Here is a 144179-nt window from a genome sequence, read left to right as displayed (position 1 = left end):
AAAGCAATTAAAGGAATAACACACCAACCCCTTCCATCCTTTTTGAAATATAATGGCATTCTACTATAGATATCTATAGATATAAGCAACGCATTCATAAAAAACAGTTGTGACTCAAATTTCAACCCAGTCTTTGCACATTATAAGCACAACATAGAAAACACAATAACCTATGAACTCAATAACAATTTCCACCATCAAGACAATCATTTAAATATCCAATTCAATTCAATGAACTCTTTAACACCATGTCAAACTATAAAAGTAAAAGTCCTGGGCCTGACAACATACCTTACTCATTTATCCAAAATCTTCCCTCAAATGGTGTATCACTACTTTTAAAAATATTCAATACAATCTTGAACAATGGAATTTTTCCGGATCAACGGAGAAATGCAATTTTTATACCTATTCCGAAACCAAACAAAAACAAATTTGATACAGCCAACTATGGACCAACTTCACTCATAAATACAATAGGAAAAATCATGGAAAAACTTATAAATAAACGTCTTATTTGGCACTTAGAGACATCTAATTTTTTCGTCAAAGAACAATGTGGCTTCCGCCGAAACCACTCTACAACTGACACTCTTTTAAAATTACATACCGACATAAGTAATGCTAAACACAACAAACAACATCTCTGCCTGATTGCCTTAGACATAAAAAAAGCCTACGACATGACATGACGCAACATAATCCTCAAAATAATCCAAAATGCAAACATAAATAGTAAAATTTTTCTCTTCTTAAAAAACTTTTTAAGCAATCGTACAATACAGGTCAGAGCACTTAATGAAGTATCTATTATTGTATATTATATACAACTGAAAACGGTATTCCGCAAGGATCACAAGCGTCACGATGTTCCTAATAGCAATAAATGATATTTTCACAAAATACCAAACCCTACTAAACACATTATTTTTTCCGATGACTGCTATATATATTGCAATGGTAATAATATAGAAACTATAATTAAGATCTCATCTTTAATTATAAACCAACACCTATACCATAACAATGTACCAATCACTAAATATAAAAACATAAAAATACTTGGAATAATTGTTCATGAATATCAAATGGACACCTCATTTAAAACAACTAAAAAGCTCCTGCAAAAATAAAATTAAGATAATCAAAATTCTGGCCCACCACACATGGGGAGCAAATCAAAGATCACTTATAAATATATACAAATCTTTAATCCTATCCAAAATCAAATATGGCTCACTAATATACAACACAGCTAAACCCAACCTCCTTTAGATACTGGATCCAATTCACAATGAAGAAATTTACTTGGCAATCGGAGACTTTAGGACAAGCCCAATCGATAGCATTCTAAATTACGCCAGAAAATTACCTCTTCAACACCAAAGAGACTAAGACACTCTACCTCACATCATCAAAAGGAAAAGCACAATCAACCATATAGGATACAAAACCTTCTTCAACAATCATATTTTACATACAGTAAATATGGAACACAAAAAATCTCCCTCGGTACAAGATTTATTCACCAACTTACAACAAAAAATGGACATCCACACCTCAGTTGTAATCAGAATTACGTTTCAAGATCTTCCCCTCTGGAAATGGGAACTAAAACTAAACACTGAACTTCTAAATTTCAATAATGAAACAAATCATGTCATAATATCCTCTCAGTTTCAAAATACAATTCATCACACGTTCCCTAATCATGCCAAAATATATACCGATGCATCTAAATCCGGACACGGGGTAGGCTTAGCAGTAGTAAATGAAGACACAATCATTCAACATAAACTCCCAGAAATAACCAGTATTTTATCTGCCGAAAACTACGCCATTTATAAACTGGCAAATACACTAGAACCAAACGATATATTAACAATTAGCGAATCTTTAAGTACCCTACTATCACTTAAAAAATTTTGCCCAAAAACAAAATATATTAAACATACAAGCATGTTTAATACAAATAAGTAAAAACATAGAATTTATGTGGGTTCCATCTCACATTGGTATTGGAGGAAATGAAGAAGTAGAAATATATTATACTGACCAGGCAACGAAATTTTTCCAAAACCCTACAATAAACAACGTACCCACCAACGACATACAAAATTCCATCGAACAAAAAATCCTCCTAGATTGACAAAATCACTAGAACTTAATACCTTCGACCAACAAACTAAAAAGTGTCAAAAAATGGAACACTCCTTCTAATTTTAATCGACGGCAAGACATTGCAATCACTCGCACCAGAATCGGACACTCTTTCTTCACTCACTCATATTTAATTAGCAAAGAACCCCAACCAATATGCGACACATGCCATATTGCACTAACCATCAAACACATAGTGGAGGAGTGCACACAATACTCTTCAATACCCACCGACCTTAACATTCCACCCGATATTGCAGAAGCGCTCTCCGAGAATTTAACTTCAAAAATCATACAATTTTTAAGCATTACAAGCTTTATAAGATAATTATAAAACACTTAACCTGTATAATGTACCTATGTATAATATATATATTGTAACACTTAATTTTAAAAAACAAATTGTCATGTAATTTTGTTGTCAGGCTCTGATATCTTTTGCTGTTGAAGCCTAAATCTTTTAAATAAATAAAAAAAAAAATCATATAATCCACTTGTCAAATTGAATGACAAAGCATTATTCCCGGGCTGGCATTACTTCTGCTGGTTAAATTAAGTAGTTACCTATATATGCATATAATATCAACGTGTAATGAGTATAATATGAAAATAGACACACAGTGAACATATAATACAATAACGGTTTAGATTATGTCACACATAACGAAATGAAAGAAACTTTGCAGTAGGACGTCGCACTTCGGTATAATACGCACACGTATGGCGCGCGACCTATTTGTATTATATGCATCATACGCGCCTTACACTGTAGTAGGTATTATAGTATGTGACAATAACGCGGGCGTATTTCATGTAATTTCCAACGCCAAAGAAAATATTTTCTTACTAAGAAATTCGCGCTCCTCCGGGGATATTATATTATCCACGTGTACGATAAATAACGATTCTAAAATAATTTTGAAAAATTGCGGTTCAGCGTTCAGCCGGAGGGTGTGTACGGGTTTTTAAATAACGATATTATACGCGTGTGCGTGCCGTATACAGAACTTAACCGCGGTTACCACGACATCTCGATACCCGGTAAACACCATAAGAGTTGCTTTGGTCGGGGCACCGGTGGAGGTAGGGTAGTTTATATAAAGTATTACTCCGCCATACAATGGAAAAATGATTGGGTTTTATCGTCGTCCATGGATCGTCTGCCGTGGCTATTATACCGTTCTGTCGGGTTGGTGCGGCGTAAATGCGTAATACTTTAGTACCTATCTAGTGATCACAGACAAACTCTGTCTATACGTTATTGTTATTAATTTATTATATTATACCTTCCGCAATAATGGGAGTACCTAGAGGGGTAATAACAAGCATCTTTGTTGTAAAATCTTTGTTTTTCTTTGAAAATCTAGCCAAGATGATAACAATTACGTATTTTTATAGTAGGTACAATATTATATATTTTTTATCTTATTGTAAGGTTTTTGTTATACATGTATATTATATTGTTTCTAAGTAAAAGCATATTCTGTTTATATTTATAGGAATATAACTAATGATTATAACATAGCCCATAGGTAATAATAATGGATGATTAAAATAACGTACCTAATATCATTGTAAACAGGTGGAAATATTGTTGTGTGTATAAAGTGAAGAGTATTGACGACTATATGTTGTAACAACACTAACTATAATACGCCATCACAGTGTTTAAATAATTTTAATCTTTCGACATCGCCAATTATCTACTTTCCCATAATAATATTATTACCGTATAAACTGTATAATATGTTTTGTTGTTACCGTCTGCTTGTTTTACTAAATTATAGGAATAATTATCAATAATTGATAATAACCACTTTGAATTCATAAACAATTTGAAATTTCGTTAATGTGATCTAATTCCCAATTTTATTCGACTCTGCAGGTGGATTAAATTTTCCATTTGAATTTATCATAATACACTATACTGCGTTTTTGTCAAACTTTATTTTTGAATAATATTCGCTTTTATCTTCTATAATAATATATCATAATTAGCTTTGGTTCAGTGATGTGTAAATAACGATTTCGACTAAGTACTATAGTTAATCATAATATAATGTGAGTTTATTATGACCTACACTAAAGTATACTAAATCGTTATAATGTTATGTTTAAAATGTTTACTATTGATTGTTATATTATTTTGTCGTTCTATATTATAATTGAAATATATCATGACGTATGAAATATATAGCAAATAACATAGTTTAAGTTAACATATTTTATGTACCTATGTAATTTAATTATAGGTAATAATATTAATTTAACAACGTTATGGGAGAAATCCAATTACATAGTATTTACGTACTATCCTTTAATATACTAAATGAGAATAATAACAATGTATTATTGTGAAATACCAAACGTTGTTGTTATTTATTAGTATAATATAATTATCAATATAATAATATAATATAATATATTTATCTATAAATAAAGTTTTGAAATTTTATCCAAGTTATTAAAACTGACCTTAAAATGGATTTAGGAAAATTAATTACTCTCTACGAAAAACGCCGAATACGGAAAATTGGCACTTGTCATAATTTTATACATGGAAAATTTTATTGAGCCCTGTCCAATTTCATTTTGTAACATATTTAACATTATTTTTACTTTTATAATAATTATGGTATCCCAATTTAGTTTTTTCTGTTGTATGTATTAAAACACTCCATTATTACCAATATGCATAAGATTAACATACAGTGAGAATTATACTCTAAGTTTGTATATAGTATAAAAATAATCGAACAGGTTATAATATAATCGATTATAAAATACATAATAATTATCAGGGGAATTATTAATTAAGACATAAAGATATAAATAGTAGTGAGTGTAGAATTTATCACTGTAAAATTTAAATCATGATAAGTGGCGGATTTACGGCCGTAGTCAACAGCCATTTTCCTCTAAAAACGAGATACCGTTTATCTCCACTGTCCATTTTCCTCCAATACATAAAATAACAAAATAGTGGGTATATAATATATATGTATATTGTATATTGTATATACGTAACTATATATTGAAAACGGTATCTCGGTTTTGGAGGAAAATGGAACCTTCGGGTTTACGGTGGAAGGAGGTAGGATAGGTTAGGGAGGGGAGTCAGGGAGTCTGGGCCCTCCAGAAGCTGATATTTATATATATATATTGTATTATATACTTGTTTTTATAAAAATAAAAAAATACATGTTATTTTTTAGGACCTCTCAGAAAAATTTTGAAAATCTGCCATTGATCATATCATAAATTTAAAAAAAAGTTAACATTATTAATTTAATTTATAACTTATGATCAGGGTTATAAATTTAATGTACTAAAAACAGGAAAAATATGCTTTAAAGTAGGTATGTACTGGAAAATAAAAAAAGTGCACTAAAAATATGAAAAATGCTGTATGTATAATGTCTTCATTAAATAATATTAGCCGGCCGGATATTGATTTCTTTTGTTTTAGAATATTAAAATTATTTTGGTTAACTAATAGAAAATTTAAATGGAAGATTTATTTTTTTAATATGTAAAAGATTACGGATGCCGGGACATAAATACGTATAACGGATTTGTAGACATCAGAACAATCATGATTTTACTATTGATTTGATGAGATACGGGTTTATTGGATAAATTATTTAGATCAGATAGACTGACAAAAAAAAAAAAAAAAATAAGGAATTAAGTATTAATTCGAAGAAATCACGAAAATATGCAATTATATGCCTTAACTCATAAAATATGCAAAAATGTGCAAAATAAGATTTCTAATTTGAATTATTAATAAATCAAAATAAATTTTAGACAAATCCATTTTTTTTTTATACGGTGTAACAAAAAAATAATCTGGAAAATGCATTAAATTCACAGCTCTACTTATAAATTATAACCGATAAAAATTCGTATCGTATCTTGTCTTATTCTATTTAATAATGTCACAACTGTTGTACAGTGTTCGTTAATGGTACTAAATGCTATATTAATTTGCTAATTGTATCTAATATATTGCAAACATTTTTTTTTTTGAAAAGATGGCTATTACATAGAAAAAAGATTGGGCGGTGACCAATAATTGTTCGTTTACATAATTATGGTGGTGGATAATGTTATTGTCCCCATATTTTGTTTTTTCACAAGGACCAATAATTCTGTTTACCACTTCAATTATAACTGGGCATCTAACTCAAATGCTGCTTTTGGTATTTTATTGACTGTGTTATGTCGTTATATATTTTGACCACCCAAAACCTCATAGGCAATAAACTATATTGTAATTTACATAGCAACAAATTATATTATATAATAAATACACAAAGTTCTAAATAAATCAGTTTTCGAATGATTGTAAATGTTATTTGTGTTATGTTTAATGTTTATGTTATATCATTATTAGTCAACGCACCTATCTATAGGAAACCTATTTAATCTGTTTTTGCATCATGCCAAATTATAACAATAATTAGTGACAATAATGCTTTTTGTTCTCTTGATGATCGGATTGCATGCATAATTAAATTTTTTATATTTATACTAGTAAATAAATTGTTATGAAAAAGATTTTTTTTGAATATAAATTTAATTTTGTTATTGGCTGAAAAAATTCTACGTCATAGGTAAAATTAACTTTTTTCATCTTTAAAACTTGGAAAAAGATAGGTACTTTACATTGAATTGTAAATATTATTATGATATTAAGTTTTGTGTTTTGATGTAACTAGATATTTTATGCTTACCATCAAAAATATTATGTTTTTATATGTTAATAACAGTGGTTAGATTTTATTCGTCAATAAAATTCATTCGTCTGATTTCAATAATTTCTGTAATGGATATTCACAAACCATGCATCAGACTTAGACTTACTGCAGTCTAGTATGGCGCTGACAAATGGTGTGTATCATCATTAGGTGTTCCAAAAATTAGAATGCTTTTCTATCCACATAAATGTACCAAGTGTCTGTAAATAACTGTAAAACAGTAAGCATGCAAACATTTTATAAACATTTTTTTTTTTTTGTAAAAATTATCAATTATTTATTATATAATTGTTGTTTAGGATATTTCATTTGAAGTTGAATAATTTACACAGTGTGACGCCACAATACAACATGTTTGTTTTACAGCGTAGTTACATTTATAGTGCCAATATTATATTAGTGTACACCAATTGAAAACCACTATAATAATTATATAGGTTTGACCATGGTGACATTTTCCCGGGTATGTTAAACGGGCTTTCCAGAAAATCTACTCTACGGTCCATGCTTACGAGTCCTTGAGTTATAATAATCTGCGAACGTGTTTGTGTATACTGATTATTGTTAAATTGTTTGCACTGTGTAATACTGGTCATATGCATAATACACATGTAACGGCGTGGCGCTTATGGACAACTACAACGATGTTCGTGCACACCATATATATATATTATTATGTTACAATTGTGTTGAATTTATGAAATAACTAAAAAGTGTTGGTAATGTGTTTAATTTATACTTTGACCAATTATTTTATTCATTATCTGGCATCACTTCGTTAATAACGTGTCAAATCGTACAAAATATGATAACAGTTTATCAATAACGCTTGGTCGCCCGAGCGATGTCTTATCTTTCGTCTCGGTTCAGCCTACTCGTATTAAATACATATTATCGCTCGGCTCCATCAGGAACTTTTCACGTACATTGCCATGCTATTATAAGATTATTGTTTAGTTATAGTTTTACAAACATACGTGTTCACAGTGTCTGTAGAAAAAAATAAGTATTGTGTAACTCTAGATACTACAATGGCCTCGCGTGTACAAATTAATATTTAATTCAATTTAAAACAAATAAAACATTACAATATATATTTTAAATTTAAATGTATAATTTTTATTTTTACACGCAACATTGATATTATAATATGTACTATTTATATATTTAATATTTGGTAACAGGCTTAAATTACGGACGTTTTTAGCTTACATTAGAATATTGTGATATTATGATATTAATATAAATTATATCTTGTTAAAAATATTGACATGTCTTGTGAAATTGCTAAGGTCTATATTGTAAAAAAATGTACTGATTGTGACGGTGCACTCTACGTTGAGGGTTTATTGAAGTGTAAGGGGGTTATTGAGGATATTGCAGATTTCGGTATATTTTTATTTGGGAAGTTGATGACTAAACATTCTATTGTTAAAGTTTAATTACTGCAAGTATCGCTTATTGGTGCTGATCCGTTTCTGACCAGGTTATGACGCGTGATAGACGCGAGTGATCTATTCTAGTACTCGAATGATGGTCTATTAGACATTATAACGTCGTAATTAGTTATTTACCTGTCACAGCGGGAAAGTGACCACGACCGATAGGTGGCTGTAGGACGCGGTTGTATTCTACCCGTTATCGCAATAACTTTAGAGCTATATACGCTTAAGTGCTTCATTAAAATATGCGAAATAATTCAACCCTCGCACAGCACAGTACATTAGACTAAAAATTATTTTTTGTTTTTTGCGATCCGAGAAAACCGACGACGTATAGTATAATATTAGTGTAATAGAAAGCGATGCGTGGAAGAAAGATAAACAAAGAGATAGATATATATATATATATATATATATAGAGAGAGAGAGAGAGAGGAAGAAGTGAGAGTGAAAGAGAGAAATAGATAACTGCGTATACTACTATTTTAGAGTGGTGCGATGACGATGGGAGCAAAATATTATGATCGATTGTGTGTATATGTATTATATAATATATAGCAATATGATATCGTTATAAAACGTACGAACGGCGTGTTAGCTATCGGAGTGTATGAAAACGACGTAATATCAAGAACAGGCTAGCGTGTATAGTCGGTTGAGGATGTAGGTGAGACATCGTACGTGATGCACATGTGTATCAATATACATATATACGTGTATACTGTATACAGTAAAGGCAAGCGCCCGCCTCGGTAATTCGGACCAATTAATTAATCCTTTCACGCGCTCGGTATAAACGACTATACGTGTACGTGTGTGTGCGTATTTTCGTCATCTGCATATAGCACATATACACACACACACACACACATATATATATATATATATCGTCAACGCCTGAGAAAAACGATAATAATTAATCACGAGTCTGCCGTGACGACGTCTGTGAACAATCAGCTCTTCCGACGGCACGATTGTTGGTGGCGCTGACGGAGACGGTATATCGTCGTGCGCGCTATTGAGGTGTTTGTGTGTGTGTGTGTGTGTGTGTGTGTAGGTAGGTATGAGAGAGTGTACGTCGGCCGCAGTGTATTAACGGTGTAGTTTACTACTCGGAAGTAACGGGTTAAAACGGTTGTAAAGTTTCCGAGACTAACATATATTATAACAACGCGGGACCACCGCCTCCGGTCACCATCATCACCACCTCCACCACTCCGTGCACTATAAGACCACATAAAATTGTGCATATCATGTTTACGTACCTATTCGTATATAGTCAATTCCACAATGAAAATACGGTTTATATGGGCTGAAAATAATTATTTCTTTACCCCTCCACACCCCGTGGAGTGAATAAAACATTTTTCTTTCTATTTTCCTTTTTTAAATGTCCCCGTGCACTTATTTACTGTTTAAATAATAGAACAAAGTTTGAAATAATTTCTAGAGCTCTTACGACGTCATTATCTAAAAAAAAAAAAAAAACAATTTTTGTATAGGGGCTGTGAAAACGCGGGTCAGTCAAAGGCTCTAGCCATTAGCGAGTTTAAAAGTTTAAAGTTAAGTAAGAAGGTATTTATTTTTCAAGACTTTTACAGTAGATAACTGGTTATTTTTAAAATGTACTAAACTAACGAGATATATTTTTTACTTTTAAGTTAAAATGTACGAGTCAAACGTTATGGATTGTTTTACGATCAGAAAAATGATTTCCGTTTAATCAACAAACATTTATCGTGTTAAAAATATGATTTGTATAACAATTTATTTAATTTTTTATAAAGAAATTTGAACATTTCCCACATTCAATAATATTTTTATACCAGAAGAAATTATTATAGACGTTTATTTATAACAAGTTCAATTGTATTTTATAAGGCAATATTCTGAACATTATTAAATGCAATATAGATAAGTACCGTCTTTACATAATTATTATTTGTACGACCATATAAGCGGTAGTATGTATATTATATAATCTTATACATTTCTACATTTTAATGTATATTGGACAGTTGTACGCCGTCACTTTCTTGTGTGTCTTGCGATTAACGACACATTTTATCCATGCCAGTATAATATTAATACTACTCAACCACGTTCAATGATGGCAGTTTGAACTTCTATTTGCGTAGTTACTTCTCACCAAGTGATGATGAAATTATTTTCAGCACTTAATCAATATAGGTACTTAATAAATTACCCATCGTTTCGAATTGCATTGCACAATAATAATTAAAATACGTATAATTATGGCTAGGAATCGCGAAATTAGGAATTTCTGTTATATTTTAAGTTAGGTATATCTATATTTTTGCACCCAATTATACTACCTATGTATTTATTCTCGAAAACGAAAAATATGATTTGCGTAGGGGGTAAAGTGTATTTATTTTTATTTTAAATGTCTGTTTTTAGATTCTATATGAGGTAAGTACGTCATAATATGTGTACGTATTATATAATATATATATCTAATATAGGTATAGGTGATAATATTGTTATATTTTATAATAGTTAATATTATATAGCTATTTATTATTATATTCTAATATGCTTTCAAGACAATATTCAAACGATTATAACGGCGTACGATAAGATAAATTATTATTTTTAAAACTAAAACTTTTTTTTAATTTAAAGTACGTTTTAGTTTGTATTAAACGATTATCATTAAGTTTAGTTCAATGTACTGCGACGTAGTTTTTTATATGCATTTAACACTGCATTTTACAGAGATATTTATAGTAAAAATGGTAATTTACACAAATTACTTTGCCCAAGTATAGATGCTGTTGTTATACAATAATGGCTAGTTGAGTTAATGATGTGGAAGATATTAGGACATGGTGAAAAAACTACCAAGATAGCACAGTATAATATGTTTATGATATGCGTACATAATTCGAGTTGATTGCGTGATTTTATGATGTATACATATATAAAGAGTGTTCCGGGAATGTTTACTTATTAAATGCTACAAGGAGATAATGGAATCTGAATTTTCGCACCATTTTAAAAATGTATAAACTCTCTTGGCATATCACATGTTTGTATAAGACAATATTATAATACCCAGTGGTATAAAAAGATAAATAAACAGTATTATAATATATTATTGCATGAATGTAAATAAAAAATACCATTTTGGAGGTAGTGGTGTATTAAAATCTAATAAATCTTAGATTTAAACAAGGTAATAAATCATAGTACTAAAATAACTAGTTATGAGCAAACCTTGGTCCAAATAAAAATTAATGAGATATTTTTAGAAACGTTTCTTCATTATATAAATTATTTATAAAAGCGAATATTACTATAATATTATTTGCTTATTAATTTTGCTCTCAATGCCTCAAATGAGTGTTCGTTAGATAAGGTTTGGATTCTAATGTGATCAATATCTATATGTTGATCATGTTTAGCGATTATTAAGCTAAAATTTGTCAAATAATTATTATGTCTTGAGAATTAATACTATAAAATATTAAAAAGTGTTACAAATTTGAATTAGTATTAGAGTTATTCATCAATGAAAATAATATTTTAGTCAAAAAAAAGTCCTTATTTCTATTATTTGCATTAACAATGAAAAATAAAATGTATCTGATAATGTAATATGTATTATATTTGTCTACCTACTTTAGTACTTTAGTAAGGTAATTAAATATAATAAATGTAAGTAATAATAGCCTAAAGATATAATTGATAAGTATAATATCTAAAATACAAGAAGTTTTGTAAAACTGATAGTCATTACTTATTACACTGGAAAATCAGTTATCTACCAAATAAGATATTTAAAGGTATTAGTTGGTACAATATATATTATAATACATCTATTTTCGTTATTTTGTTTGAAATACATTAATAATAATTTATTATCTATTATAATTACGAAACAACATAATATAATTTACACTATTACATTTAAAGAAAATTAAAAAAAAAAAAAAATGTTTCCTTGTCATAAGAGCATGATTTATTGTAAGTTTAATTTTGATAATTGAATACAAGTTTAAATAAAAGCTCATACAATGTCCATCATGACATAGATATTACAGAATGAAATCGACGTGTATTGAGTTAAAATGATTTATATGTATTATGTGTATGTATGGAAAGAAATTTTTAATGGACTGTCAGTTCCCAAATGGTTCTATTTACAAGTTACAAAGATACAGCTTTTAATGATACTGTACATTTATTCGCCATTATCTAAATGATTAATACTCGAACCTTAAGTATAGGGTTATTTGTACAGCTTGTAGCAGCCAATTGACAAAATAATTGCTTTTTTGGCATTTGCTGTTGAAAATAACCAATAGTGCGATCACTACGATCAATATTAGTCAGGATGGGTTTTTATGACAGTTCAATATGTTTCTTTTTTACTAATGTATGTACATAATATAATAGTATATCTTTGATTAGTAATAATAATATTATAATAAATAACTATAGGAAGTAGGAAGTAAATATTTTTAATAATATCTAACAATGCGGTAAATTAACGATGTTTTCGAATGTGAAATATTGTCTGCTAAAGTTATAATATATGTGTTTGGTGTAATATGATTAAGATATTGGCTATCGCTATAACCCATATAATAAAGTAATTCATAATGTATTGTTATTGTAAAGATACTTTTTCATAATTTAACGACTAAAAAGTTTTACTGTAAACACAAAATGTATATTATTTTTACTTATTTATATTAACTAAATATTGGTAATAATAAAAATAATAATTGTGTATATTTTTATTTAATTTATTTAATTTTATTTAATGCCTTAACTAAAAGTAGGTAAGTAAATAATTTAAGTTGTATTTTATTTAAACGGAAATCTCGACTATAACATTTCTTTGATTTTAGATTTCCTCATTGATTATTATTATGATTATTAATATATTATTTTATTTGTATAATATGTTATTTAAAACGTTTATAATTTTCTTTTTGTTTGATACAGTTTCAAATTGACTTATAATATAATATCAAGCATAGTGTTATTTGAGTTACATTCGAATCATTGCTTTTATTTGCATTATACACGATTGTCAATAGAATATCGAAATGAGGTGAATAATGTACATAACTATTATACAATTTATATAGCGTAGATCAAGTGTACCATTCATGAAGAACAGTCTCTGTTTCCAAGACGGCAAAATGTATAGGCAATTTTGATACACAGCTGTGTAGAACAACAATAATTTAAAAATAATGATACCTGTCCTGTCGACGCGTGATAACTAGGTATTTATGTAATCCGCCTATTTAAGAACTCTTTGTTACACATTTTTAATTCTAAACAATATAATTTATCATATTATGATATAATAAAAATGTATAATATTTTATATTATATATCGTAATATTTCGTATTATATTTTTTATTGTGTTCTTATAGAGCTTTGGTATTTCTAAATTATTTTATTATTAATATAGTGTATTAAAGTATCTAGAGGGAAGACGCAAGTCAAACAGTGACTTAACTATTATTGAACAAAAATAAATATATAGGTTTTTCACGGTGAATCTTATTTTCTCTGAAATATGTGATACATCTAACAGCAGTTTGGTATTCTGTAATTTATTGGATCGTTGATGCGTTGGCAAATAGTATTGATTTTTACAGTTTTGAAACAACGTAATTTCTATTTTTTGTTTTATAATTTTTTTTTTATACATTTTTAGTTTTATTTAATTAGATAATTGAATATACGCAATAGATATTGTTTATCTAAATACTACAAATTTATTATACAAATATGCTGTTTATTAATTTATTATACGCATAGTGTAATATAATTAATATTTCAATGATTCGTCATAAATGATATTTTTATGGAAATTTTGTCAAATATTGAATATTATACAATATAATATTGTTAAGATTACTCTAGGCGTAATAAAGTATAACAAATAAATTTAACTTTGAAAATAAATAGGTCTGCAGTGGAAGTTATATTTAGGTAAATAAATATACTGTTGAATTGTCAGTAATTACTCTGGGGTGTGGTTTATACAGCTGTAAATCGATTTTAAGAACAATTAAACGATCCAATAGAGTTGTTTACAATTCCATTTATCTCTTTAAATAGGCTGTCTCAATTCTCGAGCTATTTATTCGTTCGGAGCTCCCCAATTTGTAATGTTTTTCTTCCCCGTTTTCGATTAATTTGTTCTATATAATATATGTTACTAATAAATCAACAATTGTATTTGTATTTCGCATTCTTCTATACATTTTTGTTTTAATTTTCAATTAGACTTTACTACTTTCATAAGTATTAGCATTCATATTATTCTTGAAAGAATATTAAAGAATCATAAATTATCAAAATGATTATTCAGCTAACTATTATGAACATGAGTGCCACAGTGTTGCGATGTGGTTGTGGAATATCTGGTCACAGCCATCAGAGGAGTTGTTAAAATTACGACAAAAACGCGCATTGAATTTTTTGTAACAATATTTTCATATAAATTAAGACTTGTGAAACAAAGAAATAATTGTATTTCTGATAATGGTTGTAATGGTCGTGTATTGTTTCAAAAATAACAATAACCAAACAATCGTTGTGGTCGTTTTGGAGTAACAACGATGTGTCAAATTACGCGTTTTGTTCTATGGACGTAAAAAGTCGTGGTCGGTACGGCAGCCTGAATTAAAGAGAAGTTACCTTTGTCGCATATGACACAACGTCTTACTAACCTTTAAATTAAGGATTATTTAAACGAAATTTAAGACATTTTTCATTACAAATCGTTTTGTACATCTACAAGTGAAAAATTCAGTAAAACGGTGCACATTTATTTTTGGTTGGGGTGATCTGTAGAATGTAGTATAGGATACATAAAATCGATTACGTCTTATAAATTTCGACGAATTCTAATGTACCTATTCTCAAAATAAGCCCTATATACTTCTATAATACGTGAATAATATCGTTATAATGTTTACAGTAATTATTGCATTGCGTGTAAAATCAACCGGAATATCTCATCCGCAACCCGTTGTGCACCGATAACTGATTTCGTACATAATATTATTATCTAATATTTCGACCGGTCACAAGCCATTATACCGACTACAATACGAAACTAAAGGTAGGTACATAGATTATATAACATTGTAATAATAACTACTCGGTTCGTGTAATCTACCAACGGTACGACTTCGTGTTGTGAACGTGCTGACATAAATTCGATCAGAACCATTTACGATCCGATCAGTCACATTCCGTTCGGCTCATTGTTCACTATGGTCGTAACATCGTGTTATCCGATCAGTTTGAAAATCTCAAAAGTTATAGAGCATAAATTTATATCGTCTGCAGTATTCACGAAATCGTATCACTGTTATATTTTAATATTTAATATTATATATTTTAATTAAATAGTCACAGCATTTTATTTTTCGGATTAGTCTAGTCTGTAGTAGATCGTAGATACCATGAATACTCGAAAAATCCAGTATCAGTTACATACACTATGTAGGTACTAGGTACATACGTTTGCCATAATGCAATCATAATTTCAGTGTAATAAACACGGACATATTTATGGTGATATTGTGTGCCATATTACTTATGTTTATAATATTATAATTTTAAATATTTATAACATACTAAAATGTAATTAATAGTTATAATTTAAATTTACTATAACCTGAGCTCTTATTAAATTTATTTAGAAATTAATTTTTACTATAAGTAGGTACTTTATATATATCTATTGGAAATTAAATATATTTATACTTGATCATTTATGTATTTATTAAGTTATGACGTATTGATTTATATCACTGATTGAAATTTAATAGAAATCTTTTTATTTTCTATTTCATTTTATAGCATGTAATATTTTAAATACAATATTCGTTATCATAGCTCATACATTATATTATACTCGTAAAACTATTGAAACCGAATTCAAAGTATAATACTATTAGATAGAAAATACTAACCCATATTTAAACACATTGCAATATGCATATTGCATGTATTGAATATTAATACTACGTTAAGTAAACGAAATACCTATATGCCTACATAGAATTTTATATAATTATATATGTATTTCGATACCTATATATATATGATCTCTAATAATTATATGCAATTCTCACAAGTCACAGCCTTTTGGTGGTCAGAGTATACCTTGGAAATTGTTGCTGCAATAATCATTTATTGTAAATGTGTTTTCAGCTTACGCTGTAAATGGCTTAAGTAAACACAGTATGCAGATATTCTACGTGAATTAATGTACTTATAATGTCGAATTTATCATTTTATATTGTACACTATGTGTCAAAATAGTACAATGATTATTCAAGTCTCGCCTAACAACGCCGATCAGAATTTACCGAAGTATACTTAATCACTTAGATATATAGGTGGACCAAGAGTTACGATGTCCAATGCCCGATGATACCCATTGCTAATTAAAACGTATATATAATTATTATACTTAAACAATCTTAAACGGAACTAACTTTACATTTGTATAAGCTTGTACTAACATTTAATAGATGTACTGATCATTTATTAATAAATGTAACAGTTGCTTCTTTTTAAAGTATGTGTAATTTTACAGTACTAGCTTTTTTTATTTTTCAATTCATCGACCAAAATTTTTTTTTTTTGTTTTACCAAGAATGGATAATTTATTACGCTTCGGAATAAGTTTTAGAACTTCTTAGAAGTAAATAAACCTTAACTTATGTCCTCACAATATATTATTAATTATTGTTATATATAACATATTAACATTATAACAATATTAGATCATTAAAAATATATGATCAATATAGATATTATTAATATTATTTATATAGTTGATTTGATTTTTATTTCTGCTAATTTCAAAAAAAAAAAAAAGAAAAAAAAAAGAAACTTGATATGAATATAATATATTGTAGAACTAATCGTTTTCAATTATGTTCGATAAAGGAATGCACAAGTACTATGCATTATTCGGTTTTATATACTTGTCGGCAATACATAATTCAAGTGCTTAAGTAAATCCTTAAGATACCTGCGTTATATTCGAGCGGCATGGTCCATGTTGGCCGTCAAGTGAAGTTGAATGATTCATAGGTAGGTATACATAATACACTGCATGCATCCCTGCGTTAAGTATAACTTAAAACAAACGATTATTTATAAATATCTTAGCTACTATGTAATATTTAATTTCTTATTCTCTTTATATTTTTGTAATATTCTTGGCTAAATGTTAATTTATTTTTATTTTTTTATGATAGTTCCACAAAGTACTTAAACTTGATGTATTTTTGTAACGATTTAACTTAGATAGGTCGTAGGTAAGCACATATGTGTATTGTGTAGCCTTATGGCAGTTTATACAAACCATTAAATATTATATTTTTGTGATAAAAGTTTAAACTACGTATAATTGGTATACTTGTTCGTACAAAGTCCAAATTATAGTCTTGAAAATACGGGAATTCATATTTTTTCAATTTAAAATAGCACAAAAGTCATTTCTGTGATACAATTAGTAATAAATACGCTTTATTTCTATTTCAAGTTATTCGCGATCCTCTATGAACATCTACGACTATATTACCATTTATACTACTTTTATTTTGAACAACAATAAAAATTGTTTAATATTCTATACATCTAATATTTTAACGTTTATACATTTTATTATAGGTTTATAACTTGTGTAGAGTTATTACTCAACATTAATTTATATTTTTGTCCCGTCGTCTACATGAATAAATATCACTGAAACATCATGCCCATAACATAATTTAACATACGATATAAAATATTTCATATAATATTTTGTAATCGAGTACTTTCAAATAAATCATTTTAGATAAATTATTTGGACAGTTGAGTACTTGCAGTTATATAAAAATATATTTGCTTTTCTAGTGAAATCTGATAAAAACTTTCACCCCAAATTTTATTTTAAAATCAATTTTTTTTTATTCATCAGGTCATTTAAGTATAAGTGTATACGATCAATAACCATAATTGAAATCATAAACAATATATTAAAGGTTTAGCAATTATTTATTATTTAGAAAATTTCACTTTGTAGAATTTAAAAGTATTAAAATTGACAAATAACTTTTATGTTCACTCAATGCATAACAGTATAATTATTATTCGTGGAAGACAGAAGTTTGCACTTCTCCGATTAATACACAAACTTCAAAAGTAGTTCTTTCATAATAATAATTGTATGTTATCTCGAAAGATCAAGAGAAATTGCTATACATACGTTATACATACACACATATGTATAACCTATTTTGCTCTATAAAGTTCAAATCTAAGACCTCTATTTATGTTGTGAACAATTAGATATAATAATAAAACATTGTTTATAATCACTTGGAATAAATTACTGGATTGTTAATACAATTTGCACATAATTTAATATGGTAGGTTATTTATAATGTATATTATTTTGTACTGAACAAATCAAAATTATTATTTTATTTAATAATTGTTTAAATGAATTTAGTTGTTGGTTGAATTTTTTTTTTAATTTATTGACGAATGTGCTATTATATAATACGTCGAAAATTATTTTGATTTTTATTGCAATTGAAGGGTATATAATAATTTGTTCACGTACACATACGATTCCATAATATATAATAATATTGACCGTTTGCGATGAAAAGTTTAACAACACGTACAATACCCTGTCTAACGATCGTCTAAATAATAATAATAATAATAATATATAATTGAGATTTCTTTTTGTGTTTACCTACCTACTCGTTAATTCGGAATTTACCGAAATTAAGTTCTCTCTGAACAATATGTGTGTACGCGAGTAGAGCAGGGAAAAATTTTTCACTGTGACACTTCAATGAACTCTAAAAACCTACGAACGGATAAAAAAAAAATAATAATAAAAAGAACCGTAGTTTCCGACCGCTACCACTTCATTTCCGTCACTGACTACTGTCGCGCTCGTATTCGGCATACATATCTATATATCTGGTGAATTTGAAAAAACCTAAAGCCGACACGTGGGGACGCCTCTTAGTGGTGGGTTCAGCAGGGGCGGTGTGTGTCATTAATTTTGTAAGACCTTTTTTCGTTTTTTTTTTTTTATACTCACATACATATTATAAATTATATTACTACTTTTATTATATGCCGACGTTAAAGACAAAAACCACCGTTGAACACATACGTATACATACACACACAAATGTAATAATACGCATATACAGTCAACGTGGATGGTAGTGTTAGCCCATAAAATATATCTAAAAGCTCGTCCCGTGGTGAGTTTAGGTCGGTCGGCAGTGACAATATTGGGGCAAAAAGAGGAGGCAGAGGAAAAATATACCACCAGACAGATAAGAATTATTATCATCGCTTCTGTTGTTGGTATATTAGTGGTGGTGTAGCGGTCAGTGGTTGCGTGATGATAGTGGAGGGGACCGAGGATTTTGTACCATGAACGGCAGCATATAATAACAGGTGGTGACGGAGGAGGGGTGATAGAAGGTCGGCCACAGTGGCATCAGGGGATATACTGAGAATTCAAATCCGTTTTGGGCGGATCTTCCTTTATCGCAGTGGCATAGGATGGACGGGTAGTCGCTTCACTTTTCCTCGCACCGCGCTGTTCATCCAGTCAATTACACGGTCCACTTGGCCCCGACACCGGGCCATCGCTGGACTTCTCTTCTTTTTCGTCGTTTTTCAATTATCAGAGATTCAGGGCCCCCGGGACAAAATCGATATTAAAACGTTTTGTGTGCACCGCGTACCACGTACAGCGTAAAAAAAAAGGAAAAAGAAAAGAAAATTAGCCCAATTCAACCGAGACGTGTTTCTTGATGTGAAAATCGAAAGAGAAAACCTTTGAAAAATGTATAATAATACAGTTATTTTTTTAACCTCAGGAAGTTACTGGTCTTGGAAACCGAGTTAGGTACGTAAGAAAAAAACCAAAGCAATATTACCAACCAATCGGTCTGCTGTCGTAAAGTATAAATGCATATATAATGTTTGTGTAAATATATTTTTATTTTCGACAATGCTGAGACTTTATTCGCGATATAAAATATATTGTTTTGCTTGCATCTTTTTCTCCTTGGGTAATTTGCAAATGATTGTAATATAAATTCAAAATATTTTAATAACAATATTCTGAAAATCAATCAAATTCTATACCTTTTGTATTTATTTATATTCGTTATTGAGTATAATTGAAAATATATTAATATTAATTTTTCTCGGGTTTGACGAAGAGTGTTTTTTCTTTATTCCTACGGAACTCATCACTTCGTATTTTATAAAATTTCTTTCTGTCGATTTGCTGTTATTTATTTTATTTGCATAAAACATTTCTTAGAATTTTTAGAAATAAAAATAGAAATTATAAATTAATAAAATGTATCTATCGCTATTTTTATATACACTTTTTCTTATAATAAATTTATATATTATATAAAAGTTGTGATTTTTTTTTAGGTCATCATTTCTTATCAATTTTGACAAAAGATAAACATTTTTACATTGATTGATCTCTTATTTAAGTAGCGGTATAAAATACTATTTTGATGAATAGTGATTGTAGTTATGACGTTACACCCCACTGTATAGAGTTTGAGTTGAAACGTACCATTTTTATGAATTCATTTTGAATTTATAATGAATAGCTGACTTGGTATGATTTTATAGTTACAGGTTTTAGTGGTATTATAATATAGTAAATGTATCATTTAATATATTAGATTCATTTTTATATTACTATATAGATATTTTGATAGAAAAACTATCTTACTTCTAAAACTATGAAATATATATAAATATATATAAATAATGATAAAAAAAAAAAAAAATACTAGTTGACCTAAATTATTATTAGGTTAAATAAATTATGTTGTAATCTAAAACGGGGTTTATTAGCCACTAAAGCTAAAAAACAAGCATACATTTAAAGTTGATTTAGTTTTGAAGTTTTGTCTTACAAGATTTACAGGTATAACTTATATAAATATAATTCACTAGTTTTAAATGAGAACATATTTACATTATTATAGTGTGAGAGTTAAATCGAAAAAGTTTTACGTTAAAAAGTTTTTTGCTAAAGAATTGAAATATATGAAAAGTAAATAAGAAGTGTTTAATCCTTTTTGATTAGTTTTTATTTTAAAACCCTATTGATAGATTTCATTGTTGATCAGAATATCAAATAATAGCTTAGTATTCAACAACTAGATTTAAAATAATTGATTTACCAGAAAAACAAATATTAATATTGTAATTTACGTGAGACATAATATATATTGTAAAACAATTAACGAATAAATTAAATGAACCGTATTCGATTGTATTCCATAGTTTGTAGTTAATATAATACACTGATCTAAAATATAATTTGTTTACCTAACAATATATCTTATATGTAGTATTTATATAAATACAATTAATACATTATTTTGTTTTATATTTTATTTCTACTTCCAATTAAACTACAGCTCTATTATATAGGTAACTGCGAAATAAAAATAATTATAGTTTATGAAATAAAATTAATTAACAACTTAACTGTTATTACAAAGTTTAGTATAATTATTATATAATAAAATGCACATTAAGAACATTTAAATTTATGAAAAAAACTGTTCAAAGTTTGGGTATATTTAATTTAATTTTCGAGTTGTTTTTATTAAAGTTAAAAGAACATTTTATTATTTAAAAAAATTAATTTTGTACATATTTCAGTGCTTTATGAACAACTAATAAAACAATAATTTACGTGATCTACACAGATTAAGATTAGATTTTTTTTTATTTCAGGTCAAAAGTATAAGTTGACTTGCATTTGAATATTGATTGTTGGTATTAAAAACGTGAGTTACAAAACTCCTATTATTTTTTTTTATATATAAATATTTTTAATTCATAGATTTCGATGGTTGCCTAATATTATAGCTAATTAGGTGATATTTATTTACATAAAAAAAATAATTGTAACAACAAAACCAGTTTACACATATAAAGTATCTAAATTAAATATGAGTACCTAATAAATTAAATTATATTAAATTAATTCAACACATTTTTGTGTACATATTGTTTTCTGTCCTTTATAAAAAGTTTATTTTTTAAAATTATAACAATTTTTCAACTTTTATGAAGAGTTAATTTAAACTTATTTTCATTATAGCTTAAATAATGAAAAGTATAATATACAATTAAGTTTATCAAAAGAATTGTTGAAAAAACTCTGATTTTGAAAATAAGAAAATTAAAATTACACATATTATTGTGTAAGTACCTACTTACATAAAAATGTTGGATCTATAATATAGAGATAATATTATGATTTACCACAAAGAATTTAGTTATAAAAAAATCAGTATTATAAATTCAAAATCGATGTGTTATAATCATATAGGTAGATAGGAAAATAATATAATAAAATATATAATATAGTAGATTATGATGATATTCGATTTTATTATTATTTATATTAATATTATAATAATGGAATTCAATACCTATACTAACTACATCTAAATTATTTTATTAATCAGCTTAATTATTACTTAAAATTACATAAGCATAATTAGGTGAGGGATTGGGGGGTCGTAGCCACCCAAATATTTGGCTAGCCCACTCAAATATTATTATTATTATTTCAGATATTATCAATGTACTGCAATATATGAAAATTACATTGCACCATAATATATCTAAACTTATATAACTCAAGTAAAAGGGATTAACGTTTTATTTGAATCATTTTAATTTCTCTAAGTATTTATTTATAATTATATTCAATTGATCATATAAATATAATTTTAACGTATACCGAAAGTAAGTAAATAATAATTATGGATCAGTTAACGTTTAAAATTAATTTATAAGATCAATACTATTTATTTTTCAAAGAATTTGACTCGAAAAAATAGAATAATATTTATTTGTACAAAGTATAAGCTTGATATTAATGTTTATTTATTAAATTTGTGTATTTTAGATTTTTATTGCGACAAAGAACTATTGGTTTTATAATGATTTGTTTTTTTTTGTGTTTGGAAAGGCGAATTCATTGTACTTGAAAAAGTGCTCAAAAACTTTTCTAAAGCTTTTTTTATCGATTGCTAATTGGATACTGGTGGAACTAAATTTAGAGATATTGTTTCAGGAATTCCTCTGTAGTTTTTGATAAAATTATAAAAACTACTAACAAACTGCGAAAAAACTGCAATTTACGAATACCCACCGTAGTATAAATGAAATATTATAAAATATTGTTATGTGACATAGGTTGTTAATTTGTTATAATTTTTATTATTTATGTAAAATTAAGAATATACTTTCTTGAATATTTCCATACCAGATACCAGATACGCCAAAAGATTGATATGGTAAAAATACGATACATAGGTATACTACGGGAAAAGATATTCATGATTGAAAATGTTTTAATTAAATAATTACAATTCATGAGCGTGATATTATATTTTGTGATAAATACAAAATAATAATATGATGTGCATTGTAGATGATGCTTTCAAATAATTTAGATAAAAAAATTGTGTCGGGTTTTAATTTACATTATATCTTGTGTTGAGTTTAACAATAATATAGAATAATCGAAACTCTATGAGAAAATGAGAGATAAAAAAACGAACGGGTGCTATAATAAAGCGTATGGTTTTGAAAGCGTTGCATAGCGTGGTTCTTAAAAAAATTTTCTTTTTTTTTGTTTATAGATAAAACGTTTAGTTTTTTGTGTTTGTTCAACTATATATTGTGTTATACAGGCACTTCTAATTTACTTTTCTTTCGAAGTAGAATATACATAATATATTGAACTACTATATGGAGATAAGGAACTATGTATACTCTGTGTCTAAATTATATACTATACCTACCAGTTGTGGTATGTTAATTTTGACAGTATAAAAAAACAAGTATAACTTTACTATCAACACAACGTTCTTACTGGTGTGGTTTTTATATTTTTGAATTTTTGGGTTTATAAACCTCCGTTTTATTGCCAAACCACTAACCGTCTCTTTCAGAGCTACGTTGGATATGAATTTTATTTATTCTTTCGTATAAAATATATGACTGTCAGTACATATTGTGTGTATATATATATATATATTATAATATTTATGTAAGATGAAACGCGCAACGAGCCATTTGCACTGCTATAAGCAAATAAACTGAACGCTCGGGGTGAAAAATATAAAAGAACGATTGAGTAGAGATAACCAAAAATCAAAACATTTCTGATCATTTTTCAATTCATATTCTATTGAATTTTGATTTGTATCTGTGTGATTACTGTTATAAATATAATAATATTCAATATTTTTCTTCTTAAAAATGCCTTTACAAAAACACAAATCGGCCATTATCAGCTCGTTGCCTTATTGATCAAGTTCATAGAAATGCAATATGTATCTTAAAGTTAGTAGGTACTTACCGAATAGCCATTTATATAGCATGAAAATGTTGAACAAAACAAGTTTCAAAGAAAATACGCATGTTACCATTCCTATTCGTATAATACGGAGTATAACGTGATATCATACCTATACGTATGCAATTAAATAATGGAAAAAAATTCAGTGTGAAAAATTACTCGTGTTATCAAAATTATCTATGATCATCAACAACAGCGATATAAAGAACCGAGTGAATAAAAACAATTGCCTGTAACTACATCAAATTATTTCTATTCTAGTAAATTTATTTTTGATGAATGATTCAACGTTAAAATGTTTAACGTGTTATTACCGCTTTGTCTTAATATTATTTAAAACATATTTCAGGTCAACAATACAATTTTTTTTTGTTTACTTGTTTGTGAGACATATCGTGTCCCCGAACTCTAAACTTACTTGCCAACATTAATTCAAACTATTTACCGGATCGTCCTACTCGTTGTTTTGCTCCTTTTTTTCATCCTATACACTCAACTCCACCACCAACTGCGGACGTAAATCACCCTTTTGCATTGTACCATGCGTATCATGCGTTTAGCTAATGAGAACTCATATTTTTTTAATTTATGACCCTGAAAAGGGTTCTTGATATATTATTTATATAAAGTTTGTAATAAATCCTAATTTTATTGATTTTACCAAACAGTAAAATTAAATAATATCTATAAAATATCATATATAGTTTATGGTATATGCATTACAATAGTTTAATTTTAGATGGAATGATGTGTGTACATAATATATTATATAAGTTGAATAAATATTCAATTATTTTGATGAATAAATCAAATTTATGATTATGCTAAAAAGCTTACTTCAAGATAATACTTACATCTAATTCTTTATCATTATAGTTTTTTGGACGGTTTCTTAAAAAATAAAATATATTACTAGCAATAGTATGCATTATACGTGAACGAATACATAATAAACATTGTAATATACAATATGGTTTATTAGTTGAATAATAAAGAGAAATACAATTTTTTTTTTTATAACACTATACTAATAATAATAATATAGGTAAATATAAACATTGTAATATAATATCAATATTATGTAAAAAATATAATGTAAATTTGAGATAACATTTAAAACATTAATTAGACACAGTTAGCAGTAAGAAGAAACTTCATTATTAGCTCCATATTATAGTTTATTTGGAAATAATAATTTATAATGCGTCTGTGCGTATGTTTAAATAGTTAATTATTTATACAGACCACGAAACTTCTTAGATTTTAAAAATGTCATGTTATTTTTATTTTATATGGTCAGTATCTAATTATATTATTTAAGTATGCACATATATATTTTTCAAAGATAGATACTTTTTGAAATTTGGTAAACATTTTTGATTCAATAAGTTATTTTAAAAATGTTTAAGACATTTTTCTATTATTCTCATTGGTACATATTTATCAGAAGTCGTATACAAGTAATAAGTAATTTTAATCACAATGGTGAAAATTGGAATCATATTCAAGTAGTTCATACCTTCCGAATAATTAATGTTGAAATGTGTATTAATTGAATATCAAAGTAATTCTATTGATATTTTGTTGAGAAGGATTCTGGTAGCTGGAGAGTAAGCCTCAGCATTTGTGTCATTATTTCTAGACAACTACTAAAGAAAAATAACAATTTTCGTTGCTAAGAATTGTTTAATATTTTGATACAAAATTTGAGTTCTGAAAACGTCAAACACGTAGAATGTTTATTATATTAACATGTTTCGGGAAAAGTAGACTACCCGGAAATGTATACATTTTTCGGACATACTTCACCTACAACTATCTGATTTTGATAGGTAATAGTGTATCTAGGTAAATATATATTGCAGTGTTTTTTTGATTTATTTAGTTTTAGCATTAGTTAAATATATGTAGTATTTACTTTTTATACAATATTCAAATTATTTAACATCGCTCTTCTAATGTAATTTAGACACTGCATAATCTTATAAAAAAATTTATATTACTCACTATAATGTGTAATAAAGGCAATAGGTATATAGTTATCATAGTTAATATACATTATTTTAATATGTATAAATTGTGGACACTCCAGAAAATTTTTGAAAATACGCCACTGTTAATACACTGCATTTTATCACACAAACATTACTAACAACTTACATAATATGTCACGTATGATTGTAATATTAATGTGATTGTATAATATATTAAATTAAAAATAGGTATAAATATAATATCTCATAATTTAAAAATAATTTACTGATGATAATATTATGAGTACTAAAATTATGTTAAAAAACCAATAAAGAAACAATATATTTTATTTATTTATTTTTACAATTTATCGAGTATTAAACTCTTTTTAAATTTAAGTACATAATATTTTAATTTTAATTTAAAAACAGTATAATATTAATTCAATATTAAAATAATACAAAAAAACTAAAATTTGTTTAAAGAAATACAAAAAGTGAAATAATCTTGTCAATTATTCATTATTTAATTTAAAATATCAATAGTTTGATATAGGTATGCACTTGAATTATAAGCAGAAAAAGTGTTATATATTACTTATAGTTATTTTAGTTATTTACTATAACAGTGGAATAATTTTAGTTATTAATATAAGAGGGGAAATTTTCAACAGTCCATATAACTGATAAAACCAGTGGTTTTACTTCTCACAAGTTAATATTTTCATTTTAATTTTTATCTCAATGCTATAATTGACATTTTCGTAGTTAAATATAATAACTTGTGCAGCATTAATTTTTTCGAAAAAATTCAAGAGGAGTTAAGTATGTGTAATACCTATCTCAATGGTGTAATTTTAGATTTTTCTAAAGGGGACAAGCAAATGAAATTACAATACTAAATACAATTGATATAAGCTTCATAAGGTGACTGAAAAAGTGAAAAAATATTTAATATTATGAGACGTTCTTTAGAAATAACTTAGGTTTATAATGTCACTGTTGATTAAAATATGTTCATATTATCATCCTCCTTATCTTCGTAAGTGTTACCATATAATATCATTTATGAGCATGCACGACATGATCTATTTGTTTGACAGAAATAGAAGAATTATCTCATAAATTAAACTCCACCGAAATTCGATGTTTTGTATAGTACCTATATTAATTATCGAAGTTATCAAAAATGCTGTAAATAACTAATAACAAATGTATGTTGTCATAAAAAAAGTAAAATACTAAAAAATTTTTAAAATACTTTAGTAGTTTCTGTTTTTCGATATAAAAACCACGGCTGGTATTACTATATTATTCGCATGTACCTATACGAACGAAACAGCCCTTGCAAAGAGGTCGTCTTCACGTCGTGCACATTGTCGTCAACGACCGTTCGTTTAGCACGGTCGTATGGGGTTCACGCGTGGCCAATATTCTCGTGTTTAATTCTCTGCGCCTTTGCGTATACGTATGTATTCATACACAGCACACACACACTTACTCGCATACTTGAACTTATCTTGTATAGTCGTCGTTAACCCCGTACCCGGTTGGTAGTCTTCATCGTATACTATACTATATATATATATATATATTATAGAGTCACCGCTTGTTACGTGATACATGTACAATATACATATAAAAACCCAAGTGGCACGCACGTATGAGTCGTAAAATCCGGGAAAACCGTCTTATACATGGTGTGTGCGTGTGTATTATTAGTATAGCCGTTACAAAGGGTACTGTATATATAATATAGAGTGGTCATTGTTGGTTGCGGTTGTTGTGCCGAAACGCGCGTAAAAACGTGACGACGGGAATGTTGTTCAGTGCGCCACATGCGCGCGTAGAACTTTACAACCGTATCTTTATTTCCCATGGAAGGAAGTCCGGTGATTTTCCATGGATTTGTCTTTTATTTTCTGGACGGAGTCGATGATGATGTGGAGCGACGGAAATTTCAGAAAGCGCGAGCTGATAAATACATTCGTTACCTACTTAAAAAATATAGTCTACCCGTTATATAAAATCAAATTGTCGTATTCCGAAACGCATTTTTTCGACGTAATGACGCGGGTAATATGTATTTTTTTTGTATTTATAGTTTAAACATACATGGTATTTTATATATATAAGCTATGGTACTAAGTATCTCTATTTATATTATGGCGATTTCTCCGATAGGATGCAAATATGTTATAGTAAGAAAGAGAGAGAGAAAGAGCTATATTTGCTGCATACCGATGAACATTAGGGAAAATCAGTGTTTTTGTTTATCCGTCGAAATAAGTCACACAACTATATGACTATATCTGAAGTTGTTTTTACGCAAAAGAAACTTAACACAATCACAAATTCAATGCAATAACCATAAACTGATAACAAAACTGCATTTTTGTACTTATTCTATAATATTTCAGTGTTTATTTTCTTTTTAACAAATTTAAATTTAAAATTTTTGAAAATGGAAATTTATGTATAAACCATAAAACCATAGGATAATTATAACCTAACATATTGATATAAATAAATAAAAGTAATGAAACTTAATAAATTTATATGAGGAAAAATTTAATTAGGTAAGGAAAGGTTATAATTTTATGTATACGTATAAATAATGTATGATATGCTTTCGAATATTATTATTATTATTTTTCTTTACAAATAATATTATATATTTTAATGCAAATACTTAAATTTTAACATATTTACTTTCAGCTTTCAAAATATACTTCACAGTGTTTTAGCTTACTTAATGAAATATTGCTTTCAACCAAATGACGTAGCTCTTTTAAAATGTGTTTATTTTATGACTGCCAAATGACGCGAAATCGTTGAGTATAATATGTATCATCACGTCTGATAACCGCAGTGAATTGGTCAGTTAACGATTGTTTTTTTGTTGGTTAAAAAAAAAATTGATACCAATTTTTTCTAGATACAGTTTTGATGTAGATTAATTTTTACTCTACGATTTTGTGAAAACCCGAATTAGCAAATTACCAAAATACCATTACAAAAATGTTGGTGGCTGGTGCACAACATCGTATTATTATAATTTATAGAACATTTCAGAAATTGTCACCTCAAAACGGTATCGGTAGATTTGAAAATGTTTCAACATTTAAATCATAATATTATTTATTAATAATATCATACTATGAGAATAAGTATAGGGGATTCTCAAAACGGCATAAGTAGGTATGTAGTGTAAAAACGTAAATCGTTAGTAGCGAGATTTTGATAACGCTTTACTGATCTCTGTAATCTGGCGATATCAGAATTTAGAGTATGAAATGCCGCGATGTTGTGTCGGCAGACTCGTGATAAATCGTTATGTCGAAGGAAACGTCGACATTTTTTTTTTATCGGACCATCCACCGTCGGTGGAACCGAAAAATCGTTTCGTTGATTGTCGGTAAATATATAATATACGTTACGGCCCACAGGACGAGGTCATTAAGCCCGATTTAGACACACTCAGCATACGCTAGTAATAAATATACAAACATAATATATATATATATATTTATATAATATACTAAATTATAGGATGTTTACTCGTTGTGACACAACCGCTTGCCGTACTTGTGAGTATGTCATATCGCGCGGTAGATGGACGCCCGCCAAAAGGTTGTCATAAGCATTAAGCTGCACTTGGCGGGACACTTCTACTATTATGATTATTATATCAGATGGCCGAATAAATGACGACAACGACGATGCGACACATTCTATCTGTTTCTAAATCCGTACGACGTGCATTGCACACTGCGCGTGTATACCTATATGTACCATATTATTACGGTGTGTCCGGTCCGTTCGGCTTCCGCTTGTCGTGTTCCCCGATATTTGAAATGTTCTATTTCTGGAGCACGGATACAGATACAATTATTATTATTATTATCACTATCATTATTTTTTTACACACACACACACACGAATTAACTGGCATTTAGAATGTAAAACAGTATGTTTAATTAAATACAGTGGCTGCATTCATTATTCAGTTCAAAAGTGGCATCAGTCATTCTCCTACTTCTTTAAAAAATATAAATGAGTGTTCGTAAAAAAAAAAAAAAAAATGATTTTTGTACTAAATTTAAGTATACCATATGCGTTTAAAAATTATTGCTTTAAAATAAGAATGTAAGAATACTTTTTTGAGTGTGACTATTAAACTTATAAATTAGAACATATTAAATGTTTACAATGTACGATTTTCTCAACAAAGATAGCTATTAAGTAGTTTATGCCCATATAGGATACCCATTTTAACCATTAAAAAATGTACAGTGGCATAGTTAAACTAGAATTTATTTTTGGATGGGAAGGGGAGAATTTATTTTTTAAATTTATTAACAAATTTGATTAAACTAATTAACTAAACAAAACATTTAGTATACAATACATTAATACATTATGGCTTACATATGTATTCATAAAATAAGTAATACTTGTTATTGGGACCCGGTGCCGTGGTAATACTATTAGTTATTACATTGAAACGACGATTTCTTGGAATATTGGAATAGTTAAATATACATAAGTATTCACATAAGATAATGTTCAATTGTATTATTTAATATTTATAATTATAATTACATAAAACAATATTACAAAAGTGTTTTAAAATGTAAATTTATTTATTTTATTATTATGGACAATTTCCTTTACCCAAGTAAAATACAATTATTTCGAACAGGTATAATATATTTTAGTTTTCCGTTAATATTGACCAAAAAAAATAAATCTTATTAGTAATTAATTCCTCCAAAAATGTTAAGTGGAGTGAGGTTTTTCCTCAATCTGACTGTAGTAGTATGGTCTCATACTGCAAAATTGTCCATCAAATACCCTTTTATAATATATTTACTATATTGCTTCGAAATACTTGTTTCTCTGGTTCATGCATATTGTCTGCAATTGTTAGTATTTATTTTATTTCCATACGTGTACTCATATCTTATATAATCTGCGGTTCCGAATAGGTTTCCCTATGATTGATTGTCCTGGCCTTTGGGTGACATCATTGCTAATCCGTACTGACACGCCTGACACAAAGAGGATTATACTCGTAAATTGAAATAAGGGTAACACAATTTATACGAAATATAAATTTATGTATTTACAACATAACAGTATCTAAAATAAATAAACAATAAAACATATTTATCTTGGATAAAAAAAAAAAAGTGCTTGAAAACAATATTAATTTAATAATTAATTCTTTATTAAATATCTATTGACTATTTTTAGGGAAATGGATAGAGATATAATCTCATTCAAACATTAAAGCGAGTATAATATACACCAATTGTGTATTCGTATTTTGTACTTATAAGTTATAATTATTGTTTAAATGTTTACTGTGTAAGTAAACTTTCAGACCACTGGTGACATAACACCGTTGTTATCCTTCTTGTACATTTAAAAATAAATAATAACAATAATACAAATACGAGTTATAATAATAATAATAAACAAGAGTAGTCGAAGTATATCCGTCAAGTAGTGTGGACATCTGTTTTTTGTGTTTCGTATAATATTTGCTGTTTCATACAGTTCAAAGTCTATTGATGTACAATATGTATTATGTCTTAGGTACAATATCTGTGGGTATTAACTACTAGAAGGCATTTTCAAATAAAATGATATCATTATAAAATATTCTACATCTATTTTTGCAGATCCGTAATTTTGTTCATCTAATGGTAAGACGGAATGTTATCCGTGAGGAACAGTCACAAATCGAATACGTAAAAAACCCGCCCTATAATTGGCTTATTCATTTAAAAAAAATATATTATCAAACTTATATTTATTTAACCATTTTGATGTTCATGTAATAAATTTAAAATGTAACCAGACATTATAAATCATAAATGTATATTAATATTTATTTCATTAATTATATATGATGAAAATATAATAGTTATTGTTAAATCTCAAAAACTATTATTAGTGATTTTACAAAAACTCGTCGAAGTTGGAAACGTTTCAGTCTTCGTAAGTGGAAAGAGAATCTTCTATATTTATCAACGAATTGAAATAAACAACATTATTTCATTAATTCATCAACTATATTAGGTACATTTTAGATAAATATTCACACACTTATCTACCATATCTATTCCTAATTATTAATATGATATTATAGAAATTCATATTTTTTTTCATATCTATTTATTTTTAATTGTTATAACTTTATAATAACTGTCAACTTTAAATAGTTAACAACAGATGTTTGTATTAAAAAAAAAATGCATTGAAGAAGAAATGTCAAGATTAGTTACCTATATTAATAATAATTTATTATAATGAACAATTAATCGACGTTGTTCTGAAAAATACGGAATATGAAAAATACCTTATAATGGTTATTATAAAAACTATGAGTTCCATTTGAAAATTGTATTATTATTTTTGTTAACAAGTTAAATATAATAATATTTAGGTAAAACGAATATTCTAGTACTCTAATGTTCATACAATATTATGCAGTGCTATTAAGTCTATTTTATATACTGTATTTTATATTATAATAATTAAATAATATATAGATAGTTAGTTCTTTATAATTCCATCATCAAATCAGAGCTTACAATTATTTTAGTTTATACTAAACCCATTAGCATGATTTATATAACATATTATCACATTATTATAAGTAGAAAAATTACTTTTTTAGAATTTAAAATTAATAACATGGGTAGATTTCAGCATTTATTTTTCATATAAATTTGATATTAAATTAAAAGATAAAGAAAAAACGGTTTAAAAATATTTTAATATTGTATAACAATATGATTCTATTTGATTCCATGTATTTTTTTCCCCCACTCCAAAGTTGAGAAACATTGAAATCCTCCATAATTACAATCCATGCCCAGATGTTCACTATGCAAGTTATTTAATATTTTTTAGTGTTAATCGACTAATAGCTAGAATTATGATTCAAATATATTTAGTAAAGATAACATATTAACATGTTTATTATTAACAAAAATTACTTAATTTTCATTTTATAAAATTTATTATCCTAGGCCAATTTCCTTTACCAGGAATCCAAAAATTGTTTAAGAGATTCTGTTTTGAACACTTTAAAACATTTAAAAGCTGGTTGAGTCTGTTTAAGTAGTTCGAACATTACAATATTATATTGAAGTTAACTAATTCTTTTGATGTTGATTTTTGATTAGAACTAGGAACCAATTACATTTTAATTTAACCAAACTTTGTTTCAATAGTCATTAGTACTAGACTCTATAATATATAATATATTGGTTTCATCCCACGAGTATTTACTAATTTAAAACGATAAATTAAAATAATAGAGTTTACATTGCTTCTACTACTTTATAATGGTAAATATTCATAATTCACCTTTGGAGCCATAAGGGCCATTATAATATATGTGAGTAATTTGTGGGAAAATTGAAGCTATTTATATTATACCAGGTATACATTATTATAATATAAAACTGTAGATCAAACGGTTTGAATTTTTTTTTTTATTTCATATTTAAAATATTTAAAGCTAATGTGTGAAAATGTATCATGGAAACTACCAAACAAGGTAAACAATGACAGATAAATTATACTATATTCATATTGTATAGAAATATTTTTGGTAGAATTATAAGCACGGATAATGCATTGAGTAGTGGTACTGATCTAAGTTAGCTATGTAAGAACAAATTAGTAGCGGTATAAGAGTAAAAATTATGAATTTTAAAATATATATACACATTAGGTATGTTATACAGTTTTACTCGAACAATTATATAAATATATATTATTAAATGTTATATGCTAAGATTGCTAACATGTTACATCAAAACCGTATGATGAGCATTAGTATTACTCGGAGAATAATGTAAACATATCGCTGAATATTACTATCAGACTCTATAAATGTATTAATTAGCATCTCGCGTAAATATAAATCAAGTTTTAGCGATGGTGGGATGGCTGGTTGAAAGATTATATATATATATAACATATATTATAATACATGTGCCGTGGTTTGAAGTTTGTCTTCCATTCGTATTCCTGTTTGATGTTACAGTAAGTTATCGCGTTATGGTTATGGAGTTTCATGTTATGGAGACTGACAACTGTGTACATTCGTTTGTTTCAAAATGTGTTTGTGCTCACTGTTCACGCATATATACAATACACTATAATGCGCGTATCACGTTAATAAAACTCAACTATATGTATAAAGAGTGGGGAGCGTAGAAGACGATTTAATATAAAAGTTATTACGATTGGAATACGTGTCGTTTTGAATTTAGACGTTTTGAGTCCGACTGCCAAACCCAAAAAGCAATAATTATGCTGGTACTGTTATAGTACATGTATGTTATACACTTACTGTCATCGAGTGACAGAGTTGCACTAATATAATTGCAACTTGTGAACGCTTCGTACATGGTAACTTAGATTATAACACCGACACGGCGGCACTATATCACTATATGTTTTTAATTTTACATGTTAAATATAATTTTTTTCTCATAATACAAATAAATTGGTGATTTTTAAATAAACTCAAGAAACACATTAAAATTTACTGCCGGCAGATAACCCTGTTATAGACTACTATGGTCTAATAGTAGTAAAATACTACTTTAGTGCTTTTGGTATATTAGTCCATGTACCCCGGGTTGGGTATGATTATAAATTATAATATAAATTTATAATAATAATATTACACCTGTCTTGTATGTGTGTCTGTGCTTGCAGTTAGTCTTAAATAAATAGTTATAAAGTCTCAAAGTGCTCGGTGATATTACGTCTTGATAACGGACAATGCGATTTTGATTCACATAGGAAAATATCTACGAGATAAATTTATCTACATTTATTATGCCTCAATAGAGTTTTTGATTTGTTTATTTATTCTATTATATCTTTTTAACAGTTTGTGTCTGTGATTTTTTATATATTATCTATGTATATTGTATAGTGTAGTATAGCATAATATAACTATGCTACAAACGTAATCAGTACACTATTTTTATATAATATGTGCATTGTGCACTATAAACAGAGTATTATATTATAAATTATTATAAATCTGATTGGTATTATAACATTAAGATATTTTGTTATTCTGCAATTGCTAGTGATTTGTTGATGCACATTTTGGACGGACCATCGACTCTGTATGATGTATATACAGCTACTATATACGACCTTTCAGTGTCGGCACAGTGACACCAATCCCTTGTCGCGCGTTTATCTAGGTCAATTCCGATAATAATGTCGTTAAATGTTTTAACGATCAAATGCAAGTGATCAGCATTTGGTAGCTGGTAATGGGCGGTGCTGTCAGTGAAACTATATTGGACCTGCAGCAAAGCCCTCGTGTATAGTGTTTGCGTTATATACATGTAGACGCGATATTATTATCCTAATTGCGGTTTTCATCAAAATCGCAAGTGTTTTAAAGTACTTTAGTGACAGTGTTTTCTATATATAATAAATTGACTACTACGATAGTGCTTTGACCCCCCCAATAGAGGTTTGAGCATAGAGTAAACTTAAGAGAAATTGCAGTTAATTCCAACCTCTCTCTATTATACTCGACAACAAAACGAGAAGAGATGCCACTAAATTCCCCAAGAATGAGATAGAAATACGTCAAGTGTACATGTAATATACTTATATATATTTTGTGCGTGAGAGAGAAGAAAGAGAGAGAGAGAGAGAGAGAGAGAGAGAAAGAGTTTGTAATGAACAAAGCACCTGCGGGTTATTAACATCGCTAGATAACAGACGCGAATAAGGGTCTCTTCGAGGCGTGTGAAAAAGAAAAAAAATATAAATGGGCTTTTATTTGTTGTTTTCTTTTTCACGCGACTGCATCATCCGTTGCATCGCATCTCTTATACGCTTTTTAAACGTGTAATTGTTCAATTGTGTTATAATTATGTGGAGAGATTAACCATAAAACCACCTGTTTGAGTTAGCAAACTTTTTCTTAATTTGTTTCCTTACCCGCATATTATATAATATTATGTCATAGGTGTTTATGGACGTGCATTTAACGATTAAAAAACTGATGGTTGGAGAATATCAAATTAATATTTATTTATTTATTTATTTTATTTTTGTAATGATATCACGGGTGATGCGTTGTTTTTATAATATTATTATCTAAATTAATTAAAAGTAAATATTATTATTAAACTAGTAAGTAGGCCAGTAATTATATATTCTTTTTATACAAAAAAATTCAAACCTTCTTCATTTAACTAACGTAATATTATAATATATAAACGATAATTATATTTTTCTTCTGAAAGTAGTCATATAGCAAAAATAGAAATCAAGTCTGCACCTTAATTTATAATCAGTAATATAACCTTCAAAAATAGCATCGATATTATTATTTTATTTTAAATTAATACTTAAATCAGACATTTAAATAATATAGGTACAGCAAAGAATATAATTAAATTAATACATTTGCTGTATTTAAAATATTTATGAGAAAATTCACATTTAATGTTTCTGCATTGTAAAAACTTATTTTACATTTAAAAGAATTTCATAACCATGGTTAATGTATATATTATTTTACGTGCTTTAAAACTCCACTTTATTGTACACTTGAATTACCTTTGTTGGATTTACATATAGATATATATTATATACAGATAAGTTTATAACATATTTAAATTAGTTTTTCTTGTAAATCTGTTCAAAAACAAAAAAAAAAGTTTCTTGAAATAAAATTTAACCGGTAAAGTATAATTGAAACAAATTAACTTTAAAATAATTTATTAATGCTATATATATTATATTTAGTATATATATGTGTTTCTCATAATGTGTAAAACAACCAAGGTAGAACCGATTTCTCAACAGGATCAAATTTTATAGCTGGTAGTTTGCCATTATTGTTGCCGTATTTTCTGGTTTTGGCTTCTAGTTTGAAAACTTTTGTCCATAATTTGTATTTAACCATTATTTGTTGCATGGAAAAAGTTTTGACCTTAAACATTTGTTCATATCTACAAACACTACAAACTGTTTAAGTACCTACAACGTTGTGTTCATTCATTTTATCTATTTAATATGAACGATATAATACAGTTATATAGTATATGTATAAAAATATACGTAAACAAATAAAATATATTATTAGTATAGTGAACAAAATAAAATTGCCAAATGAATACTTATAGGCCTTTTTTTTCTTCTAAAATAGTGTTAACACTTATAAACTCATGGGAAATTCCATTGTAAATTTGTTAGTTAAAATAATTTTGTAAAATATTTAACTGTCTATATACTAGTAAAACTAATAAGAAAATGTCTTTATGCATGTGTTATATGTGTAATATTTGTAATATTTTTTTTTTTAAACTATTTTAGAAAAAATACTGCAGTATTAATCCGTGAATTTAACTTTAGTAGTAAATGCACAATTTGTAATTTTGTAAATACTTTTAAAAAAGTAATATATGCTGATTGGTGATATCCAGTAGTCGGCAAGTACAATAATTGCTTAATAGCTTAAATATAAATTGTATAAATTTATTGGAAGCTTGATAACTTATAACTTAAATAATTTAATATGAACTTGTGAAAGGTACCTAATAAATAATTTGATTAAAAATCAAATTAATTAATGTAGCTATCCAATTAAGTAATTATTCACAGATATTAAATTTCAATAATAAATGAGTTAATGAAAAAAGTAATTAGCAGGAACATACATGATGAGACATGTTACATGTATATTTTTCTATTAATATAAAATGTATTTTAGCATAGTGTGAGTTGGGATAAAATAATATTATATGTATATTGTATAGACTTGCTGTCAAAAAAGTTTGGAAATCATTTATCCTACACAGAATACCATACTAAATATGATACATCATATACCTAATAATGTTTTAATGAAAACATAATATGCTAATATTTTTAATGATTTTTAATCTTAATTGCTTAATTTATAGTAATTACTTGTAAAAATACATCTATAATACATATCGTATTTAATTATTTAAACAGTTATTTCTAAGTGATTTTATTGTACTATTATTTTCGTTTATGATATAGATATACAAAAAATAATGTTAAATAGACTAATATTGTGTTTTGACAAAATTGTGATATCCTTTAAATACTGTTTTGTAACCATGTAGGTATTTACTCAATATGATATGAATAAACTATGATACAACCTGTCAGGATACTATACATATTAACACCTAAATCAATTATGTATACATATTAATTGAAGTGACTTATTGGTTGTTATTTCTTTATTAGTATTGAGGTATAAAAAGTCAATACTTAAGTACACGTGTAACTATTTGTGTTAATTAATACTGTATCTGTTTAATTTAATTTGTATGTTTGTAATAAAAGAGTGGATAAGTCAACGAATGTAATCGTTATATATTAAAACTACGAAAAGCGACCGTACATGAAAATAAAAAAACATAATTTCCATAGGTTATCAAACATAATATTATAAAAGTATGACTTTAAATCTCAAAAAATGTAAGTACATACTATAAAAATGCATTTAAATTAAATTTATTTTAGCTTAAAAATTGGAAAAAAAATATTTATATGTTTTATTTTTATAGTATTGTTACAATAGTAGTTTGTTACTTTTTTTAATTCTGGATGTATTAATTGGTTACTAATTCAGTAATACTTATTAAGACCTATTTACGATAAAATTGTTATCGACGATAACTTGTCGTGCAATATAATTTATATTTGTATTGTTTGCTGTTCTATTGTTGATCGTAACAATTTTCGTTCATTTTATAAACAAAATTGTGAAAAATGCTCTAAACACTAAGAAAATGCACTTAAATCGTCAAAAATGCCAAAAAATGCCAAAAAAGAAAAGATTAATTTAAAATAATCAGTATCACCCAAAACACATTTTATACTTACGGAGCAACGTTTCAAAACATCATAAAAAAAGATAGCTTTGTACAAAAATCACAGCCTTAATTATAAGCCTTCCAAAAGTTGACATCTAAAGATTAAATTATGATTGTTTTTTTTTTTTATTTAATATAATTATTTTTGATTTACCATTAAGTAAAAATCAATGGTATACTTACAGGTATTAGATAGTGAAATCATTATAAAGTTGTTTTTTTTTTTTTTTTTATTTTTAAACGAAAAATATACAATCTATATCATATTATGGACATAATGAGTATATGTGCTAAGAGAAAACAAAGAGCATGTAGTACATAATTTTAGGAAAGGAGCCACCCAATGATGACACTTTCAATTTTGGTTTAGTATTTCATTTTTTTTTTTTTTTTTTTTTTTAATTTAATTTAATTTTATTGTTAATGCAATAGATCTCTGCACCAATTACGTTTAAGTCGTCTTGGAGGGTTACCTGGGATTGTGAGGGATGATAAATTTTTGATGAGAGGATTTGGATTAGTAGATAGACGGTGATGAAATTTTTTATAGAAACGTTTGGCTTCGTCATGAATAGATTTTAGATTACAATCTATGTGTAGAGTATGGTTTGAAATATATGGAGGGGCATTTACTATTTTTCTTAATGTCATATTTTGAAAAGCTTGTATCTTATTTAGATTAGACTTTTTAGCATTTCCCCAAAGCTGGAGTCCGTATGTCCAGATGGGTTTTAATAAGGATTTATACATAAGGAGTTTGATATTGATAGGGGTGACCTTGTTACCAATTAAATATTATAAAGTTGTAGCTATAAAACTTATTAAGCATCAAATTCGTTCATCAAACATCATTAAAAATTCAAATTAATATATTTTTTATGGACGTGGATAGCTAGAATAAAATTTTCATCAATGCAATTTATTATTAAATATATTTTTTGTATATAGACTATAAAACAAAAATCTGGACGTATTCTTTTTTCTGTCAAATGGAATAATAAAATCAAGGCACAAACAAAGCTATATATTCTATAGAAGTTAAGTTCATCCAAAAAACACTTCATTTATTTATTTTTTATTAAACATTTGAAAATAAACAACTACTGAATTATTGGAGTATTAATAATGAAAAAAAGTTCAAAGTTTAAAAAATAAATAAATATCAGAGGTAAAATAATATGCTGTTTATGAACAAGTATCATGATGAAATACAAGTTCACCGTACTTACTCCCGAATGTCTCTCATTGTGTAATAATTATTAACTAACGTCTATAATATAGTGAAGTCTATCTTAACAGACACTTGTTACAAGAAATAAAAACAAAAGGCTATCTAAATGGACATAATTATAAGATCACTCCAAAAATATTGACGTTCCGATGTATTTCGATCTGTCTAAAACGAAATCATTCTATTACGGACATGGACAGTTATATTTTCCCCCAATATCTTTATGACGAACATCTATTACAGTATCCTGTGCCATATTTATCAAATAGGTGATAATTTATTTAGTATTTTAGTGAATACGGCACAAACGATCTAGCTATGATTTTAGATAACTATCGCTCTGAATTAAATATTTAAATCCAATATAAACAGACGTTGTACAACAAGAACATTTTTAACTAGAGATGTTTGGAAACTATTCAGAAGCTCTAGGACAGCTTATTCGTCTAAAGGAGATTTATTTAAAGAAAGGTGACAAAAAAAGATATTTCTTCGTGAGTGAATGAATTATGTATCACGATCTGGAGATGGTAAAATAATATTAAAACAAAAAAAAAGAAACATAATTTTTATCGTTTTTTAAAGTGAATAATGTGTATATATTTTTCAATTCTTAGTAATATATCTATTATAATATATTTACATAGTTAAGTATGGGGAATTTACTAAATACCTATCTGTAATGAACACTTTATATGGTCTCTTAATTGGTCATTATACACAATTTTCACTACATTGGATGTATAATGTTGCGTAAATATAACAAATTAGGTATTTAATTACAAATAAAAGATATAAATGCACACTTGTATAGAAACTAACAATATTTATAGAATAATATATACCTCCATATATAATATTTTTTATAAAATCAAATTAATATATTAAATTGTGTAATATTTTTTCTTAAAAACAAATAAGCTTAAATCTAGGAGCTTAATGTTATATCAGTTACGAGCCTAGCTGAGTTGGTAGGTATATGATATATCAGCTTTTATTATTGTTATTGAAATTGTATACTATCATTAGGTATTGAATTATGGCAAAAAAAAAAAAAATAAATAAATATAAATAAGTCTCAATAACCTAGATTCTAGACGGAGTTAAAAATATATAATATGACTTTATACTTATTATATTTATATTGGTTAAAATATAAAATATTAATTTTCAAATATTTTTAACAATTTATATATTATACTCGTATATATTGACGTAGAGTATACATCGTTATTGAGCAGATGTCACTGAAATGTATGTATTAAATTTGAATTCAATGCACACGAATTATGATTCTGAGAAAGGGCGATTTGTCAGTCTGTCAGTCTATATTAATTCTAAGGATATTTTATTATATATGTTCGCTAAAGTAATTTATTCTATAAATCGGGGGTAAGAATATTAGCCGCTTTTGAGAGTTTTTCGATCGTTTTCTCCTCCACCGTATGATGATCAATGAAAACAAACCGATTTCGCTTTGTCGTTCACGAGTGCGTAAAGTTTTGTGCAGTTTTAAGCCTTAGAAAAACGTAGTAGTCGATGGCCTTTTTTTCACCAAGATCTGTGTATAGTGCCATTCGATTCACGATCAAACCGTTTGTCCACGACTACGTGTGTTATTAATAGCTGTGCGCAACGTGACGAGTCTATTACGAACTATCATTATTATTAATTATAATCATCAATGGCATTATATTCGCGAGCCTCATTATTTCCGGTCCGATGGAACGCATCGCACGAGGATTACGAACTGAGGGTAGCGCGTCAATGTAAGACGCACATCATGTCACCTATATTATTCACAGGCTGTAGAGATAGACAGATTATTCATATCATAACGCTTCTATGATAATTATAATGGTGTTATTTAGTGTTTATTATATTTACATGTTACAAGAGATGTAATGCACTTTGTATAGTTTTTGAATCCTTGATCAAATATTCAAAATAATTAGTTATGCGACATCCGTAGAATTTTATATAGAATATTTTAATAAATCATAATTGCTCGTCATGAGAACCACTGTAGATAAATTACGTTTTTTGGTTATATAATAATTAGTTTTTAGTTTTTTGAGTTTGCAAAATGTTTGTATTTTTTTTTTTCAATATGGGTTTATCCAAACCTATCTGTTATTTTATCATTTTATTATTTTATGTAACTCATTTACACATGTATTGTTATTGTTATAATATGTTTATTATGTAAATAAATAAATAAAAAAAATTGTGTAAAGATAAATAATTAGTGATTTGTAGACACTTTCCCGTCAGGCATTTCCTCGTAACCACTTCTCCGTAAGACATTTTAACGTCCGATACCGTTCCCCTCAAATTTCCTCGTTCATTACACTACATTAAATTGGCTTTAATATTTTTAATACAAAACATTTATTGTTATATATACTTATATACATTTAATGGCACGAAACCTAAATAATATGCCGATAAAGTAATAGCCAACACACATTATGGATTATCTGTAATATTAACTAAGATTGAAAAATATACGAATGCTTCAGATTTTACTTTGAAAAAAAAAGAGCTAATGGCTTTAGCTTTTGTTCTTGCACCACATGTAGTTGAGAAATTCGAAAAATTAATGTCTCAACAGTTTTTTGTAGACAATGAAGAGCTATTACCCCATTCAATTGATTATTTTGAAGAAACGTGGACTGGGAGATCAACTAGAAAAAATATACGACGGCCTCTGATATTCGATTTAAAATTATGGTACTAATACAATACTATACAAGCGGGTTCGCCAAAAACAAACAATAATATTATTGAAGGTTGGCATAGAGCATTATCGTCTTTGTTAGCTGCGTTTCATCCTACTATATGGTGACTTATTGAGGTTCTTAAGAAAGTACAACATTTAACTGAAATAAATATTAATCAATTTATCGTTGTACAAAATCCTCCGGTAGAAATAAAATGTACTAGGATGTTCCTAAATGTATAAAAGTTACTCGCCCACATATGGCAAACATGATCTCTATCTCGATGAATACTTAATTGGAATTGCTCATAATTTAAAACTAAAACAATAAAATGTTTTATGATAATTTTTATATTATGGATTAATATTTTAATAATTTTTTTAATTCATTGCATCATACCTATATGTTATATTTACGTGATCTATAGATTAAAATTTTTATATTTTTTTTAAATTATTTTTTTTATTCTTACAATATAATATAAATGTAATAGAAACTGGGAAATGTCTTACGAAAAAGTGGTTACGAGAAAGTGATCGGATATTAGTGTTTGTATATACGCTGTTGTTAAAATTTTAAAACTTAAATATTTTTTTGTGGTTAAGACTTATAAATGATTTAATAAAATATAATTTAAATGATTTTGTCATTATTTCAATTATATATATTTTTTGGCTGATATATATCTAGGAAGAGGGATTCATGGGGTTCATGAATTGAACAAATTATACTTATAATGTACATGGAAAATGTTATATTATCGTTAATTATAATTCTTATGTTACTTTAAAAATAATAGCAATAAGTAATAAAATATTATAGTGATTAGGAAAACCATAAACATATATATTTTATGTATTCTTCGATAAAAAAATTTTATTCAGAATTTAGAACAGTAAACAAAATCAAAACGATTAAGATTTAAAATATTAATGTGATTCTAAATCTAGGAAATTATAATTTAAATTTTAATACGGCTTGATTTACAAAACTTAATTAAAAATATACCTACAAAGTACTTTTTTTTTAATTTTTAAATGAAGTGAATGAAATGAGATGTTCTAAAAATTCAAAATGCAAATATTTAATTAATACGAATGGTTTATTTTGAATACCTTTATAGATTCAGTAATTTTTATTTCATATTTAATAGCTGTTTTTTTTTTTTTTAATTCCAACAATTAAATTGTATTTATTGACCAACTAATTTACATTGAATTCGTACCTCTAAATCACCCAAGGTTTTTTTTTTTTTTAATTTATTGCTTAATTTGTTTCAATTTAATTAATAAATACCTTAAAAAGTAATTAAATAGGTACTATAAATGCGATAATTTAAATATATATATATATATATGAGAACTTATTGTATACAGGATTTATATTATACTCAATTATCATAATTTATGAATAATAAGCAAATGTTCTTTAGTTGGTTTTGTAAACAGATCACATTTTATTTTTTCATTAATTTTTATTTAATTTAAAGAAATTAACCAAAACATCTAAAAATTATATTCTGAACCATAATTTAATTATTAACATATAGATGACTTTATTTTATTTGTAGACATTTGGTGCAAATAAATTAGGAAATATTGAATTTGTAAAAGTACGTATATTTTATGTTTATGATATATTAGATTATGTTAAACTTGGTTACAAGCTATATTTATAATATAATGTATACAAATGTATTATATTTTTCTTGAATACATAGAAAATAAGTATCAATAAATTAATAGAATCTTTATGCAAATTGTCTCGCATTTTTTGATTGAAATAGAGATATATTTTAGTCAAATTGGTAAAAAAAAAATCAAAATATACTTACAAACTATATAATATTTTTAATCAATTAAAAAGGTAATATTATGTAACATTCAAAACACACTTATTATTAGAAAATATAAAAACATTTAATTTTTTTATTTGATCAAAAACATTACGGTATTAATACTAGGTTTACTTTATGAATCTGTACATTGCATTTGAACTGTATTTTCTGTGAGTGCTTCAGCGATTTCGTAAAATATTTATTTTTTGATTTGCATGAGTTAGTCTTAGCTATTATAAATATATGTGCATATCTAATATTAGTTTGTTCATTTAATAAAAATATTTACAAAACAAAAAAGTTGTATGAACAGTACATATTGGTTATGTATAATAAAAATGAAACTATATCAAATTTTACTATATACTCCATGATGTTTTAAAATTAAAATTGTTTTTCATTTACATTCTCATATAATGTTTAATAAATGTGTAAAATTTAATATATTGTATACTTCAAAAATGCCATATAGTGTATACTTTTGCAATAAACGCGAGTTGAAGTTAAATGTCAAAAAAAAAAAAAAAACACTTGTACTACAAGTCGAATAAAGTTACTTGTACTATTTAAATTGCATCAAGAATATTATTGTACATACAACGAATAGATTGAAATTGTGTTTTTTGTAGCTAACAAATAACCTTTCGAGGTCTGACAATCGATAATTGAAAGAATAAATGCATAGGTTTTTCGAAGTTAGCGGAATGGATTGTTGTAGAGTGGCTAACAGCCAAACAGCTTTTTCGAATAATCGTTTATTTTCATTCATGTGGCTAAATAGAAAGATTTACGAGTAGCCTAATTTATAGTCGACAGACTAACGGTTAATTCGATAAATCTGTTTTAAGACAAATATTGTATAGGTGACAGTTAGTGTGGCGCAGTCTCGCAGAGTAATAAAAAGTAAAAAAAAATCAGTACTTATTCAAATATATTAGATAGGTTTAATGAAATTGATTATGATCAACTGAACTATTTACAAAAATAACTAGAATATCAAAATGACTGTCTATTTTACTTTTTCTATCATCCCATCAGTTAATAGATAATGTGTTAGTATATTTACACTTTACATGGTATACATAATACAATTATTGTTGTGTATTTATTATTCGGATATTATATTCGTGTATTTAGACAGGGTAGGAATTCTTATGCGGTGAATGGACAGGGAAGATTTAGAATTCACCAACATTTTATTTATACCATCACTAGGTTTTATTCATATTTATTGTAGATAATTAAAAAATATTAGCTTTAATATTATATATTTCAAGTAATAAAATGTGACCATAATCAACTTTTATTAATATTTTTTTTTAAACATCCAATAATTTTTCTTTTAATTTTTCAAATGAAAATAAATTTGATATTATTTAATTAAATTATATTAAATTTTTTGGAGTGTTTAAAATTTAAAATATTGTAAAATAAAAATACCTAACATTTTTAAAACCGTATAATAAATTATATAATTAATACATAGGTATAATTTAGATATATATTTTTAACTTAAAAAATGTACATTCTTGTAAAACTCACATGTATTCGGTTTTTTTAAATTTTAAAATATTGCACAAATATTTTCTAAAATTGTCTGTAACATTTGGGTATTTAGATGTTGTACACATGAATTATATCTATAATATATATAGAAATATGCTTTATCTTTGAAAATATTAAATTAAAATTGGCTGTATTACGTTTAACCATATTCTTATAATTGATTACAGTTAAAAAAAATAATTTTAAATCTTCAAGTTAGTCTCCTCTCAATATCATGTGTTTGTGAATTATTTTCTTTACCATTCTATATTTATACAACCAATTTTAAAATGTTGATTACCGTTAAGAAGTGCAATAGCGGTAGTAAGGCAAAATGGAACTAGCAGATTTCTGCACAAATCTGAAGTAAATCGATTTTATTTACCATACAAATTAATATTACCCAAATATTTGAGTACTATTCTGAATAAACTTTAAACTTAGTAGCTTAGAAATTGACCTTAATTGCTTCAAAGGTATAATACATTAAATTTGATTATTTACTTATTTACTTACTTATTTACTCTTAACGATAATTTCAATTTTATGTATTTGTATTATTTACTTTAGTTAAGCAAAATGTAAGCAAATGTATAAAATACTAATATAACTAACTAAACTATACTTATTCACTTAAAACTTTGTATATCGTATTACTATTATAAATTATAATATGTAACGTTATCGGGTTGTTAGTAAATTCAATACAAAATACTTTAAAAACATAATTAATTGATATATTATAACGTAGGAATCATATTCTTGTCCGTCTTATTGGTATGTGGTTAACTCTTCAAATATTACAAATAGTTTTACTTTTACTATATTTTGCTTTAGTTTTTATTTTTCAAATAAATGGATAATAGAGGTAATAAAACGTCCTCTTAATTGACGACATATATGATATATTTTATGAAGTATCATTGAATCCACAACAAAGGTACTACAAAAGTATATATAATTGTATATTATATAACTTCTTATTTGATGTACTTAATAATAATAAAATTACAGATAAGTTGACAAATATGGCAAAAGTTTATATATCCACTTAATCTTATCTCTTTGAAGGCATTTAAAGATAAGACTTTAAAAAGGACAAACACTAGAGGTTTTCTTTGTAGTAAAGCCATATAATTGTAATGGTCCAATCTCTCATTTAATTTATCAAACATTATCCAAATAATTTATTTTGACAGGGTATAAAAAGAATTTTCAAAATACAATTTTTTTTAAAGTTGTATTGCTTCATACTAGATTTTATAAACGTTAAAAAAATAATTAGTTCATAATCTTAAAAATAAATAAAATATTTAAAATAATAATAAAAAAGCAAGAATATAAAAAAAAAAAAATTCTTTGAGTCATAGGCCAAGTAAAATTTATATTCATTTTTTTATTATGATTGTATCACTTATTTATACTTATAAAAATTACCATAGCGTGTTTATATAAATTACTCATAATTACTGTCTTTTGAACTATAATAAATATATAATAAATTTTCCTGAAATCATTATATTGAATATTCATTACTCGTATATTTTAGCTATGCAAAAGTACATAGTATATTATATTATTATTGTAAATATAGATGCAATTATTTTATTGAATTCGTGTACACTACTTTTTGGTTTACGTTTCTTCATAGGTTTTAAGCAGTTTTTTTGTTATAGTTTTTGAAAAAAAAAAAACGACAATATTTAAAATAAATTGTTCATTATAAAATTGATATTCAATTTTAAATATGACATAAATCATACGGTTACATTTTTATTGCCTAAACATATTTATCAAAAATTAAAAATAATGTAGTTAATACAAATTCATTGTTTTACACCAATTTAACTAGTAACTGTGTTTTGAAATTCAGATATACCTTTAAAAAAAAATTTTGTATGTGTAAATGTTTATACTTATAGGGTAAAATAAACTAAATTTAATTAAAATAATGTGTTTTGCAATACAAATTTTTTTAATTTAATACTATATTTTTTTGAAAATATTTAAATTCTGTTCTATTACATTATAATAATACGTATTTAATATTAAATATTTATTATTGTATATTTTCTTTTTATATCACAATTATTTTGTTATCTGAGATCAAAGTTCTTGAAATAAGATATTATTCTCTATTTTACTCATTATATTTATTCAGTTTTATTTTTATGTATAATGATTGTGTAATGTGTATATTTAAATGCAATGAATGGGTTTCATTACGATTATTTATATTCAAGTTTTTGAGAGCATTTTATGGTTAGATGAATAGTTTAAAAGTTTATCCAATAAATTTACCTCAGGTCATAGTTTAGTATAAAAACTTAAAACTTTATTTATATTATGTATACGTAGTATAAATTAAAATCATTACTACTTATGAAAGTCGATATAATATTATCTGTGCATTTTGTTAAAATATTGGTATTTCTTTTAAATGCAAAGTGACTGTATATATCTAAATAGATTTTTTTTAAATAATTTTATTTTTAACATTGCATTTTAAAACCAAGCGGATCAAAAGCTCAAAATTGAATTTAAATTTTAGCTAGTAACTTCATAAGCATAGCTACGAATCAATATAACTTTTCTACAAGAAAACTTTTATGGTCATGATTGGATTATTGAAAATAACTAGGTCAACGTTAAAATATTTTATACCTAAACTCTTTATATAATTCTATAATTTATAAACATTTATTTATTACAATTGTGTATTAAACATATTACTCATTAACAATAATTTTTCTCTAAAATCTCTTCATATATGAAAATATTGTGATGTGATTTTACTATATGAAATTTATATATAATATATATATACCAAATATAATAATAAAATAATCATATATATTATATGAACCAAAAAAGAAAATTCCATTTAAAAATTTCTAAAATCGTAATAAAATTATTTTTATATTATGGCCCATACTGGGATAATGACGTATCATTGCAATATGATAATATTATGTATTGAGATTTTTTTGTGTAATTTACTTTGTTGGTACTAAACATGATCTATTTTATTAATAATATTCTACAATTTAAAAATTTTAATAAGCTTAAAAATGTATAGTAGTATAACATTTGAACATTGTTTATGTATATTATATTTCCCACATCGTTAACGTATTTTATTTTTTAGAATAACAATACATTTATTTGTATTCTTTTTACAATAGTATTATATAATATATTATGGTCCTTAAATATTCACATAGGTTTATACCTATTTGTGGCGTATAGCCACACAATTGACATAAAAAAATTCATAGAAAGAAATAAAGGTATACGTATATTATAAGTGGTATATCATTTTATTAAGTTATATGTTCTCTATATTATTTCATTTGATAATATAGTTATTATAATTATAGTAATATTTTAAGAATAACAAATCTTACTTTTTTCCAGATGCGTGATATAAAACGTATTTTATTGAAGAATTATACTTATCAGACATAATTTGACTAACCAATTACTTATTTACGTAATAAAATTTTAAAATGTAGACCATTAAAACATCACTACTGATTTTATAAATAAATAAAAAAAAAATGAAGTAACTATAATGTCTGGAAAAAATGCTCGCAATAATAATTATTCGTAATGTTTCTCACTTTTCATTTTATTTCTTTTAAATCTCAGGCATAATAATGTACCTCTATTAGGAAAAAATTCCGTTTGTATAGAGCACATTGTTAAAAAACTAATAAAAGCTAACGGTCATCAGTACGAGCTCAACTTGTGAAAAAGAAAATGTAAATTGCATTCGTATTATACCTACTATAATAATATTACGTGAATAATAATATAATAAGTAAATAATATAGCATTATTGATGTTTTCAAAAAATAAGTTCATTATACAATTATTGTGGATATATTTTAGTAATAGGTTTGTGTCGGTGTTTCGGAGCATTTTTAGTATCAATGAAATCACATACATTTTTTTTTTTACATTAAAATATTTAAGAGCTCGTAACATTTTTGACGGGATAGTCAGAAAAACTGAAAAAAAATCACAGACTATATACATAATTCCATGATAATAATACAATTTTGCATTGTTAGGTACAAAAAAAGCTGCACGAAAAACACATCGAACTCGAACACGTGTGCTCACCAGGCGTCGTTGCGGGCGTCCGGCGATGTACCCTCGGCGGCGGTGCCAATTAGCGGCCGCCCAGAGCGCAGTCTGCTTGCGCGCGTTGTGGTCCACTCGGAAAACGTTTACAAAAACAAAAACAAAAAAAAAAAAAAATTCAAAAAGTCACTATTTTAAAAACGTATAGACGGAGACTATTTGATTTCGTCGTTATAATTGTTTTCCTCGAAACGACTAACCTTTTCAAACGGTGCAATTTGAAAATCGTGTTATATTATTATTTACGCACTGGCACGACACCGGTTCTGCCAGGGGATGATCTCAACAGTCCGACTACTGTTAATAATTACTCCGCGAAAAGTTGGTGATTTCAACAGTATGCGACACTGATATCGATTACGAGCACGTTTAACAAATTATATATTAGTAAAATAATATTTGGTAACGCGTAACGAAATGTTTACTGGTGAGTTCACCGAATCGGCCGATCCATTCCGACTTCATCATCGGCTGCCTTACCACGGTAACCCGTGATGGATACGTGTCTCATACCACGACGTCAGAATCATGTTACCGAGTCGTCGTTTGAACAAAACTGCTCGCACGTACTTTGCAATCGTCGCCGCTGCCGTCGCTGCTTTAGTCGGTTTTCGAATTCCGAGTAAGTGATTCACAATAAATTAAACACCATAATAATTTTCTCATAATCGTAATCGTCGTTATTTTTATCATATACTACGTTACACTCACCTTCTTGACGTAGCGAATCGGTAAAGTATTCTAAGACTTAGTCACCGTCTAATAGCATCGACGTTGTGTTCACGCAAATTTTACCCCTGCGAACACGAACGACTTTGTGATGATATTGTGTAATATCTAATTGAATTGTTATTTTTAATTTTTCAGTAATTATATAATAATACGAGTGTTATTAAGACATTAACATCTTTTGCAATCTGAAATAATATTATAATAATGATATCGATTCCGAAACCTATTGTTTTGAACCGCAAAAATTGATCAATTGCTTACACATATTATATAAGTAATATTTATTGATAATATTATGTTCGATTTCGAAAAATTAGTAGATTAAAATTCGATTCTACAATTATTTACATTTGTAAAATTAAGACAATAAGACGAGTGATAGTATATAAAATTATATTAAATATTATCCTATTTATCTGTAACGAACTAGTTTCAAGAACTGTATTAGTAATTTAATTTTCGATTTTTGCATTTATTTTTGAATTTAAAATACAATTAACTAATATAAATAACCTTATCTATATAGGTACATTGGGACTGCATACTTAACACCCATCAATTGTCGAATACATGAATTTCTGATGTTATTAACTTACTATTATCCATTGATTGTTTATAAATTTGTAGTTTTGTTGATTTTAGGTACACAATACTATTATTCATTCTTATTTCATTTATTTTAGTGTACATTTTAAAATGTTTTCTATGGAATAAAGTAAATACGCGTATTAATAACGAGTACAGATCTAATATATTAGGTATATGATTGAATATTGAAGTATATATTGTGTAAAACATAAACTTAATAAAATATAAGTTTTAAAAGGTCAAAACCTTAAAAAAATATCAGAAGTAGCTTTATAAATACTTACATAATATTATGAAAATTAAATATTTGTCTTAAACATTTAAATAACTAATTTTTTATTTTTATAATATTAATTGATAAATATTTTATTTAAAACTATTTTCAACTTTTAATTTTGTAGGTAAGTATACAGGGAAATTACGGGAGGTAGTACAATATTTTATTGAAATTTAATGTTTTATTAGCATAATGCGATGGATTTATTAAATATTGGTCTTGAATATTTAGCTTTTTATTTGTATAATAAAGTAAAATTGAAACATTGAAAACGTGATAAATAATTAACTTTATTTTCAATCACAATTTATAAAATAAATCCAACTGTACTATTGTTTTAAAAATAATTTATAACAATTTTAATAAAAAATAAATATTATATAAAATAAATACAATACTAATTGATTTATATAAGGCAAAAAATAAAAAGTTTAAAGAATATTGAAAGAATTCAAATGCTGTATATTATATATTTTAAATTTATAGTCAAATAATTAATATAAATATTAATTTTTGTTGTGTTTGATCATAACAACAGAACATATTTTTTTTTTTTTTATTTGAGTATATACATTTTTTAAATTATAATTTAAATAAAACACTTAATAAGATTTTTTTTTTTTGGTATAGAAAGAAACTTAGTACCGTACAGATTTTAAAATTAGTGTACAATTTACATAATATTTAATGCACTTTGAATTATAATAGTTTCATACTTATTATAAATTTAATAAGTGTAAACAATTATTAACGATGTGAAATATCTATACAAATATTAGGATTTAGATTTTAATATAACTTAAATTCTAATTGCCAATTTTATCACGAGTTTTAATTTAATAATATTAAAAAAGAATAGATAAAAAATAATATAATGTCTTCAATTTTAAAGACTTTTAATCCTATTATTATAGTATATTGTGTATAATAAACGTTTAATATATTTTTTTTTATATTTACAATAAAAGATATTGAATAACTATATACATAATAAAGTTTAAAAGAATTATAGTTTTATTTTGGATATTTGTATTTGTTTATTATCGTTTTTACAATAAACATTAAACAATAAAACACAAGAAAAAAACTTGTATACTAGTACTACATTTAGAATAAATAATACTGCACTTGTTAAGGTATTAAGACATTATAACAACATAATATATAATATAGGAACATGTTTTAAAAATCATTTTTTTGCTAGTTTAAATAGGCCTAATATTGGATCTTTATTTAAGATATTATCTAAATGTAAGTGTGAATTTATAGTTTAAATAGATCAATTGTTTTAATTTAATTCCTACAACAGTATTTATTTCTACACCTCAAAATTTATATTTTATGTTGTTAACATAACATCACGTAATCATGAATTCTAAAAAAAATGTCAAGAAATAGAGGCCAACCATAATGACGGACATACAAAATATATTGCAATAAACGCATACCATAAGAGAGAAAATATTTCCTGTTTCCTTTTATGATACTTCATTAATTTTCATTTTAATTTATTTTTAACTCATTAATTAAGTACGATTTTAATTTAATAATATCAGAAGAGTTTTTATATCGAATAACTTTGTATTCCGTTAGATAATTTAGGTACATGTAAGAATTTTCACATAAAATAAGTGATATAATGATAAGATAGTTTAATAACGCTTTAAAATAAACTTTAACGTTAAAATATTACTATAAATTTAAGACAAAGCAGTGATATTTTTATAACTTTAATTGAAACATTAAAATTTTTCCAAATCACAAAGCGTAAAATAATGAAAAATGCATATATAATATACAATTTTAATATCGAAATTCTTTTAAATATTTTTTTTTTAAATTGTTATTTAAAAAAGTAAAACACTAACTATTATTACTATAGAAATATTATTTTTTTAAATGTTTTTTATTTGAACTTGAAATTAGGTATGTTAAAAAATATTTACAAAAAAATTGATACATTTCGAAATAATGAGTGTTGTTTGATAAAAAAAATCGCCTTATATGTTATGTAAGTATTGTAAAATACCTAAGTTTAACTATATTTGAAATATTCTATAAGTTTATTATAAGTGAAATTTTAAAAAGGTAGTTATTATATTATAATACTTTATTTTTACATTGTAAGATTTTTCCTCCAATTAACAATTATTAATGTATAAAACAAATATAATTTCTTATGATTCAAAATATCTATTAAAACATTTTTAATCATATTATTTTTTATTTAAATTTACAACAATTTATTCATAGATCGTATGTAATATGCATATTAAAAATAATATATTTAATACTAGTGAGTGATCATCCATGTATATATTAATGTGTAATATGCATTATTGTAATCAAATTTTTTCAAAACTTAAGTCAATTAATTACTATAATGAAAAATTAATCCACCTTTCAAATTAACACGTATAGGATAAACAAAATTATCACATATTATAGAAAAACAATATTATTTATAATTATAGTAATATAGGAGAGTATATTCAATAGTGTATACTTTGAATAATATAATTAATAGGTATTAGAAAGTTGTGTATCATTTTCTCGGGAACTGTAATGTGTACACTGTACACAGTACATTAATATTAATGTAGTATTCGTTTGTATAGTCATTAAAATATATTTGTATACCGTTGTGATCTTGCAGTAGTTGAAAATAAAAATGTTCATACAATGACATTTTTATGGAACAAACGCATAAGCTTGAAATAGTAAAAAAAAAATTTCGGAGATTTGTTATTTTTCTTGACCACTAAAGTGTCGTTTACACAACGAAATATATATATGTTTATATATATATATTTTCGTTGTGAGTGTCCTCCCAAGTGCTTGTCATTAAAACTTGAGTCTTCTGACCGTATTTGATGGGCTTTAGGACACTCAGATACAATGCAAGCATTGTGTGTCTAAGTAACTTTATATTGCATGGACTATCTGAAGGAAAAAATACGAATTTCTACGATGAATTGACAAATGTGCCAAAGGTCGATATATCCTCTTAACCTAATCTTTTTTTTCAGACCTTCAAAGATAAGCGTTCAAAAAAGACTTTTATAAAGGTTATCCTTTGTCGTGAAGTTATACTATTTTTTTTATTTTTTTATTACAACGGTTCAATTTCTCATTTTTATTCATTAAATATATTTTTTTAGAAATTTAACGTAACATTAAAAAAAAAAAAAAAATCGAACAGTTAAGGGTTTTATCGGTATATAATGTATTTGCTTTTATATATTTTTTAAATTTACACACTATATAAGTGATAGTATTAACTATCTATCTATATAATATTTGGATTTTGGAAACTGTCAGATAATATCAAAAATTTACTGGAAAGGAAATAAATTCAATACATATTATAAAAGTGTAATTACATCTACGATAGAGAGAGTTATATTATCTTGTTGAGTAAATTGGCGGTGACGATCAATTCGATTGAAGTGGAGTTGAGGTTTTGGCTGAATAATACAGACAAAAATTTCCTAAGTATAAAATGTTATCTGTCCTGGAAGTGTATATGACATTCCCAAGTTGTATTATGTTTGGTATCAATGTGTTAAATGTATATTGGTCATTAGAGTATAAGAGGCTGTGTGAAATTGTTGTATAGCCGATTCTCAGTATAATAAATGCGACTTTTTTTCTACATATAATTTAACCATGCAATACTGATAAAACAAAATACTTTCACACCTTACTTTTATTAGGTACATTTTATATATTCTAAGAATTTAAGTATTACATTGTGTTATGACATTTAAATAGCATAACGATATTTTATATTTATACAAATTCTATTTTGTACATTTTTCTATTTTAACATAATAAACATACCATTTTTTCCAAACAATAAGGTTGAAGTATAGGACTGGTTTAATTTCATAATTTAGTTAAAATATATTAAAGCACATACCTAAATGATTTTTTTTTTTTAATAAAAATATTTTATAAGATAATTAAATTGGACTGAATTGAATTATGTTTTATTAATAATTCATTTATTATTATTATTATTATTGCATGATAAGTAGTAAGTAGTTATTAGTTTTAATAAACAATTTATTTATATCATTAAAAAAAAAAAAAAAAAAAACAGATAAATTATAATTTGACACTTTACTGTTTAAAAATAATATATAACATCGATTCTTAAATAATTAAAAAACATAATATTACATATTTTTATTTGATGAGGAGTATAACACTTTAAATTACTTTATAATTTCAGAACTTTTATGTATTATAAATATTAGTTATTATATAAAATATCAAATACTTCCTTTTTATAAATATGTTATAATTAAAGTTTAAATGCTAAACAAATTTTTGTTATGTAAAAAAAGCTAGGATTTTTATTAAAAAGTCATTTTTTACTTATATGAACTACTTCCTCTTAATATTCAACTAATTTTGTTACCATTAATTCAATAAAAATACCTATTTAAGATTTTAATTTAAAAGTTCGAAAAACTTTAATTTCTTTGTATAGGTACCTAGTATCTTTTAATTTAAATTGTTTGTGTTCATATTGATTTTATGAATACATTTTTTTTTTTTTTTTTGATGATTTTAATTATCAATTAAATGATGGCATGTACAATTTGTTTTAATAAAAACATGCCACTATCATTGTTACATTATTTTAAAATCTGATACTTATTTTTTACGAATAGTTTTTAAAAATAATATGTATTTAAACATATATATTTTAAGCTAGATTTCTTTATTAATCTTTATAGTTGTTATAGCAGTTAAAATTTCTAATTTATATAAAGATATAATTATAAAAATAAATTATCTATAAATAAATAAAAAGATGCAATTTATTGTTAAAAAAAAAAAAAATAACCTACGTAATTAGACAAGAAATTTTGTGGTTCTAAAATGTTTCATTAGTTATAAAAACAATGATTGAATAATTTATTCATCAACTTTTATAGTTAAAATTAGAATTAAAAAGTATTAACAACGTAAAAGTTATAAACTCTATTTAACAATAAAGTTATCTTTCGTATTTTCAAATCTTGTCTTTATTTGTTAACAATGCATAATTCTATTTTTTCATGAAATGTTTTTGACGCATAAACATATAATTTTCTTAAATATTCTGAAAATAAACAATATATTAGGTATATTTAAATGCATGAGTTAATTATTGTTAACAGTTTGATTATATCACTTGATTTTATCCATTATTAAATAATTTATAATTATTGTCTATAGAATAATTATTACAGTTATGATACAGTTATAATTATTACTAAAATAGTTAAAATGCTGGTTACAATACTATGCGTATAATGCAAATACGGATATGGAAATATTACTATTATTTTTATAGTTATTATTAAACAAATATAATAATAAATTATAGTTGAGTAAAAAGTATCTTCAGATTTTTGTGTTATTTTTACAATTTTAATTGTATAACATTTTAAATAATGTACATTTGGTTAGTTAGTTATTTTTTTGAAGGTAATAAATGTATTATGGTTATTAAAAATCATGTTGCTTATTATTTTAAATGGATTTTTGCCAAATTATCTTATTTATGTTCTTTATCAGAAGCTGTTCAAATAAATATAAAATGAAATAAATTCTCTATGTAAACTATATTTTGTTATGTGATTTTATTAACGTTTGATTTGATGGTTCTTTCATAATTTAAACTTAAAATAAACATTCTTATAAGGTAAACTTCATGAGAAAATTTTATTTTTCGGGATCTTAATTATATTACCATAATGTATTTAATATCTTAATTATTTTTTTATGTTTTAAATAATATTCATTCATAAAAAATCTTAAATAATTTGGTTATAAAATATATTGTATTTACTAAAATGCGTTTTAAACAACTATAGACATTGTATGTAATACATTTTTTACATTGATTTTATATTAAATATTGTTCAATAAAATAATGCATTTATAATCAAATATTATATGTATAATGTATAGACGAAATAAAATGTTAAAATATATGATAGAATTCATTATACATCATATCATATTTTTTTTAAATTTATAGTCGATTAATTACCTAGTAAAATATTAATTTTTTAGTGTTTTACTATTACGATAGAATATAATTATTTTGATTTGATTATATACTTAAAAAAAAATATGTATAATATGTAAAACACTTAATTAGATTTTTTTTGTTTATTATAGAAAGAAACTCAATGACGTACAGATTTCAAAATAAGTGGAAATTTCTATAATATTTATCAAAATATTTTAACCATAACTTATCTTTATTTCTGCTTTGAAACTACCATTTATTTCATCAAAAAAGTGAAACTTCAAAATTAAATTAAAGTATTGTAACTAAACTATATGTATGAAAAATATAAATATTACAAAGATAAAAATAGTTAAAAATATGCATGAAACTGTCATGTTTACTTGAAATTCACGAAAATAATATCCCTTTTTTTTAGGTAGATACCTACTTTTCAATTTAATCTTATCCATCTCTGAAGGATTTACCGGTGTTGAATTCTTCTATGATGAGGGCTTGAATGTGATATTGACACTCTTCTTAGCTAAGCGTTTCGATTAAATTGTTTGATTATGCATTGGCGTTTGTCACGCTTATTTAAACTACAACATTTAAATGTTGTTACAAGCTGATCATTTAAACGTTGATCATTGTTTTTTTTACATCAAGGTAGGTTAAGATATTTTTCGATTAGATATTAGGGTACATTTTATAAGTATATCGTACAATTTGTTTACAGATCATTCAATATTTAATGATGATTTATCAATTATATGAATATTAACTATAATTAGGGTGTAGGTACGTGGGCTTAATATTTATTTAATATAGAATCATCAGTTTTTCAAGAGTCTTTTTAGCTAAAAGACTTAAATAATTATTTTAGAGTTTAGATAATAATCTTTTTATCACATTTGCAATATTTTAAATCCATAATAAAAGCGTTTAGTTTTAAGAAACTGGTCAAAAACAAGCATTTGCATTAATGGAACAACACTCACAATACAAATAAGTTTTTGTTCGATAGTATTTATTATATATATACACATACAGTACTTTTGGATATTAAAAGTATTTTTTTTTCATAAAAACGTGTATGTATTTACTGTAATGTTAGGCTTTCGACTTTTTCAATAAAAAAAAATAGTAATATCAACTCAAATTTATTTTTCTATCGCTATTAATTTCTATTTATGGATATTAAGTATAATTCAATATATTTTTTAAATTATTCACACTTACAAATTGTACAGTGCTTATGTTTTTAGAATGTATCTCATTTCTATTATTTTTGCTTTAACAACCTTTTTATTTTTACTATTAACTGTTGAGACCTAGTTTTTTACCTGTATACTGTATAGTGTATGTAATATATGTAGCATATTTTATATGATAGAAATAGAAGTATAGTATCTATACTAATATACTATAGATATGTTGAAAATACTTTTAATTTGTTTGGTAACCTATATATTGTATAATGCACTGTTTAAATTGAACCCACACATTCAATGAAAATAAGTAAATAAAATATATTTTGAACATTTTAGTACACAGCTGAAGTGGATTTACCAATACCTATATTTATTTTACGGAAAACAGTTTAATTATAAATACAAAGTACACTTTATTTTATTTTCATTTTTTTTTTAGACATTTTGTGACAAATAACTTTCTAATTATTTAAAATTTAATTGAATTGGAGTACCTACAACTTTATGTATTCATGAATATTAATATATTAATAATTAATTCAATGTATATTCATTTAGGGTGATATTTTTATTGAACAACACCAATATTTTGAAATCTATTAATGTTTTAAAATGTTTTTTGACATAGATATGTATTATGGCTAGGGGACATTCCAAAAATGTGTAGGTGATACCGAGAATATTATGATGAACGAATTCGTTATTTATGCTGACTTATTTTTATTTTTATTGGTATACAAATATGTAAAATGTATGTAATGTAATAAATAAATATTTATTTTAGTGAACGTGCTTTTAGTTTTATTCTAAAAGCACAATTTTTAGGCTGTGCATTTTTTTAGTACCTATAACAATCTCCAGTAAAAAAAAATTAACTATAGGATATACCTACACAATATTATACTTATTTATAAATTATGTAAAATTTATACATTTTTGCCTACTTAAAATAGTAAAAACTGTTCGTGACACCTATTCATTTTTTCTAGGTAACCTTATAATAATGAAGTGTCTTACAACTATTATTAAAATTAAGTGTTGTTAAAAAAGATAATTATATTAAATTTAAATTGTTTATGATTAAAATACATCGTTTATCAACTATCATTCATTATTATAAATCAGAATTATATCAGATATTTTTAAACTTTGTAGATATTGTTTTTATCATTTCAAAAGTTAATTGAATTTAGATTTATCAAAATCGATAGGGAATAAAATTTGATGTTTTTTTTTCGTTTTGCTTGATATGTTATATACAAGTCTAAAAATTTCTTCTCTATAAGATCATCCTGTTTATTCAATATTAATTAATCAATTAATAAGACTATATTCTATTTTCAAAACTTCTTCCTTTAAAAATAACAATATAATAATAATGATTGCTCAAAATCAAAAAATGTGCACGAATAATATGAATAATATCCATACCATACAAATTTCAATTATTTTAAAGGAAATTCTTTATTATTAATGTTTTATTTACACATAATATATGCGTTGTGCTTGTGCATAATAAATATTTTTTTATATTGCAGTGTTTATTTAAGCTTAATTAAAATTAGTACTAAATAATATAAAGACATCTAATACGTTAATAAATAATAATATAATTAATGTAAAACATCTCTATAATCTAGAGCAAATAATATGCATATTTTATAAAATTGTACTAAAAGTTTTGATAAAAAAGTTGAATATTCAATAATAATTAAATTCGTACATGGAAGAAAATTTTACTTTTAAAATTTTTCATAAATTGATATTATTTAATTTTTCAAAGGTGTTAAATCGAGTTTATCGTCAAAATAGAACGAGTAACAATATAAATAATATATACTATATTATATAGTATTCAAATATTAGTTTGTCAGCGAAGTATAGAAATTCGATAGGTATTAAGAAAGAATAGTTTTTACTAATTTATTTTTTTTATGTTATATATATACTAGTATATTTTTTATTTTATATATTTATTAGAAAAAAGAAAAAAATACAAGAAGAATCGGAAATACATACCTACGATATAATATTGATAATTATTTTATAAACAGTCGGTGGAAAAAATATACTCAAATATTCAAAGGAATCAACATATAATACAAATATACAAATATGTAATGGAGCCGTAAAACCCCGATGCTTTAAATGTTTCAGATTCCCACTTTCCACAGTGAAATTTAAGTAACGATTAATCACGGTTTTAACCTTTAGTGACAGACACAGTTTTAAACAATGATATTGAAATGCAAATCATAATAACAGGAAAAATTTAGTCTCAAAATATCGGTTCCTATTTTGGATTAATAATACTCGTACTATAAGTTCAGTTCGGTTTCACTCCATGCCGAGTGGTGAGACTCGTTTTAAGTTTGGCATTTCGATAAGTTAAATTAGATTACTATCGTTGTAATACATGGAATTATTGCAATATATACTGTGATTATAGCGAACTTTCTTTCCAACCATTCGAGCAATTAATTATTCATACAGTTTTTGGAAGTAAACCATTACATCGTTAGTACAGCGCAGTGTTGGATTTACGACCATTATTATTACATGCGATGATATAATGTATAATATGCACAACGTGTATCTAAACATAATATTATAACCTATGCAGAGACGCGTGTCTTCGTGTTTTTCGTTGTGCACACAATACATTGCCGTCGACGGCTGTTGAATTTTCAGAAGTTTTGTAAACGTAGAATCTGTTGCAACAGTATACATTGCAAGTACAATATATTGCTAGAAAAAATAATATTTATATTTTATATTATCGTCTCATCTAGCTATTTTTGCATCATATTATTTGATCCGGTCGGTATGAGCCAACTTCAGGTATATGCTCTATTATGTTATAACATATATAGTTATGGTGAGGCTATGAGTGGAACAATACTCACCGGAATCTCACTGATAAGTCATATAACAAACATTTTAATATTATAATATAATACCGTTTAAGGTCGATGCTATAAATACACTTAATTTTGTGTTTCTTATGTATAATGTTTAGTTTCACCATTGATTTATAATGTATATACGCACATTGCGTTTTTAGAAAACTACACGAACACTAAATAATTGCAAAAGAGGGTGTGTCAATATGAAATATAAGAAGTGATAGTAAAATATTCCTTTTGTCCAGTTTCTTGCAATATTCATGCGTTTATAACTAAATGCTATAATATTCGTACGCATTTCGAATGAACGTGTCATGACTATCGGTATCTCGTTACTAATATTTCTCTTTTAAAAAACAATTTTTTTGTTTAAGATCTTACAAACTGATGTACTGAATAGTTTTGTCATTATTTGCCTGCTATATCTGTTGCTACATGTCGATATCAACCACTATTTGCTTCAATTACGATATCAGTCATCACTTGTTGGTATATTTCAAACTCTGGAACGGTGGAACTAGATTGCACTAAACGCCAAAATTATTGCGTGAAAAAAGTAAAATATTATGTGACATATAATTTTAAATCCAGAATTTACATAAAATACTTTATAATATATTTTGTTATCAAATTTAAATCAACGTTGAAAAAATGAAAATTTAAAAAAACAAAATCATATTTTCAGAATAGAGAAAATATGTGAAAACTTTGTTTTTGGTGATACTCCATTGAGTATATTTTAGTGTTTACCCATATGGTGTTAAACGTTAGAGGTATACACTGTACATGCAACATTACAGTATTAAACGTAATCGCAGCTGTGTATATATTCTATTAAAAGTCTGTGGCTTTTTTATTATATATACTTATACTACACAATATAATATATATATATATATATAGTTTGAAAAAAAAAATTCATGTTGTTATTCAATTTATTATGAAAAAGGGTGTGCAACTTTTGTACTATATTATAATACTATAGTAATTAATAGTTATATTTCGACAACGATGATTTCACGCGAGTCTGCGCGGCCGGTAGTAGAGGCACCGTCAAAATACTTACACGCGAGTTGGTTCCTTCCCCTAATATTCGGCGACGATCTAGTAAGTTTCACACCCGATAGTCCGGCGGGCTGTTTTGGATGTAAGGGGGGGTTGGCGGTGGATTGGAGACGGCCATACAACACTCCAGAGACATTTACAATATTACAACGTGTTATACGATTATTGTTATTATTATTACGATTTACGATTATTATTATTTTACGGTCCTACGTGTCCGTATTGTAAACGTGCCGCAGCGGCCGAAAATGATAATATTATTGTATTCCGTGGCTTTAATAATAATAATAATAATAGTAATAATATACAATACGATATTTTGGTCTGAGCAAAAATAATAATTACTCGCGCTCAAAACCGTCGTCTGATTATCATAACGTTTTCGTCGACGACGTGTCGTATGAAGTGACAGCTATTCCATCTATTATAATATGTACGTCATATATAATATTTTTGCGCGTGCGCTCGCGTGTGTTTGGTATGCGGTCGTCGAGATTTGTCGGTACAAACAACAGATGTGTGAAATTCACATTGGCGCCGCCGCCGTAGCGATATATTATAACCATATAGGTACAACAAGCCGTACGTAAAACCTATTACGCGAAATAGTATATACGTATAATGTATGTATATGCATGTGTATGCATGTATATTGTGTGTGTATATATATCTACGGTACAGACGAGTGTCGTGCGACGTTGTGCGTGTGTCGAAATCAAATTCGGAAGCAGATTGATGAAACACACGTCGTCGCTTACGGCTTAGCTGCGTTGGCGCGACTATTACTATTATTACAATTACTATTACTATAGATAAGACGGAGGGTGGGCAGTGTTACTAATGGACAGCCGTTTTTCCAAGTATAAAAATCGACGTGTAAGCCACGATTTTACTATTTGAACGATCGCGTGTCTAGGTGTTCAAAAAATGTTTTCGTTTTCATTTTTTTTTTAATTATCGATCAAGAGTAAACGGATCCGTTTATCCGTACGAGAGGTTTTGGGTTAGATACGCCATAGTGTGTTACAGATGGACTCCACTCAAGACTCGTGGAAAACGATGTGCTCCGTGAACGTATGCAATATCGTGTGCACTATATACACACACACGCCATATCGTAATATTATCCACACACAATGCACGTAATATAATAGGTAATATATATAATAATAATAATATGAGCAATGAACGTTCATTGTAAAATAAATGAATTATCGCTGGCCCGCTGTGGCCGTGTATCATATTATTATTATTATTATTATTATGTTTTCACGTGTACAACATTGTTGCTCGCCGACAGCTTAGCTGCAGCGCCAAAAACGTATTATTTCGTGTTACTATTATTTATCTACACGCCGTTCGCGCGTATATATACTATGACGCAGATACAATTATATTTGGGCGAATATAACATACTTATACACTGTATAAAATATCGTGTTGTCTGTGTACCTGTAGAGTGTGCGTATGACTATAATATACATTATAATACATTTCTATTATCGTGGTTGCCCGTACTTTGTTCTTGTTATTGTCGTCATTTTGGAATAACCGAGTAATTTGTCTCGATAATTGACAACAAAAACGAGGGTGTCACTCGCAGGATCCACGTGCGCGATGTTTTGCATCCCGTAAATGCTCTTTATATTTTATAAATTAATTTTTTTTAAATCTATAGACTATATAATGTTATTCTAACACAAATAATAATATTTTAATTGTTTTAGACGATTGTAATACCAAAAGTAATTATTTTTTGAATTTCAACTTTTCTTAGTAACAGATACATTTAACGGACATTTTAAGCGTTTTAATTATCTTAAATCATTTTATAAATTTATTTTTGCTTGAACGTTTTTAATTAAAATATAATATGTTAATTATATTCATACACTATATACCTACTTATTTCTATTTGTATTAAGTAAAAAAATAATCAATTATTGACAATTCATAATAATAATAATAATACTTACATTCTAAAGTGCTGGTAGAGGTTTTGATTTTGGTTGCTTAATGCTTATTACTTATTAGTAATATTGTTTTTGCGTTCCATGTAAAATTCTGATATAATAATATTTTATACCACATTATGCATTCACAGATGAAGGACTGGTAAATAACATAGTATTATAATAATATAATAATATTATTATCTACACACCTACTTAAAGTACGAGTTTGGTTGACATTTTTTTGGTGGAATTATTATGATACAACGTACTTTTCTACTTCAAAATATTATACTTATGATATATATTATATAATATGCAGTGCATTATTTACCTCCTCCATATCCATAATCTAACCATCAGTTATTTATTTTTCCGTCAGAATTTGTTTTAGTGGGATGTCAACTTGACACACGTACGACGTACCTCATCATACCCTATGCACTTTACGAACCGAACTATAATTTTTAAGCAAAACAGTTATATTATTTCGTGTACACCCAAACAGACAGTTGTCAGATATGAAAAAACCAAATTAAAAGTAATACAAGCCGTGATTATACAACAATATTACACAATTTTTTTTACCACCTAACACTCACCAGTCATCACACCTATAAATAAATCTGATAGATGATTGCATCACGGATTGTCACACCGTCCCGTTACTGTGTAACTATATGTCATTTTTCGGCTACCCAGATACCCTAATAAATAATCAACCATAGATTAACATGAAAAAAAAAAATACTGAAAATTACAAGACAATTATAATTCTTAAAATAAATACGACCTTCGAGACGTCTAGTGAACTAGGTCAGTATGGGGTGTGCACTGCAATGTCTAAGAGTATGGGCCCAAGTGCGCCCATCGCACGAAAACCAAGAATAAAAGACATAGTAGGTACGTATAAACGTTAAACACAATCATATATAATGTATTTCTAAGCCGATGTATTATTGTGAGTATGGAGAAAATAAGTACTTGTGTCTTGTGTGGTAACATATTATATATATAATGCACAAGACGTAATATATGAGTGATCTGTACTTAAGATTTTCTGACTGGGTATTATATTATATATCTGTGTTATGTATACTTATGTCACCGCTAAATAAGTTATGGATTTTCTTTTGCCCTATGAGAAAGTTAACAAGAAGAATTTTAATATTTTATTAACGTATGAAACACGTTTAAGATTTTAATGCCGAAATGTAATTTAATAAAACAATGTTTATTTCTAATTGCCCTTGGAATTTCATATGCATGTTGGTATAATATATATATATGTATATTATTTATTACAATTTTGCCGGTCTATACACGAATTCCTGTTTGCTATTACTTTTGTTGTAGTGTGCGTAATGCGTATACCGAAATATTCGTATAACGTTTTTTCACACGCGTTTTAAATTCAAATATATTGCAAGTTCCTTTAAACTCGTTCGTTATATTGTCAAACGGACATTTTTATTTCGTCGTTAAATAACGATATATGTATACATAATACATATATATTATTTATATATTTTACACTGATCGTATCTAATAATAAAACACAATGTTTCAGTGCTCTTTATACATACCCCGTACATATTTGGAATACAGTGATTAAAACAGCCGTAGAAAATCGTGTCTCTGTATAGTGAACACTTAATAGATTTATTGCTTAATACATAATATTATATAATTTTTTTTGGTTTTCAGTTTTGAACTACACTGCGCATTACATCGCGCACATTAAAATATTTATAGTATTATAGTCATAACATAAAATATAAGTATTGAAGTCATCGATCCGGTGTATTAATAGTTCGAAGAAATTCCATTGCACTAGGTTGGAGTGCTTTCTAGGGTTAATTCAATTATTAGTCCTGCGCACACAATGCATATTATAATTTAATCTGATAGCCGCAATATTTGTATGTAAGCTTCTGTGTCATTAACTTGCAAATATAATACGTTTACCTTTGTTATAATATATAATTTATCAAAATTTAGAGATGGAGCGGGCAGGTTAAACGAAATATAATCATACCCAAATACTGATTAATTTTGTATTACAATCGCTATTGTTAGTGAAGTTTTCTTGGGAATTTTACTCGTGATACCAAATCCTTATTATACCTAACCTTGTTATTTTAAAAATGACTTTTTTTTTGTGACACACCTAACCGTGTTTTGCATATTTCAAAGCAATAGGCAAATACTATAGAGTTACTTTTATAGTATTCAAAATTCAAATATTGTTCAAATCAAATTAAAATCTGTCGAGTTTATATTTTATACATATATACTGTATTCACATTATTATTTACGTACATATATGCATACGATACGAAATTATTTTTACGAAATGTTAAAAGTTTTCACCCCAAAAGGGAAGGAAAGAGACAGAGAAAGGAGAGAGAGAACCGAAGTGAGATGTGAGATGTTTGTAGAACCGGCAGGGGTAGTATGTATTATATTATGCAAAGACTGCGCTCGACGCGACGCCGCGTAAACCACTACCATGGCCGTCTATCGCCACTGGCCTAGTAACAGTAGCGGTGTCGGAGGTAGTATATATATATATATGAAGCAGCTCATGTAGTGGCGGTGGTTACCACTGCTGATGAGAAGTTCAACGATACGGAAATTTCATTAGTTCGGTCTCCGGCTTGGTAGAAGTATATATATATCGGCGCCGCAAAAACCAAGTACCTACGAATATCGTATTTGTATTATAAAACCTTATAATATATATATATATTATATTACGTATTGTATATTATGTGTGTGCATTTATTACTCTACACTTCCCCACTGGCTGTACAATCGCCTACGCTATATTATATATATATAAAGGCACGTTGTATTGTAGGTATGTTTTCTCCGAGACATAAATAATAAATCTATTGCCACTGTATTATATGTGCGATAGGGTTTTTTTCTCCTTTACACAATTCGTAATCACTTCTTCGACTACAGAACGATCGCTCTAAATGTTTCATTATGACGGCTGACATACACACATCACATTATTATTATCATTATTATTATCAGAGAAAGAGAGAGAGTGAGAGAGAGGAGTACTTTTTGAAATTGCGAACAATATGTGAGAACCATGACGTCTCGATCCTGTTGCGGAGGAAAACTTTTTATAAATCTCGTAACGTTTTCGTAGAGTTTCCACCGATTATATTTTATTAATCGTATTCTGTATGGCACGCTTGATAATAACGCACATACAGTCGTTTATAAAACGTCAACCGCATATAAATGTTCGGACTCTCTCTGCTGCGCTAAAGATATTATGAAAACTTCTAAACACGCAGTGTAGTAGCGTGTTCCCGACTTCCGTTCATGTTTCATTTTCAAACGAGTTATACGCGATATTTCTATTGACAATGCAGACGAAAATCGAAAATCGATCGACTGAAATCCAAAAATCTGAGCGGCCTTCCCGCTGTTTACAAAAGTCATAATATCATGTGTATACACGCCAGATCCGGCCGAGGTGACGATCGGAGTGAACACAGCATGACGGTGTCCGCAAGTGCTATGTTTTGTTTTATATATGTTTTCTTTGGCACATATACACTTAATAAAACACGTATATATCCCTCGTCTTTGCTGGCACTCACTGCAATTAGCCGGCGAGGGGAAGCGCGTTTACACACGTGCGCGGTGCATCTAGCTAAACGAACCGTATGAACGGCGCGAATCGTGCTCGGTCGTGTGCGTGATTCGATTTCCGAGTCCGGTCCGGCTGAATTGCAGAGCCTAACGCTATCCATACACACAGGGTACATATTGTGGATCATGGTCGGTGGAGGCCTATATTTTAATACACCGGCGTATTCCAAATCACATCGAATCGTCCCTAGCAATTTGTCCCGACCCCTTTAAACAATTTAATAATAATAATAATATTATCTCGTCGTGTGTGAGTACCTATTTACGATACCATACCTATATATACATCATATGTGTGTACCGCTCTATTGTCCTGTTTACCTTCGTGACGGTTCCGAGCCAAATGTCATAACGTACATTTATTATTAAATAATAATATATTATATAATATAAATGGTGTATAATAATGTGTTTTTCGGCGATAACTCGTCTGCGATATTGTTTTATCGTAGCGGAAACGTATACGCCGCCTATATGTTATTATATATTATGATTATTATTACTTATTAATATATTGTTATTAAATCGTTTTGGAATTGCTGACAGACTCCACTACCGTTTCTGCCACCGGTTAACCCTACAATATTATGTGTTTGCGGTGTTTAACGTAATTATAATATTATTATCATCGTATTCGGCTATGATACAAATCCACCGCACGTATAATATAATCCCCGTGGTCGATGATAATATGCGTGCATAATATATTATTATATTATCGTGGTCGGCGGTGCTATAACCCAAATAACAAATGAATAACAACGGCTACGACACCCCTAATATCATATTGTATTTACATTTTATTAGTTTTTATTATAAATTACGATCGAGTTACGATATGTTAAAAAAAAAATCCATGCGATGTAAGATTTTATTAACGCACCTCGTCTGAAACCAGCGATTGTGGAGTGAGTAATTGATTCTCGTCGTCATCATCAAAATAAATATTATAATTTATACTAAACATATTTCTAGATAAGGATTCAAGATAGGTATTATAATGATCAATATAGATAATATGGTTTACATTTATGCAATTTGAAATTAATTATACTTTTCATTCATTTAATACGGGGTGTAAAATTATCAATTCTATTTGTCGTATTCTTCGGTTTTACTATTTTTTTTTACTAATTTTTTTTTTAAATTGTCATTGGTTTGATATTCATGTATTGATTTTTGGTTCATTTTTTGTTTGTACTCATTACTCTATTCTAATAAATTTCCGATACCATACTTGTTTCATGTATTGCACGCATAACGTATTTTTTTCATAAAAAAATTAAAAATTTTTTTTGAAAATTGGTGTCTGCAAGTAATGATATCTGATTACTGGTCAAAATGTTAATATAGTGAAGGTATCACTCAAAATTATGAGTTGCTCAATTTTTTTTTTAAGCAAGTTGAAGTTGATAAGGCTAATTTATGCGATTGATAAATAAAAATTATAAAATAGAAAAATAATTTTTTTAATCTTAATCTATAATATACGATTCGTATTTGAAATTTGTGATATCACATTATGGTTGTTAGTAATATCATATTGAGATAATCACTATGCTAATCATACATATCTAGTACTCTATTATATTTTACTGCATTATGTATACAAGGTAGTGACAGGTACTTACTCTAGCAAAATGTTAATCATTACAAAATGAAAGATAGTGTATACTACTGTAGCATTTATTAATAGTACTCTACTATTTATTGACCATTCATTTATTCATCGTACATGATACACCTATGATATATTTTTCGTAGAGGATTTTTTTAAATTGTATTATTTTGAAAATTCTTATATACTGAGATTTGTTTTTAAGATTTTTCTAATTTTATCTTTACCCCATATTTACGAATTTTCGTAAACACATTACAACGAATAAGAACTAGTACAGTATATGTGTGTGTTTTATAGACTTAAAAAATGAGACTATAAAAAGAAACGTGATTTATTATGTCAATACATAGTCGTAAAAGACGTTATAAAACGTGACTATAAAATTATATGGTAGTAACGCATCTTAAAAAATAGTAAAAATACTTGAGTCCTACTAGTCGAAAAAAAGTTATCCAAATCACCTATATATAATAGGAGTCCGGTGCGAACGAAATGCCATCAGTTTTTATTGCATGTGTATATAATATGTATGTTTATTATGTACGTACAAAATAACTCAAATATGTTTAGATTTTCGTTATTTTTGTGAATTATACTGCGTTATATAATATATTTTATCAGTTCTAGTAGACAGGAGCTACCCTAAATTTAATGGGTTCATAGCTTCTATCTTAATTTTCTGGGTAGGTATACTCGTTGGATTCTTATTATTTTTTAAAATAAATCATTTATAATGATAGATATTAAATATAACGTATCACATTTGAAGGCAATTCGAGTGAAGGGAAAATTTTTTACAAAATATATTCATTATTGATAAGAAAAAAAAAATCATATATTTCAAATACTTGAACATTTTAAAACAAATTACTTAAGTGCTAAACCATTGTAAGTACATGGAAATTCAATTTTCGTTCTATAAAAACCAAAATTATGTGGAATACAATGGAGCAAATAGAGAGAATATTTTAAATGTTGAAGTAAGGTCTTATTGACCAAGATTTCTTGGATGGAAGAACCTATTAATATTTACCATTAAAAAAAATCTTCAATAACAGAACTAAAAACCAAATTGTATTACAAATATATTTCAGAAAAAATGTTGTTTCTCGGAATCATTTATTTTACCCTTTTATAAAAAAAAAAAACTAAAAAAGAACTTCGTCATATTGAAAGTATTAAAACCCAATGTTGCTTTTTAATAAATGATAAAAGTTTTATTATTATTATTATTTTTTTAACAAGTATACAATTTGTATAACCGTTATTATCTGAATTTCACTACTCATTGTCAAACAAGGACTTACATGAAATAGATAAATATTATAACGGGACATAATTTATTATCTATGCGTGCATTAAAATATTATTTTATCATTATATTTTAAATACGTTATTCATATATAGGATCCAAATATTAAATCAATATAAAAAAATACTGGTTTGTAAATGACCTTAAACTTGTTTATAGCTATGTAATAAAAATAATAAGACGCAGGAAAAAGGGCGAATTAGAGTTCATATAATATTAAGGCTTATTATAGTACTGCCATTCTGTATTAGTTCTAAAACGTACCTAATTTTATAGAATTTAACCATTATTTTATTATGTATGTATAATTCTCGAATAAGATATCTCAATCAAAATATAAATTAACTTTGGATTGAAATGTTGATGCAACATAAAAAAAAATCCCGATTAACTTGAAAATATGATATTAAGTTGGATAACATCTGTTACATATTGTAACTATTGTAAGTCAACATAATAATTGTATAACGACAGCTGTATATAATATCGTCAAGCTCATCTTATGGGTATATTACTGTATTCTATAGAGGATAATATACATTTTATGAATTGAAGGTATTTACATATAATTATTATGCAAATATAACTTCAACTGGTATAATCTTTGTTATAACTTTTATAACTATTTCTATAATAAAATAGTGTACCTACGATGGTGATTCAGAATACATTAAATACCTATTTGCAATTGTGAAGTTACGAGTGCCCATTTAAGTAAAGTTTTCAAGTTTTAAAAATCACTAATAAGGTAGAACGAGTTTTAAAACGGTCTATATACATACACTTAGCTTAATAAATAGGTATTAAGATCATTCGATATTAAGTTAAAAACAAAAAAAAAACTTGGGCAGAATAGATATAATGCACAGTAATAATATATCAAACTAGATAAGAAAAATAAATAATCAATGCATTAAAAAAAAAAAAAAACAAACTGAGAAATGATTCAGAATCAAAATCTTCCAACTTGAATTTCTTCATTTTTCTACAGTTTTTTATAGTAATGTAATTTTTTTTATAACTATGGATAAATACTCAGTTTATTTTACATAAAATATATTAAACATACATTTTTAAAACTAAGTTTTTATTTTTGATATACTTGAGGTATATACAATTGCCATCCATAAACGTAAAATTTTAAAATCACGATTTTAAATATTTAAAACAATATAACTCTTGTATAAAAATCTATAATAATAATGAACTTAATGTTTAGGTGAACATAAAATATATCTTATTAAAAACACTATTTATTACAAATGTCCACAATTTTTTTATGTGCAGAATTGAAAAAAAAATATATTTTATGGTAGCATTAAAGTCTTACCGATAAAATATAGTTTTTATGTGACGATAAAATTCATAATTATTAACATAAATAATTTCGTTGGCAAAACAAAGATGTGAATGGAACCCGGTTTTAGATCCATCCTTTAGCTACGTTAAAATATCCATTGAAAATGTGCTAATTAGTGGATCATTATTTATAAATTATTAGTCAGACGACTGAAGATGGATTTTTTACCTTTAAAATAATATTACACAATGGATTTATCATAAAAAAGAAGCAGGACAATTATTAAGCATTTTTAATTTTTGTCAGACTTCATTGTATAATTAAAAGAAATGTATGTATTCAATTTTGTCTGTTACCCATATCTAAATAATTGCAACTGACTATTACATATTTGTCACCCTTGGAAGTTTATCATATTTTTTTAAATATTTTTTTATTACAAATCAAACAAAATTTGATAAGATAGGTACTAACAATTGATGATTTCTAAAGTGAAATGTTTTATAGTAAAATGTTTTAGATTTTAAACAGTGTAATGAATTCCATTTTTTTACAATTACAGTGTTTGGAATAGTAAAAGTGCTTTGATTTTGGTAGAAGGTTTCTGATAGAAATGTTATTTTAGTATTTTAGGAAAATAAAATTGTTCAGTAGATAATTAATACATTTTTTTTTTTTTAAATAAGAATAAATAGAAACACTTTGAAGTAAAAAAATATCTTCCATAATTGTATGATTAAAAAACGAATAATTATAGAAACTTGTAATTTTTACAAAATGTTTAGATTATCATTTTCTACGTTTGATTCAATTTTGAAAATACTTTAATTTTTTTTGAGTTATATTTTATGGGCATGAAAACATAAAATATATATATTTTTTTATAAATGTCTTACTAAAATTATTTGCTGAGTCCAAAATCTTGCAATTTTAATAGTTAATGTATAGTTCTTATATACATATATATAAAACTAGCTGTCACCCACGTGCTCCACCCCTTTGAATAGTTGTTTGCAAATTGTGAGGCTGTTTCTTTGTCTTATTTATTTCGATCATAAAATGCTATAAAGTGTACATATCTTATATCTACTTAAAATAATAATAATTTAAAGTGTTTATAAATTCTCATAAACATAAATACTTAAAGATAATAAAAACAATTTTTTTCCCACATTAATATAATATTATTCTTACACCCGGGAAATATATTATATAATAATATTATAACGTCGTTAAATAAATAAAAATAATAATGGTTATTAAACATCAACAGCATTGGGCATGGTGTTCAGCGGGTTTTCGCATCATACTGCCAATCAGCGCGCTACCGAATTACTATAATACTACTTTTCTATTGGTTATCGTTATTATTGGATGTATTTTAACGAATTTTAACTACACGAATTTCAAGATTAAGTACGTCAGTGTCGTAGTTAGAAAGCAGTGATCCATACTTAAAATCCCGCAGGATTTATCAAAGCACCGATGCGTTGTCACATTTCATATAGGTCGACAATAATAATTGATTCATCGTCGATTATATATTCACATTCTGAGGCGGGTTATGGAAAATTGCTTAACTATACGTATTAAACAATTATTTTAATTTATTATAATATATAGCACATATTATTCTACGTCAAAATTCTAATTTTACGGGAGATACACAAAACTTATTTTGTGTAACTTATTATGTTCCCTTTTTGAAATAAACGAAATAAAGATACATAATGTTACTATAGGAACACGCAGATAATATGTTTTCTTTTTACACCAAATTGTGTGTTTTGATACAAATAACATATTTCTGTAAACATTTGAAAATTTCATAATATTGAACATGTTCCCTAACAAAAGTGGTACCAAAACCTCCAGAAAACTATTAGGTAAAACAGTAAAAAATTTGGTGACGATACGGTGAATGGTGTGGATTTGTATGAGTGACAAAAACTTGGACTTGCTTTTATAGTATAGAATATTAAAAATGTACAAGGGCTTTTTTAATATTAATTAATTTAAAGTTAAAATTATTACTAAGTTAATTATTACCACAAAAATTACAAAAATGTATTTTGTAGTATAAATTGTACTAAATCTTAAATTTTATAATTGAGGTTGGAAAATGCAATAAATGTTCCTCATAAACAATTTACACTGGAACTTTTTGTATAATATGAATTATACTATATTCAATAATATACGTATACCTCTTAATATTTTCAAAACATGTTGAAAAATTAATTTTAAGATAATATCTTAATATTTATAGTTATAGTATCACTATAAACATATTTAATATTTATACTGTTTTATAGTGATAAGAGTAAAGTGTTATCAAATAAAAGTGCATATAAAATATAAATATAAAGGTAGTATTAAAATAAATAAACACTAATAAATAATGGTATAATGAAGTATTCAATGTTTTTGAAAAAATTATATCAATCTAATTTAATACTAAAAGTAAATTATTTTAATAACTATATCAAAAAATACGATGTATATCATATTATAATAATATATATTTAGTGATTATAAGCTGATAGACCATCTTCGTTTAAAATTATTTTCCATATACATATATATATATATATATATTACATTATTCAATTCAAATTTAATAAACCATTACAGTGACCTATATGACACCTAATGTATACAACAGAGCAGTACCCACTTGTCTACCTTTTTTCTTTTACTATTACGATTAAATTCATTTTATACTTTATTAACCTATTACATTACCGTTTATTGTTTATACATTAAAACAAAATATATGATTCGATTTTATACAAAATAAAAAAAACTCGTTTGCGGTTATTGGTTTCACATATTCTACGTCAGTTAATAATTTACTCATAAGTCATAACTAATTACTTGGGTTTAAAAAAAATAAACAGTTTTTATTTCCAAACTTATAAATAATTTTTAATATTAAAAGCTTTTGGATAAACCTAACTAAAAAAAAAACCCTACTTAGGAATTATAATAGTAGTATATATGTATATTACATTATTAATTAGTTTGAAAAATTAGTTTTCAATGGCATTTTATTAAGGTAAATTATTTTTATGGTAGTAATTGGATTTGAATTTTTATTTAATGTAATAATGTATTAAAATAATAATCAATAAATTTGTTTGTTAACACATAAAGAGTAATTTGTATGCATAAATAGTTATAATTATGAGTAATATTTTTTAATTAATGGTTTTAACGTCGGTCAATTTATAGTGAACATAACATTTATTATCAGAATAATAGCTTATATGAAATTGTAGGAGCGTTTTTTTTTTATATTATTTTACTAAATACCTCTACATCAACATGAAAAATATAATAAATGCCTAAAATACATAGTAGATGTCTCTATTTCAGGTATAATTAAATTCACGGGTACATATGAAAATTAAAATTCACTCGAAATCGTGAATTTAACCACACGTGAAACTGTGAATTTATTTCAGGTGCATTGTTTTACGAATAAATGTATTTATTACACTCGGTATTTTTTTCAATGCATTTAGTATATTCAAATAGTTGCTATTTTCTACACATTGGTGGTCGGTATACAGTTATTTACTTCGAATTCTTCAACTGTCCTGTCTTCTTACGATGATACTGCATAATATGAAATATTTGAAATAAATATCCACGATTTACCAATTGATGAAACGTGAATAATTAAATTAATGGATTTTTAAATTTAAATACACGCGAACAAGATACTTGTGATAGCGTCACGTGAATCTTAATTTAAGTTCAAATCCTCCAGCGTCTATACACTCGACGTAAAAAGTTGGAATGTAAGTTATTCGTCGACTAATTAAATAACAACTTCTGCGTGTATGCAATTGTACGATTAATCTAGCGACATGATCGAATTTGAGTTCGTTAGTTGTGGGATTTATAATATGTCCGTAAATAATTATAAGTCTATAGCATGAGAAATCAAATCTGGATGAAAGCGAGCTTATGAGTTTAATGCCGTTTCGCATACCGGTAGGTATAGAGTTTGACGGTAACCGCCACGCGTAATATTTACCGAAGCAGAGATAATAGGTGTATGATTTATGTTTCCTGTTGTGATGACGCGTAGGCGCAAAGACGATCGCACATCACACGATATAATAATAATGATATGCGCACTCGCGATTTTTTGTGGTTCGATTCGTAATGCCGGTTGCAAATACAAAACGCGTGTCGTTTTGTATTTTTTTCGGGGGGGGGAATACGTTTCAACAAAATTGATTTATCGAGTGGCGCATAATATGTAACACGGTTGTCGTCGGTTTGCGAACATCTGTTACGGCGGTATTTTTTGATGTACAGTATTATAGATACTTACCGTTTTACACGGGTCCGCGCCGTACGGTATTTATACGTATTCCGTACATACGGTACACGAAACGGAAATTATTCGATGTTATAATTAATAGATGTCGGGCGGTTGGGTACGACATGATTAAAATATATAACCCATCTAACAATATATATAACGTATGGATTGTATATATGATACGCGTATACAACTGTCGGCTGTGTGGTCCGCGGTGCACACATCTGGTCGAGTGAGCTGATACACCGCCTAAGCCTACACGGTATAGAGATATGCACTTGTACCGTGTTATTATCATATATTCTACCTTTCCCGTTCGTTAGCGTAAACGTCTACGATGGCTGCGTTAAATATTATGTTATCGCGCAGCCCGAGTTTGATTAGATTCCGGATCGTTAAGAAGAAAATATAGGACCTAAAAGTCGGCATATAAAATATTAATATAATAATATTGTGTGTGTGTGTGTGTGTGTGTGTGTGTGTGTGTGTGTGTGTGTGTATGGTATACGTAATGTCATTATATTATAAACATAAGCGTGAATATCGTGCTATATTTTTCATGCGTATGTTGTTGTATATGGTGCGAAACTCGTGGTGGAAAAATGAATAATAAGAACGCATAAACGATGATGATAATAAAAATAATAATAACAATAATAATGAAACTCACGAGACGAAGGCGAAGCCGGTACGCAGAGCTTGTATGACGGAAATACGAGTTCGTTAAATTTGATTATTTTTAAGAACCCCGGCTCGGTTTGGTTTACCGACTACCCGGGTTCCTCTATACGGCTTTTTCCCAACTTTCCTCCCACAACAAAGTGTTTCATATCCTGCGCCCGGAAGTCGGTGAATCGGAGCGTCATCATTCGATCCTTCGACAACCACTCTTATATTTTCCACGCCTACTGTCGTCCATCCCGAAAGATCAAGGTGATTTTGGTGACTGCGGTGATAGTGATCGACCGATGGCGGTGGACCGGAAATCGCCGTCAGGATCAGCTATATGAATATGTAAATGTCGAAAAAGTCCTACCCGGAACTGTGCCAAAATGTTTCCCGGCACCTGTGCGTTAAACGCGTTTAACTGCAAATAATAATATAATATACTATACAACAATATAAAAGTATACATAAATGTCTGCTTGAGTAAAAGAATTTTTCATTTTCTCGAGTTTACCTCTTCCGAATTCTATTACGAATAAGAAAGCAGCTCGTCGCCACTTGGCAAAATACCATTTTACAACAATAACACTATAAACGTACAAATGTACAATGATAATAATATTATTATAGCAATGATATATTTATAGATATATTATATAATATTATTAAACTATACCAGCTGTATTATATTATATAATATTATATAGCTGTAGCAGCACAAATGACTACAACGACACTATACTTAATGTGTTTATTAATATTAGCTACCTATGAAAAATAGTTATCATAAAAGAGTTGGCAAGTGAAATAATCGATTGAGATATTTTTTTTTTTGTTAATTAATAAATGTGAGTATTTGAATCGTTACCGTAGAAAATGTTAGGTACGTGATATTGATTTTACGGAGAATCCCATTACCATTGCAGTGCACTATAAAAAATCTGAAACACATGATATAATGTGTATCGTGTACTTTACAGAATATGTTTCATTTCGTTGTATGGATGGTTTTAAATTATTAAAGATTTATAAAACAGAACTTCAAAAAAAGTGAGAGAACACGTGTATTTATTTCATTTTCACATATTATAATATTTTTATACATCGTCGATAACAATAGAACAAGTCGATTTTTCTATTGTTACAATTGCATGCTCGAGTGATTCTCGTAAAAAAATAAATAGTTTACATAATGAGATGAATAAGATACAGTCTACAATGTAATATATATTATATTAAATGACTTCTAATCGTCGTGGTGGCGAAGGTAGCAACGTTTGTATTTTAACGATCGCTCAAAGACGTTTACCCGGAACCTTCACACGTTCAATCCACATCCTCGGGGAAAACGGTTCGCGAGTATTGTTTTCATATGTATGAATACGATTCGTTTTAACGCTTATTCAATATATAGCTGTCGGTACCCTTTTTATCGGTTTCTTTTACAAACGGAACACACGTGTACTGCATAAATGTTGTATTTGGTTATAATATATAGTTATTTTTTTATCCGATTTTGATTTTAATCGATACCTTTTATTTCATATCCTTATTCCAAAGAGAGCGTTTTATATTATAACAAAACGGTATTCAATTTTTTATAGTTACTGTAGTATAGTATAATTATTATGAAACCAAATAAACTTAATACGATAAATGTGTTTTATGTCATTATGAGTTCATCACGAAGTAATAAAAGGATAAATAAAATTAAACGGATCTGTATAATTTGACTAAAATTAGCTTGGATGGTTATTTTGATAAATGGTCTTGGTTACACTAAAAATAGTATAGAATAAAATTATTAATTATTTACAAGAAAAAAAACACGCAAGGTTATTTTATAAAAGATTGTTTCATCCGTAATTAAAATTATGTAGATTAATATGCATACACGTCGAGGGTTTAAAGAGATTATTATGTCTAATATTTTGTATTTAATCATAAATAATATTTATCTGTCCTCGGCGATAATTATTATGGTACTAAATCATTAGTGATATGATATAACCGCAAAACTCGTGTTAAGATATTTATAGTTTTAGAAATGATATTGATACATTTTTAAAATAAAATCACAGAGATTCGTTATGAATAACTCGCATCTTCTTCTTATCATATCATGTTAGTTTAAACTAAAATATAATTTTGAATAGATCAATAAAGACCCATGGTGAGGCAAAGTTTGTTGTTGGACATTATACGTTAAAGTTCCGAAAGTTTTACTGTATAAAACAAATATATATATATATACACACAATACGTGTGTAATGTGTATATTATCGTGAATAGACAAAATTTGTGGAATTAAAAAAAGTCTACAGTTAGATAAATTAAAAACAGGTGTTTATTTTCATAAAATAATAATAAATCCCTTTTAACCCTCATTGAACATTATTAATTATTAAGTAGTGTATATTGTAATTAATATTTTGAACTTATTACACGATCTTAACATAATATTATTAATGTTATAGGTAGGTAATAATAGATTATATATACACCATTTACGGTTAATAACACACGAATGTGTTGTTTGTTGTAACGCAGTACAAAATAATATATTTTTATTTTATTTTCAAATGGGTTTTTAAAATTAATTAGTACAAATCTTGCTAAATTATAACGAATCATAGAGTTAATTTAATTTGAACATTGTGATTTTGCTTATTCATTTTGTAAAATATTCTGAAAAATTAATCATCTTTAAATTTTACCTCTATCGTCATATTCATCAATTATAGAACGACGCCGTTTTAAGAATATTTTAATTATAATTCTGCTTATAATTTAAAGATGTGTCTTAAAAAATCCTTGAATTAATTGAAATTATTTATTAGGTATTACTGAACAATTGATATTAATTGAAACGGAAAATATTTTATTTTTAATTCTATAGTTAGAGAAATATATTCAACAAAATAAATAAGTACCTACATATCTTTAATTATTTTTCATTGTTGAACATTTTATGGAATTAAAATCACTTTAATTGTAAAGATTGTAAAGGTTTTTATTTTTTTGAAAGTTCAGACTATATTATTTTAGAAACCTGTATTTCTTAATTAATTCTAAAATATATGATGAGTGAAGGTAGTCTGAATCCAATATATTGATATGGCGGGAAAGAGTATCAATTATTTAAGTCTCACAAAAATAATATTATTCAAACTTAAACGATTTTTTTTATGCACATTTTTCACTAACTTCAATTCCCCGAGGATGAAAAATGTTAATTAACGATTAGGGAAAATCCGCTGTGCCTGTTAATAATTATTGCCCTACGCTATGTATATTTATAAAGAAAATAATATAAAACTGAAAGATAGCAAAATACTAACCCACTATATACCTGTATCTATATAAAAGGGGTATTAATTTTTATAATGCAATTTTACAACAATAATTAGTCTGGATATAGGTAGGTTTTATCAGCTTTCAAAACCACACTTTCACAGAAAGCTTATTATAATATAATAATTTGGTTTTATTCATTGGGTGTTGTAATATATATATATACATCATATTATGTTAAGTGACATCGAACATAATAAGCTGGTACGATGTGATTTTTTTTTATCATTTTGCATTTAACCATTGGAATTATGTAGGTAGACGTTATTTTCTATAACTAGAGAAAGGTAAACGTAAAGTAAATTAAAAAAAAAAAAAAAACGCATGTAAACAATGTAATAATTTAAAATAATGAAAATAAAAATAAATTATTTTAAAAATGACTTGTTTTTATATCTATAACGAAATTCTATTTTCTGTCAGCTATATTGTATTCAAACTCAAATTTGATACATAATTTATTATACTACAAAAGAATCTGTGTTCATAAATAATTTCTTAATTGTTATATCAGCATATATATGATTGAAATAATAAAATACATTTCATCTCTCTAACACAATATTTATGTGTCCTGATAATATATATGTATAAGTAAATTATATAAATGATATAATATAACATAATCATGGTTATAAATTGAACTCATATACTTAGTAAAATTATATTTAATTTTATTATATTGTATTTCGTGTTCAAAATATCCAGAAAACTATTTAAAAAGTATTCTATATATATTATATATATCGGTATATTTAAATGTCAATGATGCCATTGTTTCCAAGTTAATAATTACCTATACGGTTTGGATTAAACTAAACCAAGCCCGATAAAGTTTAAATAATGCGAAACTAAATTGTTAAGATAATTATAACTTATACACTAACCTAAATGCAGAATTCTCATTTTGATAGTAAATATTAATAATTCCCCAACTTATTGCATGTTGCGACGTAATCATCCATTATACCATTGCGGCAAGGGATACCAATGACAAACTAAAATGTTTATATTTTATGAAAGTTGTATCTTTTAAAAATTATTTTTAATTTAAACTGGATTGTAATGCATATATTATTATGTACCATTTAGGGATTTAAGTATTTAACATCGTTATAAAATACACACGTTATACGATGAAAATTTCACAAACATAACATATAAGTCAGTTTTGATTATGATACAGATTTAAAAATGTACTGTAAAATACAATTTCGTTGTATGTAAAACATTTTCATTTTCATTTTTTTTTTTTTATAAAACATGTTATGTTATTTATTCTTTATACCTATGTTTTTTCGTAAAAATAAATTGTATGTGAATAATTAACGTTTACGTGGCTGAAACATGTGAGGAAAACATATTTAAGTTTAAATAGAAATAGTGAATTTTAACATGGCGCAGTTAGAATTATGTATTTATGTATTATGGTTAGTTTTTAGGGTTCCGTACTTCAAAAGAAAAAAACGGAACCCTTATAACATCACTTTGTTGTCCGTCCGTCCGTCCGTCTGTCAAGAGCGTTTTTCTCAGGAACGCGTGGAGGTATCAAACTGAAATTTGTATATGATACTCAGGTCTACTGTCCCTGGAAGCTGTAGAAAAATCAACCTTCTAAGCCAACGCAATCAAAAGATACAGCCATTTAGGCCGCAAATTTCCGCAAATTTTCGAAACTCGCACGGGAATCAAAACCTACAGGGTACTTCCCGTGAACTTAGAATCTTGAAATTTCGTACGAAGTCACGTCATATAGTACAGATATAGGAAAAATTACGAAAACCGTAAATTTTTAGTTTCATCATATAAAAAAAAATATTTTTGAAAAATATTTTTGACAATTTTGAAAATTTCAAGTTACTACTCCTTATCTCATGAACGCGTTGAGGTATTAAATTAAAATTCATATTAAATACTTAAGTCTATAATACCTTTAAACTGTAACAAAATCAAACTTTTATGTCAACGCAATCGAAAGAAATAATAACAATTTAAGCCGCATATCGTCCGTCCGTCTGTCAAATTTTCGAAACTCGCACGGGAATCAAAACCTACAGGGTACTTCCTGTGAACGTAGAATCTTGAAGTTTCGTACGAAGTCACGTTTTATAGTACAGATATAGGAAAAATTACGAAAACCGTAAATTTTTAGTTTCATCATATAAAAAAAAAATATTTTTGAAAAATATTTTTGACAATTTTGAAAATTTCAAAGTTACTACTCCTTATCTCATGAACGCGATGAGGTATTAAATTAAAATTCATACTAAATACTTAAGTCTATAATACCTTTAAACTGTAACAAAATCAAACTTTTATGTCAACGCAATCGAAAGAAATAATAACAATTTAAGCCGCATATTTTCAAACTCGCGACTACTTGCGAGGGAATTAAAACCTTCTCTGTAAACGATATTTGATGTTTATTGAAAAAATACAGCCGTGAAATTTCATTTTGCAATAAAAATAAAAAAAACTTTTACTTATATACCTACAGGTTTGTACGGAACCCTCGGTGCGAGAGTCCAACTCGCACTTGCCCGGTTTTTTTGTAACAAACGCTAAACATTGTCCCGTAAACAGTCTTTATAATGCAGACAAAATTGCTAAGTCAAAGTGGTGGCCTAGCAAGTCGTTTTAAAATATTTTTATCACGACAGAATATCGCGCACGTCTTTTGTATTATGTCAGTTAATTTAAATGGACTAAAAATAAAAAATAATCGCGTAAATAAAATTGTATTAATCTCAAATTAAATGCACAAGAGTTACGGGTATGCTGGGTCGGCCGGCGTTTCAAGGCTTGGTTGTGCCACGATAGATTTTATATTCAAGAGCCGTTTATTCGTATAACTAATTTTCGTTTTGTTCTTTTTCATTCTTTCGACCATTCATCCACACGCACACACACACACACACATATATATATATATATATATATATATAAAAATTACGTTTAGTATGTCCCTGAAAATATACGTACGTGACAAAAAAGGAGAACTTATGTATTATATGTATATATTATATATTATACTAATCAAACAACTTTATAAATAAAACTCATAAAATCGATGGTAATAAAATAGATATTGTACTAAAAACTTAAGTCTATTGATTATTTTTACTGTCTCAAATATTTAGCATAATATAATATAATAGGATTTTCGGGGAAATGGTTGAAAATCACACCCATATACAATATACATATACAAACAAAAGGCTAGTGAGCATAAATCGTATAAATTCAATCAGAAAAAAAATAAGTTCAAACAACATATTATTATAATAACATGTTGTGAATTCCATCCGGAAATGTTTTAGTTCATAAAACAAACAAGAGTGATGTGTAAATTTTACTTAGACAACTTTTATTTTCCATAATAATTTTAATAAATGAAAACATTAAAAGCTTATTTAACACATATTAGAATTTTTATAATAATTACTTATGATGCTTTTTTTATTCCAAAAAAGAAATATTTTCCAGAAATTATGAAAGTTATTGATATGAAATTATCAATAAAATATAAGATATGTGGACATCAACTTATTAGAGTGGTGTGATTGGAAAATCATTTATTTCGCCTCTTTTGCACTTTGGGACTGTTCACTTATAATATAATGTGTACGTAAGTGACCTCTTTTCATGGACATTTAAAAATAAATGAATATTTTGAAATGGAAAAAAGAAGTTATAACAATTGGAAAAAAACAATTTAATAGTTTTAATAAGAAATTGTAGAACCTTGAAAACATACAATATGTTATGACAAAGATTTATTATTGGAAGAAAATAATATTATAAAAACTTTGCTTTGGAAAGTACGACGAGTATGACGCTTAAACAATGAGGAACATGGATAGGAAATTTAATATGAGAATAATGATAATCTGAAAAAAAATGTTTGAAACAGTTATTTATAACAAAATGGGCTCCAAGTAGTGAGTACAATTATTATTTTTTCTAAATCATGACTATCTCTTTTTTTTTATTATGAACTGACAACTTAACTACGTACGTAGTTGATAAAATATAATTTCCAGTTTGGCTTTGATAACGCCAAAATTCATTCATCATTTTAGTTGCGTATTATCAATACTGCGTCCAAATCACTGGTGTTTGTTAAATAAAGTGTTAAAATTTAAAATTATAAAATAAAACATAAGCCGAGAAAAGGTACTTTAGATTAGTTTTGTTGAAAATAATCATTGTTTCAGAGTTTCAGACAGAATATCTGAGCCAACTACATTGCTACATTGAATGAGTAAAAAAGCAATGAAACGTGTATCTAACATTATATTCTATATTAAAATAATTATATATTAGTTACAAAGTTACTTTGTCATATGAAATACAAATTTAAATTTAAGAGAATTTCTTTTTTAATAACCGTCTTCCTATCTTTTTTTAACCCGTGAATTTTCTACTGATTGACATTTAGTAGTTTATTCTGTATTTTAAAATAATTATACATTTTACAGAAATTATGATCATTATTGATATATATATATATTTATTTTTTAATTTTGAAATTCATGTAATTAATTTAAAATATTATAATGTTTTACTAATTGACCCCGTAGTTTGATTATTTGATCTTATGTTAAAAATCTTTAACTGTGTATTGTTCTAATAAATAGAATGAACATTTTTATTAAAACATGAACTGCAGTAAGATGGTGCGCGTTTATTGTTAACCGACCATGACGTTTATAATTTATGCCAAAACATTGTCGAGGCGGAGTTAACAACGTTTCATCCGACCTTTTGTGGAATTTACAATCACCACAATAAACAGCCGTTTGTTCTGTTTGTTTCTTGTTTGTATCTGTGTAACGCGTAAAAATCCCGATAATAACAATAATATTATTACTATCCCGGTGGCATGGCAGTGAAAACTCGAAAAGCGGACTTCTCTGCCCATCGTCGTAGAACAATCGTTGGGAATACTTCACCTCGAAAGACTTATTTTTTGATGCCATAGCAAATACGCTATACGTACAATATTATATTCAGTTTGTAATAATGTTTTATCATAATTCACGTACGAAAATAGCGTTTCGACGAAGTGCATATACCATCGTAAAATATAATATATTATATATTGTATGGGTAACAGCCGTTGTGGTCCCGTAAACTGAACCCGAAGATCGTTTACCGAAATCAGCAGTGTACGAATTGGGAATACTGTCGAACTTTAACAACGGTACCACATCATGTATATGTATGAAAATAATCGTTGCGACCGTCTTTGCAGAGGTCGCGTTTTATTCGGAAACGGACCAAAATCGATTCACCGTGAAGTACTATTTGACGATATTATTGCCATGTGTGTATTTTGCTCGCGTAAAAAACGTTATCGCGGTTAATTTGTGTCCAGTTAAATGTTCAAATGCGTGTCCGCCGCTGCACGTTCACGTAAATAATCGATTTTAAAATTCAAAATTATTGATGTTGACGAAAATACTAAATAAATAATAATATCGTTTTTTTTATGGAATGACCTCGAGGGATATAATCTGTAATATATTACGATTTAAAAAAATATATATATAATATACAAAAAGTTTGTTCAGCAATATGTTGTTGGGTATATATATTATATTTTATGTGGAGTTAGTTGGCTGATGATAAGATGATCATAATATAATACCCCAGAGATTTTCGACAAGTAGTTTCCATGTTACAAAATTAAAAAAATATTATCAATTTTCAATTTTTTTTTCAAGTCTGCCATTTAAGCGTTGCTTATAAAGTTAGCTTATAAGTACGTGTAATTTATAGAATATACATAAAAGTGTTTTTTTAACACGCTTGATACGTTGCGAGTATCGAGTCTTAATCGTGTCAAGGTTTCGGCGACATTTTTATGAGACACTATAAAGTGTTTAAATGGATAAAGTTTTGAAGAACAAATTTTGGAAGACTCGTTTTTTTTTTTTTTTGTTTTAAAGGTACTATAAGAACCGATGGAAAATTACTAGATTTTACGATTCTTTTTAGAAAATGGTATCATCTATTTTGGGTGATCGTAACCATTTATTTTATATGTTTTATTATAATACTGTTTTGTGTTTTTCGATGTACCCTCGTAATAAATTACAACGTATGTGATTGTACGAAAAACTATAGTTGAACACCATAATGTAGCAAATAATGCAATTTTCCCATTATTTTTTTTTCGTTTTGAATTATTACATCAAACTTTAGTGCTTTTAAATGTGTTTTAAGCCGTATAAATTATAAATAATCGTATTTTCTTTTACTTGTAATTATATTTATTTATTATATCATATAAAGAATTTTTCAAACCAGCTGTTATAGTATCACCGCAAAGCTCTCCCCTCTATAGCGTTAGTTTTAATTAGTACTTCTTGAAGTAACGATTTTTTTTTTTTCAATGGTCCTTTAAAAGTAAATATACCAATATATATATTTATTTTATTAGCCACTTAATTCTGTTTTTCACTGAATGTGTTAAACACTTCAAAACATAAAACGCATTAATATAATGTTATTATTATAGGACCATATTTTATTTATTTTTATATTTATCGTGGGAGGAGAGGTAAATTAAAGCTATTGTTATAAATATATATTATTTTTTTAGTATCTGCACAACTAATATCTAGTTATAGCATGAGTAGAACAATATTAATTTAGTGGATTGTTATTAAATAATATGTTATAACATACCTAATTGTATGTATACGTATATAATTTTATTTAATTAATTAATTGTATTATATAAAAACAATATATTGACTGAAAGTGTTAAACGTCTACTGTATATATATATATATATATATATATTAAATACTATAATTCGATGAGGGTATAAATTTTGGATTTGAAAAACTTTCACTGTTCAATGGTTATTATCAAAACGTGTATAGGATATGAAAGAATAGGGACATAAGTGAATTCTTAATAAAGCATTGGTTTAAGACTTTTTAGCATTATTCTAATATTCAAAAACAAAACTCTATACCAAGAACGCTATTAGAGTCTAGAACTTAAGTTTTGCGACGATTTTTTTCTTGAGTTATTGTTTTGTTTTCCCGAAGTTTCTTGTTAAAAACGACATTTTTAAGACAATGGGAATGCGTCAGACATGTCGGAAATAACGGGCAAATGAAATACTACACCCGGATGTCGAGCATGTGAATGGAAGAAATCTATAAAACAATTTTCAACTCTGAACAAACTATTCGATATACCTCTTTCGGATTGTTTTGATATTGGACATATATATGTTTGGAATATTTATATATTTACTAAAGATATATAGAAATAATCTATATAATATAAAGAATACACTAAAGTAAAATATTTAAAAAAATAACAATGATTACGTCATAATATTGTTTTAATGAGTAAATTTTCGAATTATTTATTTTTTATTTTTCACTTTCATCATTTTTTAATTACTGATTTTTAATACTACTCAACTGGTAAACTAATTAAACTATCTGCATAATGACATGTTATATTATAATTTGTTTTAATAAAATACTTTATAGTAGTTCCTTCTCAAAAATTATTACTTTTCGAGAGTAAGTTTGTCAGAATCTTTTAGTCTTAACAACTATGTTCTGTGTTTAAAATTATTAAAAAAATTCAAATTGTTTAAATTTTCATAAGATATTCACAATGTTTAAACTATTTAATTTGAAATGTTGTTATTATTAACAATTTCATTAATCTAAATTCAACATTTAAAAATAAACCAGTAAAGTCGTGTCTTGCTACTTTATTAAGTTATATTATTATGCAAACACAGGATATAACATAGCATTTTTATTTCTTAAAAATACGGGGTACGGGTCTTCACGAGCTTACTGTGTGAAATAAGTTGGAACGTTTTATTTCGATATACCTAGAATATATTATATTTTATTAACAAAATAAACAGTTTAAACAACTAAGAATTTATAATAGAAAGTTGAAGAAAGTTGCATAAAAGCACATTGTTGAGAATTGTTTTTAGTCCAATAAATCATGTGAACAATAGGTGATACTAAACAAAATCACGTTTTACCGGTATAATACTATTCTGTTATCTTTATATTATTTTATCAGAATCTTTAATGAACTACTGTAGTCACTACTAACTGTAAAAAATCATAAATGTATCACTAAATGTTTAAAAATCGATATTTTTTGTTTGATATCAGCAACACATTTATCTCGTGTACAAATATGTATATTTTTTTTTAAACATGCAATATTTATTATATTATATTTTGATATAAAACATTTTTCTAGTCGTAAAAGATGTCAGTAAATCACTTGGAGTTCGACCTCATCAAATACGTATTAGTCCTTAAAAAACTGTTCAAATAAAAAAAACGAAGATGATACATACTATTTATGGAATATTTTCTTTTTTTATAACAAAGATACAGAAATATTTCTATGTACCTACTTTGTTATAAGTTTTTTTCAACCATTTATCGTTATGTAAAATAAAGTATACCACCTACATATATTATTATATAATACGTTTCAAACGGTGCAAACCGAAAAAGCGTGTTTAAAAATATAACGATAAATCTCCGAAGTATACTTATTTTAAATCGCATTACAGTCTGGTTATTACCTGAAATATTAATATCATTATGCTTGTAATCTCAGAGTCATTCGACAAATACAGTATATTTCATTTGTTGTAGTATATTGTCGATGTTTGAAACATGATTTAATTAAGACACGTAGATATCGAATGTTACTATGTATTCATTTAACTACGAATTTCAATTAACTTACAGTATCAAAACCGTGCTGAACCCAATGCACAGGGCAAAATACTTTAACATGATTTATGGCGCGTGGTATATTGTATATAATATATATTATTACATCTATAGTATGCATGTAGTATGTATGTATGTTTGTATGTGTGTGTGTGTGTGTGTGTGTATGTGTATTTCGAGAATAATATGTTGTGCTTTGTCATCGGCTATTATTAGTGCCAAAACACGGTGAAGTAGTACTACTGTTTGCGGTGCTCCAAGTTAATCGATTTGTACGTCAGTCTGTCTTCGGGTATAGTCGCATAGTAGTATAATATATATTGTCTTTATGTATTTCTGATATTGTTCCGGCTTATATTTCTTTAGATATCTGACAACGTTTGTTTGGCTGTTGAATGCTATTCATTTTTTTTTAACTAAGAACTTCCTCTAACGCGTCTCAATCCTTTTATCATATATAGAAGATATATACGGACATACGGTTATTATTATTATTATTATTATTATTATTATAAATGTCAGAGTAAATAAAGTGTAACGGATTCCTCTTAATAGTATCGTTTGGTGTCTTGTTGTATAATAATAGAACATTAATGTCAGTAAACATTCGCTATGGCGGATTACCGCACGGACGGGGGTGAGTAACATTTTCTACCTCTCTGTGTCTCTGCAGTAAGTTGTACGGTTTCGAGATGATCAACATTATAGTTCGTGTACACAATTATAATCGGCAATAGCTATTATTATGGGGGATTAAAAACGTATAAATTATTTTTAAACACGCTCGAATACAATATATCTGTATGTTCTAAGCTAGCTGTAAGCTTTAAGATCACTGATTTAATTATTTTAAAGTCAAATTATCTGGAAGTTCTTCACTTCAGTTCTTGCATTAAGCTTAAGATTTGTTTGTACCTAATTGAAGCCTAATTAAAGCCTTCGTCTTATAGTGTATATTATAATTTATAGGTAATCAAATTTGTGAATAATATTTTTCAAAGCTTTTGAATGCCCCAAGCATTTACGTTATAATATTATGTGTATAGTAAAACTTTATAACTGATGTATTATGTTTTTGAATTATTTTATTGAATTTAATGTTTTCTTATGTATAAATAACTCATTTAAACTCTTCTCACTTAATTTTAAACTTATATTGCTTATTATTAATATATACGAAAAATATTTGAAGTGTAGATATATATAGCTTATTATTATATAAATGTTTTTAAAATGTCATTGCGTATAAAAAAAAAATATACAAATATATGTAAAAATCTTAAAATCTCAAGAAAAAATATTTTTAAACAATTAAATAACAACAAAATTACTAAAAATAAATTTTTTTTTTCAAATAAGAAAAAACTAAAAGTTAGTATAAGTTAGGTAGTTTTTGAATACTTATAAAAAGAAGTTGTTTCTATGTATTTTTAATATTAACTGTTAGCTACATTAAAAATGTATAAAGTATATTATATTAAGACATTAAGTTATCAAACTTTTTGGCTGAGCAAAAATTGTTTATACATATAAAAAAAACCATGATGTAAAATGTATAAATAGCTTAAAAAGCTTTTTTTTATTTAAGTATGATATCATTTATAGAAAATTCAAAGTTTTTATTTAAATTTTAAACATTTAATATAAATTTCAGGTATCTATTTGGTTATTTATTTTTGAGTTACATGAAAAAAAAAACAATATTATTTGGTTAAAAAAACTTAACTAATTTTACGTAAAAATTACCGTTTTTCCTTATTACCATATAGGTATATATTTTGTTTTGTTTTTGTTCATCTTGATTAAAAAAAAATAAAAAAAAATGTATGAAAATTCTCTAGTTGGGTTTCTTAAAAATACCAACTAGATCAATTTTGCTATCAGAAACTACCTTTAGAGTTGTAAATTATACTATTTTTTTTTTTAAACTATAAATTCGTATACAAACACAAAACATATTGTAAAATCAGAAGATTTATCTGTTTTTTAAGAAAATAAAAAAAAATTTCAATAAACGTTTCATATTTTGAATTACATTAAATCTTTTTTTTCTCGTACAAAGTCCATAATTGGATGAACAATGAAAAAAATTAAAATTAAAAACTTAGATTAATTTTAAGTTACCTATGCAACTTTTTTAGTTTGTCGCTTAGAATCTGTTTATAATATTGTTAAAAATATCAAAATTGATCAATTACAATAAGTAAAATACATTTTATTAAACAAACAAAAATATAATCATAGATTATCAAGAAAATCACAAACAGAAAAAGTCTGTGGAAAATGAAACCCTCTAGTATCGATCAATAACCGTCCAACGTCTGTCAAAGAGTCACACATTGTTGGATTCATAAACGATTTGTCTTCTTTAGTGCGTAACATTCAGTCGTAACTTTTCGTGTTAATTTCGTAAAACGCTAGTAGGTTGTAATCGTATATAATGTACATATATATATATATATATAAGTATATATACAGTTTGTAGTTTGGGAATCGCGTGAGAAACACTTGCAGTATTCGCGGGGGTACGACGCGAGTGACTAGGAAATATATGGCCCGGACGGATTTCTAATTCGCGATGTTTGGCGTCGGGACCGTACCGTTAAGTAAAATAAAATAATAAGTGGAAAATTCTCCACGAGCGTCGAGTGGGCGCCGCCACCACCAGTCGCCACCACTGTTTATACGACCCGTTATACTGCCGCCGCAAGGGCGTATAGCAACGACTTTTATTATACGATGTCACAGTCGTGTGTGTTTTGAGAAAATCGGCGGTAGCGGTGGCGACATTAGAGAAACGTTCGGTCCCGAAGACATTTAAACGAAATAATATATTGTATATTATATGTATATACTCGCGTTATATATTATTTATGGAACTCGTGGGAAGAATTTTCGGCAGTCGACACAAAAATATAATGTGTGTTTTCGGTACACTAGGAGCAGTTATGATGGTACGGTAGTGGTGACAGGGAGGGCGAGTTTCCATCGAACGGTGTGGTGAGGTGCCCTGTTGGTTATGTATTGCGGGCGGTATATGTGGCGCTAGCGGGTGCGTGCGTGTGCAGACCGATATATTAAAGAGTACGAGGAGTGCTATTGACATCCGAGGGCAGTCCTTTTACCCGATATTCCCCCTGTCGGTTGTTTATCCCACACCACCCTTATAATCGACAAACCCACCCCTATATTGACAACCCGTCAAATTGGAATGTCCTCTAATGTAAACACGAGGGCGCCGGTGGTAATGGATTCATCGTTTACTCATCATTTTCGGAGATCGACACCACTATTTAGTCGGATTTAATATCTGTTTGCACGCGTGCGTGCAGGAAACACATAATAATATTATAAAATATTATGTGCAATGATATACCGCAGTTGCGGTCGTTCATCGAATATGACGATGGGTGGATACGGCAGATTACGTCGTTGGCCCTTGGTTTAGTTGTAAGCAGCTATTGTTTAATTATTAACCCTGTATTACTGTATGTATTTTAGATTCGGATCAGTACGTTCAGCACCGTATATATTACGTTTACCACTAAAATGTTTTAGTTATTAAAACTACCTTGATTAAAATATTTTCCTTTGAAGGAGATTTTTTTTTTTTTTTTTTTTTAATAGAAGAAAAATCAATAGTTTCACGTGACCGTGTTTATCGATTGACATATTACACACTATTTTATAGTCGGTACTTCAAATACGGAATAGGTAATTAAAAAAAAAAAAAAAATTATCGGGATTTTCCGAGTTCATCTACGTGCATACAAAAAAAAAGTACACACAATGTAGGTACGTGCAAAAGGAGAAAACGAACTTCAGATAGTACGTTTTAATTGAGATTTGTTTTTTGAATGCAATTATTTATCATCGATTTCAAAATTTAACATCACGACGCTCTACATTATTATTGTGCTGCCTCACGACACCCGGTCGACGTATCCAGTCGGTATTGTTCGTTTGTCAATATTATTGTATCTGAAGCCATTGATTGAGTTATAATGTATATATGTATTATACATTATATTGTATGCGTACCAAAACCCCTTACAAATCACAATGTGAATGAGTTTGGATATGTTATTATCATAATTATTAATCATTGTTATTGTTTGGTAATCTGTGTGGACGAAAAACTGAAAGCATTCATTTTCGCCCGAATCGATAAACATATTATTATTATTACATTATGCTGTTTGAAAATTGGTGTTTTTGCGGAACAAAAGCAGTTCAGTCATATTGTATATGTATACGCTTTGCACATATAACTTACACGAACATTTTCTGGTAATTTAACGGTTACAGTATTATTTGCTGCAATAGTTGTATGCTTGTTTGACTGGCGATATCATAAATCGATTCTAAAATATATCATATCATTTATAACGCGTTAACATTTAAATTGTATAATAGCACCTACTACACTATAACAATTTAAATTAAAATGAGATGATCAGCTGCAATATATATATATATTATGTGTGATACTTGTATTTTTTTTAAATAAGTTTTGAACTTGATGGTAAAAAAATAATTATTATTAAAATATGTAACTGCAAATAACATCATTATGAATCGTATTTTTTATCTCATCTCAAAAAAAATCGATAATGAGTGATAATATTCATAAAAAATTGGTGTAAATATACCTTTATATTTTCATAACTAATTGTTGTGTCAAAACGCACGAGCGATCGTGTCTGAATAAAATGGTATTTATTGCAGTTTAATTAATGTTCGTTTTTAAAATTGATTTTTCAAAACGAAACCATAGTTATTAATATTGTAAATATTATTTAATACATATTTTAGTAGCTGCATTTAGTTTTAAAATCATAATTAATCATATAATGTAAAATGTTTTTAGTTATACCATCTACTGAAATACCTAACACCTGATATTTCATATGTAATTTATCATGCAGGACGTTTGTATATACCTATATTATAATACGTATATATTTATTATTATTATTATTTTTTTTTTTAATAATAACTCTGATAATAATGGTTCAAAAATAATGTTTAAAACAATTTATTGTAAAATAATAATTTATCGAATAACTTTTGTAGTAAAAATTAAACTAAAATTAATCGTTTCATGTTGTTACCGGAAATATGGTTATTTGTATAATATATTTATACCTTTTTTTCTATTACTTTTAAGTATATTGCATATACTTAGTATTGACAAGATAAATGTATTAATTCAATTTAAAAAAAAAAATGATTTTTTTTAACGAAAAATAAATATATAAACACTGGTATCGAAAGTATATCAATTACGTACATATTTTATTGAAATTAAAATTATATTAAGTGAACTCATTTCACTTCCTTTACGTGAATTCAATTATTTATTTTATTTTTAATGAAACAAAAATATTTAAACTAAATAATATTAATGTGTTACATAAGTAAAATCTCGAACAGTTTTATACAATATACACTATATAATATAAAAAAATATATATCAGAAATTAGAATAACATTGAAGTTAATTATAAAAAAGGATAATAAACATAAAAAATATGTATAATTTCAAGTAAACAATTTAATATGCGGACTTATAATATTTTGAAAATTTAAAAATGAATATAATGTTTTTTTTATTTGTTTCTTAATATTGTACGCCAAAAGTAAAATAATAAATTATGAGTATGTTATAAGTTATAAGTTGTAACTTATAATTTTTAGACATCACTTAGTTGAAAAATACTATACGGGATATATAATGTAACATTGTAACATCTAAATAACTTCTTCAGTAATGCCTTCTACACAAAAAATGAATGAAAGTTAAAATAAATTAAAAACTATGTAAAATTTCTTAAGTTCAAGTTAAGATTTATTATATGGTCGAATAAAAGTATTGCTTTGCTTAAAATAAGACAACTTGGTTTAAATTAATTAACTTGAATGTTTGAAATTAAATTATATATTTTATTCCGTTATTGTTCAGTTGTCACTTGCCATCTCTTGCAAAATTCGTATACGAGTACTTCAATAAAAATTATTAAAACTGTTTTTAAATGTATTGACTGAAGATACCTATTATAATATGGTATAAGTATCTTAAAATAGTAATAAAAATGGATGCGTTTTGGAAATTAAAATTGTTCAATACAGTTTTAATACTAATATAATATTAATAGTCATTTATTTACTTTTATATTAATAATATTGCTATATTATATATTTTTTAAAATTTTAAAGTAACGTTATTTAGGAAATAATATTATTATTTAGTGCTAAAATTATACTTTTTAAAATGTTTACTTTTCCTATATTGTTTTAACATATTTTTTTTTAAATTTAAGAAAAGCTTTGTTGAAATTAATTTGGAAAAAACTATATTTAGATTAAAACAAAAACATTTTATTTATATATTCATATTTTATACAATAAATAATATGAAATAATGTTTATAATTGTATTTATATTATATTTCAGTATACACAACAGCCATATCAGATAGTAGAATAATAATATGTATATTTTATTTAACATACGTAACCGTGATTCAAATAGTAACGATTATAAAGTTTTCAAGAACTATGATCTTGAAGAGACAACGTTTTGAACTGATGACTTTATAATTTGAAATTTAAACACATTTAAAGACCGTATATATAATATAATATAATTGTATACATATATTGATGTGTACATAAATATATATAAATTTTAATGCTATACGTGTATAGTATCACAGTTCTCATTGCAGCACATGGCTTTTACGCCAGATGTTAAGTACAGATACATCGTATATTACTTATGAAGCCTGCAGCGATTTTTTTTTTTAAATTACAAAATAAGATATGAAACGTAATATTTATTTACGATTTCTAAAAAACAACACCCAGAAGTAGTTCTTACTCACATTACTTAGAAGTAGAATAAGTGAATTTTATTCATAATTTGATAGAATATTATTAGACCGTTTGTTTATTTCTCAAAGGAAATGGAATTTAATTTAACGAAATAATTTAAGAACGAATTCCGATATAAAATTTGTAGTTTATACTTGTTTAATGAATACAATACTGTTTCTAACACAACATGAGTTTTCATATTTTAGTTTTATTTATGTTTTTTAAGCCTAATTGTGCTTAATTTTCTAGTACTTCGTTGTAAAATGTATTGCAACCAAATAATTATATTAAGTCATACACTATTACTTATATTCTATTATAAAATTTATAATTTTTGATGATGCTTATTGTTGAATTCTATTCCTAGAAGTTTTATTTATTATTATTTTATTGATATTTTATTATTAACTAAATCCTTTAACTATAGTGTATGTATTTTATAACGCGTTTTGTCATTTATTGATTTCATTAAGCTATTGCATTATAATTGCTATCGTATTATTGAGTATTATAAGATTTAAGAATTCTTGCAGAATATTTTTTTTTTTTAATTATTTATTATGCATTTGATAAAGAACAGAACTAACTTTATTCTTGGTCACAGAATTATAGTTTTAATAATATATATTATATTATCTTATATGAATCATGATAAACTTTTAATATTATACATTTAAAAAAATAAATTTATCAGGCAAGTTGCAAAAAATACAGGAAAAGTAAAATTCGTTCGAAAGTTTCAAAATATTTTTAAAGTTAAAAATAAAGTAAATATTCTACGAGTTTCCACGGTGTAAAAGTACTCAACTTTCACTTAAATTCGGTTTTTTTTAAGATAAAATAATCTAAATTAATATAATATATTATTTCCTTGTTATAGGGAATCAGTGACGTATTAATGTATTAACTCGGTTAACCAAAAACTCATGCTATATTTTATATCCAGCAGAAGAAATAAATATATATTTATTTTAAAAAGATAATAATAATACCATAAGTACAAAATATTTTATAGGCATAATGTAGTATGTTTTATATATGATGAATTTTCAAATATTATCCATACATTTTATTTCTAACAAAATACGCGTTTTACTTAAATCATAGAGTTTATAAAATTAACTAATAACTTTATACATTGTATTCTATTATTATTATTATTATTATTATTACTAAATTTAAACCTTATACTATTATAAACTATTAAAAGTTATGAATGAATTCGTTCGAAAATATATAATACATAATCGAAAACTTGGACTATTGAAATCGTAACGATTTGTCAAAAAACACCGCAATGTAAAAATAACAATAGCTTAGTTTTAGATACGTCGTATAATATTATGACGATGATCACAGACTCATATTCCTTTGCGTTGTGTTTCAGGATGCGACAGTTTATCCAACATGAGCATAACGGTTCCTGTGGCCGTGGCTTCCGGTGAGTCAGCCAAGATGACGTGCACTTACGATCTAGAATCCGATCCACTGTACACGGTCAAATGGTACAAAGGTCGGCAAGAGTTCTTCAGGTACGTGCCAAAAGAATTGCCACACACCAGAGTGTTTCCGTGGCCCGGCATAAACGTAGACGTAAGTGTACCAAATGACAATACAATTTTAATAATGATAATATATACCATTGTGCAAAATATTATTCAGTTTATCGTGTACACGCGCTTTTGATTATACTTATTATTATTGTATTAAAAGCGGCACGTGTGTGTGGGACGCGACCCGGCAGTGTTGTACACTGCTACGTTTTTACATCAAAGATGAAACCTCTAATGGAAATTTATCGTTTACCATTCCGAAACACTCCACAGAATACCATTAAATTATTGTATTTATACGAAACGTTAATGAATGATCAAACATTATAAAGTATAATACATGATATTATAGAGTGCGCACTGGCACGTGAAATAACTCGGTCAAGTACGTTTATTATTTCTATGTTGTATTTAAACCGACAAAAAAAATTAAAAATAAGAAAAACAAACAAACAATAACTACTTATATGTTACATACGTAGCATGGTATTGAACAGAAATTATCTCGTTTAATAGTTTCTAGTAGAAAACTATTATACATTTTATTTTAAAATTTAATCTACAGTAATTAAATTAAAATATAGTAGAATATTTTTTAATTACAACTAATCTTCAAAAAGAATTACTTTGTAGTCGTTTTGTCGTATATATTATATAATATATTACACTAACATGTTGAAATTAAAAATACTTATTTTCAATTATTAAATTCTAGGTAAATACTTAAATTAGTTCATAATAAAAGAGTATTGTAATTTTACTCTTTCACTCAAAACATTTTATTTAATAAATGTAAAACAATCATGATCTTGTATTTACATTATATGTAACCTTAAACTTTTTTATAATTTAAATTTAATTCATATATCTAGTTAATTATTTAGTTTAAGTATACTTTTTTTGTCTTGTTATTAAACGGTCTTCTTGGAACCAAAATGGTACTTTTTACTGAGCTTTTGAATTCTTCATGGGTATTTATATTTTTTCTTACGTTATCTCATTAAAGTTTATTTCCCCTGTCAAGGTCGTATTGTCCTCATTTTATACATAACGATTCATCCTAAAAGTTTATATTCAATTAACATACTTAAATTTTATTTTAAATGTTATGTGTCCATTATATTAAATACATTTCCATAAATATATTTTTATATTCCTGACAATATTTTTTATCATTTAAAATATTGAAAAAAATGCTGACAATTTGTAAACATTTTTATAATTTGAAAGTGATTAGTATATATTTTATCTACATAATTCAATTAAAGGATGGATGTCTAATTGGTTTTTATAGCGTTATACGCATATTTATAGTAATATTATGTAACAATTGTATGTATTATTTTATATTTTTCATATAATTAATTAGGTACATCGATTTTATGTTTGTATGTTAATCAGGTTAGCCAATCAGGACCTAATCAAGTGGTATTACGAGATGTTAGAAGACACTTGTCAGGAAAATACCGATGTGAGGTGTCAGCAGACGCACCATCATTTCACACCAAAATCGTATCCTCTTGGATGCACGTCGTCTGTAAGTATTAGCATTATTTAAATAATACCAGTTTGTACAAATATGGATTACTCTAAAATGACACAGACGATATAATATATGACGTAAAAATATATTATTTTTATGTATATATTATACTTTAAAATACATATTTATTGATTTAAATTATGATTTATAATAAAATTTATTTTTTTTTAAATCTGCCAATATGTTACTCACTTTAATAAAATTAAATTTGACGTTGAATATGATTTAATTTAGATATCACTGTGTTGATGTGTTTTGATATTATATTTACTGACAACTTACAAAATGAATAGTATTTTTATATGATGTTATCTATAAAAGTATAATGTATTTGAAAATGTGTTTATTAATGATGAATTATCCGTTCGGTAAATAAAAAATAAATACCTTGCGTACACCTAATATTATGCTTTAGAACAATTATTATTGGCCATATTATAATGATATGCCATACACATCAACCACACTTAACACAAATGTTATTTTTTATTCATAAACTCCAGTCATAAATTTTAACGAGGGGCATAAAAGTAACATTTGTCTATTTATAATACTTTCTTGCGGATAATCTGGCTTTTTTTAATTTAAACCCAAATGTTTCTCTACCTTAATTTCAAGGGTATAATTAAATACAATTTAAATACATTATTTAACTATTAAATTTGATTTTGTTTTACACGCTTGATAAATATTTGAAATTAATATTATAGTGAGTATAATTCAAAATAACTATACCATCAGTCCTCCTGGATTGTCCAATTTGTTTCGGTTAGTTTAACCTTTGTTTTATTTCATAAACAACAACAAATAATATTTTATTCTGAAATATATTATGACACTGCAGCAACAAATAATTTATTTTTGTGTTAGATAAAAGTATATTATTATATTGTCAGAATCTGTGATTAAAAATCGTGTTGTAGAAAAATGTCGACGTGTTAATTTGAAAAAATAAATTTTGAAGGTATACATCTGTGTCCATAATGTTTACGTAATCATCGTTAGTGGTAATGGTGTAAATATATATGTATTGTTACCTAATATTAGTGAAGTACTAAGTTTAGTATATTTTAATAAAACTGTTTTGTATATAATTATTTAACTGTGTACATAATATTAAAATTTACAATTATTATATAATAAATAAAAAAAAAAAAAAAAACGCTATTGGCGCTCATTACATTTTTTTATTGGATTTATTCAATATAAACATGTGTGAAATAAATCAATAAAATACATATCTATTTTGATTATACAACTAACTCACATATTTTACATTTCAATGTATTTCAAGTGTTGAAAAATCTAATTCGAGATACGTCTAGTAAAATAATTATCACATAAAAATGGTGTAGCTAAATTGCCTATATATATCGCCGTGTTACCATAATGTTTTACGAATAAAAAGAACGCGTGTCTTAAAAGATGTATAGAAAAAATAGAAAAAGAAAAAATACATCAAATAAATCATCTGATAATATAATCTTTTTCAATTATTATGAATTAAAGTTTATTTTTTTGTAATTTTTTTTATTAATATACTGTGGTATTATTTAGAGCAAATAAGCATACAGTAATAGATAAAAAAAATATCTAAATTGAAAAAATAAAATGAATAGTAACTTACTTAGTAGCCTAACATATTTCTTTAAATACCTATTAAATTGGCAAAAATAAATTAAAAATATCATTAAGTAAAATTTATAAGAACATAATATACCTATGGAAAAGTAGTTTCTACAAAATGTTTTTTTTAAATTATAACAAAATTATAAAATATCGTTAGGTATTTATCTTAAAATAAGTGATTTTGTCCAAATTTTAAATTAAAATGTCAATAAAAATACTGAGAATATTAATATTTTTGATATATATTGATTAAAAAAAAAGAGCTTTGTATAATTTTTTTTAGTATTTTCACAGTGAATTATTTTTAATTGGCGTTTATAGATAAAATATTTTTAAAAAATTAAAATTTTGTACGTTTATAAATAGCTCAAAGTAATCTAAATTTTTTTAAAAATGCATCGTAAATAAAAAAACAACAATGTAAACATTTGAAAAAACATTTTAGTATCTATGGTTACTTGTTTTTGAGTTACACCAAAAGAATAAAATAAAGTTTGTTAAAAATTGGATTTATTTTAAAATCCACGAGTTTCATTACATTATATACTCCCCTCCCCCCCCCACATAATATAAAAAAACAAATTATTGTAAAACCAATACGTTAATTTCTCTGCTTAGAAAATAAAAGTATTCAAAAGTTAAATATTTAGTAAATATTTCATTATTGTGCATCATTGCAGCATTGCAATAGTTCAATGTGACTCATCAAAATCGTGAAAAATACCTCCAAAAATATCATATCTAAAACATTTTATTATACCAGTGTCGATGTTTTAATTACAATCATACTATCTACAGTGGACTTATTATTCTAAATATTCAAATCATGGCATAAACAATTATCATTTAATCTAGTTTATATTGTACACGTCTTTGGAGTGTGTGCATCAGCTGCCACCTGAATTTGCAGCTTTAGTTCAAACAAATTGTGTTTATAGATGTACAGTACAGTAATAAAATTATGCTTGTATAGAGATTAGTATAAATTAATGTCGTGGACATTATTTTATAATGTCATAATATATATTTTAATTACGGACTGGCGGAGAAAACGACGACCAGTCGTTTTGTGTAATAACAACTGGCGTGGCGGCAGTGGTAGTGGCTTGACGATTTTTACTTAAACGGTCTGTTTTTTTTTTCGTCGTTTTTTATCCCTCGAACGCCTTGCTGCCACTATTATTGCTCTCTATCGTGGGCAGCTAGCGGCCTTCGTGACGTCTATTAATAACGCGGAATTTATCGAGTTTTTCCGCGTGTTTTGGCGGGTCGTGGACCACCCGCACAAATCCGACCATTAAGACTATAAAAGTAATTAAGCCAGACGACCGCGTAAGGGATGTGCGTTGTTGTACGAGTGGGTGTGTGTGTAGGAAAGGAAGAGTCGGGGTGTGAATAATATTGTTTGCCCCAAAAGAAAGCCGTTAGTGACAGCTGTGTTTTTTTCGCGAGTCGCGTCGCCGTGGTGTAAATTTTAATCCCGGGTCGCCGTGGCGGGCACGCAAAAATACTTTTGTGTCGTTATGAGTGTGTGTGTGTTTGTATGTGCGTGTGTTCAATCTCGTACCCGGCAAAGATCCAAAATAAATAAACTGAAACGACGGGAGACGTTGCACGAACAAGACCAGAAAAAAATAAAAAGAAGAATACCGAAGAAAAGTTATAGTTGGTTTTGTAGTTTACCGCATGGCCTATTTCAACACCCGACAACTTTGACGGGTTTTCGAACGATATAGAAAATGAAACGCTGCTTTCCTCTGTGAAATATTCAATAACAATAGAATATATAATAAGCAGTTTTAGATATCGTTATTAATGAAATAATATATCCCTGCGTAATACTTATCTACGTTCAAATCTACACCACCGTCTCGTCATATTATGTACACTTATAATATTGGATTTTTCCTAATGTCTTATTCTTAAACCAGATGGGTGGGGGAGGGGAGATATTTGATTATTATTTGAACATGAGATTAAAATGAATATAAATTTCAATTTTTTATATCATCCACAACTATTCGGTGAAATTGTATTGTCAAAGTTTGCATTGTACTAGCAATATAAGTAGACGCTATAAAACCCATCGTATGAATATGATTACTTTGTATAATATCTCGCTCAGGGACATTTGGAAAACATAAATATTATATAATTATATTTATATATTATATATACATGTATTGCATTTCCCAGTGTTCTTATAAGAGCGTATAGTTTAATTCTAATATCCAATACGTTGTGTTTGTTCAGTATAATTAGATTTTGTTTGTATTTGTGTTATTTTTAATCAAAGTTTTTCATTGTTTTAAATCCAAAGCGGAGTTATTAATGTATTGGTTTTACATAGATTTTATGTTATTTACTTTTATTATTATTATTATTATTTTGTATCTATGCTACATTGTGAAATATTAAAAATAATTTAATCTTCAAATTTGTGATTATACAATAGAAATTGTATTTAATTGGTACTTTGGGAAGTTAAAAATAAAACAATATCAGTATTATAATTATAAAAAAAAATTGAAAAATTAGTGAAAATAAGTTTTCAATAAAATTGATATTTTATAGTTGTTGTAATTTAACTAAGAATAATGTAATTTAGGGATTTTACATTCTCATCAAATTTTTAAATTTGTTTATTTTATATAATTATAAAATATTTTGGAATATTTTAGCTCTTTTTATGTTAGGGAATTAAAGATATTTAAAGTTATGTTAGAGTTTTTCAAGATTTATGTATGATAAAATTATTTTCTGCTTTGTGTAGATGTTGAGTAAACCTCATTATTGCGAAGTAAGCCTTTATAATAAATGTATTAAATTATTTGAAATCAAAGATAAACCAATGCATATGAAAAACGTATCTGAGCGAAGACGGTCCCCAGCGTACACCACTAAATATTTTTCATGATATATTTATGTTACTATTAGTAAAATATTAGAATGAATAATTTTTACAACAACCACGCATATTTTGAAAATATTTTGTGTATAAAATAAAATAACATAATAATATTATGTTAAAAGTTTCAAACTACGAAATTATATTTTTAAATTACAACCCAATAACTATAATCGTTATTCTTCGTTTAAATATCTAAGTTTGTCCAAATATAAGCTTAAATTATCTATAAAAAATGGTAGTTTTATAATATATTTAAGATTTTTTGGTTACAGTATGAAATACTCTTGAGAAACCTTGTACTACATTCTCAATGCATTTCTCACTGCTATAATGTATTGATAAATGTATTCATCTCATACTCTGCTACTCTTGTGATCTCTAATACCATTATAATACCACCCTCAAGAACAGAGTTATTTATGTGATAGTGTACTCAGTAAACAGTATTATATTATTTTATTACTATTTCAAATATTCAATGAATCAATGGTATATACTACGTTGCCATATCGTGGTGTTTATTTGATTAAGTATATACGTTTCTACGACCTGTAAAATTAAATTAAAAAAAAAAAAAAACTTTGTTTATATCAAAATAACTTTGTTGAATATAATGAGGTAGATATGTTTAAATTATATATTATGTGACCAGCTCAATGAGAAGGAGATATAATATTCAGCACCTATTATATAGATTATTCCAGTATTTTTTAATATAAGTTATCAATCATCATCATATTATTATTGTGGTTGCTGTTGTTAGAGATGCGATGAGATGATATTTTCTAAATACAATAAACTATATAAATATAAATGAAAATATAATGATTGTTAAACCTAACTAAATTATTTGATTTTATCAATTCTTTGGAATAAAATGTAGAGATATGACACGCCCAAAAATAAATCTAACAACAGATTCAGTTTATTATTTTAATGTAAAAAAAAATATTTTTATTTCCATAACCCCTGAAGTAAGTACTCATTATGTACTTATATAATTGTGTAAATGTGAATTACCTACCGGTAAACATAATAATATTTTGTGTATATTATTAACTGTTTTTATCAATCATGAAGAATTTTTTTATTACTTTTTTTTAAACATATATTATATAAAGCATTTATGTTTACCTTTTCTAGTTTAAATAATAAATGACAAATACTTCTTCCTTCAATTCCAGAGTTTATGAAAAAACAAATCTCTACCATAAAAATATTCATTTGTTAGAAGAGAATTTTACGTGGAACAGTTTTAATGTTTGAATAAACTTTAAAATATTGCGGTTTATTTAAATATATATATATATATATTATATTTAAATAAAGTTACAGTAGATATAAATGTCTATTAAATTATTTTTATATTTTAATATTCAAACCTAGCTAATTATTTGAGACGGAAAACTGTATTAACTGTTTTATTATTTTTTTTATAGCTTTTTAAAAATGATATCAAATAAATAATAATTCAATTAAGGACAATTAGTATAGTCTATAATTTAAAAGTCATTATTTAATAATTGTTGTGCTCATCGACTTACATTTATAAATTAATTGTTGAATGGTTTTTTGTAATTGTTCAGTCATATACGCATTACATACACAGTATGGATACACAATAAATAATATTTATTTGTAACATAAATTACAAAAGAATTTAAAAAAAAAAAAAAAATACTAAATGCAAACAAATTCAAAAATCGTCATGAAACGTATACTCGTACTCGTACACAATCGGGAGATACGTTTTTAGTTTCGTTAGCAAAATATGTAAAATAATAGATTTGCATATATTATTCACAACGGTTATACGATAGGTTTTATGGCGTTATCCCATTGTTAACACTATCAGCAAAACAATTAAAAAAAATATATTATATTATAATATCTGTTATTTTTAAAACGTTTATGTATACAGACACTGTTATGCTTTCGAATAACCGACGTAGTCACGATACAATTTTAAAACAACATTTAAATTAATCAAATATTATTACAATACCTTTATGCGTATTTTACCACGATAGAATAGGTTTGGCTACTGGTCATCGTGTACATAATAATATACAATACAATATTGGGCCTGTACAGTGTACACTGTACAGCAGTGCATCTGGAAAATGAAAAATTGTCATATTATTATGCGTATAGAGATCGGAAAACTGATTTTTAACCCGTCGCCCATATTTTGACATGGCGTATTAAAATATATACGATTGGCCCGCTTCACGGTCCACTAATGTAAATCTCTTGCTCTGGGGTCGACCAGATGACACGATGATGACAACGACAACGCCGACAACAGCAATAATGCGGTCTACATAATATTATATATATATATATTTGCGTAGGTGTGTTTACAAGCCCTCAGTTGATTCAGATGTGTAATGGTGGGTGTGGTATGGGGTGAAACCGATTCTAGCCGAACAATAATAATTACAACGACTACGGCGCGGTACTTTGTGTCGAAATTATGTATACGTTATAGATTGTACAGCAATTATTTTATAAAATACATTGTAGGAAACATTGTATTTAATAACAAACAATATACAATGTACAACAGACTTTGTTCGTCTATACTTTACTATGCACAGTGATTCGGGCATGCAAATCCCCACGTTTTCTTTTGACAGATAATTCGTTAAAATTTCAGTTTTTGAAACTAGGAAGTCTACTTTTAAGGACCATGTTTATTTTTAAACTCTTACATTTGTTTTAACACCAGAAATACTCTGTTTTTTTTTCTCCGATAAATAGTTAATTTGACGACTTTATTGAAAATGTTTGAGTACAGCTCGAACAAAACACTATTTAGCTTCCATATGAAATAATACTAATAAATGGTGTAAAAAATCTAAATCGTTCAAAATGTGATCCAAAAATATTTTTAAAAGTATTTTAAACTGAAAGTTATAAATACTTTTTTTTTTTGTAAATAACTTATCTTTTTAAGTATTAAGTATAAGTAAGTATTTCAAATATTTTAAAGTAATTAAACTTAAAATAATTGTGGAGGTAAATATTATATTATATAATATTGTTTTGATACTTTTTGCACACAATATTCTATTATTAAATTTGTTTAAAATAAATAATAATTTTAGTTTCTGAGCGGAAGGATAAATGTATTAATTTTGCAGATGTGTGTGTATTTTTCTGTTTAATATCCCACCTTCTAGGGCATTAAAAATGCTTTATTTTTCAACTTTTGAGTCAGTTTAAAATTCTATCACTGTCATATGAATTACTCTATTCTGTAGGGAGGTATTATAATAGTGTTTGGAGATCACAGGAATAACGGAGTGGAAGATTAATAAATTGATTAATAAATTCAACCAGTAATTTTTTTAATTTTCAAATTTGACCATGATTTTCGGTTGTAAATTAGATCTCGTTGGTATTTTTAAAGATGAAATTTAAAATTTAAAATATTCCTAGTACTTTTCTTAATAATTGAGAAGGGGCGATTGTAAATTCGGCCAAGGAAAAAAAATGCTGAAAAGGTCTATTGTAAACTCGGCCCGTGTTTTTTTTCAGGTTAAAAATAATTTAGATGTAAACTCGGCCAGGATAAAAATGTATGTATAATTTTTATAATATTTTTGAGAACCATTTAGCATTACTCAGAGAACACCAAGAGGAGGCGATTCTCATTATCCTCCATAAATTATTTTCATTTTCATATTATTCATTGTATGAAATTCGTTATATAAATATAAGTGTGTATTTGTAAATGTAAAAAATGTCAAAATATAAGTAAAACTGTTGTGTAAAAATGTAAGTGAAAAATTGTAGTGTAATAATATATAAATCTATTTTTTTAAGTAAAAAACCATGTGTTCAACGTATTCACTCACTGATATTTCCTTATTTTTATATTTTGTAAGTGTTCTTTCTAAGAGTTCTTTTTTTAAAATTGTTTGCTTATTAAATTTTATCGGTAAATATTATCGGACCACCGAGATAACAACGAACATTTTTATTACCTGATTTTACATTCTACCTAATTTATTACCTAAAATTTTTACAACAAAAAAGGTAATCGCGGGCCCTGTTTACATTTGCCCTCGAGAAGAACAGAAAAAAATTAAGGTAAAATGTGAATGTTTAAGCAACAGAATTTTTCTACAAAATTATTATTTTAGTATCATTAAAAAATGTACAAAAGTAGAAACTTCGAAATTACATCAAGAGTTTACATACTTTTTTCAATACATCGTATAACTGTCTTAACGTTTTTTAACCTAAATTAAAAAATAAAACTCTATCGAAAAGTTATGTTAATTTTGTATAACCGTTTGAGTTCAAATTTTTACGAATTTTTCCTGTGTTATAACATCAATTTTTCTTAAACGAATTTTATTTCTAGTGGTAACTAAAAATCTAGTAATCTTAGGAACTTGAAATTTTGCTTATTATTTGAAAAAATACTACAGAGTTAGTAAAAAACATCATAAACTATCGGTACTGTTTTAATGATTTTTTTATTTATTTTTTAATTAAAAATACAACAATAAGTATTTTAATACTGAACACGATGTATATATATATATATATCACATCGGTATGTGTAGTTCGATATCTAAGGGTAAATAGGTATATTATTCTCAGTAGATCATTATCAAAAAATATTAGGGTCTCTCATACGTTATAATATAAATCTTCTATATGTAAACATGTCATAATCTGTAATGGGCATTAATGGTCGTTTTGAGATATAATTCCATACTTGGTATATCAATTATATCATAATTAATACCTCACGTTCCCTTGTGTGCCAACACGGATAATCAATTATTATTCTATTCTATTATATTATTATTATATGTTTGTAACGTGATTGTACAAGGCCCACGTTAATGTGTGCGACGTGCGTTATTACGTTTCAGACCCACCTGTCGGACAACCCGTGCTGTCACTGGAGAAACGACACTATACAATCGGAGACACGTTGAAAGGCAACTGCACGTCACCGCCGTCCAGTCCACCGTCCAACGTTACTTGGTACTTAAACGATAAATGGGTAAGTAAACTGAACTTGATTTAACCACGTGTTAGGGAAAACCTAACTGATGATTTAAGTCAATAAAATAATTTACTATATCGATTGATTAAAATCGATACATATTTTATAATTATTGTATGTAGGTACTTAAGGATTCTTATGATGTTAAATAAATATAGTTTTACAATAGAAAAAACAAATAAGATATATTTATTTTACGATATAATCAAAAATATAATTATTAGCATTAGTAATTTCATACATTAGTCAACTATAGAACTGAAAATTCTCAAATATACCCTTAAAATTCCAGTAAAAAAGTTATTTTACGGTCAGAAATTCATAAAAATGTTTCTTTTATACTTAAAAATTGATAATCTATTAAAAGGTTTCACATATTTTTTTTTATTTAAATAAACAAAAAAAAGTTTGACATTAATTGTTTATGAGCGCTTGAATTTAAAATGTCTACTTAATATTCACCCGTAATATATTTATTTATTTCCTTAAACGATTTTTGATATTTTGTTGTAATTTAAAAGCAAATAATTTGATATGCTTGAAATACACACCAAATGTTTAAATGATTATTTGCGAATTTAATTTAAAGTTCCTTATTTTCGTAAGTATTGTATACTGAAATCAATAAATCTTAAAATATATAAACATAATTTATTTTTTATAGAAATAAATTTAAAATTTAAATTTAAATGAAATTATTTATAACAGTTCAAAAACATTATTCGTGGGAACGTAAAACTTTTACGTAAATTATTATATTTTATACACACAATACACATTATGATGTTTTCAAATGCAATGTTTTCGACAAAAATTAAATCAACTTGCTGCAATACTAATAGAAAAATAAATTACTTAAATAGCAACTTCAAAAACTTATTATCATGAAATTTATTTAGTGATATAAGCTGACAGAATGTCTCTGCTCAGAATAGTGTTTCGTATACAATGATATATCATTGAATTCATATTCAACACATTCATTACAGTGACGTACGTAACACTTACATTATAATTAATAGAATAATGTTAACTTGTCCACATTTTTATTCATGTGTTTATTTATGATTTTATATTATTAAACGGGTTGAAAATTTTTTAACTGCCAACGTTGGTAATAATTATATTTGTTAAAATAATAAAATCTTCTTAGATAGTGTTTTTTACTGTTTCCAAACAGATTTTTTTTTTTTGTTAGACATCCACAAAATTATTGACTATTTACATAAAACTATTAGAAATGTGTAATAATAACTATATCAATTTTAATACTCTTTAAATCTGAACAAATACACAATTATACCAAAATAAGCCAAATAAACTAAACACTTCTAAATATATTTTAATCATATATAAAAATGAAATTTATATATTATATATGTTATTAATCATATGCAATTGCATATATTGAATCCTTGAAAGTAAATGTCAACGTTATTCATTATTTAATATAAATTGGCAAGATGGTTATGAAAAAGCTTTATTTTTGTATGTACTAAAAAAATAATATATTTTTTTTTAAACTGTTGATTAAATAATCAAATAATCTATCAGATAAACTATACCTATTTAACTTAAAAATAATTATTGAATAACGTTTAGTCGTATAATAATATGTATTGACAAATTTAGTAAAATGTATATTTTTTTGAATCTTAAATATTTTGAATTATATGGATATAATCAATATAAATGTAAATTATCAGTAATCATAGTGTTTTTTCTTAACGCAGATCTTAACCTATATTATGTTCTAATATTATAATTTATCCGATATGATGGTTTACTGTATTAATGGTTGCTGTATAGGATGATATGAAAACACTGCGCATGAAGATTTTTGTGTTATAATAATTTAATGAAAAAATCTAAGAACCTCTATAGATATTCATAATACGAGTTTTAAAATTAAATTCATCGATGTAAAGATATATATTATTTTTAATTAAGTGATTTTATAACTAAGTAAATGTAAAACAATACGTCGATGTAGCTCATACGTAGGATCAAGATATATTCATTCATGGGTTCACCCATACAAGTTGTAATAGCTAATTACAACTTGAAACGTTACTTAAATATTTTTGCACAAGTATATCACAGCCATAATTAATAACTTTTGGTATTATAACAATATCATGGAAATACAATATTATAAATTATGACAACAACATAGAATTATGTATGTATGCTTCAGCTTATAAAACATTTTGAAATACATACTTTAATAAACTAGTTCAACTTACTTAATTTATGACCGAACTGATATTCTGAGGTTAAATAAAGTAACTAAAAGAATTCATAAAAAGCTTTTAAGAATAAAATTGTCATTTAATTAAGCTACTGAAAAACCAATCAGTTATTTTTTTTACTTGAAATCTTAAAAAAAATATATATATTTGTAATTTTATTGTATTATTTTAGAATCTTACATTATTTTTTTTTTATTGATAAAAAGTACTCACAATAATAGTTATATAATATGGAAAAATATATATTTAATATAATAGAATTTTGTTTGAGTAGTACAATTTAATAGCCATGATCTTAATTTTGATCTACATAAAAGTTCAAAGCAAATAATATCACGTAGTACAAAAAGGTATCCTTGTGCTTTTTATATTATGTAATAGATAGTAGTACTATTATAATATTCACAGATACTATTATTATTCATCATTATTTTTATACGTTGATACTTTGATACAGCTATGTTTATAAAAGTCTACGAATAAATATATTAATATTTTAATAATTATATGCATAATATTTTTTTTTAAGATTAAAATTAAAAATATCTAAATAATAGCATTGGGCTATAATATTTTCTCATAGTGATGTTAAATTGTGTAAAAATATATAATACATTTAATATTCCTCTTATAAATGTATTCAAATATAAAGGACAAATAATATTTTGTCAACTAAACTTTTATAATCATATTACCGTTGTGGTTAATTATTATGGCAGGCAATGCAGAGGAATTAAATTTGACTACGTTTAAACTTTCGTAAAGTGGGATAATGAATATGTCATAATGAATTAAATATCCTCTAGGAATTAAAAGATAACAAATTCGAGTTAGAAATTCGAATGAGAGCTATGTGCTTAGTATAAAGACCTACGGAATTGCGATTAATAACAACAAATACAAACGGGGGTGACGGTTGATGGAATTTATTTGTTGTGGTATCATATAAAACAGCCAATTTACAGTTTTTAAACTGTTAATAATAGTTATTAATTATTATAATAGTTTTTATTGACCTGAATTGGCATTTAAGGGATCCATTCCATAAAAATAAAAAATACCGCCATACATAGCAATAATGATTAATGTACTAGTATGCCATGGTTAACAATAACGGGAAAACACTACCTAGAAGTAGATATTATGGATCACAACGGACCAGCTAAACATTTATTTTCCATAATAGTTTAAAATAGATATTGAATACACATAGAGCTGGTGCATTATATTGAATAGAATTTGAAGGGCACTTGAACTCTACCGCATTTATTGAAATTCTAGAGTGTTCTCGTAGAGTAAAACCGTATGTGTACAAACAAATTTACTGTTTCATGTTTTAGACGTGTAAGATAAATTTCGAACAAGTATCAAACGTAGTGATATATATGCTTAAGTACACACACACATACACAACCACAACTTGAAAACTAGGCTGAACGGGTGATATTATATTTGCTATCGAACTCAGTAAATAGTATTGAGTTCTAAAAATAACCAATATCGATGATAATGGGAATTAACCCAGTTTTTTTACGCATGTTTAAATACCAAGTACTCGGTCGGATACGGTTAAATGCTAATACTGCGTAAGGGTGAAGAGTATTTTTAAATACCCATTAACAATAATTTATTAATATAAAATATATTGCATACTTAGATGCAACAATATTGTAAATACGAGTATACAAACTACATCGTTTTAACCCATCGGCGATTCGAGATTCTTTAAAGTAATTGCAAGCATATTATAATAGTATATGTATAATAATAATATGTTAAAATACTGTAGGTTAAACTAGACTTTGTATGTTATGATGTAGATACATTTTGTTACTCAGGTTCTTTAAATTTTAAGAAATTTTCTGTTTTTGTTTTGTTATAAATTATGATATCACTGTAGTCTACGTTACAAACGTATATTGTGTAAGCTTTAATTTCTGATTGATTTTACCCTGTGGTTTATTGGTTCAAGAATCGCTAATATTTCAAGTTTATAAGTCACATCTTTACAATTTTAGTACTGAGATCATAATATCTAGGAAGTAGAAACATTTCTATTGCATACAACATAATATAATATTAGGTATATACTCTACTTTAAAACGCCTGTCATGCTATGCGCGCCTGATGTGCACATCCCGTATAAATCTACGATAAATTATTATGACGTCAAATTGATAATTTATTATTTTTTAACATCCGAGAATGTAAAACTCCCGTTAGTGCACAATATAATTTTTAGCGTGTGACCTTCGCAAAATTCGCAAGTGTTGTTCGTGACTATTAGGTAGACTGACTTTATTGATAGACTTATATAATAGTGCTTCCGATAGCTTAATTTTAATATTATAGTGCGTTTTGTATTAAACGATATTTACCTTATAAAATAGTAATATGTGTAACAACTAAAAGTTTAAAAGTTTATTAAAAATATTATCAAATGTATGGTTTTTATAATTAAATGTTAAATTTAACTGAAAATTCTGTTTCCTCGTAAATTTTTAAAAAACTTTTATGACTAGAAAATTTATTTTTATTCAAATGCTTTAAGTTAAATTTTTCTAACATTACATGACTTTGTTGAATAACCCTTATGTTGCCAATAAATTTGGTTTTTTTATATTCGTATTGCTATTCATTTTTTTCGTGGAATTTTGTTATTTTTCTTTTTTATTCATATTTTCTGAACTGTTAATATATCGTATTTCATTAGATTATAAATTACCTTTGCCAATGTGGCTCTTAAGTTGGAATATATTTTGTTAGTCTTATTAAACACGAGTAATGAAATATAAATTATAATTTACCAGAAACGCAAACATATAACGTCACCATTATAATATATATGTATGTATGTATTTATTATTTATACATATAGGTACCTCATATATACAATTCTATATTTTTCGATAATATATTATAGTGCCCAAATATTATTCGCATATGAATTTCTATATTGTTCGTTCAGATATTTTGATTAATGGATTGTGGTTAAATAGTGATTGAATTAAATTTTTGATCCACGATTTTATGCAATTCTTTGAATATGTACTTCATATATTGTTTAAAAGTGATTTTTGTTTAAATTGTGTATAAAATCCAAAATAAAATGATTTCCCTACACACCCTTTTTTTTATTGAAAATAATAACGGATGCCGGGATTCTACGAGGAGGTAAATAACAATATTTGATTTATGCTTGCTAGGAAAATAAAAAGTTGAAAGTCACATAATGATATATATATAGCTTTTGATTTAGTTCAGTATTACTTTGTTTCATATAATTTTATTTTTCTTTAAATACAATATACATTTTTACGTTTCAATTCTATGCGATAATATAATATTAAATACAATCTTACTTAATACTATTCTAGTAATGTCCATCTATTGCAAATTATGTCGTTATAATAGTAATATATTTTTTAACGATATTTCGTACTATAAGTATACCTACTTATTAATGCATATTTAGGGGAATATACTAGAAGGAATGCAAAAGTAAGACTCTTTAATCTCTTTTTATGTATTTAGTTTTATTGTATTATAATGGTTTCTTGGAAAATCTTAAATAAATAATATAATACAAAGCAGAAAAATATGAATTTTAAATTGTAGAACTACTACTACTATTAAAATAGGTACTTCAAATCCGGTCACTTGGTGATCGTATAAGACGTGATTATTCGATTATGACAGTAAATAAGGTTTTTTCATACACCAATGATATTTTTCGAGCATATTATACATTATAAATACGTTATAATCATCATTAAAAAAAAAAAAAAAAACAGGTAAAGTTTATTAATTAAAGTTAATTAAATATAGGTACACTATTAGAATGTCATATTTCATTGTATTATACCCATAAGTTATTTGACCGTTGTTGCTAATAAGTTTGAATTTTCGTTGAATTCAATAATAGAATTATTATTTATTAGTATTTCAAATTTTAATATAATATTGAATAATCGTATAACATTGATATTTTAGTTTATATTTTATTTTAGACTAATAATGCGGGAATGCGCTTTAATATCAAAAGTATAGTGTATTCTTGTTTTCTCTTTAATTTTTGCTATTACTGTAGTTAATAGACAAACATAAGTATAGAAAAAATAATAGTAGTAATAATTTATCACGCCGAATGATATAAAACGAATTAATTTTGTTCAACCGGTCGTGGAAATTTCCGAGGGAATGTGCAGTTGTTGCGTATAAACTTTAAGTGTGCGAACCCAATGCAATTGGTTGTACAAAGTTTCACGCGCATTTCGTTCGACATTGAGCTGCCCCGCACGTTCAACATTAGCCGATTATACAAAGTCTTAATAATTGTGTTCAAAGTTACGTATACAATTGAGTTAAGACACCGAGTAAAATAGCTTTTTTCACAGTAAACGGCCCAAAATAGCTATGTGCATAATAAAATTTCATTTTAATTACTATAACTATGTTAGTAATTGTTTAATGATTTTTATTTTAGGTGCATTGTTTAAGTCGTTATACAGTTTTAAATATTAATTTTTATTATAGTACATACATTTGTATTTAACAAAAACTAAATAACATTTTTACATGGAACAGTTTATATTAAACACCGCCATGTATTGGGAAGTTTAAGTTTTCTAAATTATAGACTTATTTAGCAGTTCACAAAAAACTTCTTTATTAAATTTTGAGTGTATACAGGACAAAAAATAGGTAAATTTTGTGTATACCACACATAGTTTTATTTTTCAAGAGTTAATCTAATATAAAATAATTATCGTGTACAAACTAAGTTATTTTTTAAAAAGCTCTAAGTACATTATGCCTTAGATAATTTAATTATTTTATTGTTGATCTGATATTAGCCTGATGTCAGACAATTATATTATAATAGTTTAACAAAAATGTTACTTTAAAATGTAAATCATAAATTTATAGTGTAATCGCTGGGATCTTATTGAAAAAAAATTAAACAAACATAACTCATTGAACTTTAACACAGAATTTTATTTTAGTCATTCAACAACGTATAGAATATTGTGTCAGTTCGATTTAAAAAAAAAAAAAATGATATAACACAAAACTTTTTATCGTAAAGTCATGTTCATATATATATATATATATATATATAGGTATATAATATATTATTATAAGTTTGTTTTTGAATCGTGGCAACTGGCAACAAAATCACTTACAATTTACGAGGTAGATTTCTAGGACATTATACCTAAACTGTCATTTATAATTTATACTCACTATTATTATCTTGTAACATGGCCAGGACCGCAGAAAATACAAGGGAACGCGTATACCTGCTGCTCTGTTTTCGTACCCAAACCCCTTTATCAATCCTTCCTCTCGTGTTTATTACGATACATCTAATATATCATTGCATTTTTCACCATAAATTGTCGTCTAAAGTTGAAAAGGTTATACTGGCCAATTAAAATGTATTACAATGTTAGGCGCAATATGAGTAAATATATTATGGGAATAATAATAACAATAATAGTAAAAAAATATGCATTGATTCTAGAATAATGATTAAGTTGTCAATACCTAATCATCTATGTATAATATTATGTAAGTCTACTTGCCAATTTTATATATTAAATCACATATTTTATGTTATATAAACTTATTTGTCTTTATATTACTTTTTAGTTTTTCATCTTTGACGAAGACACTGTCATAATCATATTAATGAATGTATTCAGTCCACATTTTAATGTAAATTTTTTATTATAAACAATATTAGATGATAGGATATATCCTTTTTTCTTGGTTCACAACAATATGTTCGCTTGTTACGATCATCAGACATCCGCAGAATAATGTTATGCGTACATCAAAGAAAACCGCTGAGAGATCATTAAAAAACACATTTTGAACAGTTTCGGATAATGCGTATTTTATCTGCACTCGAATAATTTAAAAAATACATTATTAGCATAGTATAATGGAAAATAAAAATGTAACGTGGGTACCTACTCGATTTTTGTAGCAAAGCGACGTATTTGATTTTTTGGTACTTTTCTTTTTATATTAGTTTCTAATAATTTACTACTGAGGCTTTTAATGTTAAGTAATACCTTTCCATTACCACGGAATAACCTCTAAATGAAATTTTAGAATAATAAAAATGATATGTAAAGTATATTGCAAAATACCAATTCGTTAGTTTATAAAAATAGCTTACAATCGTCACAAGAATTTATCGATAATAAACAATTTTAAGAGTATACAATAAACAAATATACAGAGCTAATAAAACTAAATCACCGTGAACAAAATAAAAATTCGTAAAAACATAGGATACATTAAAAAAAAAAAAATATCGTCAACACTTGGTGTTCCTGGGTAGGCTCATCGATTATTATTAGCGTTTGATATAATAATTTTTTAAACGTGCTTGGTTAAAATAAGATGACTCGACAGTTTTGCACGTAACACTGAAAGAGCAAAAGTCCAATTTAAATCGACAGATAAAAACTTTGTACGTGAATTTAGCATCTGATATCAATGTAAAAAGTGTATAGATCTAACCATGAAATATGCTTAAACATGCGGTATCTTATATATTTAAACAAATGTCCGCCATAAACGTCAAAATACACGCGCATTTTAAACGCGTTTAAATACCAAGAGAACAATAAATGCGTCGTAGTAATATAATATATATTGTGAATGTATAAATTTTGTTTTTTCGTCCTCGCCATAAATAATTTGTGAGCAATTTAAATTGCTTTTGATATCAGAGAATTTATGAAAAACTGTATCCCTCTCGCGGGGACAGCGCTGGGCGTCGAAAACTACAACAATGTTTTTGTACCTGTACACTGTACATACAATATATACAATAACCAGTCAATATATAGATCGTGGGAAGTATACAATAAAATATGATATATGTTTAGGACTTGGACCCAAGCACGCGGAAAAAAATACGAATCTCAACAACAAGTGGTCTGCAATATAAATATAGCACAATGTATTTAGTCCTTTCTTTTAGGCATTCGGTAATTTTTTACAGTTACTTTAATTCGAAAAAATACAAAAATATTTTCATTCAATAGTATTTTGAATGACTATTATCTATTTTAATTTTTATTATAAATATTATAATATATATATTATATTATTGTGTACGGACTTTTGAATTGTATATTTTAACATAGATAGTATAACTAATTACTCGCTATACTATACACGAATAGTATCTCTAGTTATTAATCTAACGGCGAAAAAAACAATAATAACATTTTTCTAAGTATAATGACTTGCAACGATCGCACTTGTTCGAAAAATATACTACTACTCAGAAACCACAATATAGTTTAGCGAATGTGGTCGAAATAACACGTGCAACACGACCCGACGACCCCGGAATACGGGTAGATATTTCGTACGGCGAAATAAGATGTTTCCGTAAAATAATTACGCGAAACGACAGCCATAATATTATGACTCCGACGCGCTGCGTAACGATTATATTATTATTATGTAGTATCGCGAATGACAGCCATACATATCGATGGCGCGTACGTGATATCATAGTAACACGGTACCTGCTGCATATAAATGAATAAAATTTAGTGCACAAACGATAATAAATAATATCGGATATTTTGTATGGCATAATAAACTTTACGGTCGTGTATGATTGGTGGTTACAGATGAACTCGAGTTACGGCAGGTCGTCGTCGGGCCGAGCGACACTGGACGACGCGTCGCGATCGACAAACACCGTGGGACTCGAGCTGGAGGTGAACAGTTTCAAAGTGGGCAAGATGCGAATCCGGTGCGTGGCCGAGCTGTACGGCGTGTTCAAAACGTCGTCCGAGACGGTATTGGACGAGGAAAAACCGCGTCTGGCTTCGATTCTGGGCACGTTTTCGTCTACAGGTAAATATACAAAGACACGCGCACAATACACACATTCATAGTATATAATGCCGTCCGAGTATTATATTGTTATCGTCATCGTTATTACTATTATTATTATTATATGATAGGTATATAATACACCCATTGTCGACTGGGCGTCGATGGCGCGGTCGTCGGGGAAAGGGAGGTGAAAAAAAAATCTGCACGCCAAGAAAAATCTGTCGGTCTAAGGGAGATCAGGAGGAGGAGACTGCGTACACTTTAAACGCACACACACACACATACATTCTCGACCAGCGAGCGGGTGAAAAATGTAGTGTAAAATGGGTTTACGGGGGATTAAGGGCACATTCTTCGCGTCGTTGTAATGTAATGGTCTCCAGTCGTGTGGAAGGCAATTTATTTGCTCGATGGTCTGTTTTATACTATATATATATATATATATATAATATGTATACTATACCGCGCTCTTATGCGTGTGTTTGTGAGCTGCTACTATCGCATATATCACACAGCAACTCGGCCGACAACTCCGTCGTAACACAACGACGTCGCAGACCTATTATATAAGGAATAGGCACTCCGTTCTAATCGAAAATTGCGGCACATCGCCTGATATTTTAGCGAATTCCGTCATCGCGTTAGGCGACCCCCGCTTGACTTCCACAATTGTTCTGACGATAACTACGATTGTTGGCCCGTGACAGTGCACGACTGAAAATACAATATATATATTTATATAATGTTAAGGTGTAAAAATAAGTGACATTTTCGGCTAAACTTAATTAAACTCTTATTCGATTCTCCACATATTGCTTCATATTATGCTGTGTATACCTTTTGTATACGTCTGGTTAATATTTAATCCGATAGAAAATGCGATTTTGTTTATAATAAACAGTGTACTTTATGAGATTAACTTAAAAATGCTTGCACTGAACATTTTATAAAATGTCACTTACTACGTTTGTAGAGTAGACCATCAACGTACTTTCTGATAAAATACTGCGTACAATACGAAACCACTCGTAGAAGGTATATCGTGAGGCTCTCCGTGATTTCCTTTAGTTAGATAAATAGAAAAACACGAAAACTCAATAGAACACTCTGTATTTAATACGCACCTCAGATAATAATATATTTATATATAGATGGCTTACGAAGTCATTTTGTTGTATTTGAAAATTTACCAACCAACAATACATATCGGGTTTCAGCAACAAGTTTCTTTTTTTCACGATTCGCTCTCAAAACGTAGACTGAAATCACTTCAATCTCGGTGAACATGTTTTATACATAATGTATTAGAAATTGCATATGTATGAGCACTGTGGTACGGTATTAGGTATAGAATGATCGACGAAACGTCAAATAGACGATAAACAGGGTTTCGTTCATTATAGTTTTTGGAGTGATATGATTCATCGCGATTGTCTCCTAAATATTAAGGAACCACCAGACAGTCCCCGGAAAAATCTTGCAGAATTTGCAGTTTTTTTACCTCTGAACGCATACGTGTTATAACACCCGAGTGTTAGTACAGGCGCATGTCATAGTCGAATACTGCTGTGAAAATCGATTCTCGGAAAATAAAAAACTATAAGACCCGTTACGGTTATATGACAGAAATAACGAAAGGTTTTTTCGCAAAAACCGCAAAAGAAAAATAAGAAACAAATTCCGATGATATAATAATATGTAATGTACCTTTATAAATAAGTAGCGATGGCGTGCGACAGCCGTGTGCTAGTTGGTATTTATTTTATGATTTTATTTTCATTGTTTTTTTTTTTTTAACGACACTTTCGATGTGTTTTCTAATAAAGGATCGACAAAACGCATTTCGTATTAAGAAAAAAAAAATAAACTAAATTGCGCACATAATTTAACTAAAACGTTTTTAACCCGATTCGGTGTATATTGACTGGAACTACACGCGTGTGTTTTATGTACGTTTTATACATATAGTCAAATTGTACGCACGACGATAATACATAAAACACGTATTGACAAAAACCTATCGTCCATAACCGTTGCTCTCGATCTATTTTTTTTTTTTTTTTTTATATATATAATATAAATTGTTTATGTATATTATAGATATTTTATTGTTTCATCTTATACCTATATGTTTCATGTTCACCTCGACCATAATAGGTAGTTGTGGTGTAAATAAAATGGTAAAAATGATTTTTCGAACACAGCAGTAACATAAAACGTGTCGCACATACATAAACCATTCCGACATTTGCATATTCGTAGGCACTTTCAAACTCATGTACATGCACATATATGCCTTATAATTTATACGAGTGTATATGATTATAATATGGATAATTACAGTTTCTAAATGCAAAACTACATTTTTGTTTTTTTTTTTATGAAAAAGTAATTATTATTAAGGCTGCTGTTATTAATTTTGACACTTGCGTGAAACATAAAATTTTAATCTGGCGTAAATATAGAATTTTATTTTTTCTGTTTATAATATTATTATGGTCCATTAATACGATTACATATTATGATTTATAATTTTTCATTTGTAAGATTAGGTAGGTATTTTTTTTAAATTATTTTTTCTATAGGCATATAAAGTAGTGATGTAATAGTCCATATTTTATACTTAATAGTAATAATTATGATTTACTATGAAGTTATGAAATTGTTAGGACTTTTCATCCTTGTCAAGTAAGATTTGAAAAAAAAAAACGTATGCGTCTAAAACCAATTATTTTAAATAAATGTTCTTTATAAGCGAGTTAACAAGGGAAAAAGATAACTACGGCAATTTCTTCCCAAGATGACTTTTTATGGTTAACTTATAATGAATAAAAACTTGAAAATAACAAAAACTAAGGAAAAAAGAATTGGTTTTGTTAAAGCCTTAATATTCAAAATATACCTATTTGAATTTAATAAATACAATTTTCCACACTTTATGTTTATAGAAGTAATAAAGGTTTGATTGTTTAAAACAATTGTAATTGTAATTTTTAATGGCTAACGCATTTTAGGTATAAATTCATAATAAGTTAGAATTATTATTATCGTAATAAAACAAATTTCTTGATTGAAAAAATTAAAAAGGAAAATAGAATTATAAAAAAATGTAATAGTATTATATAATAATGAGGTATTATTATTTTTTAAATAGTTAATAAGCATCATTTATACATTTATTTAAGGTCTAAAGCTTTTGGGGTTTTTCACATATATAATAGGTTTTGTTTTTTATTAATATAAATTTTACTGTATAGAAATGTGTTTAAGTAAGATAATGGAATTACAAACAATTTTAACTACTCCAGAATAATATACGCAGTTATAGTATAATATATAAAATCAAGTTAAAATATTTTACACGTTTTATAATTTTTATAATTTTATATTTATATTTAAAATAAAAAAATATAGTTAAGTCTTCAAACATAAATTAGAATACAAGTTATAATAATCATCAGTAAGGAGAATAAAAATAATAATAATATCCGACTTAGTGATATTATAGGTCATAATAGAATGTAAATGCGACCATTTAGTTGGTTCCTTTTTTTTTTTTTTTAATTATAATAATATTTAATACCCATTATAGTTTAATTTCATATCAGCAGTAACATTATACAAGATACACGCAATTACTACTAAATGCTTACAACAACCACGCATCTCGGCTATCATGTCATTTCTATAATCTTTTCCATAATTAAAGATTTCAAATTTTAATCTCTTTTAGAGACGAAAATAAATGTATATTTTCATGGACTATAAGTATAGTATATTTGACTCTTGTAATGCGCTTAAATATCTTCAGCATTCACGATTAAACATACTGAAGGGTGCAAAATGACACGGTACGTAGGGGAATTAAAACTTACAGACCATAGTTTAATTCCATAATAAGTACCAGTGAAATATAATAGCATTAAAAATCTATAATTTTTATGATAAAACACTATCGTATTCATTTTACCAAAACGTATTTCTGATAATAAATATAAATAATCATAACTCATAATTATAATGATATCATATAGTTATAGTGCGTATTAGTTAATCGACTTTAATAATATGTTTTTTGATTTTTTCAGGTGCATCACACACGTCTTCTTTTTCGTTATTGATTGTGATATTGGTCAGCGTATGGATAAGATAACCATATAAAAATCCAACGCCCAAATATCAAATAAACGACCGCATTAGTGATTTCGTTGATTTTCGTTTCATGTAAATTTATAACATTTTAAGACGCGTTATTTTTGAATCCAAAAACTATCTTCGTATAAATATTAATGTATTATGTTGTATATATATAGAATGATTTTAGAGAAAAAAACCATAGAGTATTTTATTGGTTATTATAAAGTTATGTTTTGACTTTATTAATATTATTACATTGTATAATATATATATTCTACTAAAAATGTAAACTAAATAAAAATTACTAATAATACCTATTATCTATTTGACTTTTCAATAAACATTTACCAAAAATTACTTAGTTAAGTGAAGAAAATTCGAAGAAGATATCAATGTTGTCTGTTATTATTTAATGTTTGTATTGAATAAACCATTGGTTCATGAATAATCATATTATAATCGTATTGTGTTGTTGTTATGTACTTCATACGATAAAACGGCGTTCCCGATAGGCAATTTAGGTATATCCTTGCATAGATACAGGCGTTTGAAGATCACTGAAAAGAAATATAGTTTATTGTTATCATCATTATTGTTGGTAATACTTTTTTCATAAAAGGAAATTACATGAACTTCAAAGACTTTTGGATATTTTATTTTATTTTTTTTTTTTTGTAGGTGCTAAAATGTATTCAAAGTTATTTTTGATAAAAGTTACTAACAAAGTTTAATTTGTACAAACTTGCTAAAACTAAGTTTTAAAATAAATTGATTATTTTAATTTAAACACGATTAACATACGAAAATAATTTCTATCGGTTTAGAGTATAAAGTAAGAAAATAATTAATTAACTAGTTAATACAATTTTACTCAAATAATTTTATGTTTTTAACATCCCTTTGAAAACATATACAATTATTTAAGGATTTAAACTACCTACCTTAACTATCAACCATCATAAATAAAAGCATAAATACTACTTATTCATTCTTATCAAGATTTTTACGTACTTTTAGTAAATAAACTAAAAATTATTTGTTATTCTACGAACATTTTTTGTTTTTGTAAATAGACAACGAACAAAAAAAAAAGTTATATTATTTAGTTGTTATTAATGTATTTATATTATACTTTCTTATAGACGTATTGAATAAATATTTAATTGGTTTGGTCGAAAAATAATTAAAAACCGACTTAATATTGAGTTAAAATATTCAATATATTTTTGAAGCAATGTCAACTGTAATCAACATAAACGTTGTTTTGTTAAATATTATCAAATAATCAATTTAATATTGTAGGTATATAGAATAAACACATACAACTATAGTACAATGTAAAATGTACGTGATTTTATTAATTTTTGAAACGCTAATTAATTATTATATAATTCAAATAATTCTAATTGATTTAAACTGTGGTAGATAACTATAATAAATCGTATTTAACAGTGGATTTTTTTAAGTAGTATTTAAATTACCTACTTGAAATTAATACATTCAATTCAATTTAATAAGTTTAAATAACTTTTGAAGGTAAAATAAGAATTTTTATCGCTAAAAAGCAAGTATAATAGTTTGGTTATTGTATAATAGCAATTAATTTTAAAATAAACGTTGAAATCCTGCTATACATCTACATCTTGGAGAAGCGTAAATAATAATAATTTAAAATGGATATTATGAATATTTTAATTAAATTAACAAAATAATACATTTCAAATAATATAAAAACAAATAACGCAAACCTAATATTTGAAGTGAATTATTGCTATTTGTATCCATAACATAAATGAAATAGCCGATATTCTATTTTGTATACAAAACTTTTGATTCAAAATTAACCCGTTGAAAGAATATATTTCCTAAATTTATTAAATGCTCTTAAGATTGTGACAAATGGTATTTTAAGACGACTAAAATAGAAAACTAAATTTATTCATTATACTAAAATTTGGAACAAAATATAATTAAAAATAATATATTATACATTTAGTTTTGTGATTTAATATGCAATCTCAATGATTTATTTTTGTGTACTAAATGGGTTACAGAAAATATGGTCTTAAATATATTTGCGAGATCTGCATTTAATATTTTTTTTAAATAATTGCTAGAATGTGTATTTGTTCTTTTACTGTATAATTATAATGGCTAAATTGAGTAGGTATATAACTAAATTTAAACTTTAACAATAAGTAGATACCTAGGTAAAATATGTTTGGTACACAGCTCGGAAAATACGAAAATGGAATTAATAACGGTAGTAGTGGTACAATAGAAAAGGTTCTCAAAACTTTTTGAATGTGAAATTTATACCTATAACTCCAACTGTATTCATTTTTATTATAGCATACGTGTATAAAACAATATGCTTTATGATGGTGTACGTTAAACAACAATAATTATATTTAAAATTAATTTTAATTTTAATTCATGACCTATATTTTGTATGTGTGTAAATGTTTAATAATGAGTTTCATTGTGAGCATATCCCTGGATCTTGTGCCGTGAGTAACGTGATTAAAGTAGCTGAGATTGTTAAAAGTGTATATATTTATCGTTTATTAGTTTCAAACGGAGACATTTACAGTTTCACTGCGTAGCAGTCCAATAGTGCACCTGTTAAAATATATGACCAGTGTAATGCATTATACAGAGAGGTTTCGGTAAGCGTTTTTACCATATACCGCTGTCACAGTAGTTTTCAAAAATATTCGGCTTTTATTGCTTTTTTTTCCAAAAAAGGCTCTACTGTAGAAACCTTACCTTTTTTAAGTATTCCACAGCATTCTAGTAAATACATCGCGGATCACTAAGTTGGTAAAGTACTTCTCAAGGTAAGTCTATTGAAATTATGGTTTTTAACATTTATCAAATAATATTATGATTTGACAAAATACTTGGTCATTTAGCATACGAAATCAATGTATATGATCCTTAAGAATATAAAAAAAGGTTAGAAAATTCATGCACATATTATTTAAGTATACGGCTGCAATGAATATGTTTGGTGAATCACTTCGTATATTACAGTACATGTGGACGAAAATCTTTTGGGTGCATAAGTATAGCGTTTCGTGATATTTTATTGAAAATAAATAATTAAGTACATGTTCTAAAAATTGTTCGATGTAAACCGGCAACGTTCAGAAATTACAATATATGAGCTAATACATTTGCAGTTATTTTATCGATCATTTGCTTAGTAGTCAATGCAACCCTATTATCTACATTGTAATAATTATAATTTGTGTCGCATCGAATTCGATAGTAAGACTTACCGAAGTCGAGTCCGAGCTTTGGAGTCTGTCCAAAAAATGAATTATTCAACCACACGGTTAAGACAAATTCGGTTTAATTATACTTGACCCTTTAGTGTACCGCACAAGACAAATACTGTTCGACCGAAGTAAGGACGAAGAGTATGATTAAACGTGATATTTTATTGGCTGTCAGTGGTATTATAAAACGATCGATCATGGACGGGTTATTCTCAGAGCATCAAACATTAATACGAGCATCGAATCATTAATGTTAAGATTGTTGCGAAACATACACTGTGATAACAATATTATGTTGCCACCGACGGAAAGTATCCGTATAATGGGGTTCTGATCATACTGATGATAATGTGTGCAGTATTCCTAACACGCAATTAAATACGGTGAAAAACGATTAATTCGATGAATACATTTTCACGGAGTAAAAATATGCAAGGTCGTTTGAGAAATCGATTTCGGTATATATAATCACGGAGAGGCTGTTTTAATAGATAAAATGGTATGTGCTATTTATATGACTTATAACTATCTGTATAATATGTAATTTTAAGTTAGCGACAATTCAAACGCACAACTAATAAAATGTAATAACTAATGATCATCAAGTCATAAATTCCAAGTTTTTAGTTATAGCGGACCATGGCAATGTTAATTATAAACATAATTTGCCGTAACGTGATCATTTTGCCAGAGTGATAAGTAAATGGATATTTCATCGCAAATATTCGACGCATGAAATCTCCATTATTATTCTATTCATGGGTCGATAATGCTTTACTTTAAACAATATCATTGTTAACTGTTCATATTGCAGAAAAAACAATTTAAAACCTACTTAATTTACTTTTAGTGTAAAATATAGGTAAAGTAATTGTATTATTTTTTTAGTTCTATGATAGTTTGTTGCTTATTTATTTCTGTTTTATAATTGTTTTATAGAAATCGGTCTTCGTAGCCCTAGAAAATCCATAAAAACGTAGTGCTTTAGTTTAAATTCATTTATTTTAGCTTCAAAACCTTTTAAAAATATAATAATATTACATTGATTAGCCATATTTTTTTTCGTGGTGATTTTGTATATGATTTCAGTAAATGTCTTTATACAAATAACATACACGTATTCATAGTATTTATTCAAGTGTGGTAATTTAGTAATGTTATGTAGTTGTATTGTAAATACTACAAAAACTTTTTTTAAATTTATTGTAATTTTCTTTAGATCTTGTTTAAATGTGAGTTTTTGGAAATGTTCAAATTACAGTATTTTATCGTAAATCTAATATTCAGTTTATTTCAAAACACTGCTTTGTCAGCCACATTATGGAGAACATAAAAAAATAATCAATTTATTTACAAACTGTGTTACCAATCAAATACATAGGTTACAAAATGTATGTATCTATATAATTTAACACATATCGGTAATAATAAAACATATTGAATGTATTGGTTTTACAATAACGCGTGTAATAATTTGAGGTTTTTTTATACGTTTTTAATGGAATATTTATTTTTAAATTATTTATAAATATAAATACTTTATATTTATCATAAATAATAATGTATAATTTAAATATTGAAGGTCTGCATTGCCAATGTAGATTCATTACAAATATAAGTTGCGATTTATAAGACTACTACGTTTGATTTATTTAATTTTAAATTATAAATTATAATATGTTAGAAAAAATTAGATTACAAAGTATAAATAAAAATGATTACAATTTTTTTTTGTAATTAGAATTAAAAAAATATTACACAGTTTTAGTTTAATCTTAATCATAAATGATTTTTCCAAAAGTTATTTATGACTGTACCAAAGTTCATATAATTAGTAAGAACTTTTCATTGACAAACAGAATAAAACAATATTAAATAAATATTGTTATTTCAATTCAAATATTACATTTTAATTGTTTTAATATTTGTATTTAAATGTAATCATATATTTTTAGCGTTTCAAACAATTATACAAAACATAAAACTATTAGTTTAACTCTTTTCATAATAAGGAAAAAAATACTACAAAAAACGTATTTATTTTTTTTTTTCAAGCTTTAAATTGTCATTTTATTGCCGTTACAAATGATAATATATTGCGTTGGAATTTTAATTTAATAATTTGTATACATTTAATATTATAATATTATATGTATATGATTAAATTTGTATTTGACGTTAAAATATACTTGGTGATTAATTCATTAAAAATACACAAAATAAGTTAATTATAATAATAATGTATTAATGTATGCTAATTTAATTATTCTAATAGGAAAAGTTTATTTGATAATATTACAAAGACTACAAATCATTTATAAATAAACTTAATTTATAACTAATTAATACCATATATTAGCTTTTTTTTACCAACAAATAGGTATAGCAATGAACATTTATATATATATATTTTTTTTTTTTTTTATTTTTTTTTGACACTAAAATGGCAAACTATTTAAATGTATAGATAAAATAAAGTAAAACAATTATTCAATTGTTAGTATCTTTATAAATTATTCTAATTAACATTGGTTGATCCAACAACGTCTGTTTCTTAGTTTCGATTTTTTAACAATGTTATATATTTCATATATAATTGTTATTACTTGTATCTATAACTCTATAAGGTATATTATAATTGCACTTGATTTATACGTACACAATGTTACTATCAAATTGTCAAAAAATAGGAAACTTTTATAAAACGATAACATTTGATTCTTTGTTAAATAATGTGTTATAATAATAATAGTATAAATCCCAATTTATAAGTATGAATTGAAGTCGTTTATCCATAAATTTAAATTCCATCACAATAATCGCATTTAGATTTTGGTTTTTATAATGATCAATGAAACTACTATTGTATCGATATAACGCGATTAGTTGATTTAATGCAGTATGTATGAAAAATCATCCACAATCTATGTTATTTTCTTAAGCAGTTTTATAATATTATTGTATGTATTCGAAAGACTTGAAATTTTGCATTTTAAAGTTGTTTTTATCAGACAAAAAATACAATCAATTTAAAAGTTTATATTGAATATTATCTTATTATTATTCGAGTGACAAAACATTTTTATTTACCATTTTGATAACCATAACAAAATGTTCGTAATTGAAATGATGAATAGAAAGATTGAGCCAGAAACGGTATTGCATGATTTATAACTATTATGTGAGATTAGAACATTGGCCGTTGGTGTAGATTCGAAATATCGTAAATTCAAAAAAAATCATACATTTTTCAGCATCTTTTGTTGTATTCAAAATAATATAATTTAGATCTTTAAATTTTATAGAAAACTGAATATAGTTAAAAAATCAATAACAACATATTTATGTATATAAACAATTACAAAAGTTAAGTATTAAAGCATATAATATTACATAATCATATACCAGTCTATTAGATTTGTATTAATACGTAAAATAAATTACTAGTTAGTATAAAAACGTACATAAAAATAATTATTTTTTAACAATGAAATTGCTAAGTACTCGATTTCTTAATTTTAATACCTCACGAATAACTCAGTACTCATATTTATAAAATAAGTAATTTTAAACATAATAATATAAATATAAAATTTGTGAAAATATAATTTTTATTGGATTCATTCAGGTAATATGTATAATTATAATATTATAAACATAGTATTCGCAGTAAAGGATATAATTCAATTTGTTTTGTTTTTTTATAATTGTATTGTAAAATATAGGTAGATAATTTGTGCATAACAATGTGCAGTATTTGGTACTTAATTAAACATTAAATATGAAGAATTTTTCAATTATTTTATCATTTTTAAATCAATAACCAATTGTAGATACTTATAATAACAACAATTTTAACCAAAAACCGAAAGTACAATTAGCTTTTTAATTCTATTAACTTTAAAAGCAACACATAATTAAATTATTCATTACAGACCAAATTATAACGATAACCTAATAACTAATACATCTTGTAAACAAATAATAATAAATATAAATATTACAAATGATAAAAATTAAAAAAAAAAATGGTTTCTCGGATAATTCAACTATCATATTATTTATTAATTATTCTTGCCTTATCATTTATAAAATATACCTATACAATATGACAATATTGTAGCATTATAATATGAATACAAACATTTTTTTTCGTAATTCATAATTTATTTAAATACCAAAATATGATTATGTTAACTTATTACTCTTTTTTCATAAATTATATTCATTTCTTTATTTTTAGTATATATTTTGTAGAAACAAGAAAAAAATCAAATAAAGTAAGTACATACAATTTCTTTAAATAAATATAAATAATTAATACCTTCATATTATCTTAATAATAAAAAAAAAAAATTAGAAATAATATTTGTGTTGTAAATTATGATTATTAATTATAAATAGTCTATTCAAAATATCCAAATAGAATAATAGATAAATGTTTTTAAAAAACTAAAAAAAAATAATTGTTTTTCAAATAGTCAGAATATTTTACTTGAATATTGAGCATAGACTTAAAGTATAATAATAATTCACGTTTTAAAAATTATTTATACTATTCATTAGAACACATCAATATAAATAATAATATAATGGTACTGAAAACTAGATATGGTACCTTTTAAACCATATAAAATATAATTTAATAATGATAAATAAAATATCAATATTGTCTTTATTATGAAATAGAGAATAAATAACGAGGATGTGGATGTTTTTTTAAAGGCTTTCTAAATTTACCTTAAACTCAAGCGGTCTCTTCGAAAGCAACATAAAATAAAAAAACCGTATTTCGTCGAATTTCGAGATTTAATGGTTTAAATTCAAACGAAATATTTATGCTTTAGAAATCGCCTCTCGAGTTCTTAAGACACATATTATGATTTAAAAGATCAGGTACATATTTAAGTTTTGAAATTCAAAACAGGGACCACGTATTTTCTTATTGATAGATGATAACTGAAAAATACGTGTTATGGAATCAACTAAATCGTTATGGTAGATGGTTTCCGGATTCAAAACTATTTAATCGCATAAAAGTTATACAAGCTCTTAAATAAATAAAAATTGAATTTATACTAGTACATCATTCATCGATCGGTGGGTTTAGTTTGTGATGCGTTTGATAAAGTTTAGCTTTAGAAATTTGTCTAATGAAATAGTTTAGAATTATATGTTTGTATTATAGCATATCTATATATAAATTAAATTACTTTTAAAATAAAGTTAACGTTTTAAACTATGTATTTCGACGCAATATTGATTAACATGTGTTGTAAGTGTGTTACACAAAAGTGTTACTAAATGCATTCAAAAAGTCAAAAATCATACCTGTGCTGTGGTGAAACGTACGTGATCCATTGAATTCATATAAATTGAACGGTTTTTTTATATACCTATATAATATACGAATCAAAAATATTTTATGTAATTCATATTATTACCAGGTTAGTAGCGTTTTAGATTACTGTTTGGATGTATTTTTGTAAATCAATTATGTACTTGCATTCGAAAATACACGTCATTTTCAGATGTTTTCACTTTAATACGAAAAATTGTCAGTTTAGGAGCATGTAGAAATTATATCGATCGAAATATTATGGTATGTGGCGGATCGGTAGTGACTTGTAATGGTCTAAAGCTGTTATTATATAATGATGATGATAGCTTAGTTTGGCGAATGTTGGGCAGTGCCGGAATTGTCTGGGGCAGAGGGTTGAAAGGCGCGGAAGTCGACGTCCAATTCCCGGAGGGCTGTGAAAAGGACCGGGCTATCATTTTCGGGAGTCTTTGCAAAAACAGTGGCTAATGATCCAAGGACAATTAACACATCGTAAATCTACCATACCTCACAACCCTGCTAATAACGTCTTCAACGACCACGAAACAAATTAATTCGTTTCATACGGTAAACCTACGTATATCTACTATACATCACGGTTATCTACACTAATAGATAACCATGATTTACATATAGATCGAATGTGAGTGAGAGGTCGCCTTTTAATATACTATATAAGAACTCTGCAACAGAAATCGATGTGTTTAACTGAAAAATGCGATGTTTAGTGTCTAGACGAAACGTCATTGATGAAACATGGCTTGTATGTTTAAGTTTTGAGATGGTGACATTTTTTCCTCTTCAGTCATTAAACTTTTATAAGTTTTATGAATAAGATAGCTAATAATATAATATAATGAATTATAGACGACAACAGTGAAAGACTACAGTACTGCGCCGTTTGGACGGGCAGCAAGCGTATACGATGCAATGCGCGTCTATTGATAGAACTTTACCATTAATGTATTCAGACTAATTGGAACTTACCACGATGAACCATAATGGGCAAAATAATATTATTATAACAGATACAACACCATCGGGTGGTTAAATGCCTCGTTAGCGCCAGAGTTCAATGCACGAGGGCATCCTCCACGCTGTATAACGACGGTCACAAAATCATATCGTACCGATAATGCGAGTACGTACTATGAATGATATATACTATTATTATTTTTACAATAATTCGTTAACTTTGTATACTGTGAAATTATTAAGATTCACTATTTTACAGCGCGTATTAGTTTGTTTGGAGAGCATAATAATACATCTCTGGCAATTAGGCCGATCCAATTATATAATTGAAATAATGTGATTCAGACTTAGACATTCTTAAATCCTAACCCAGTCAAAATACACGCCTGTGTGTGCATATTATTGTCATAAAGTTGATTGAGCACTTCAAAATTATTTGGACTTTGAGTATAAACTCATGTTTGATCTCGGGACTATAAATGCCACTATAATAGGGTGAAGCGATGTAAAAGCTTTTATTATATGTAATGCGACTACATGATGATGTGACCGCGTACGAGCTGAAATAAAATATAAAATGTTGCTAAACATTTTAATTATCTAAGTTTCAGACAAAAATCAATTTTTTGATCAAAGTTGAAAATTATCAAAGAATATTATCAAAGCACGTGCCCACGCCTATGCGTGTATGACTGCATGTATATTATATTAACTTTGTAATTGTCAAGTTACAATAACTTTTAGTTATAATCTCTTTAATAAAAAACTTTGTTGCAAAGTTTATTAGCTCTAAAAGCGGTGTATTGTATTATAATAAAGTTCAATATGCGATATACCTATACTTTGTATGATATAAAGTAAATAATATCAAGATTTATTTATTAATTATTTTCGTAAGACGAGACAAAGCTTTTGATTAAAAATTAAGAAAGCAATAAATTGTCTAAAGGGCTTTTGTTGAAATTTACACTGAATTATTTGGTCACCTCTTTATTTATCTTTGTTTATTATCCGCGAATAGTTCAAATTATTTACGAGTAATTAAAAAAATTGAGTTTTGTGTGTTTATTGTTTCGAACAAACACACAATATAATTTGGTTTAGTTGTTCTGAAAATCTTTAACCATTTAAGCCATAATATTTTTACCAAAATAATTTCCATAATGTGACATAAGTTGTAAAAATACCACGATACAAAGCAATATTATTCCAAACGGTCAGTTGTAGGTATACAACAAAATGTACCTAAGCATTATCATTATTCATGTAGATTATAATTAAGAAGAAAAGTATATATGTGTCTGTGTATCTACTTAACATTATTTATAGTTGCCTTTCGTAATTTTAATGTTTGAAATGTTTTATTTGATGCGCAGTGTTTGTGCGTTAATATATGCATATAAATTATTCATCTACAGGTAGGTAGTTTTAAGACGAATAGGTAGCTAAAGGTATTGGATAATGTAATTATTAAGTTTATTATTAATAAGTTCACAAAACGAGAAATATTCAAAATGAATCCGTAAACATTTTAAATTCAGAGCGAAGCTATGAATGATTTTATTTTACAATGATATGACATTTATTTTTCTATTTATCATCAGCTTATGAAGTAATAAAAAATATTTTCTACATCTACCTGTGGTAAAAAAATTGGAATTAGTAAGCATTTCGGAGTGTTTAAAAGTAAAAATTGTCTAATAATCCAGAAAAAACAAAAAAAAAAAATTATAAAAACCTGGAACTTTTGTAGTCAACTAGTTTTTGAAAAAATGTATTTCATTATATTTTTTTAAAGTAAAAATCAGATAACAGTTCTATATAAATTGTATAATTTTTAAATATATCGATTCTTTTTTAAACTATTTATAGACATTTAAAATGTTGGATTTAGCTTTTTTTATTATTGATAAATGGCGATGAATAAATATAAATTCGTAAAAAATAAAATTTTTCAAAAATGTATTAAAAGGATTCTTATAAGTTCTTATAGTTTCTCAATAAAAATACATTAAAAATTTATAGCTACAACTTATTTTTTTTCATTTAGAATCTTGAAAAGAAATCTAAAATCACAATTTATTCCGTATTAACATTTTTCTGTTTATACATAAGATTTAAAAATTAAGCATAGGGTTTTTTTTATAAGCTTTGAAAACTTAAATAAAAAAAAAAAATTCTATCAGACGATCAAATTAATTTCCAATGACAAGATGAAGGTTACATTTTAAATTATGAAGATACAAAGTTTCTTATAAGTTATTCTTATAGTGATTTAAAAATTATAAGAATATATAGGCATATTTTTTTTTTTTATTACTGTTTGAAATTCAAATATTGACGAAAATTCGTCCAAATCCCGAAAATGTTCAAACTACTAGTATTTTATTGTAAAAATTGTATAACATCTTCAAGTTTCAAGGCTTAAGTAGAAATATATAATACAATATGTTTTTCGTAAATATTTCATATTTGAATTCAAAAATCTTAAAAATATACAAGCATAATTATACATACATTGTACATATTATTATATATTTGTACATAGTTTATAATAAGTTATAAGTTATTCAAATATAGACATAATAATGTATTTAAAAACAATGAATAATGATATCTATTATGCATACAAAATGAACTAGCAAAGATTCGTTGGACTTCTCAAGCTGAATATGTATTTGTAATTGTTCTGTGTATGTTAAAGAGTTAAAGCCTTCCAAATTTCAGAAAATATTACTGCATAATATTATTATTTATAATATTTTAAAATCGACTGAGACCCGTTATTGGGGTTTGGTTTCCATTGAATTTATTTTTAGACAAAGATTAAGTTATTGCATATAAATTCAGAATATGATCAACCGTCGTCATAACTATCATACGTCTTATAAAAAGTTCAGTCTTTCTACCGGCCACGACCTATATCAATATTTTTGAAAACTTATCGAAATCATGGAAAAAATGGCATATGCTTACGTAACACAATGCAGTATTATACATGCACAAAATTGAGATGTATATTATGCGTAGGTGCCTGTGAATCTATGACGCGCAGTCGATTTATTTCTTTTTTACATTAAAAAATAACCATTTGTCATCCTCAGTTTTATGTGTACCTACGTAGATAGCATCCCACACTACCAAGTTATATTTTTAACACGTTTTCACAATTTGTTCCAAAAATACATTGATATTGTAAGTACATATAATTATGCAATATAAATATATAATATATTTATGCAAATATTATATTCTAAGAAGTATATTTTGACACTATGGCATAGTGGCACAAAAGAATAATATTAATACAAATGCGTCAAATTCATACAACATAATCCACTTAGTATAAAGGATATGTTAGAAAAAAAAATTAAAAAATTAGAAATTGTGTTTTTTGTGATATAATAAGCATTTGTACTACATTATTAATTAATATACTACTCGATATGAATATTATATACGTAATATTATATTATGTAGCTAATTAGTTTTGGACTCGTCAACTAAGCTTACTGTACACACGTGTAGATATTCATATTTTGTTCCATATATTAAGATAATGATAATATTTTTTATATCAGGACTAGAACAGTTGAATATATAAAATGGAAACAAAATAAAACAGTATAAACACCAATCGATATTTTTAAACGGGTTGATTAGACATAATATGCATAAAGAAAAAAATCGTGGAATATATATTTAGAATTATATAACAGCATTTTATTCAGTACCACCAGAAATTCTGTCAATAAGTCATAACAATAAATTAGACTTTCTTTGATTTCAAAACAATGCAGTCTTGACATTAACGATAGAAAACTTTAACTGGAGCAGATCATATTGGCTTGTTGTTCCGTCAATGAAATAAGGACAACAGAATACATTAAGTTAATTAGTATTATTACCTACATCCATATATTATAATCAAGTTAGCATTAAGTATACGTAAAATAATAACTATTATAATTTATGTGTCATAATTAAATATAGTACTTTAAGTGAAATTGTATGATATCGGATGACTAAACTTTCGAGTACATAATATTTTGTAGTATTCACCACGTAAGTAACGTTTTTCTAATATTATGAATTATTAATTAAATAGGACCTCCCCGTACAATTTTTAAAAATTATAGATTAAAATATAAAACTATAAACAATTTTTTTTTTATTCTTCTTTGTAATAAATTATTTTCTTAAGTTTCAGACAATTATATTGTTAAAAAAAATTAATAATACGTTTTTGAAATTTTGAATATTGATAACTATTGTTTGATTAATTTTTGTCTGTATGTGTCTTGTATTTAATTGGCATATCCGACTAATATCTTGTCCTACCAACATCGATCGTTACAATATCCTGTCTGTCCAACGTCTGTCGTTCTGATATCTTGTGAGTTCACTAACTTAATGTCGTGAACATCTATCCGATACACAGATATCTCAGTTATTAATAGCTGCCCATTCTATACTAGGAACATAGACTTAAGAATTTTAGAGTGAATAATATCCTAGAGGGATAATTTATATAATATCTTTTACCAAACAATATATTATAAAACAAACAAATATTTTAATATTTTAATAGTCGAACTGATCAGGAAACATAATATTTTAAAGGTTTTCTAAAATAAATACCTATTTTATGCACTCAGTATGGTAAATTATTTTTTTAGTTATTTAAAAAAAAAAAAAAACATTAAACAATTTTCAAATCAACATTTTAATTATCTATTAGTTTCAATGTTGATTATCACGTTACCTCAGCACGCCAAATTCAAATTACAGTATTCCAGAAACTCTGTTTCATAATTTATTTTTGTTTTAAAGCAATTTGTTTTGTAATTTAAAATTGTTGCATCATATTTAAAATAATAATAAATAAATTTCAAGTCAACTTAATTTTAATTACACCATTTTAAATATGTATCACTCAAAATAATAATAACATTATAAGCCTAATACATTTTTGAATATTATTAAATTATATAAATATATTAGATAATGGATTGATAACGTTTTATTTGTTTTTAATATTGTATACTTATTATTTATTACAATATAGTTAATATATCGACTCATAAAATTCAGGATGTCGGGTAATTTAATAATTATCGTTAAATACCTAATATATTTAATTTTAAAAACAATAATTTATTTTGTGTAGATGCTAAAGTGGAAAATCGTCAGTGAATAATTAAAAGAGAAAAAAATAATGAAGTTAGCCAATTTTGTTGTACCCGTGAGCAAAATACCTGCACAGTGGGTAGAAAAGTCCTATATATAGTTAAGCTCGCAGAGGATGAAACTGAAATACGCGCGTACTACCAAGAAGCTTAAAATATTGTTGTAAACAAATAGGTATAATATGTTTTCATCAAATTGTCTCGTGTCTACAACAATAATTATTATTAATTAATCGTCGAACGCTTGTTCTCGGGGTAAATCGTCATTGTAATACACTTAAAATTTGAAGAAACCCAATCGAATAACAGAGTCACGGCGGCGTAGCGAATCCTTGTGGGGACGAGTTGGGGAGGTTGTCGGTGGCCCCGGACGATCCGTCGCCGACACCGGAAGAATTCGAGAACGTCGCAATACATAATACTGCAACGCTCATAATATTATTTCAGTGCGATAGTAAACGCTCTGTAGCCATGATCACACACGAAGCACATTAGTGATTCCTTATTCGCTCTCGGCCCGTCCATCAATATAGACACGGCGAGCATATATTTTACGAAGTGTCTGCACGCATTTTGCGTTGTCCCGTCGTGCGTACATACATATAGTATTGTTGTTGTGCGTGTGTCGCGTGTGCACTGTCGTGTGTAATGCGTCCAACATTTCGTCTTGACAAACGTCCGCCGCCCGCGTATTCGGGTTAATATGTGCACAACGGCCGAGTCATTACGGCGCGCGTCCTGCAGTACGGTCGGAGAGCGCCGGAAGAGTCTAGACACTTGGTCTCTCCGGATTCCCATTGTGATGCGAGCTCTACGCTCAAACTCGATTGTTATTGTTGTACGTCCCCGCGAACAAACAAAAAAAAAAAAAAATGAAATAATAATAACAATAATAATCATAGTGCAAAAAAAAAAACTACTCGAAACAGACGAAGAAATATATTACATAGAATATCGCACGCACAATAAATATCTGACATAGCGAGTTTATATATATATATTATGGATTTCACTAAAAAAAACTCAGACAATTCTTTTTATTCGGTCCTAAGATTACCGCACCACGCGCTGCTCCTTCCGCGCGATGTTCGGCCAGAGGACAATACCGGATTCGATATTATATGTATATAATATTTATGGCGAGAGAAAGAAAAGGCGGCGTGGCCTTTATGCGGTGCAAAAGCTCGCGAGACCAATTTACGACTCTAACCATTGTTCTGTTTCACACACACACAGCCCGCGAACTATGTGTGGAATTTTAATTGCCCCACGATTTGGCTTTTAAAAACCGAGCAGCCACTCGTTCTGCCGCCGGTCCAACGCCCATCATATAATAGCTATTATAGGTCAACGAGAAGAATCCAACTGCTATTTAAACGACATTTAACAACGCGAAGTATAATAATTAAACAAACAGCTTCTTTTTTTCCCTCCCTCTATACCACGTTTTTATTGCTAGTTTTGTTTTTGTTGTTGTTGTTATTATTACTATTGTTTTTATGGTCAAAGAACAATATAATATTATTATTATTATTAACAAACCAGAATTTATGCGTGTACTCTTCACGGTATTTCGACGCCATCGTTTACGATTTTTCTTTTGACCTTTTCAGAAAAATGCGACAAATAATTCCACCAATTTTCATTTCGATGAAAAATAAATAATTGCGACAATGACCAAAACGCTCTACTTTATAACTTTTGGGTTCTGAATATTTACTTCTAAAAAATATTATTTCGAAAGAAACGCATTTAATGCTATTGAATACTTTGATTCAAACTTTTTAATATAAAATACACAAACTTCAGAACTCGACCTCACAGTGGCAATAATAATCGTTTATTTTTGACCTTTCATATTATATTTGGAAGAATAAGTACCGTTTTCTTTAAAACTATAAAAATATTTATGAATTCAATAATATTTCGGGTGATACTTATGAGTATTATTTAGTTTTATTTAGTTTAATATACCAAACAACTTTTAAAAAACATAAACTTTATACGTCATACTTGATTATTTTAATTAAAAATGTTATATCCTATTAACCGTTAGAATATCAAAATCTGACTGATTGATATGATTAGATTATCCACGAATAATATGTGCAAAAAGTTTAGTATATTACATTTTATAAATTTTCTAAAGTAAAGACCACGATGGAAGGAGGGATGAAACTATAATAATGGTTTTCTTGAAGAAAACCCAGTTACATTAATTTTAATATCTATAGGTCATAAGTGTCATAAACTATTTTGTCTATGCGTTGTGATGTAACCACCCGGGTCGTATATGATATTTCTTATTTTTTCGCTTTATAAACCGATGAGACTCTTAGAAGTTTCGATTAAACTTTTTATCATTTCCCATACAATATAAATTATACAGTAGTATTATATATACACAATTGTTCACTAATCAAAAAAAATAAGACTACATAATATTAAATCCTGAGTGGCCGTGAAGAAATTGAAGGTTCCGGTGTTCTGCATGTCCATGTAGTCCGTAAGAAGCAAATTTAAATTATATTATTGCGAACAGTTTTGTACACATGAAAATTATTAAACATTAACTATAAAACAAACAAATGACATATATAATTGTACACAGTTAATATGAAAAAACCTATATTTTTCCCCAAATGAGTAAAAACATGGTATGAACTGTGAAGTATGGGGTAGGGATTATAAATAATTTATCAACAAATTCTAAGTTATACGTGAAGACGGTTCCTACACGGCTATGTTCATTAGAGTGCAGCAAGGTTCCGTACATTCTCATTAACACATTTCGTTTTTTTTTTTATTATTAATAATAAAATTAAGTACAATATGGAGGTTTCTAAAACATGTTGTATTTATATTATATTGATATTAACGATTTCATATATAATACAAAAATGATGTTAGTTAATTTATGAGGGAAAATCAAATATAATTTTAAAAATATATATTAGTTTATAATTCTTACAATAAAAAATTACTGAAAAAAATAATTAAAAATAATAATATACCTACTTAACCTACCGATTTAGAGATAATTTATTCGAAAAATAGTAGTCAGGATTCTTAAAATCAATTAAAGTAACGTGTTGTAAGAGAAAACAATGACTATCTTAAATACATACCTAAATATATTGTAAAAAAAAAAGATATATATACAAAAAACAATGTAAATCTTCGGTATAATGGTATTTTGAAAAATATTTTTTCCTGGCAAGACAATAAAAACAATAATATCTGATGGGGGCAAAGGAAGAAAAAAAATGTCTTCCAAAAATTGAGATTTATAAACTGTGTAATGATTTATCAAAAACCATATTAAATAGGATTCGATGATATTTTGGTGTTAACTCGTTTTTAGAATTGCCGTGCAAAGACTGAAATATAAAGTTCGTCAGCATCATATACCTCTCCAGGTCAATCACAAACCATCATTATTATGGAACGTAGTTTGAAATCACATGTGTCACGTATTGCGGTGCTATAACGAGGTGAAAAAATCATGAACGACTTCAAACGAATCATAAAACTGTCTCTATTATTATTATTGTTGTTATTCGTTTATTGGCAGAACCATCTTTTTATCTGCAAAGACATTATTCGTCGTTATTATGATGTTTCGAAACAACACTATTGGTTTAATTTTCTTTTTTCCTATGGAATAGAATTAAAATAAAAAAAAAAAAAACCACAAACTAAAATACTTTCGGAAAATATTTCAACCGTGTGCACAACAATTACTTTTATCAGATTTAAATCCGTTTGTACGTGGACCGATGAAAATAAACACTACTTATATTCACTTCAAGTTTAGCCTGAATGAAAAGTCTTAAATAAAGTTATAAATTAGAATTTAAAGGAAACACTTTGCACGTAACAAGTACAAAACTTTTTACTCACTTCAAACGATTCATCAACAGTGTAATATGAGAAATTAAGTGTCGGAACACTTTGCTTTTATAAAACTCTCGCCATTACACCGAGTTTTCCATTAGAAATTTCTTTTTTAAAAATTTAAAATGTTCTGAAATAAATTGTTTCATCTATAAGTTAAAACATATTATAACTAATACGAACAAATACATATATATTTTTTTTTTGATAAAAATATTAAATATAATTGTTGTGAAAATAAATAGAATACTCATTTCTGATTATATACTATTTAATTAAAACACTTTTAATGCACATTTTACTTCAATCCCTTTACTTGAGTATTTATTATATTAAAACTAAAAGTTGGCAGGATATTGCCGCTATGCTGTACATTATAGCGATTGAGTGGCTCACTCTAATAATGGATGTGTTACATTTGAATTCAATTATATTCAGCATAAACTATGTGTCTAATACACCATACATCACCAAATATTTTATTACATTATGTTTTTTATATACCTATTACAATTATTTAATTTTTTAGTATTACGGTAGTCAGATAATATTTTTTTCCCCCAAAAAAAAACATTGCATTTATTAAATTGTTACTACTTATTTATTATTATAGTAATGTATATTTATTATTTACTTTTGAGTTAATTATATGATCTTACTGTAAATACAGTTAAAATATT

General features: G+C 26.4%; 1 protein-coding gene across 1 annotated transcript; it reads left to right on the top strand.

Moving 5' to 3' along the window:
• The first annotated feature begins 51263 nt into the window (after positions 1-51263).
• On the top strand, positions 51264-125277 carry LOC114125235 (uncharacterized). The gene is made up of 6 exons (XM_027988796.2): positions 51264-51849; positions 99266-99471; positions 100833-100968; positions 110410-110543; positions 120466-120694; positions 124765-125277. The coding sequence occupies exons 1-6, from the start codon at positions 51756-51758 to the stop codon at positions 124827-124829; spliced, it is 864 nt and encodes a 287-aa protein (XP_027844597.1). The 5' UTR covers positions 51264-51755; the 3' UTR covers positions 124830-125277.
• Positions 125278-144179: the final 18902 nt, after the last annotated feature.

Source organism: Aphis gossypii, chromosome 1 (genome assembly GCF_020184175.1).
Source record: "Aphis gossypii isolate Hap1 chromosome 1, ASM2018417v2, whole genome shotgun sequence".
NCBI classification, from domain to species: domain Eukaryota; kingdom Metazoa; phylum Arthropoda; class Insecta; order Hemiptera; family Aphididae; genus Aphis; species Aphis gossypii.
Note: the sequence above shows the minus strand (reverse complement) of the source record. Positions and strands in the feature narration are given on the sequence as shown.

Excerpts from the sequence above, each read along its gene's own strand:
- LOC114125235 (XM_027988796.2), top strand. The coding sequence starts at position 51,756 with ATGTTACCGAGTCGTCGTTTGAACAAAACTGCTCGCACGTACTTTGCA. Across the intron at positions 99,472-100,832 it reads GGCCCGGCATAAACGTAGAC|GTTAGCCAATCAGGACCTAA; the intron begins GTAAGTGTACCA and ends TATGTTAATCAG. Across the intron at positions 110,544-120,465 it reads GGTACTTAAACGATAAATGG|ATGAACTCGAGTTACGGCAG; the intron begins GTAAGTAAACTG and ends TGGTGGTTACAG.